Source organism: Oncorhynchus nerka, linkage group LG6 (genome assembly GCF_034236695.1).
Source record: "Oncorhynchus nerka isolate Pitt River linkage group LG6, Oner_Uvic_2.0, whole genome shotgun sequence".
Classification (NCBI taxonomy): Eukaryota; Metazoa; Chordata; class Actinopteri; order Salmoniformes; family Salmonidae; genus Oncorhynchus; species Oncorhynchus nerka.
The window spans coordinates 77077245-77221423 of NC_088401.1; the positions used below are offsets into that span (position 1 = coordinate 77077245).

The 144179-nt window shown below is 45.8% G+C and overlaps 3 protein-coding genes across 3 annotated transcripts in view; 2 read left to right on the top strand and 1 right to left on the bottom strand.

Annotated features, from left to right (window-relative positions):
- Nucleotides 1-27396, top strand: part of LOC115128128 (clathrin interactor 1-like) — a 75470-nt gene extending 48074 nt beyond the window's left edge. The window contains exons 7-12 of the mRNA XM_065019881.1: nt 12107-12329; nt 12472-12565; nt 22215-22280; nt 22385-22656; nt 24208-24385; nt 25003-27396. Coding sequence (XP_064875953.1) covers nt 12107-12329; nt 12472-12565; nt 22215-22280; nt 22385-22656; nt 24208-24385; nt 25003-25319 — 1150 coding nt within the window. The 3' untranslated portion in view covers nt 25320-27396. The remainder of the gene's footprint in view (nt 1-12106; nt 12330-12471; nt 12566-22214; nt 22281-22384; nt 22657-24207; nt 24386-25002) is intronic.
- Nucleotides 27397-28943: 1547 nt separating this feature from the next.
- On the bottom strand, nt 28944-31013 carry lsm11 (LSM11, U7 small nuclear RNA associated). The gene is made up of 4 exons (XM_029654552.2): nt 30493-31013; nt 30115-30254; nt 29889-29972; nt 28944-29707 (listed from the first exon to the last, which is right to left on the bottom strand). Exons 1-4 carry the CDS (start codon nt 30980-30982, stop codon nt 29279-29281), a joined length of 1143 nt encoding a protein of 380 aa, XP_029510412.1. The 5' UTR covers nt 30983-31013; the 3' UTR covers nt 28944-29278.
- Nucleotides 31014-43459: 12446 nt separating this feature from the next.
- On the top strand, nt 43460-104909 carry LOC115124285 (disintegrin and metalloproteinase domain-containing protein 19). The gene is made up of 22 exons (XM_065019882.1): nt 43460-45732; nt 53632-53753; nt 55821-55891; nt 83351-83429; nt 83633-83709; nt 84484-84691; nt 84919-84984; nt 86124-86195; nt 87655-87821; nt 88328-88412; nt 88618-88757; nt 89082-89259; nt 89315-89404; nt 95604-95799; nt 96117-96225; nt 96349-96562; nt 98044-98121; nt 98601-98709; nt 102438-102576; nt 102731-102872; nt 103033-103619; nt 103806-104909. Exons 1-22 carry the CDS (start codon nt 45609-45611, stop codon nt 103834-103836), a joined length of 3084 nt encoding a protein of 1027 aa, XP_064875954.1. The 5' UTR covers nt 43460-45608; the 3' UTR covers nt 103837-104909.
- The last annotated feature ends 39270 nt before the right edge of the window (nt 104910-144179 follow it).

Here is a 144179-nt window from a genome sequence, read left to right on the forward strand (position 1 = left end):
GTATGTTAGAGAGCTACCTCTGTCCTCCTCATATCATATTACAGTATTTTAGAGAGCTACCATCTGTCCTCCTCATATCATATTACAGTATGTTAGAGAGCTACCCTCTGTCCTCCTCATATCATATTACAGTATGTTAGAGCTACCCTCTGTCCTCCTCATATCATATTACAGTATGTTAGAGCTACCCTCTGTCCTCATATCATATTACAGTATGTTAGAGAGCTACCCTCTGTCCTCCTCATATCATATTACAGTATGTTAGAGAGCTACCCTCTGTCCTCCTCATATCATATTACAGTATGTTAGAGAGCTACCCTCTGTCCTCATATCATATTACAGTATGTTAGAGAGCTACCCTCTGTCCTCCTCATATCATATTACAGTATGTTAGAGAGCTACCCTCTGTCATCCTCATATCATATTACAGTATGTTAGAGAGCTACCCTCTGTCCTCCTCATATCATATTACAGTATGTTAGAGAGCTACCCTCTGTCCTCCTCATATCATATTACAGTATGTTAGAGAGCTACCCTCTGTCCTCCTCATATAATATTACAGTATGTTAGAGCTACCCTCTGTCCTCCTCATATCATATTACAGTATGTTAGAGAGCTACCCTCTGTCATTCTCATCATATTACAGTATGTTAGAGAGCTACCCTCTGTCCTCCTCATATCATATTAACAGTACATTAGAGAGCTACCCTCTGTCCTCATCATATCATATTACAGTATGTTAGAGCTACCCTCTGTCCTCCTCATATCATATTACAGTATGTTAGAGAGCTACCCTCTGTCCTTCATCATCATATTACAGTATGTTAGAGAGCTACCCTCTGTCCTCCTCATATCATATTACAGTATGTTAGAGAGCTACCCTCTGTCCTCCTCATATCATATTACAGTATGTCCTCCTCATATCATATTATGTTAGAGCTACCCTCTGTCCTCCTCATATCATATTACAGTATGTTAGAGAGCTACCCTCTGTCCTCCTCATATCATATTACAGTATGTTAGAGAGCTACCCTCTGTCCTCCTCATATCATATTACAGTATGTTAGAGAGCTACCCTCTGTCCTCCTCATATCATATTACAGTATGTTAGAGCTACCCTCTGTCCTCATATCATATTACAGTATGTTAGAGAGCTACCCTCTGTCCTCCTCATATCATATTACAGTATGTTAGAGAGCTACCCTCTGTCCTCCTCATATCATATTACAGTATGTTAGAGCTACCCTCTGTCCTCTATCATATTACAGTATGTTGTACCCTCTGTCCTCATATCATATTACAGTATGTTAGAGAGCTACCCTCTGTCCTCCTCATATCATATTACAGTATGTTAGAGAGCTACCCTCTGTCCTCCTCATATCATATTCATATTACAGTATGTTAGAGAGCTACCTCTGTCATTCTCATCATATTACAGTATGTTAGAGAGCTACCCTCTGTCCTTCTCATATCATATTACAGTATGTTAGAGAGCTACCCTCTGTCCTCCTCATATCATATTACAGTATGTTAGAGAGCTACCCTCTGTCCTCCTCATATCATATTACAGTATGTTAGAGCTACCCTCTGTCCTCCCCTCTGTCATTCTCATCATATTACAGTATGTTAGAGAGCTACCCTCTGTCCTTCTCATCATATTACAGTATGTTAGAGAGCTACCCTCTGTCCTCCTCATATCATATAACAGTACATTAGAGAGCTACCCTCTGTCCTCCTCATATCATATTAAAGTATGTTAGAGCTACCCTCTGTCCTCCTCATATCATATTACAGTATGTTAGAGAGCTACCCTCTGTCATTCTCATCATATTACAGTATGTTAGAGAGCTACCCTCTGTCCTCCTCATATCATATTACAGTATTTTAGAGAGCTACCATCTGTCCTCCTCATATCATATTACAGTATGTTAGAGAGCTACCCTCTGTCCTCCTCATTTCATATTACAGTATGTTAGAGCTACCCTCTGTCCTCATTTCATATTACAGTATGTTAGAGAGCTACCCTCTGACCTCCTCATTTCATATTACAGTATGTTAGAGCTACCCTCTGTCCTCCTCATTTCATATTACAGTATGTTAGAGCTACCCTCTGTCCTCCTCATATCATATTACAGTATGTTAGAGCTACCCTCTGTCCTCCTCATTTCATATTACAGTATGTTAGAGAGCTACCCTCTGTCCTCCTCATATCATATTACAGTATGTTAGAGAGCTACCCTCTGTCCTCCTCATATCATATTACAGTATGTTAGAGCTACCCTCTGTCCTCATATCATATTACAGTATGTTAGAGAGCTACCCTCTGTCCTCCTCATATCATATTACAGTACATTAGAGAGCTACCCTCTGTCCTCCTCATATCATATTACAGTATGTTAGAGAGCTACCCTCTGTCCTCATATCATATTACAGTATGTTAGAGAGCTACCCTCTGTCCTCCTCATATCATATTACAGTATGTTAGAGAGCTACCCTCTGTCCGCCTCATATCATATTACAGTATGTTAGAGCTACCCTCTGTTCTCCTCATATCATATTACAGTATGTTAGAGAGCTACCCTCTGTCATTCTCATCATATTACAGTATGTTAGAGAGCTACCCTCTGTCATTCTCATCATATTACAGTATGTTAGAGAGCTACCCTCTGTCCTTCTCATCATATTACAGTATGTTAGAGAGCTACCCTCTGTCATTCTCATCATATTACAGTATGTTAGAGCTACCCTCTGTCCTCCTCATATCATATTACAGTATGTTAGAGAGCTACCCTCTGTCCTCCTCATATCATATTACAGTATTTTAGAGAGCTACCATCTGTCCTCCTCATATCATATTACAGTATGTTAGAGAGCTACCCTCTGTCCTCCTCATTTCATATTACAGTATGTTAGAGCTACCCTCTGTCCTCATTTCATATTACAGTATGTTAGAGAGCTACCCTCTGACCTCCTCATTTCATATTACAGTATGTTAGAGCTACCCTCTGTCCTCCTCATATCATATTACAGTATGTTAGAGCTACCCTCTGTCCTCCTCATTTCATATTACAGTATGTTAGAGAGCTACCCTCTGTCCTCCTCATATCATATTACAGTATGTTAGAGCTACCCTCTGTCCTCATATCATATTACAGTATGTTAGAGAGCTACCCTCTGTCCTCCTAATATCATATTACAGTACGTTAGAGAGCTACCCTCTGTCCTCCTCATATCATATTACAGTATGTTAGAGAGCTACCCTCTGTCCTCCTCATATCATATTACAGTATGTTAGAGAGCTACCCTCTGTCCTCCTCATATCATATTACAGTATGTTAGAGAGCTACCCTCTGTCATTCTCATCATATTACAGTATGTTAGAGCTACCCTCTGTCCTCCTCATATCATATTACAGTATGTTAGAGAGCTACCCTCTGTCCGCCTCATATCATATTACAGTATGTTAGAGCTACCCTCTGTCCTCCTCATATCATATTACAGTATGTTAGAGAGCTACCCTCTGTCATTCTCATCATATTACAGTATGTTAGAGAGCTACCCTCTGTCCTCCTCATATCATATAACAGTACATTAGAGAGCTACATTCTGTCCTCCTCATATCATATTACAGTATGTTAGAGCTACCCTCTGTTCTCCTCATATCATATTACAGTATGTTAGAGAGCTACCCTCTGTCATTCTCATCATATTACAGTATGTTAGAGCTACCCTCTGTCCTCCTCATATCATATTACAGTATGTTAGAGAGCTACCCTCTGTCCTCCTCATATCATATTACAGTATGTTAGAGAGCTACCCTCTGTCATTCTCATCATATTACAGTATGTTAGAGAGCTACCCTCTGTCCTCCTCATATCATATTACAGTATTTTAGAGAGCTACCATCTGTCCTCCTCATATCATATTACAGTATGTTAGAGAGCTACCCTCTGTCCTCCTCATATCATATTACAGTATGTTAGAGCTACCCTCTGTCCTCCTCATATCATATTACAGTATGTTAGAGCTACCCTCTGTCCTCATATCATATTACAGTATGTTAGAGAGCTACCCTCTGTCCTCCTCATATCATATTACAGTACATTAGAGAGCTACCCTCTGTCCTCCTCATATCATATTACAGTATGTTAGAGAGCTACCCTCTGTCCTCATATCATATTACAGTATGTTAGAGAGCTACCCTCTGTCCTCCTCATATCATATTACAGTATGTTAGAGAGCTACCCTCTGTCCGCCTCATATCATATTACAGTATGTTAGAGCTACCCTCTGTCCTCCTCATATCATATTACAGTATGTTAGAGAGCTACCCTCTGTCATTCTCATCATATTACAGTATGTTAGAGAGCTACCCTCTGTCCTCCTCATATCATATTACAGTATGTTAGAGAGCTACCCTCTGTCCTCCTCATATCATATTACAGTATGTTAGAGAGCTACCCTCTGTCCTCCTCATATCATATTACAGTATGTTAGAGCTACCCTCTGTCATTCTCATCATATTACAGTATGTTAGAGAGCTACCCTCTGTCCTTCTCATCATATTACAGTATGTTAGAGAGCTACCCTCTGTCCTCCTCATATCATATAACAGTACATTAGAGAGCTACCCTCTGTCCTCCTCATATCATATTAAAGTATGTTAGAGCTACCCTCTGTCCTCCTCATATCATATTACAGTATGTTAGAGAGCTACCCTCTGTCATTCTCATCATATTACAGTATGTTAGAGAGCTACCCTCTGTCCTCCTCATATCATATTACAGTATTTTAGAGAGCTACCATCTGTCCTCCTCATATCATATTACAGTATGTTAGAGAGCTACCCTCTGTCCTCCTCATTTCATATTACAGTATGTTAGAGCTACCCTCTGTCCTCATTTCATATTACAGTATGTTAGAGAGCTACCCTCTGACCTCCTCATTTCATATTACAGTATGTTAGAGCTACCCTCTGTCCTCCTCATTTCATATTACAGTATGTTAGAGCTACCCTCTGTCCTCCTCATATCATATTACAGTATGTTAGAGCTACCCTCTGTCCTCCTCATTTCATATTACAGTATGTTAGAGAGCTACCCTCTGTCCTCATATCATATTACAGTATGTTAGAGAGCTACCCTCTGTCCTCCTCATATCATATTACAGTATGTTAGAGCTACCCTCTGTCCTCATATCATATTACAGTATGTTAGAGAGCTACCCTCTGTCCTCCTCATATCATATTACAGTACATTAGAGAGCTACCCTCTGTCCTCCTCATATCATATTACAGTATGTTAGAGAGCTACCCTCTGTCCTCATATCATATTACAGTATGTTAGAGAGCTACCCTCTGTCCTCCTCATATCATATTACAGTATGTTAGAGAGCTACCCTCTGTCCGCCTCATATCATATTACAGTATGTTAGAGCTACCCTCTGTCCTCCTCATATCATATTACAGTATGTTAGAGAGCTACCCTCTGTCATTCTCATCATATTACAGTATGTTAGAGAGCTACCCTCTGTCCTCCTCATATCATATTACAGTATGTTAGAGAGCTACCCTCTGTCCTCCTCATATCATATTACAGTATGTTAGAGAGCTACCCTCTGTCCTCCTCATATAATATTACAGTATGTTAGAGCTACCCTCTGTCATTCTCATCATATTACAGTATGTTAGAGAGCTACCCTCTGTCCTTCTCATCATATTACAGTATGTTAGAGAGCTACCCTCTGTCCTCCTCATATCATATAACAGTACATTAGAGAGCTACCCTCTGTCCTCCTCATATCATATTAAAGTATGTTAGAGCTACCCTCTGTCCTCCTCATATCATATTACAGTATGTTAGAGAGCTACCCTCTGTCATTCTCATCATATTACAGTATGTTAGAGAGCTACCCTCTGTCCTCCTCATATCATATTACAGTATTTTAGAGAGCTACCATCTGTCCTCCTCATATCATATTACAGTATGTTAGAGAGCTACCCTCTGTCCTCCTCATTTCATATTACAGTATGTTAGAGCTACCCTCTGTCCTCATTTCATATTACAGTATGTTAGAGAGCTACCCTCTGACCTCCTCATTTCATATTACAGTATGTTAGAGCTACCCTCTGTCCTCCTCATTTCATATTACAGTATGTTAGAGCTACCCTCTGTCCTCCTCATATCATATTACAGTATGTTAGAGCTACCCTCTGTCCTCCTCATTTCATATTACAGTATGTTAGAGAGCTACCCTCTGTCCTCCTCATATCATATTACAGTATGTTAGAGAGCTACCCTCTGTCCTCCTCATATCATATTACAGTATGTTAGAGCTACCCTCTGTCCTCATATCATATTACAGTATGTTAGAGAGCTACCCTCTGTCCTCCTCATATCATATTACAGTACATTAGAGAGCTACCCTCTGTCCTCCTCATATCATATTACAGTATGTTAGAGAGCTACCCTCTGTCCTCATATCATATTACAGTATGTTAGAGAGCTACCCTCTGTCCTCCTCATATCATATTACAGTATGTTAGAGAGCTACCCTCTGTCCGCCTCATATCATATTACAGTATGTTAGAGCTACCCTCTGTTCTCCTCATATCATATTACAGTATGTTAGAGAGCTACCCTCTGTCATTCTCATCATATTACAGTATGTTAGAGAGCTACCCTCTGTCATTCTCATCATATTACAGTATGTTAGAGAGCTACCCTCTGTCCTTCTCATCATATTACAGTATGTTAGAGAGCTACCCTCTGTCCTCCTCATATCATATAACAGTACATTAGAGAGCTACCCTCTGTCCTCCTCATATCATATTACAGTATGTTAGAGCTACCCTCTGTCCTCCTCATATCATATTACAGTATGTTAGAGAGCTACCCTCTGTCATTCTCATCATATAACAGTACATTAGAGAGCTACCCTCTGTCCTCCTCATATCATATTAAAGTATGTTAGAGCTACCCTCTGTCCTCCTCATATCATATTACAGTATGTTAGAGAGCTACCCTCTGTCATTCTCATCATATTACAGTATGTTAGAGAGCTACCCTCTGTCCTCCTCATATCATATTACAGTATTTTAGAGAGCTACCATCTGTCCTCCTCATATCATATTACAGTATGTTAGAGAGCTACCCTCTGTCCTCCTCATTTCATATTACAGTATGTTAGAGCTACCCTCTGTCCTCATTTCATATTACAGTATGTTAGAGAGCTACCCTCTGACCTCCTCATTTCATATTACAGTATGTTAGAGCTACCCTCTGTCCTCCTCATTTCATATTACAGTATGTTAGAGCTACCCTCTGTCCTCCTCATATCATATTACAGTATGTTAGAGCTACCCTCTGTCCTCCTCATTTCATATTACAGTATGTTAGAGAGCTACCCTCTGTCCTCCTCATATCATATTACAGTATGTTAGAGAGCTACCCTCTGTCCTCCTCATATCATATTACAGTATGTTAGAGCTACCCTCTGTCCTCATATCATATTACAGTATGTTAGAGAGCTACCCTCTGTCCTCCTCATATCATATTACAGTACATTAGAGAGCTACCCTCTGTCCTCCTCATATCATATTACAGTATGTTAGAGAGCTACCCTCTGTCCTCATATCATATTACAGTATGTTAGAGAGCTACCCTCTGTCCTCCTCATATCATATTACAGTATGTTAGAGAGCTACCCTCTGTCCGCCTCATATCATATTACAGTATGTTAGAGCTACCCTCTGTTCTCCTCATATCATATTACAGTATGTTAGAGAGCTACCCTCTGTCATTCTCATCATATTACAGTATGTTAGAGAGCTACCCTCTGTCATTCTCATCATATTACAGTATGTTAGAGAGCTACCCTCTGTCCTTCTCATCATATTACAGTATGTTAGAGAGCTACCCTCTGTCCTCCTCATATCATATTACATTAGAGAGCTACCCTCTGTATCATATTACAGTATGTTAGAGCTACCCTCTGTCCTCCTCATATCATATTACAGTATGTTAGAGAGCTACCCTCTGTCATTCTCATCATATAACAGTACATTAGAGAGCTACCCTCTGTCCTCCTCATATCATATTAAAGTATGTTAGAGCTACCCTCTGTCCTCCTCATATCATATTACAGTATGTTAGAGAGCTACCCTCTGTCATTCTCATCATATTACAGTATGTTAGAGAGCTACCCTCTGTCCTCCTCATATCATATTACAGTATTTTAGAGAGCTACCATCTGTCCTCCTCATATCATATTACAGTATGTTAGAGAGCTACCCTCTGTCCTCCTCATTTCATATTACAGTATGTTAGAGCTACCCTCTGTCCTCATTTCATATTACAGTATGTTAGAGAGCTACCCTCTGACCTCCTCATTTCATATTACAGTATGTTAGAGCTACCCTCTGTCCTCCTCATTTCATATTACAGTATGTTAGAGCTACCCTCTGTCCTCCTCATATCATATTACAGTATGTTAGAGCTACCCTCTGTCCTCCTCATTTCATATTACAGTATGTTAGAGAGCTACCCTCTGTCCTCATATCATATTACAGTATGTTAGAGAGCTACCCTCTGTCCTCCTCATATCATATTACAGTATGTTAGAGCTACCCTCTGTCCTCATATCATATTACAGTATGTTAGAGAGCTACCCTCTGTCCTCCTCATATCATATTACAGTACATTAGAGAGCTACCCTCTGTCCTCCTCATATCATATTACAGTATGTTAGAGAGCTACCCTCTGTCCTCATATCATATTACAGTATGTTAGAGAGCTACCCTCTGTCCTCCTCATATCATATTACAGTATGTTAGAGAGCTACCCTCTGTCCGCCTCATATCATATTACAGTATGTTAGAGCTACCCTCTGTTCTCCTCATATCATATTACAGTATGTTAGAGAGCTACCCTCTGTCATTCTCATCATATTACAGTATGTTAGAGAGCTACCCTCTGTCATTCTCATCATATTACAGTATGTTAGAGAGCTACCCTCTGTCCTTCTCATCATATTACAGTATGTTAGAGAGCTACCCTCTGTCCTCCTCATATCATATAACAGTACGTTAGAGAGCTACCCTCTGTCCTCCTCATATCATATTACAGTATGTTAGATCTACCCTCTGTCCTCCTCATATCATATTACAGTATGTTAGAGAGCTACCCTCTGTCATTCTCATCATATTACAGTATGTTAGAGAGCTACCCTCTGTCCTCCTCATATCATATTACAGTATGTTAGAGAGCTACCATCTGTCCTCCTCATATCATATTACAGTATGTTAGAGAGCTACCCTCTGTCCTCCTCATTTCATATTACAGTATGTTAGAGCTACCCTCTGTCCTCATTTCATATTACAGTATGTTAGAGAGCTACCCTCTGACCTCCTCATTTCATATTACAGTATGTTAGAGCTACCCTCTGTCCTCCTCATATCATATTACAGTATGTTAGAGCTACCCTCTGTCCTCCTCATTTCATATTACAGTATGTTAGGGAGCTACCCTCTGTCCTCCTCATATCATATTACAGTATGTTAGAGAGCTACCCTCTGTCCTCCTCATATCATATTACAGTATGTTAGAGCTACCCTCTGTCCTCCTCATTTCATATTACAGTATGTTAGAGAGCTACCCTCTGTCCTCCTCATATCATATTACAGTATGTTAGAGAGCTACCCTCTGTCCTCATTTCATATTACAGTATGTTAGAGAGCTACCCTCTGTCCTCCACTATAACATGCCAACCTAGATTCAAGATTGCTGCAGGGCAGTTTCGCTGAGCGTGTTGTCACACTGTTTGTTTCAAGTGTTACCATTTTTTTATTACTTCGCAAAACCGTTATAGGCTGAGAGAGTTGTCCTCAAACAACAGGTAAGATCTCAAATGCTACAGGATCAAAGTGTTAAAATCGCTTGTAAACCAAGCAATGTTATCTGCTGGTTTCTACACGAGGAGACGGGTATGGTGCCCGCCCTGAAAGCCGAGAGGGGATACATCTGTGCTGTGACTAGACACGACGGTCAGGTTTTTCATCTGACGGAGTCTTCTGACTCTCTTGCCTTGCTGTGTTTTATGTGGTGGCAGCCGCAGGCCGGTTTCTGCGCTGTGACATAACATCTAGATGCGCTGGGCTTCCTAGCCCAGGATTTTCCCAACGGGTGGGCTCGCCACCGCTGATTGGCTGGTCTACTTACTGGGCCTGCTGCTGCCTCACTGTGCGGCAGCCTACTGCAAGGTGACTGGGCACATTGACCAGATCCACACACACTGGGCACATTGACCAGATCCACACACACTGGGCACATTGACCAGATCCACACACACTGGGCACATTGACCAGATCCACACACACTGGGCACATTGACCAGATCCACACACACTGGGCACATTGACCAGACCCACACACACTGGGCACATTGACCAGACCCACACACACTGGTTGAAATCCCTGTCAGCACATTTTTATTTTGCTTGGGGGCACTCTTGGTTTCTGACTGCTGGACCTGTAGGCTACAGCTGAAAATGTTTAGGGAATGTAAGATTTCAAAAGACTGACTCTGCATACTTTCATTTGTTTTCTTTTTGTTTTAGTGAACTGTTGGATTCAGTGGTTAAAATGAGTGTTTTTGTACAAATGGTTTTAATTGCTACCTTCATGGGTTATGGCTCATTACATTGTTTTTGATAACTGAGACTATCTCATCTCCCTAACCCAGAGATACCGCCAAATCCTACTTTTAACTGATAGTATAGCAGCTTGTATCTTTCAGAGGGATCCCATTGTGTTACCATTTGACTCCTCCTCATAAGCCTTTCTCATCTACAGGGTTTGGTCTGGCTAAAAACTGTTTGTTGGATCAGATGACTATAGTTTGAATTATTTTAAATCATCTAAGTGCAGAGAGATTTTAGGAAGCAACAAATCAAGGTGTTTTATTATTATTCTGCTTTTGGTGACAGGAAACATTCACCCAAACCCAGTCTCATTGGCTATGGGTCAGGAAACATTCACCCAAACCCAGTCTCATTGGCTATGGGTCAGGAAACATTCACCCAAACCCAGTCCCATTGGCTATGGGTCAGGAAACATTCACCCAAACCCCAGTCCCATTGGCTATGGGTCAGGAAACATTCACCCAAACCCTCGTCCCATTGGCTATGGGTCAGGAAACATTCACCCAAACCCCAGTCCCATTGGCTATGGGTCAGGAAACATTCACCCAAACCCCAGTCCCATTGGCTATGGGTCAGGAAACATTCACCCAAACCCCAGTCCCATTGGCTATGGGTCAGGAAACATTCACCCAAACCCAGTCCCATTGGCTATGGGTCAGGAAACATTCACCCAAACCCAGTCCCATTGGCTATGGGTCAAGAAACATTCACCCAAACCCAGTCCCATTGGCTATGGGTCAGGAAACATTCACCTAAACCCAGTCCCATTGGCTATGGGTCAAGAAACATTCACCCAAACCCAGTCCCATTGGCTATGGGTCAGGAAACATTCACCCAAACCCAGTCCCATTGGCTATGTGGTGCAGTGTCGTCGTTCTCCACCAGGAGGCTAAAGCATTGATGGAACAACTCCCTTTGTATCTCTCTTCCTCACTGACCAGATCAGTCACTCCATACCGTCTTCGTTCACAGTCACTGCTGTCCTTGTCTGTTCCTAAGGCTAGAACTGACATGGGGAAACAATATTTTTTCACATAATGCCCCTTCATCCTGGAACATGCTTCAAAATATATTAAAGTTAGGGGTGTTAGTGTCCTTGCCTGTTAAGACTCTGACAACACTGTTTGATTAGCAACAGTTGTTTCTAATCTTCAAATGTATCTGGAACTTGTGACACTTTGTGTATTTTGTATTTTTCTGTAATATTTTATATACACACTGCTATTTCCCTCTTTTGCCTTCTTGCCAGGTCGCCCTAGCAACATAGGTTTTTAACCTCAATGGCTCTAAAGGTTTAAATAAACAAAAATTACAGTATATCAAAAACCTGATGTTCTGTCATACTTTAGTCCCACACTTTTTCTATTGAATCATCCCCAAAACAAAGCGTTCTCTTTGGTCTCCTTAGTGACAACGAGGAGGAGCGAGGTCGCCCGTCGCAGAATGGCCAGTCTGGGAGGTCAGTGTTCAAAGACGAGGAGGAAACCGTAACGACCAAGAGCGTCCAGATCGTCCAGGCAACAGAAACCACCGCAACCAAGAAGAGAGGCGGGGTTCCATCCAAAACTGTGTCCCTGGGAGCCGCAGCCCACTACACAGGAGACAAGAGCCCTGATACCTCTGCAAAACAGGTGTGTGCACATGCTTCCATGTGCATTCAGTCCATGCTGGTTCACTCTAGCTTATTGTTGCCATCTGGTGTTAACAGTGGACAGTGCAGTCTAGCTCCCTCTGTCTCTACTCACATCTCTCCTCTCCTTCTCTTTGTTCTAGACTCTGTCCGCAGTAGCACCCCAGCCCTCCAGTAGTGGTCTGGCTGACCTATTCATGGTAGATACAGGACCCAGCCAGCCTGCAGCAGCAACCGGTAACTACACACACTGAGAGAACATCCTAGAGGGTTAGGGAGAGGTAGTGTAGTTACAGGACATCACGGAGGGTTAGGGGGAGGTAGTGTAGTTACAGGACATCACGGAGGGTTAGGGGGAGGTAGTGTAGTTACAGGACATCACGGAGGGTTAGGGGGAGGTAGTGTAGTTACAGGACATCACGGAGGGTTAGGGGAGGTAGTGTAGTTACAGGACATCACGGAGGGTTAGGGGGAGGTAGTGTAGTTACAGGACATCACGGAGGGTTAGGGAGAGGTAGTGTAGTTACAGGACATCACGGAGGGTTAGGGGGAGGTAGTGTAGTTACAGGACATCATGGAGGGTTAGGGGGAGGTAGTGTAGTTACAGGACATCACGGAGGGTTAGGGAGAGGTAGTGTAGTTACAGGACATCACGGAGGGAGAGGTAGTGTAGTTACAGGACATCACAGAGGGTTAGGGAGAGGTAGTGTAGTTACAGGACATCCTAGAGGGTTAGGGAGAGGTAGTGTAGTTACAGGACATCATGGAGGGTTAGGGGGAGGTAGTGTAGTTACAGGACATCACGGAGGGTTAGGGAGAGGTAGTGTAGTTACAGGACATCACGGAGGGTTAGGGGGAGGTAGTGTAGTTACAGGACATCACGGAGGGTGAGGGGGAGGTAGTGTAGTTACAGGACATCACGGAGGGTTAGAGGGAGATAGTGTAGTTACAGGACATCACGGAGGGTTAGGGGGAGGTAGTGTAGTTACAGGACATCACGGAGGGTTAGGGGGAGGTAGTGTAGTTACAGGACATCACAGAGGGTTAGGGGGAGGTAGTGTAGTTACAGGACATCACGGAGGGTTAGGGGGAGGTAGTGTAGTTACAGGACATCACGGATGGTTAGGGAGAGGTAGTGTAGTTACAGGTGTCGTGTCTTTGGCATCATAAAAGTGAAGACTGTTATTTTATCAAATCAATTCTCTATTATTACTTAATTAACTAGGAAGTCGGGGCACCAAGGAAAATCTTGAGATTACAAAGTTATAATTTTCCTAATATAACTTTTCAGATATTTTAATATCTGATCAATTAGTCTTCTAATTAATTAATTAATTAATTATTATTTACCTCACGTTAGTCTCATTCCAAATGTCGTACGGTGTACTAGTGTACTATGGAATATATGACTTTCTTATTCTTGACACTTCTCCCAGTCATATTTAAGGTTAGAACTACCTTTTAGTGTTCTGATACTTCTAGCTCGGAGTTGTATTTTTATGATAACCTAGCTACAGTATTTCACCTTTTAATGTGTATAGTATTGCTTACTAGGGGTGTCCAATCAATTGTGTAACCACTCTCTCTTCCAATTAGGGCTAATTGAAAGGCTGTTCAAAAGAGGACATTGTATTCCTTTTTTTTGTTGTACTCCCTGACGAAGGCGATGCAGCCAAAACGTGACGGTTTTTAAAAACTTTGTTTCTATTGAACATGCCATACTAGTAAAGGCATTTTTAATCAATTATATGAAGAGTGCCTTGGTCCTCCTTTTTGATGACCAATTTACCCCTTTAACCAAAGAGCCCCTTCTGTCTACCAAAATGTACTATTGTGTAGCTTAGTAGCGCTTCCCTTCCTCCTCTTTCTACTAATATCTTAGATGTGTTCTAAGATTTTCCCCATCTAGGGGCCTGTCTGCTCCTCACTCTTCTCCATCTAGGGGCCTGTCTGCTCCTCACTCTTCTCATAGGGGAGTTTACAACTAGATTTGTTTTCTGCTCTGGCGGCCTCGTACGGTGTTGTCCGTAGTCTCGACCCCCCCCCGATGAGGCCTGGGCGACTATTCTCCTCCTTTGTGGCTCGGCACCCCCCCCACCAGCGGGTGGTGTTGGTGTCCGAGGCGCAAACTAAAAGGTCGGACCCTATGTACGAGTTGTCAGCGGCCGTGTTATGAGAATGGCTGTAACTTTTCAACCAAATCTCCTGGTGTTTGTGCTTCAACACCCTCAGTGGCTGTCGAGGTCTGTCAGTCACCACCACGTCCTCGTGTGGCAACCTCTTCAGTACCTGCAAACTGAGACGAGGATATCGGTCTGTGATATCGCAGTGTTTCACCAGTGGGAGTCATCGGGTCAGTTGCTGGACTGACGCCATTAGTGTCATTGTAAGAGGTGACAGTCCCCCACAAAGCGGAAGGTGTATCATCGGAAGCAGAGTATACTCCGCGCATCTGTTTTTCTTGCTGAGATGTCCGCAGTGTTTGCGGAATTGTCCAAAGGGCAAGAGAAGTTAATCTCAACTACCGTATTGCACAACTGCAAGGAGGAGGGAAGTTGCTCATTCACAGATGCAGCTGGCTCGAAATCTTGAAAAGAATGGTGAGTCAGGTTGGCTGAGGGAATGTATTGAGATATCTTAATATCTCCTTGGATTCTGTACCAACAGATACCCCTCGGGAATGATTGCGTTGCAGCTGGCGTTAGGAGAAGACAGTGTGGTCAGTGGCGAAGGCACTGTGGCCTGTGACAATACATGGTTGGTTTTCCAATCCATCAGTGGGAGAAACCGATCCATCAAGTCTGCTCCGAGTAGCAGGGGTTCAGATTCCAGGCTGGTAACACAGAGGCAAGAACGAGCGATACGTCCTGGGAGTGTAGTTTCAGCATGACTCAATGTGAGAGGCGAGGTAGTCTGAGTGACTCCTCGAAGTGTAGTGTAGTATCGCATCGTTCCACTTTTAACCAATGTTGAGGTGGTTTCAAAGCCCTTTTGAGATAATTGAACAATGTTTGACAGATGAGCGATATTGTCACGCCCTAATCAATTAGCGCATGACAAGTTAAACAGTCCCACAACGTGGAGTGGTCGTTCGCAACGACGTGATGTGCCATTTCAGTTCAAGGTGGAAGCAGATAGACTTTTCAGATCTTGAGTGGGCTTGGCTTTGACGAAGCGGTTGACCTTTTTTTCCGCAATCTTTGTATCAGAGTCTATAGACAAAGCCCGTGGGCTTGTTTCTTGATCAAGCGTGCCCTGGATAGGGTCTTGAGTGAGAGCGGGAGAGATTTGAATTTTAACGTCCTTGCTATGGGTCCTGCGGACCTGGTGTCCGGTAATCCCCGTCTAGTCCTTGTGACTTGTCTTTTACCCTTTTCTAAAATGTTTTCTCGCTTTACTACTTCACGTAGTGGAACTTCTGGAGAACATTGGTCTACGTTTTGATCGTCCTTCAGCCCTTTGTTACCCTTGAGCTCTGACATTTTATGTGGGTTGGGTGCAGGAACGTAGCGAACAGGTCGATTGTAGCGGTAGTCGTTTTGATGGCGATGTACTTTACAGTTATTTAGACCGCGAAGGTTATTGGAATCGTGGTTTCGTGGTAGAAACTGTTGTTGTGCGTCATCCCTCAACTCTCCAATACCTGATAATGTACCCTCTAACTGGAGTGAGTGCTCCTGGTCAAACTTCAAAACCGACTGGTCAGGGCTCTTAGCGTTGTGAACTTTTGATGCCTCAAAAACTGTGCTTGCAAGCTCTCTGAGTTGTAAGACAGGCAAGCCAACGTGGGCTGCAGGGCCCAAGTAGGTAATGAAGGTGGGATACATGTTAGACAGAAACATTTGTTTGAATGGTAGCAGTGCTTCCATTCCTGTTTCAGTGAGTAGGCCAAAGTAAGCTGAACGAAGTCTATGATAGTATGCTTGTGGGTGTTCATTCTGAGCTTGTTTGATGGTGTTAGCCACTGAGCTATCTTGTTTGCGAGTCGCAGAACCACTGAATTCCCATTTCAAAACTGTTGCAAGTTTAGTGTAGTCATTTAGCACGTGTTGCTGTTGTAGGCGAATGAACCTCGTCACGTGTCTATTCTACGTTCGCTTCAACAGGTAAAACCTGTCAGAACCCGTAGTGTTCGGGTAGCCATCCAATGCATCCTATATGTCAGCTAGGAATGTCTCCGTGTCTTTAGGCTGACCTGAAACGGGGTCAAAGGTGGGGAAGTTCTTGACGAGTTTGTCAAGGTATTCTGCGCCAAGTGGGCGGAGAGGGTTGGCTTCCTCCTGTGGGGAAATTGGGGCTGAAAGGCCAAGAGGAGAAGCCAAGCTTTGTTGTTGTTGGCCAAAAGGCTCCATAGTACTCAGTGCCAAATGGCCAAGAGGAGAAGACTGAGGGACACATGAGGGAGGCAAAGTCTGAAACCTATCGTCTTTAGTCCTGTGAGTACAGGGCTCCGGTTGCTTGGATAGGGAGTCACACTGTAGAGCGTGACCATTCTGGACTTCCTCCAGAAGGCACCTAAGGGTGGAATGCTGCTGCATTGCAGAGTCCACTTAGTCATTGTGTTCAAACTTCTTGAAGCTACTCATCCCTTAAGAGGGATAATTGTCATCAGCAACCGCTGAATAGCATAGCGCCTCAGTCAAATAATTTTACTAAAAATATTCATATTCATGAAATCACAAGTGCAATATTGCAAAACACAGCTTAGCCTTTTGTTAATCCACCTGTCTCAAATTTTGAAATTATGCTTTACAGCGAAAGCAATCCAAGCGTTTAAATTTATCGATCGCATGACAAAACATTAAGTACACTTAACATCAGGTAGCTTGGTCACGAAAATCAGAAAATCATTCAAATTAATTGTTTATCTTTGATCTTCGGATGTTTTCACTCACGAGACTCTCAGTTACAACAAATGTTCCTTTTGTTCCATAAAGATTATTTTTATATCCAAAATACCAGAAATCCACAGGAAAGAGCAGTCATGACAACGCAGACAAATTCCAAATAATATCTGTAATGTCCATAGAAACATGTCAAACGTTTTTTATAATCAATCCTCCGGTTGTTTTTAAAATATATAATCGATAATATATCAACTGCAAATGTCTTTCACAGTAGGAGAGGGAAAAGCAATACCTATCCAAACTCTGTCGCGCGAGCAAAACTCATGTGACCACTTGTCGCGATGTTATCGTTCTGGCTTATTTTTCAAAATAAAACTATGTCTGAAGACTGTTGACACCTTGAGGAAGCGATAGGAAAAGGAATCTGGTTGATATCCCTTTAAATGGAGCAATGGGAGGCGTTTCAAAATAGAAGCCACTTCCTGGTTTGATTTTGCTCAGGTTTTCCCCTACAATAGCAGTTCTGTTATACTCACAGACAATATTTTGACAGTTTTTGAAACTTTAGAGTGTTTTCTATCCTAATCTGTCAATTATATGCATATTCCAGCATCTGGTCCTGAGAAATAGGCTGTTTACTTTGGGAACGTTATTTTTCCAAACATAAAAATAGTGCCCCCTAGCTTCAAGAGGTTAACCTCTCTGGGATATGTGGGACGGTAGCGTCCCACCTGGCCAACATCCAGTGAAAATGCAGAGCGCCAAATTCAAATAAATTACTATAAAAATTCTACTTTCAAATCACACATTCAATATACCAAAATAAAGCTACACTTGTTTTAAATCCAGCCAACGTGTCATATTTCAAAAAGGCTTTTCGGCGAAGGCAAACGATGTTATTATCTGAGGATAGCACCCCAGTAAACAAAGAGAGAAAAGCATATTTCAACCCTGCAGGTGCGACACAAAATGCAGAAATAAAACATATAATTCATGCCTTACCTTTTGATGAACTTCTTCTGTTGGCACTCCAATATGTGTTTGTTCGATTAATTCCGTCGATATATCTCCAAAATGTCCATTTATTTGCCGCGTTTGAGCCAGAAAAACACCGGTTCCAACTTGCACAACGTGACTACAAAATATCTCAAAAGTTACCTGTAAGCATTGTCCAAACATTTCAAACTACTTTTTTAATACAACTTTAGGTATTTTTTAACGTAAATAATCGATAAAATTGAAGACTGGATGATCTGTGTTAAATACCGGAGGAAAACAAAGTGGAGCGGGCTTTCAGGTCACGCGCCTCTAACAAAAAGTACACTTCCCTCGAGCCTCATTCTGAACCAGTGTTACTTCTTAATTTCTCAAAGTAAAAACCTCAACCAATTTCTAAGGCCTGTTGACATCCAGTGGAAGTGGTAGGAACTGCAAGAAGGTCCCTTTGAAATCTGGATTCCCAATGAAGAGAGTGACCTCAAAAAAAAAAAAAAAAAGGTTTGTCCTCTGGGTTTCGCCTGCCAAATAAGTTCTGTTATACTCACAGCCATGATTCAAACAGTTTTAGAATCTTCGGAATGTTTTCTATTCAAAATCTACTAATAATATGCATATCTTATCTTCTGGGAATGAGTAGCAGGCAGTTGAATTTGGGCATGCTTTTCATCCAAAATTCCAAATGCTGCCCCCTATCCTAGAGAAGTTAATGTGGAAAAAGTTTAACTTGTCTCATTGTAGAAACCCAATCAATTTGGATATTATTTAAAAGATCCACTTGAGAAGTAAATCTGGCAATTTCACTTGTTAGTTAAATTGTATGAGACCTCGATATCCAGTCAATTGCGATTGGCTGGATATCTTAATGTGATCCACGTTCACATACAGTGGGGCAAAAAAGTATTTAGTCAGCCACCAATTGTGCAAGTTCTCCCACTTAAAAAGATGAGAGGCCTGTGATTTTCATCACAGGTACACTTAAACTATGACAGACAAAATGAGGGGAAAAAATCCAGAAAATCACATCGTAGAATTTTTAATGAATTTATTTGCAAATTATGGTGGAAAATAAGTATTTGGTTACCTACAAACAAGCAAGATTTCTGGCTCTCACAGACCTGTAACTTCTTCTTTAAGAGGCTCCTCTGTCCTCCACTTGTTACCTGTATTAATGGCACCTGTTTGAACTTGTTATCAGTATAAAAGAGACCTGTCCACAACCTCAAATAGTCACACTCCAAACTCCACTATGGCCAAGACCAAAGAGCTGTCAAAGGACACCAGAAACAAAATTGTAGACCTGCACCAGGCTGGGAAGACTGAATCTGCAATAGGTAAGCAGCTTGGTTTGAAGAAATCAACTGTGGGAGCAAATATTAGGAAATGGAAGACATACAAGACCACTAATAAACTCCCAAGATCTCAGCCCGTGGGGTCAAAATGATCACAAGAACGGTGAGCAAAAATCCCAGAACCACACGGGGGGACCTAGTGAATGACCTGCAGAGAGCTGGGACCAAAGTAACAAAGCCTACCATCAGTAACACACTACGCCACCAGGGACTCAAATCCTACAGTGCCAGATGTGTCCCCCTGCTTAAGCCAGTACATGTCCAGGCCTGTCTGAAGTTTGCTAGAGAGCATTTGGATGATCCAGAAGAAGATTGGGAGCATGTCAGATGAAACCAAAATATAACTTTTTGGTAAAAACTCAACTCGTCGTGTTTGGAGGACAAAGAATTCTGAGTTGCATCCAAAGAACACCATACCTACTGTGAAGCATGGGGGTGGAAACATCATGCTTTGGGGCTGTTTTTCTGCAAAGGGACCAGGACGACTGATCCGTGTAAAGGAAAGAATGAATGGGGCCATGTATCTTGAGATTTTGAGTGAAAACCTCCTTCCATTAGCAAGGGCATTGAAGATGAAACGTGGCTGGGTCTTCCAGCATGACAATGATCCCAAACACACCGCCTGGGCAACGAAGGAGTGGCTTCGTAAGAAGCATTTCAAGGTCCTGGAGTGGCCTAGCCAGTCTCCAGATCTCAACCCCATAGAAAATCTTTGGAGGGAGTTGAAAATCTGTGTTGCCCAGCAACAGCCCCAAAACATCACTGCTCTAGAGGAGATCTGCATGGAGGAATGGGCCAACATACCAGCAACAGTGAAAACCTTGTGAAGACTTACAGAAAACGTTTGACCTCTGTCATTGCCAACAAAGGTATTGAGAAACATTTGTTATTGACCAAATACTTATTTTCCACCATAATTTGCAAATAAATTCATTAAAAATCCTACAATGTGTGATTTTCCTGATTTTTTTTCTCAATTTGTCTGTCATAGTTGAAGTGTACCTAATGATGAAAATTACAGGCCTCATCTTTTTAAGTGGGAGAACTTGCACTATTGGTGGCTGACTAAATACTTTTTTGCCCCACTGTACTTCTTTTTCCAAGAGGTGTACTGGCGATTCTTCACCACCAGTGATCGCAGAAATCTGAAATCAAACGGAAGTACAAAGGGCGGGACTTTCGTCGCGCAAGGCGGAGGAATTTCAGCGGGACACGGGGAAAAAAGACTGTTTCCCTTTGTTAGCTTAGCATCTCGTGCAAGCTAATCCTATTTTTTTTTCTGAAATCTCACTACCAAGCACAACACCATGAAAAGGGGGGTTTACTAGTGACGTCTCATATTAACCCATTCGGTTTACCTTGCTAGCTTTGTTGACCGGAGCGACACGGTACATAACTACGGATACGCTTGTGGCCTACCCACACTGGCTTAGTGCGGTCGGCGGACAGAATACTTCGGCTCGGGCGCCGAACAGATCTATCCTCCAATTTCTAACATTACTAGCTCTAGAAATTAATATTGACTGACAGAAATCGTACCGTTTGGCCTAACGGACTAAATCTGGAATTCATCACTCATTGAAATGCTAATCCTTTGCACATGAATGCACACTCATTCGGGAGTAATTGCAATCAATATATATATTTACGCTCAGTGTGTCATCGTGATCTCTGTTGGAATCGTCCGTCTTTTTGTTGGAAAGTTCATCTGCTTGTCTCTCCATCTGCTTCCAAGGAGTCTTTCGTGGTTAGAATGGATACTTCAGAGTCCAATTCAGAACTGTTCTTATTGTATAGATGTTTCGGCGGTTGTCAGTCTTTGCGTTCAATGGTACATAATTCCTAGCTGCAGACTAGTAATTAGTATCGACGAGTTGCTCTTATTCTATCGGAATCGATAGTCTCAGAGTTTAACTACGTGGTATGGTTAAGAATTCAGCAACCATTACAACCTTAGCTTATCCTGGGGTTTTTATGGTCTCTACTCAAACCTTAGCTCCCTCAGCTGACTGAGGTAGGCATGGTCTGAAGGGAATTTCTTCAGGTGGGGGTTATATTCGTAACAGTAGAAAAGGGCTGTCCCATGACGCCAGATCGATGTCTGTGCTCATGGCGGCGGGCCAATGACTTCGTTCAACTTTAAACAGAAATACAATTCTCTCACATTAACGGTTCAACATCACCTTACATAATTTCACAAATAGTTTCATCTTTACTCATTCATTTTATACAATAATTAGATGCAAACCTCAGAACGGAGGCTTCTATATAAGCAGAGTTATGGTAATGTGGCTGTATTGTCTTTTCTGAGGTCACGATCATAAAACAAAATGGACCGGTCGTAGCTGGCTTCTCCACCAATCGTTTACACATTCTCCAAAACATGGACATTGTTCAGTTCTCAAGTTCTGTGAGGTAGAAGAAGTTCCTTTGTTCTCTCTGTCTCTCTTTCTGCATGGCCATGAGGGAGAGAGTCTCCTTCTGGAATTTACGACCTTGAGATAACTGAACTTGGGTGTAAGAGGGGGGGGCACTCGCTATACCAAAAGAGGGCCACGTCATGACACAGGACATAATGGAGGGTTACGGGGAGGTAGTATAGTTACAGGACATCATGGAGGGTCTCTGGGCCGGTGTCTGGAAGCCATCACAATTCACTCATTAAAGTGTTGTATGCATGTCTCTTTCCAGACCTGATAGGAGGATTTGCTGACTTCTCGTCTCCTGCTGCCTCTGTCGGCCTCTCCACAGTACCCGGTGAGTTTAGAACTCATTAGAATATTCTGAGATTTTTATAGTTTATAAAAAATTTATAGTCTAGTTTATCCACTAACATTTTGTCTCTCTTTTCTCCTCTCCAGCCTCCAGTGGGAACGGTGACTTTGGGGACTGGAATGCTTTCCCTGGTGGCCAGGCCCCCGTCCCCACCCCCTTCGCCCAGCCTCTGGCCCCCAGCAACACTGACCTGTTTGGGGCTCTGTCGGCCAGCTCTGCACCAGCTCCAGCCTCCGCTGACCTGTTTGATCTGATGGGTCCAGGTCAGACCCAGTCACTCTCTGCCTCTCAGAGCCTCACCTTTAATATGACCAACACACAGACCATCAGCAGCACCATGCCACAGTCCAGATCACTGGTAAGAATACAGGACAGAGAGTACATTAATTTACATCGTAAATTGTATTTATTGTGTCTGATCCACTGTTAATGAGAGGAGTGGCAGTAACTGCCTGTGCTTTAGAGGAACACACACGAGAGAGAAACGGCAGAGAGCCAAGGTTTGCAGATGCTCCACCTTCCCTAGGGACACACACACACACACACACACACACAATGAGAAGGAACCCGTTTGAGTCAGAAAACCATTCAATCAAATACAAGGTTGTTTGCTGACCTACTTAAAAAAGACCAGCTTAGTTTAGCAGAATAATAAAACCTGACCTACTTAAAAAAGACCAGCTTGGTTTAGCAGAATAATGCAACCTGACCCCCAATCCTGTTCATTCTGGATAGATGAGATGTGTTTCCATGTAGATGCCTTCAGAGACAGCAGTTTAACCTCTAACTCCTCATCCCGGGTCCGGGAGCGTAATCATCGATGGACACTAATTAGCATAACGCAACGCACATAAATATTCCTAGAAAATATTCCTATTCATGAAAATCACAAGTGAAATATATTGAGACACAGCTTAGCCTTTTGTTAATCACCCTGTCATCTCAGATTTTCAAATTGTGCTTTACAGCCAAAGCTAGACAAGCATTTGTGTAAGTTTATCGATAGCCTATCATAGCATTTTGTCCAGCTAGCAGCAGGTAACTTGGTCACGGAAATCAGAAAAGCAATCAAATTAAATAATTTACCTTTGATGAGCTTCGGATGTTTTCACTCACGAGACTCCCAGTTAGATAGCCAATGTTCCTTTTTTCCAAAAATATTATTTTTGTAGGCCATTCAAAATTGTTCTTCACGTTTGGCTGAGAAATCGCCCGGAAATTGCAGTCACGAAAACACAGAAAAATATTCCAAATTAGCTCCATAATATCGACAGAAACATGGCAAACGTTGTTTATAATCAATCCTCAAGGTGTTTTTCAAATATCTATTCCATAATATATCCACCGGGACAATTGGTTTTTCAGTAAGACCGATTGGAATAATGGCTACCTCTGTATTTTACGTGAGAATCACTCTGAAAGCCATCAGGTGACCATTTGCGCAATGTAGCCGCTTATGGGTATTCTTCAACATAAATGCGTTAAACTACGTCACAATGGTGTAGACACCTTGGGGAAAATGGAGAAAAAGTAATCTGGTTGATAGCCCATTCACTGCTCAATAGGGACACATTGGAACGCAGAGCTTTCAAAAGATGAGTCACTTCCGGATTGGATTTTTCTCAGGCTTTCGCCTGCAATATCAGTTCTGTTATACTCACAGACAATATTTTTACAGTTTTGGAAACTTTATAGTGTTTTCTATCCTAAGCTGTCAATTATATGCATATTCTAGCATCTCGTCCTGACAAAATATCCCATTTACTACGGGAACGTTATTTTCCCAAAAATGAAAATACTGCCCCCTAGTCACAAAAGGTTAACCTTCATATGTCACCATTTATATAGGTACCTTTAATATTACTATCTATTGGAGCTGTCTACCAAATTGTCACCTCCCCCCTTCCAGTTGATGGGCGGGCCGTTGCAGCCCCAGCAGCATGAAGTCATGCTGGGTACCCAGGGTTCCATGGGGTCAGCGATCCCCTCCACCTGGTCTGACTCGTCGGTCAACATCAGTCTGGACTTCCTGGCACCTGGCATGCAGCCCCCCAAACCTGTCCAGCCCTCCCTCAACACACTCCAAGGTGAGCCTAGTGTGTTGTAGTATAGACTGGGATAGAAAGAGTTTTGTGTTTGTCTGGAGGGTGTTCAAAACGCTGCTGAATGTCTGTTGAACAAAACGTTGATTTGAGATCCATTCAGTTGTGGAGCATCCAAGATCCCCAGGGTGTGGAGCTTTCTTCCTGTTATCAGGATGGGCACAAGACCATTCAGGTGTGGAGCATCCAAGATCCCCAGGGTGTGGAATGTTCTTCCTGTTATCAGGATGGGCACAAGACCATTCAGTTGTGGAGCATCCAAGATCCCCAGGGTGTGGAACGTTCTTCCTGTTATCAGGATGGGCACAAGACCATTCAGTTGTGGAGCATCCAAGATCCCCAGGGTGTGGAGCTTTCTTCCTGTTATCAGGATGGGCACAAGACCATTCAAAAGGCTTTCGGTTCAGTCAGAATGGGAAGAATGTTTTTTTTAATTTCATTTTTATTTAACCTTAAGAGTTCTATACTTGTGATTCCTTGTTCAGTATGGAATAGAAGGATGCTTGGTACAACTTGTGGAGTGTATGAGGAGAGTGTGTGAACCTGTGTCTGTGAGGCCATGCGGTCTTCTGACTCCACTTCTTCCTGTTTCTGTTTTCTAGGAGGCCAGCCCCTCCCACCCGTCAACATGCTCTCCCAGGGATTTGCCGGCATGGGCCTCGCAACCGCCCCCATCAGACCGGCAACAACTCCCATGATGCACCCTGGTGCTGGGATGGGCATGGCCCACAGCCAGGGCATGATGGGAATGGGCATGAACATGGGTGCCATGCCCCAGGCTAACATGACCATGGGCATGCCTGGTGCTATGGGCATGGGGATCAGGATGCCAGCCATGTCTATGGGCTCTGGCATGGTACAGCAGCAGCCCAAGCAAGGATTGGACGCATTCGCAGATTTCTGCAACTTCAGGAAGTGAGGGAAGAGAAGTGAAAGAGAGGAGGAGGGAGGGCTGTTGTTTCTATTTTTCTCTCCATCCAATCGACCGTCTGTGAAGGATTGTAAAGAGCTGCAAACAAAGAGTACTTGAATGTTGTCAAATATCAAATACTGACTGCCGCCCCTCCACTTCCTGTTTCTCTCTTTTAAGTGATGTATAAAGATATGAATATACATGAATGTATGTATGTTTTAATCAGTTGGAACTTGGAATCAAGCTCCAAGAGGGTGTCCAGTACTGGTTGTGTGCTGTTGGGGTTTGAATCGGAGATAAAGAGAGAACAACTAAGAGGTAGGGAGAAACCGTAACAGAATGAGACTCAGATTTTTTACTTTGAAATGTAAACTAAACAAAAACCAATGATTTCAAAGTTAAACAACCCATACAATTATATGCACAAGGATGACTTTTAAACTTGTATGGCTTAACTTTGCAATAATGTTTTGAATTGCATTTTTAAAAATCATTCTGTTACCATGGAATTGCCCATATGAATCTTCCTTGAAGAGAATGTCAGTAGGGGTTTTGCTTTCCTTAACCATTTTAAATGTCCAGAGTAGCAAAAAGATAGTTTCATATCATAATAACTCCCCATCTCTTTTAGAATGTTACCTCGACCTGTCCCTTCCCTACGACTGTAAATATTACTATAATGCAACGGACAAATAACTTATTGAGTTCTTGACTATGATATGAAGAAGTGTGTGTCGATTGGACGGAATCAGATGTCAATCAAGACGTTGCTATGGCAAGGTACATTGCGATGGAGTCAGTCTTTTAATACTTACTTTATATATCAGCGTTCCACACTCCCAATGTGGAATTTCTGTTCAATATTAAATTTAACAGATCAATCAATCGTTTTATTGATGGATGGATTTAATAAGTGAATGAATGAGAAATGATTAAAGCTGTTAAATGAGGAAGCTGTGGTAATGATAACACAGATCTCCTTTGTGGCCTTTCTTATGGGTATATCTTTTTTAAAGAACTATAATCCTTTTTTTCCTTGCATCCAAGTAAGATAATCAGTAGCTGTAGGAACAGCCTCCTGGTGGGCTGTGTTCTTTAAGTACAGCACATGGTGCCTGTGAGACGGGGGCCTTTTTCCTTCATTATAACTTAGAGACGATACAGTGGTTAAGACTGTTACTGTTAGGAGTCTACAGCACAGTATGTATGTGTGGTTCTTACTGCGCCCTCTGGGAGTAGGGGGAAGTTGCCCCTAGATGCTGATCCTGGTTCAGTTTTGCATCCCCCCCCCCCCACACACACACAAATGGTTGGGATTGTGGGAGGGGAAGCTGATCCTAGATCTGTACTTGGGGGAAACGTCACCCCAGAGCGTACAGTATCTCCTGAAGGAGGTTTCTCAGACGGTCCAGATTAAGGAGAGGATTTTTATTTTGGGGGGGTTCATCCTATATAGCACCCTATTCACTTTGTAGTGCACTACTTCCAACCAGGGCCCATAGGACTCGGCTCAAATATCGTGCACTATATTGGACATGGGTGCAATTTGGGATGCACACTCTGTACATGTTGAAGTCAGGACCATCTGTACCAGGCCAGTGAGTACCTCACATGTAGACTCCTCAGGCTCAGTCTTCTTCCATGAGTTGGGGTCAATTCCATTTCAATTCTGGAGGTACACTGAAATTCCAATTGTCTTCAATTAGACTTTTTAAAATTTGGTTTACTTTCTGAATTGACCCCAACCCTGCACACACACACACAGTAGTCTGTCTGAGAGGAGGCATTACCTGTTGGAAACGACCAAAATCTATCCACTCTTGTTTGTTTTTTCTAAGAGATTGTCTTTAGGGGGTTGTTTATTCTCTCGTTGTTTTGTTTAATTTTTTTCTACTTATTACAATTTGTTCTGAGATCTTAGGTAATGTGGGATTGTTACTGGAAAGAAAACACTAGTTCATGCAAATGTGTAAAAAATAACAAGCGAAGCATCACCAACGAAAGAAGCCTTGAAGATGTCGTTTTTGTTTGATTTGATTGGCCCATCATGATCCTGTATCTGACATTAAAACAGTTGATTACAGTTTGGTAATGAAGTGTTTATTTCACTTAAGACCAACTTGGTTACTACTACATTGGAGTAGAGCAATGGCCTTGGAACCTGCTGAGACACACAGTGCAGCCCTACACACAGTGCAGCCCTACACACACACACACACACGCACACAGTGCAGCCCTACACACACACACACACACAGTGCAGCCCTACACACACACACACACACACAGTGCAGCCCTACACACACACACACACACAGTGCAGCCCTACACACACACACACACACAGTGCAGCCCTACACACACACACACACACACAGTGCAGCCCTACACACACACACACACACACACAGTGCAGCCCACACACACACACACAGTGCAGCCCTACACACACACACACAGTGCAGACCTACACACATACACAGCGCAGACCTACACACATACACAGTGCAGCCCCATTCACACACACACACAGTGCAGCCCTACACACACAACCCCCCCCCCCCCCCCTACACACACATACATACAAACACCCCCACCACGCACTCACAGTACAGCCCGCCCTACACACACACAGTGCAGCCCTACACACACACACACACACAGTACAGCCATCTGGCCAGTGCATCAGTATGCAACCATGTGGAGGAATTAATAGATCAGTTTGAGATATAAGAAAGTAATTAAAGCCAGGTACTGCAGGATGTCTTGTCTCAGACACCATTTGAACAATTAACATATACTGCACAACACAGCTCCCAGATATTATAGAAAATGTGCAATACTGAAGGTTCAGGTTTATTGTCCTTGGGTGACCTAGTTTATAGACAAAGCAGCAGCTACACAAAACCAATGACCTGCAATCAAGCTGATGTGGCCATGAAAGAATAAAGCACAATCTGAAATGTCTAGACAAATAAGAGTTGCTGCTTAGTGCCATCTGAAGCTTCTCCATTATGAATAACACACACGAGGTCCTCTGAGACCAGACCACGCTGCCATTTCTGCTCTGACAGAGAAAAGCAAGATAATGGGACTAACAGTAGGCTTTCCTCTTTTCAGTGGCAATATGCCTCCATGTGTTATCTGGAGTTGGCAGGCTGGGCATAGCATGGATGACATTTATGGGTTTCTGCAATGATGCAGTTGTGTTTGAGATTATAATCTGCATATTTACGACATTTATTAGGTTAGGCTACTTTTAGATCACATTTTAATCCTCACTATATCCGGATAAATCAAAGAGAAATTCCCATTTCTCTTTACAGTTCCATCTTTATATGAACACTTTTTTACAATGATTTAAATATTTATGTTTATTTCCCAACGACTCAGTGAGATGTTTTAGAATGGGTCTAATGCCCTCTGCACAACATGCCTGCATTCGAATGAGTATAGTGCCCTCTGGTGGTTATTTACAGTTGTGCACACCATGCCTGTATTCGAATTAGTATAGTGCCCTCTGGTGGTTATTTACAGTTGTGCACACCATGCCTGCATTTCAATACTGTGTTTCAAATTTCATATGACCCAGAGGCAAAGATCAGATGAGAAACGACAAGAGAAGACAGCTTGGTAGTTCATGTTTTATTTCTAGTTAATGTCTGTCTGCATAAAGCAGAGAATATCAATATGATATGCAGTAGCAGTGAGACTTCCAGGTTGGTCTAAACCAGTGTAGATACTGTAGGTCTTGGTGGATGAGTCTTGGTAAAACTTCAACGCATTGGACCTTCAGGTCAAGTAACTTTCCTGGAGGGTTGCCACTAGCCCGGGTGGCAGTGTCGGTTTCTGCTCATGTTTGGCATGAAAGCTCCAACTCCAGGAGTTGGCAAGAGAGCAGGAACAGACTGGCTCCCAGGTCCAGGCTAGGTTGCCAGCCCTGCTGGCTAGAACACACAATAGATTCAGAGTGGTTGTAGGTTGACTAGAAGCACGTTCTCTCCCCGTATGAAGAGCTGGTTGACGTGGCGCGTATGAACCCTCCCGTAGGGCTGGGACACTTCTTTCTTCTGGGACCCTCTTCTCTTCGGCCCCTCAGTCCCTGACTCCTGACCTTTAACATTTGACCCCTGGGTCTTACCTGTGGCCCCTAGGGCTCCGGGGTCATCGCCCACTGGGGGCCCAACTGTGGCCCTTGCAAGTCGGGGATCCACTGCCCTAGTGTCTCCTCTCATTCTGGGGTCCCCTCTATTGGGGTCACCTCGTCTGCGGTCTCTGGTTTGGGTCTCAGGCGGGGGATGGAAGGGTTCAGCTTTCTTCTTGTCCATCTGCTTCTTCTTCTCCTCATATTCTCTCAGCGCCGCACTCTCCTGGAGTTTCAGCTTGTCAAAGAGCTAGGGAAGGAGAGGGATAGCTAATGAGTTTGTTTTCTGATTGCAGAGAATGATAATGGCTGTACCTTTTTTAGTGAGTGGCACATGATCTGGAAATGTCATCATCTGCATCCAAGACAACATTCTCTAGAATGCACCACTAGACTAGAGGATCAGAGTCCTTCAGTGGCACCAGACCTACCCGTGTGACAGTGAGGGCCTTCTCGTGGTAGAGAGCTTCACCCAGCAGAGGTTCCCTGTAGGTCTCATCTACATCTACCATCGCCTAACAGGGAGAGGGAGGAGAGAGAGGACAGCGATGTGTAAGGCTATTCGAGCACTGTCTTACATAAGACTATAGTCTAGTCTGCAAGCCACCTTCGAAAGGCGGTGGAGGGCATGGGTAGGGGCCGGGTAAGAGCTCTCACCATGTTCCAGAACTTGTCGAAGGCCACTATGAAGCCAGAACACACTCCACGGAGCCCCTTGAAGGTTCTGATGTGAACTTTCACTCTGATCCTCTCCTGCACGCAGCGGTGCATCTCCCCCAGAGGACTTCCTGTATGGACTGTATAAACAGGAAGTAGACATTAAATAGAATTCACCTGGCTGTCAACCACAAGTTTGACTCATCAATAATGTCCCACATATCAATGAAGAGTTTTAATTTGCCTAAATATGTAACAATATGAGACAATGATCATAAGTAAGAATGAAAGAGGTCATGTTTTGATCTGAAACCACACCACCAAAAACTAAAGGATTCAAAGCAGGCCTACAATAGGTAGAAATAATTCACGACATACGAGGCATCCTGGTCAGGACATTCTTGGCAGCCTTCTGTATTCTACAACGGCGGGCAGTGCCGCTGGTCCCCTCCTCTCCATCTTCTCCCACTATCGGGTTGTTCACCATCAACCTCTTCAGTTTCTCTATCCTCTCCGGATCTGCTACACCTTTCCTGGCTTTCCTCTGTTTTTTCTCCACGTTCTCCGGCTTGGCGCGGCCCCGTCCCCCCTTTAGAAAGCTCTCATACTCGGCTATGTTGTTGAAGCATTTCACGTTTGGGTATGGAAGAGGCACTGTAGTCGAGTATAGCGCCAGGAGTGGATCAAATTTATCGGAGGTGATGTCCAACTTTGCCGCGATATCATCTTCTTCTTCTGCCGTATGTTCGGTTGCATCTGAAGCACATGCACTTGTTGATTCTCTCTCTTTCTTTTCTGATTCTGGACATTTTTGTTGTTTATCTCCTCTTCTTTCCCTCTCCTCCATGTTCAAAACAAATGCAGACATGCACGACGCTAAGAATCATGGGAAAGGTCGTCTTCTTCCGCTTCATTGTTCTATTTTCACCAGGCGGGGGCGCTAAAGGACCATGCAGCAGATTTGAGGCAGCTGCAACAAAATTATATATTAGTCGTCTGTAAGCTTTGTTTTGTATTATTTTTTAAAAGGGAATTAGGCACAGAAACCGAACCAAAAGAAAATCAACAAAAACATTTTATATTCGGCTTGTTTTTGTTTCTTACTTTTTTGTATTGAGATCGTAGATGAGATACTGTCCCGGAAAAGAAAATCGAAGTAAATGTTCGTGGAGGACCTATTTGATGGATGGACTGCATACGATCACTGGCGAAAATAACTTGTGTTCTGTCCTTTGTCAGCTACATTCTCACAAAAACATTTATATTAATAACTTACAGCACAGCGTCGACAATAGCACCACTTACATTGATTCACCTAAAGTAAACTAAGTTATACCATTGTTTTAAGGAATAATTCAAATCATGGACCGAAGAGGATGACAACCATTTGTAAATACACTATATACAAAAGTATGTGGACATCCCTTCACATTATTGGATTCGGCTATTGCAGCCAAACCAGTTGCTGACAGGTCTAGAAAATCACACAGCCATGCAATCTCCATAGACAAACATCTGCAGTAGAATGGCCTTGTTGAAGAGCTCAGTGACTTTCAACGTGGTACTTTCCAACACGTCAGTCAGTTCATCACATTTCTGCCCTGCTTGAGCTGCCCCAGTCAACTGTAAGTGCTGTTATTGTGAAGTGGAAACGTCTAGGAGAAACAACTGCTCAGCCGCGAATTGGTAGGCCACACATGCTCAGTCACATGCTCGGACCGCCGTAGCGCGTAAACATTGTCTGTCCTCGGTTGCAACACTCACTACCAAGTTTAAACGGTCTCTGGAAGCAACGTCAACACAAGAACAGTTCGTCAGGAGCTTCATAAAATGGGTTTCCATGGCCGAGCAGCCTCACACAAGCCTAAGCTCACCATGTGCAATGCCAAGCGTCGACTGCTGTGGTGTAAAGCTCACCGCCATTGGACTCTGGAGCAGTGGAAACGTGTACTCTGGAGTGATGAATCACACTTCACCATCTGGCAGTCAGATGGATGAAAGTTTTGTGGTGGAGGAGGAATAATGGTCTCTGGCTGTTTTTCATGGTTCGGATTCTGTGCTTGCAACTTTGTGGAAACAGTTTAGGGAAGGCCCTTTTCTGTTTCAGCATGACAATGCGTCCATGCAGAAATGGTTTCTTGAGATCGGTGTAGAAGAACTTGACTGGCCTGCATAGAGCCCTGACCTCAACCCCATCGAACACCTTTGAGGTGAATTGGAACGCAGACAGTGAGCAAGGCCTAATCGCCCAACATCAGTGCCCGACCTCACTAATGCTCTCGTGGCTGAATGGAAGCAAGTCCCCGCAGCAATGTTCCAACATCTAGTGGAAAACCTTCCCAGAAGAGTGGAGGTTGTTATAGCAGCAAAGGGGGGACCAACTCCATATTAATGCCCATGATTTTGGAATGAGATGTTCGACGATCAGGTGTTACCATATTTTTGGTAATGTAGCTAGCTAGCCTGTCAGCCTGATCTCAGACTAAATGCGACATAGTTTGATATTACCTTCTAGTATGGCTACATAAGCCTCAAGGTTACTTAATAAGGCAAAAATGAAAGGAGGTTGGTTTGTCAGGGTGGATGGATGGGCTTATAACGCGAATGTCTAGCAACCGGAAGATTCCGTCTTCGAATCTCATGACGGACAACTTTAGCAACTTTGCAACTACTTAGCATGTTAGCTAACCCTTTCCCTAACCTTAACCCTTTTAGCTAACCTTAATTAACCCTTTAACCTTGTTAGCCAGCTAGCTAACGTTAGCCACGACAAATTGGAATTTGTAACATATCGTATGTTTTGCTAACAAATGTAACCTTTTTGCAAATTCGTAACATATCATACGAATTGTAATTTGTAATATCACAGGAACTGGATGATGGACATCCACAGATTAATACATACCATACGAAACATCATACTAAATGGAGTGTTTCGGATTTACGTACAGAATAATAGGAAATGCTCTGAGACCAGGTTGAGCCTGTGGGTGGGTGTGTTTCTGGTCTTACCTGCCATATTTGCTTCACTAAAATATTGCCTATATGTCTAATATTAAGAAAGCAGAATTTGACATGAAGACCACATCCAACCTTGTGCTGCTCGTTCTTCTCCCACAGAATCTACATTGATTTAATCTGCTCTGTCCTTTCACACAGAACCCTCAAGTTTGGTCCAGTGCCGTGTAGATTACCAGGAGGCATCAAGACGTGCATCCTCTGACCAGTAGCCAGGGTTTTCACCAGCAGCGACAGAATGGCCAAGAGCAAGTTTCAGTACCTCCGGAACTTCGAGACAGACAACACCTGTCTGAAAACTGTTACATCGTGGTGCGGTTGGATGGAAGGAACTTCGATGGAAGGAACTTCCACAAGGAAGTAGCTGGGGGGTGTATCTGTAGCTCCAGAGAGGAGCTGGGGGTGTATCTGTAACTCCAGAGAGGAGCTGGGGGTGTATCTGTAGATCCAGAGAGGAGCTGGGGGTGTATCTGTAGATCCAGAGAGGAGCTGGGGGTGTATCTGTAACTCCAGAGAGGAGCTGGGGGTGTATCTGTAATTCCAGAGAGGAGCTGGGGGTGTATCTGTAATTCCAGAGAGGAGCTGGGGGTGTATCTGTAATTCCAGAGAGGAGCTGGGGGGGGTGTATCTGTAACTCCAGAGAGGAGCAGGGGGTGTATCTGTAATTCCAGAGAGGAGCAGGGGGGTGTATCTGTAATTCCAGAGAGGAGCTGGGGGTGTATCTGTAACTCCAGAGAGGAGCTGGGGGTGTATCTGTAATTCCAGAGAGGAGCTGGGGGTGTATCTGTAACTCCAGAGAGGAGCTGGGGGGGGTGTATCTGTAACTCCAGAGAGGAGCTGGGGGGACTGACTGATATACCCACTGACAGACTGACCCAACCACTCACTCATCCACTGACTGACTGACCCACCCACACACTCACCCACTGACTGACTGACCCACTCACTCACCCACTGACTGACTGACCCACTCACTCACTCACCCACTGACTGACTGACCCACACACTCACCCACTAACTGACTGACCCACTCACTCACCCACTGACTGACTGACCCACTCACCCACTGACTGACCCACTGACTGACTAACTGACTGTCCCTGTGTTGCTGTAGGTTTGCAGTGCAACACAACTTCCTGAAGCCCAACGACGACAGAGCTCTGGGTCTGATGACGTGCAGCGCCAGGTCTGTCATGGAGGACCTGGATGACATCATCTCGTACGGACAGAGTGACGAGTTCAGCTTCGTCTTCAAGAGGACCTCTGGTTCAAAAGGAGATCCAGGTAATAACATACATGTACAGAGACACACACAGCCACACACACTCACCAACCACACTTACACACACCCACAGCCACGCACAAATGTTTATTGCATTTGAGTGACTCTACCTTCCCCCACTCCTCCACCCTCCTCTACCTTCCCCCACTCCTCCACCCTCCTCTACCTTCCTCCACCCTCCTCTACCTTCCCCCACCCTCCTCTACCTTCCCCCACTCCTCCACCCTCCTCTACCTTCCCCACTCTTCCACCCTCCTCTACCTTCCCCCACTCCTCCACCCTCCTCTACCTTCCCCACTCCTTCACCCTCCTCTACCTTCCCCCACTCCTCCACCCTCCTCTACCTTCCTCCACCCTCCTCTACCTTCCCCCACTACCTTCCACCCTCTCCTCTACCTTCCCCACTCTTCCACCCTCCTCTACCTTCCCCCACTCCTCCACCCTCCTCTACCTTCCCCCACTCCTTCACCCTCCTCTACCTTCCCCACTCTTCCACCCTCCTCTACCTTCCTCCACCCTACTCTACCTTCCTCCACCCTCCTCTACCTTCCCCCACTCCTCCACCCTCCTCTAACTTCCTCCACCCTCCTCTACCTTCCTCCACCCTCCTCTACCTTCCCCCATTCCTCCACCCTCCTCTACCTTCCTCCACCCTCCTCTACCTTCCTCCACCCTCCTCTACCGTCCCCACCCTCCTCTACCTTCCTCCACACTCCTCTACCGTCCTCCACCCTCCTCTACCTTCCTCCACCCTCCTCTACCTTCCCCCATTCCTCCACCCTCCTCTACCTTCCTCCACCCTCCTCTACCTTCCCCCATTCCTCCACCCTCCTCTACCTTCCTCCACCCTCCTCTACCTTCCCCCACTCCTCCACCCTCCTCTACCTTCCCCCACCCTCCTCTACCTTCCCCCACTCCTCCACACTCCTCTACCTTCCTCCACCCTCCTCTACCTTCCCCACCCTCCTCTACCTTCCCCCTCTCTACCGCCCCCCCACCCTCCTCTACCTTCCCCCACCCTCCTCTACCTTCCCCCCTCCTCTACCTTCCTCCACCCTCCTCTACCTTCCTCCACCCTCCTCCACCTTCCTTCGCCCTCCTCTACCTTCCCCACCCTCCTCTACCTTCCCCCACTCCTCTACCTTCCTCCACTCCTCTACCTTCCCCCACTCCTCCACTCCTCTACCTTCCTCCCTCCTCCTCTACCTTCCCCACCCTCCATTCCTCCACCCTCCTCTACCTTCCGCTACTCCTCTACTTTCCTCCACTTTACCACCCTCCTCTACCTTCCCTACTCCTCTACCTTCCCCCACTCCTCCACTCCTCTACCTTCCTCCCTCCTCCTCTACCTTCCCCCACTCCTCTATCTTCCTCCACTCCTCTACCTTCCCCACCCTCCATTCCTCCACCCTCCTCTACCTTCCTCCACCCTCCTCTACCTTCCTCCACCCTCCTCTACCGTCCCCACCCTCCTCTACCTTCCTACACACTCCTCTACCGTCCTCCACCCTCCTCTACTGTCCTCCACCCTCCTCTACCTTCCTCCACCCTACTCTACCTTCCTCCACCCTCCTCTACCTTCCCCATTCCTCCACCCTCCTCTACCTTCCTCCACCCTCCTCTACCTTCCCCCCATTCCTCCACCCTCCTCTACCTTCCTCTACCCTCCTCTACCTTCCTCCACCCTCCTCTACCTTCCTCCACCCTCCTCTACCTTCCCCCACCCTCCTCTACCTTCCCCCACTCCTCCACCCTCCTCTACCTTCCCCCACCCTCCTCTACCTTCCTCCACCCTCCTCTACTTCCTCCACCCTCCTCTACCTTCCCCACCCTCCCTCTACCTTCCCCCTCCTCTAGCGTCCCCACCCTCCTCTACCTTCCCCCACCCTCCTCTACCTTCCCCCCTCTACCTTCCTCCACCCTCCTCTACCTTCCTCCACCCTCCTCCACCTTCCTCCACCCTCCTCTACCTTCCTCCACTCCTCTATCTTCCCCTCCTCCACCTTCCTCCCTCCTCCTCTACCTTCCCCCACCCTCCATTCCTCCACCCTCCTCTACCTTTCCCTACTCCTCTACCTTCCCCCACTCATCCACCCTCCTCTACTCCTCTACCTTCCCCACTCCTCCACTCCTCTACCTTCCTCCCTCCTCCTCTACCTTCCCCCACTCCTCTATCTTCCTCCACTCCTCTACCTTCCCCCACCCTCCATTCCTCCACCCTCCTCTATCTTCCTCCACTCCTCTACCTTCCCCCACCCTCCATTCCTCCACCCTCCTCTACCTTTCCCTACTCCCTCTACCTTCCCCCACTCCTCTATCTTCCTCCACTCCTCTACCTTCCCCCACCCTCCATTCCTCCACCCTCCTCTACCTTTCCCTACTCCTCTACCTTCCCCCACTCATCCATCCTCCTCTACTCCTCTACCTTCCCCCACTTTTCCACCCTCTTCTACCGTCCCCTACTCCTCTACTTTCCCCACTCCTCCACCCTCCTCTACCTTCCTCCACCCTCCTCTACCTTCCCCCACTCCTCCACCCTCCTCTACCTTCCCCTACTCCTCTACCTTCCCCACTCCTCCACCCTCCTCTACCTTCCTCCACCCTCCTCTACCTTCCCCCACTCCCCCACCCTCCTCTACCTTCCCCCACCCTCCTCTACCTTCCTCCACCCTCCTCTACTTCCTCCACCCTCCTCTACCTTCCCCACCCTCCTCTACCTTCCACCCTCCTCTAGCGTCCCCACCCTCCTCTACCTTCCCCCACCCTCCTCACCCTTCCCCCTCTACCTTCCTCCACCCTCCTCTACCTTCCTCCACCCTCCTCCACCTTCCTCCACCCTCCTCTACCTTCCCCACTCCTCTACCTTTCCTCCACTCCTCTATCTTCCCCCTCCTCCACCTTCCTCCCTCCTCCTCTACCTTCCCCACCCTCCATTCCTCCACCCTCCTCTACCTTTCCCTACTCCTCTACCTTCCCCACTCATCCACCCTCCTCTACTCCTCTACCTTCCCCCACTCCTCCACTCCTCTACCTTCCTCCCTCCTCCTCTACCTTCCCCCACTCCTCTATCTTCCTCCACTCCTCTACCTTCCCCACCCTCCATTCCTCCACCCTCCTCTACCTTTCCCTACTCCTCTACCTTCCCCCACTCCTCTATCTTCCTCCACTCCTCTACCTTCCCCACCCTCCATTCCTCCACCCTCCTCTACCTTTCCCTACTCCTCTACCTTCCCCCACTCATCCACCCTCCTCTACTCCCTCTACCTTCCCCACTTTTCCACCCTCCTCTACCTTCCCTACTCCTCTACCTTCCCCACTCCTCCACCCTCCTCTACCTTCCTCCACCCTCCTCTACCTTCCCCACTCCTCCACCCTCCTCTACCTTCCCTACTCCTCTACCTTCCTCCACCCTCCTCTACCTTCCTCCACCCACCTCTACCTTCCCCCATTCCTCCACCCTCCTCTACCTTCCTCTACCCTCCTCTACCTTCCTCCACCCTCCTCTACTTTCCTCCACCCTCCTCTACCTTCCCCACCCTCCTCTACCTTCCCCACTCCTCCACCCTCCTCTACCTTCCCCACCCTCCTCTACCTTCCTCCACCCTCCTCTACTTCCTCCACCCTCCTCTACCTTCCCCACCCTCCTCTACCTTCCCCCTCCTCTAGCGTCCCCACCCTCCTCTACCTTCCCCACCCTCCTCTACCTTCCCCCTCTACCTTCCTCCACCCTCCTCTACCTTCCTCCACCCTCCTCCACCTTCCTCCACCCTCCTCTACCTTCCTCCACTCCTCTATCTTCCCCCTCCTCCACCTTCCTCCCTCCTCCTCTACCTTCCCCCACCCTCCATTCCTCCACCCTCCTCTACCTTTCCCTACTCCTCTACCTTCCCCACTCATCCACCCTCCTCTACTCCTCTACCTTCCCCACTCCTCCACTCCTCTACCTTCCTCCCTCCTCCTCTACCTTCCCCCACTCCTCTATCTTCCTCCACTCCTCTACCTACTCCACTTCCCCCACCCTCCATTCCTCCACCCTCCTCTATCTTCCTCCACTCCTCTACCTTCCCCCACCCTCCATTCCTCCACCCTCCTCTACCTTTCCCTACTCCTCTACCTTCCCCCACTCCTCTATCTTCCTCCACTCCTCTACCTTCCCCACCCTCCATTCCTCCACCCTCCTCTACCTTTCCCTACTCCTCTACCTTCCCCCACTCATCCATCCTCCTCTACTCCTCTACCTTCCCCACTTTTCCACCCTCTTCTACCTTTCCCTACTCCTCTACCTTCCCCCACTCCTCCACCCTCCTCTACCTTCCTCCACCCTCCTCTACCTTCCCCCACTCCTCCACCCTCCTCTACCTTCCCCTACTCCTCTACCTTCCCCACTCCTCCACCCTCCTCTACCTTCCTCCACCCTCCTCTACCTTCCCCACTCCCCCACCCTCCTCTACCTTCCCCACCCTCCTCTACCTTCCTCCACCCTCCTCTACTTCCTCCACCCTCCTCTACCTTCCCCACCCTCCTCTACCTTCCACCCTCCTCTAGCGTCCCCCACCCTCCTCTACCTTCCCCCACCCTCCTCAACCTTCCCCTCTACCTTCCTCCACCCTCCTCTACCTTCCTCCACCCTCCTCCACCTTCCTCCACCCTCCTCTACCTTCCCCACTCCTCTACCTTTCCTCCACTCCTCTATCTTCCCCCTCCTCCACCTTCCTCCCTCCTCCTCTACCTTCCCCACCCTCCCCTCCTCTACCTTTCCCTACTCCTCTACCTTCCCCCACTCATCCACCCTCCTCTACCTCTACCTTCCCCCACTCCTCCACTCCTCTACCTTCCTCCCTCCTCCTCTAACTTCCCCCACTCCTCTATCTTCCTCCACTCCTCTACCTTCCCCCACCCTCCATTCCTCCACCCTCCTCTACCTTTCCCTACTCCTCTACCTTCCCCACTCCTCTATCTTCCTCCACTCCTCTACCTTCCCCCACCCTCCATTCCTCCACCCTCCTCTACCTTTCCCTACTCCTCTACCTTCCCCCACTCATCCACCCTCCTCTACTCCTCTACCTTCCCCCACTTTTCCACCCTCCTCTACCTTCCCTACTCCTCTACCTTCCCCACTCCTCTACCTTCCTCCACCCTCCTCTACCTTCCCCACTCCTCCACCCTCCTCTACCTTCCCCTACTCCTCTACCTTCCCCACTCCTCCACCCTCCTCTACCTTCCTCCACCCTCCTCTACCTTCCCCCACTCCTCCACCCTCCTCTACCTTCCCCACTCCTCCACCCTCCTCTACCTTCCCCCACTCCTCCACCCTCCTCTACCTTCCCTACTCCTCTACCTTCCCCACTCCTCCACCCTCCTATACCTTCCCCCCTCCTCCCCCTCCAGTCCCAGTTCTCCTCTTCCTATGTGTTCTACTGGAGGGACTACTTCTGAGACCAGCCCCTCTACCCCCCAGGGTTTGACGGGCGGGTGGTTCTGTATCCTAGCAACCGTAACCTCCGGGACTACCTCAGCTGTATATACTCGCACTTAAATACTCACACACTCCTATCCCCTAATACATTATTGTGTGTGTTGTGTGTGTGTGTGTGTGTGTGTGTGTGTGTGTGTGTGTGTGTGTGTGTGTGTGTGTGTGTGTGTGTGTGTGTGTGTGTGTGTGCTTTGAATACAGTAGATTGTCTTCCACATTTGTGGTTCTCTTTCGTAATGTTGTGTGTGTTCGCCAGGTCACGTCAACAACCTGTATAACACAGTGTTTTGGGCGTTGGTGCAGAAGGCGGACTCACCACTACACTGGCAGAGAGGACAGACTAAAGGTGAGAGTTACTCCAGTGAGATTAGCATAATTACAGCTGTGGGGCTGTGTCACCGTTTTAATATATCTGCTCTTTTTGAGGAATGTCATTTTCTAAGGGGCATCTGCTTGTTAGTCATAACTTTATAATTATTCTGATAATAGCTTTAGAATGGATGACTACATCATATTTACTTTCACTGAAAACTACCTCAATTGACCTTTCCATATTTAATTTACCAAGACCTTTAGATACATAATCCAATCTCTATGATCTCTGTCTGTCTGTCTCTCTCTTTCTGTCTGTCTCTCTCTGTCTGTCTCTCTCTCTCTGTCTGTCTCTCTCTCTCTGTCTGTCTGTCTCTCTCTTTCTGTCTGTCTCTCTCTGTCTGTCTCTCTCTCTCTGTCTGTCTCTCTCTCTCTGTCTGTCTCTCTCTCTGTCTGTCTCTCTCTCTCTGTCTCTCTCTCTGTCTGTCTCTCTCTCTCTGTCTGTCTCTCTCTCTCTCTGTCTGTCTCTCTCTCTGTCTGTCTGTCTCTCTCTGTCTGTCTCTCTCTCTCTGTCTGTCTCTCTCTCCCAGAGAACATTGGCAGCAGATAAGAATGAAATCCTGTTTTCTCAGTTTGATATCAATTACAACAACGAGCCTCTGGTCCACAGGAAAGGAACCGTCCTAATCTGGGAGAAGGTGAGATCTCAGGTTGTGTCCTTCATGCACCCTATTCCCTATATAGAGCCTCTTGTCAGAAGTAGTGGACCATTTAGAGAAGAGGATGCCACTTCAGATACATTCATAGAAACACGTCCAGGCTTGTGTGTGAGGGCGGTAGGCAGCCTAGTGGTTAAGAGCGTTTGGCCAGTAAGTGAAATGCCACTGGTTTGAATCCCAGAGATGACTAGGTGAAAAATCTGCCGATGTGCCCTTGAGCAAGGCACTTAACCCTAATTGCTCCAGAGTTGCCGGCAATAATGGCTGATCCCTGGTCGTAAGCCCATTCCAAGGGTGTCTGGGGAGTGGGATATGCAAAAAACAAATGTCCAATTTACACGTGTATAATACATGTAGGACAAATGGAAGCACCCAACTAATAATTATTATTATGATGGTTAACCCCATCCTTTGCTTCTCTCGAACTCTCTACCCCCCTCCCTCTGTCCCAGCTGGAAGAAACAGTGACCAAGAGTGTGAAGCTCCCCAACGAGGAGGAGGAGCAGAAACCTGCACAGTGGTTAATGTTGAACGTGGACAGAGTCGAGCCTAGGGGGGGTTTGTTGTACTTCCACATGCTCCTGCTCTGGGATGGAGGGGAAGCTGTCATGGACTGTGTGGATACTCTTAATCACTAACTCTTGATTGGAACAAACTGTCAGCGGTGGCATAACTCAAACACCATCATGCTCTTTGCTCATGTACTGTATACAAATATTTTAAATACGGCCTTTTTATGTCTGGAACCATTAAACCAAGAGAATGTATATTGTTGATAATGTTTTGCCGGTGGTGATGCTGGCATATTATATCATCATAATAAACTAGTAGGCTTACTGTTGGGTGTGTGGGCATGTGCCAGTTAACCAGAGAGATACCTGCTTGTCTCACTGAGAAGCATGTCTGATCACCTCTGGCTCCTGTCTCCTCTCACTTGTCCCACTGAGAAGCATGTCTGATCACCTCTGGCTCCGGTCTCCTCTCACTTGTCTCACTGAGAAGCATGTCTGATCACCTCTGGCTCCGGTCTCCTCTCACTTGTCCCACTGAGAAGCATGTCTGATCACCTCTGGCTCCGGTCTCCTCTCACTTGTCTCACTGAGAAGCATGTCTGATCACCTCTGGCTCCGGTCTCCTCTCACTTGTCCCACTGAGAAGCATGTCTGATCACCTCTGGCTCCGGTCTCCTCTCACTTGTCTCACTGAGAAGCATGTCTGATCACCTCTGGTCTCACCGGATCACCTCTGGCTCTCACTTGTCCCACTGAGAAGCATGTCTGATCACCTCTGGCTCCGGTCTCCTCTCACTTGTCCCACTGAGAAGCATGTCTGATCGCCTCTGGCTCCGGTCTCCTCTCACTTGTCTCACTGAGAAGCATGTCTGATCACCTCTGGCTCCGGTCTCCTCTCACTTGTCTCACTGAGAAGCATGTCTGATCACCTCTGGCTCCGGTATCCTCTGACTTGTCTCACTGAGAAGCATATCTGATCACCTCTGGCTCCTGTCTCCTCTCACTTGTCTCACTGAGAAGCATGTCTGATCACCTCTGGCTCCGGTCTCCTCTCACTTGTCTCACTGAGAAGCATATCTGATCACCTCTGGCTCCTGTCTCCTCTCACTTGTCTCACTGAGAAGCATGTCTGATCACCTCTGGCTCCGGTCTCCTTCCTCTCACTTGTCCCACTGAGAAGCATGCCTGATCATACACCCAAACAAGGGCACTGCGTTCATCCACCTCTGGCCTGCTCGCTCCCTACCACTGAGAGTACAGTTCCGGGTCAAAATGTCTCATGTCTACCTAGGATAGGATAGTAAACCCTTCACTGAGAAGCATGCCTGATCATATGTCTCCCTGAGAAGCATGTCTGATCATATGTCTCATGTCTCACTGAGAAGCATGTCTGATCATATGTCTCATGTATCACTGAGAAGCATGTCTGATCATATGTCTCACTGAGAAGCATGCCTGATCATATGTCTCACTGAGAAGCATGCCTGATCATATGTCTCAATGAGAAGCATGCCTGATCATATGTCTCATGTATCACTGAGAAGCATGTCTGATCATATGTCTCACTGAGAAGCATGCCTGATCATATGTCTCACTGAGAAGCATGTCTGATCATATGTCTCACTGAGAAGCATGTCTGATCATATGTCTCATGTATCACTGAGAAGCATGTCTGATCATATGTCTCACTGAGAAGCATGTCTGATCATATGTCTCACTGAGAAGCATGTCTGATCATATGTCTCACTGAGAAGCATGTCTGATCATATGTCTCACTGAGAAGCATGTCTGATCATATGTCTCATGTATCACTGAGAAGCATGTCTGATCATATGTCTCACTGAGAAGCATGTCTGATCATATGTATCATTGAGAAGCATGTCTGATCATATGTCTCATTGAGAAGCATGTCTGGTCATATGTCTCACTGAGAAGCATGTCTGATCATATGTCTCACTGAGAAGCATGTCTGATCATATGTCTCATTGAGAAGCATGTCTGATCATATGTCTCACTGAGAAGCATGTCTGATCATATGTCTCACTGAGAAGCATGTCTGATCATATGTCTCATTGAGAAGCATGTCTGATCATATGTCTCATTGAGAAGCATGTCTGATCATATGTCTCATGTATCACTAAGAAGCATGTCTGATCATATGTCTCATGTCTCACTGAGAAACATGTCTGATCATCTCTGGCTCCTCTATTTTCAGCTGATTTTGGTCACATAATCTTCCTTGTGGGTGTGAACTGAATATCAAATCACACCATTTCAATTCACGAAGGACAATTCCGTAGTCTTTGAATATTAATGTTTCCTCCTGTGTTTCCATGATGTCCCAGCAGGTTTCAGTGTGTGCCTGCGCGCGGTGGCTTTTAACGGAATCACATAGAAATCAATAGCTGACGAATAAATGACTGGTGTTTCGGTGCCAGGGTTCCTTTTAGAAGAGTGAAGCACACTCTGGGCTGTGTGCCACTGTACACCAGACACTTCTAATATTATCACACACTAGACACTTCTAATGTTATCACACACTAGACACTTCTAATATTATCACACACTAGAAACGTCTAATGTTATCACACACCAGACACTTCTAATATTATCACACACTAGACACTTCTAATGTTATCAGACACTAGACACTTCTAATGTTATCAGACACTAGAAACGTCTAATATTATCACACACTAGACACTTCTAATGTTATCACACACTAGACACTTCTAATGTTATCACACACTAGAAACGTCTAATGTTATCACACACTAGACACTTCTAATGTTATCACACACTAGACACTTCTAATGTTATCACACACTAGACACTTCTAATATTATCACACACTAGACACTTCTAATGTTATCAGACACTAGACACTTCTAATGTTATCAGACACTAGAAACGTCTAATATTATCACACACTAGACACTTCTAATATTATCACACACTAGAAACGTCTAATGTTATCACACACTAGACACTTCTAATGTTATCACACACTAGACACTTCTAATATTATCAGACACTAGACACTTCTAATGTTATCAGACACTAGACACTTCTAATGTTATCAGACACTAGAAACGTCTAATATTATCACACACTAGACACTTCTAATGTTATCACACACTAGACACTTCTAATGTTATCACACACTAGACACTTGTAATATTATCAGACACTAGAAACGTCTAATGTTATCACACACTAGACACTTCTAATGTTATCACACACTAGAAACGTCTAATATTATCAGACATACTCAACCACCTCCACCTGACTGTGACATGTTCAACACACCCTGGTTTACAGTGGCTGATAAATGTATACCAGTTGGGCCATGTTAATGCTTTTGGTGGGACAGAGCAAAAACAAGATGAAAGCTAAGTTTCTCAGGTCCAGTATCATCATACACAACGCTGTTACAGTAGGCCTACAGCATTCAGATTGTCCTCCACTACCATCCCTGCACAGACATGGTACCAACCCCAGCATGGGCATTGCATGCTGTACTGTACACTACCTGTCTCTCTGCCAAGAAACCACCTGTGTGCTAACAATGACTCACCCAGGGTGCCCACGGCCATATGGGCCCTGGTCAAAAGCAGTGCACTATATAGGGAATAGGGTGCTTTTAGGACATAGGCTGAGCTGTGTGACAGAATTCATATTTTAGTATAAATGTTTTATAGTATTGCCATGACACGTTCTGTATTTCTGAACATTCACATTCGCCTATCATATGACACAGAATGTGTGACAAATAGAAGATAATTTATTATATTTGTATATGCTAACGCATAGGTGTTAGGGCTACCGTTAAACAATATCTAGTCTTCAACCGTTTTCAAAACCGATAGGCTCGCAGAAATCGTTGGAGCGTCTCTGTCGAGCGGCCTGGTGCAAACACGACCGGTTAGTTGTAGTGTAAATGGGAGTGTCTGAAAGTGAAAGGGAGAACTGAATGAAACAGAAAAGATGAGCTCTGCCTCTGTGGAAGCAACCCGAGCAGACGGAGCAATAGACTATTATTGTCGTCAACACATTTAGCCGCCGCATAGGATATGTCGACAGGCAGCTATTATTTGTCCTTTGCATATGCATTTTTTTGTATCGATTTGTGTTAGTGATTACATTGTCCGGTTTAAATTCTAACGCTTTATTTTAGCATGAGTCCGGGAGAACGGTTAACCCGATTTAATCTGAGTTCTGTATATTCCCGTTTGAGTCTGTATTTGATTGTCGTTATATGCTGTGTTGGGTCTTTTATATCCGATCAAAACGCTGCTGCCGGTAAGTCTGTTTATTCCTTACAATAATCAGTAAGTTAATGCATGGAAATGTCATTTTTCTGGATGGCTGATAAGTATTTAATGATCTGTGCATAATGTTAGTTCACTCAGCCTGGCCTCACTGGTGTTTCAAGTCTTATTTCGTCTTTCTTAGAATAGGCTATTGGGGATGTTCTTATTCATTCATAACATACGCACGTTTTCTAGTGCAGACTATTATTTTGACATATGGTCAAGTACAGAACGTCCTGTTGGCTACCTGTAGAAAGTGCACTTTTTTTTTTACCTCTTGATAAACTGTTGACCATACTATTTACCAAGTGAGTTTTCATCTATACTGAACACAAATATAAAGGCAACATCCAACAATTTCAAAGATTCAAAGATCAGTCAATTGAAATTAAATTGATTGGGCTCTAATCTAGGGATTTCACATTACTGGGAATACAGATATGCATCGGTTGTTCACAGATACCTTTTAAAAAAGAAGGTTGGCGTGGATCAGAAATCCAGTCAGTACCTGGTGTAATCACCATATGCCTCATGCAGCGCAACACATCTCCTTCACATAGAGTTGATCAAGCTGTTGATTGTGGCCTGTGGAATGATGTCCCACTCCTCTTCAGTGGCTGTCTGAAGTTGGTGGATATTGACGAGAACTGGAACGTGCTGTGGTACACGTCAATCCAGAGCATCCCAAACATGCTCAAATTGTGACATGTCTGGTGAGTATGCACGCAATGGAAGAAATGGGACATTTCCACTTCCAGGAAGTGTCGACATGGGGCCATGCATTATCATGCTGAAACATTAGGTAACTGTGATGGATGACTGGCACGACACTGAGACTCAGGATCTCGTCACGGTATCTCTGTGCATTCAAATCTCTTGCAACAACTCTGGTGGAAATTCCTGCAGTTAGCATGCCAATTTCACGCTCCCTCAAAACTTGAAATATCTGTGGTATTGTGTGACTAAACTACACATTTTAGAGTGGCTTTTTATTGTCCCTAGCACAAAGTGCACCTGTGTGATGATCAGGCTTTTTAATCAGTTTCTTGATATGCCACACCTGTCAGGTGGCTGGATTATCTTGGCAATGGATAAATGCTCACTAGCAGTAATGTAAACAAATTTGTGCACAAAATGTAAGAGAAATAAACTTTTTGTGTGTATTGAATTTTGGGGAACTTTTATTTCAGCTCATAAAACATGGGACCAAAACGTTACATGCATTTATATTTTTGTTCAGGTTATATTTTTCATGCTGTGTATTTACCACAACAATCCGAGACTGTACTCAACGAGCTGTATAGAGCCCCACAGAGGAGGTGTCATAATACCCATAAAACCTAGCAGTCAAACAGGGAAATGCTTCCAACTGTTTTTTTCCACCATTCATTTTTCCCATAGGGAATTTTAGAAATACTGGCTGTGTTTTGTGTAGACTTACCCTGGCAGGATGTTTTGATAACCATTTAAATCTCTCTCGGACAAGGTGACTTTCATCAATATATTCGTCTTTATTTACTCTCTGATTCTAAAATGCTAATTAGCATCAAATTAGACATCATGCAAAACTACAAATCCCTACAAGCTCCTGCACATCATCTCTAGCTGCTGCATTTGCTAATATGTATTTTGTCAATTTAAAACTTGCACAAGACAGTTCACAGAATTGTCAATTTAAAGAAATGTTGCCAATTTATTCATTACTAAATTTAGCTTGCATTGGATTGTTAATCCAGAGATTCTTACCTTTGCCGCGATTCAACAGTCTCATCCAGATCATCATGGTATGTGTAGTTCTTTATGATAGCCACATTAGGAGCTAATTTGCATTTAATTTTGGGGGGGTAAATACAGGCGAATATATTGATAAGTCACCTTGTCCTAGACAGATTTACAGGGTTATCAAAACGTCACACCAGGGTAAGCCTACACCAAACATCCCTTATTTTAAGTGTTTCTAAAATGTGGTGTGAAAAAATGATAGGACCATTTCCTTGTTTTACCGCTAGGTTTTATGGGTATTATGACTCATACTGTGGAACTCTATAGGGCCATAAGCAAACAAGAACATGCTCATCCAGAGGCGATGCTCCGAGTGGCCTGTGATTTTAATTACGGAAATACTGAAATCTGTTTTAGCTAATATCTACCAGCATGTCACATATGCAACTCTAGATCATCTTTACTCCACACAGAAATGCGTACATAGCTCTCCCTCGCCCTCCTTTAGGCAAATCTGACCATAAGTTTATCCTCCTGATTCCTGCTTCCAAGCAAAACCTCGAACAGGAAGTTTCGCTGACACGCTCAATATGGAAGTGGTCCAATGAAGCAGATGCTATTTTATTTATTTATTTATTTCACCTTTATTTAACCAGGTAGGCAAGTTGAGAACAAGTTCTCATTTACAATTGCGACCTGGTCAAGATAAAGCAAAGCAGTTCGACAGATACAACGACACAGAGTTACACATGGAGTAAAACCAACATACAGTCAATAATACAGTATAAACAAGTCTATATACAATGTGAGCAAATGAGGTGAGAAGGGAGGTAAAGGCAAAAAAGGCCATGGTGGCAAAGTAAATACAATATAGCAAGTAAAACACTGGAATGGTAGTTTTGCAATGGAAGAATGTGCAAAGTAGAAATAAAAATAATGGGGTGCAAAGGAGCAAAATAAATAAATAAATTAAATACAGTTGGGAAAGAGGTAGTTGTTTGGGCTAAATTATAGGTGGGCTATGTACAGGTGCAGTAATCTATAAGATGCTCTGACAGTTGGTGCTTAAAGCTAGTGAGGGAGATAAGTGTTTCCAGTTTCAGAGATTTTTGTAGTTCGTTCCAGTCATTGGCAGCAGAGAACTGGAAGGAGAGGCGGCCAAAGAAAGAATTGGTTTTGGGGGTGGCTAGAGAGATATACCTGCTGGAGCGTGTGCTACAGGTGGGAGATGCTATGGTGACCAGCGAGCTGAGATAAGGGGGGACTTTACCTAGCAGGGTCTTGTAGATGACATGCAGCCAGTGGGTTTGGCGACGAGTATGAAGTGAGGGCCAGCCAACGAGAGCGTACAGGTCGCAATGGTGGGTAGTATATGGGGCTTTGGTGACAAAACGGATTTCACTGTGATAGACTGCATCCAATTTGTTGAGTAGGGTATTGGAGGCTATTTTGTAAATGACATCGCCAAAGTCGAGGATTGGTAGGATGGTCAGTTTTACAAGGGTATGTTTGGCAGCATGAGTGAAGGATACTTTGTTTGCGAAATAGGAAGCCAATTCTAGATTTAACTTTGGATTGGAGATGTTTGATATGGGTCTGGAAGGAGAGTTTACAGTCTAACCAGACACCTAAATATTTGTAGTTGTCCACGTATTCTAAGTCAGAGCCGTCCAGAGTAGTGATGTTGGACAGGCGGGTAGGTGCAGGTAGCGATCGGTTGAAGAGCATGCATTTAGTTTTACTTTTATTTAAGAGCAATTGGAGGCCACGGAAGGAGAGTTGTATGGCATTGAAGCTTGCCTGGAGGGTTGTTAACACAGTGTCCAAAGAAGGGCCGGAAGTATACAGAATGGTGTCGTCTGCGTAGAGGTGGATCAGAGACTCACCAGCAGCAAGAGCGACCTCATTGATGTATACAGAGAAGAGAGTCGGTCCAAGAATTGAACCCTGTGGCACCCCCATAGAGACTGCCAGAGGTCCGGACAGCAGACCCTCGGATTTGACACACTGAACTCTATCAGAGAAGTAGTTGGTGAACCAGGCGAGGCAATCATTTGAGAAACCAAGGCTGTCGAGTCTGCCGATGAGGATGTGGTGATTGACAGAGTCGAAAGCCTTGGCCAGATCAATGAATACGGCTGCACAGTAATGTTTCTTATCGATGGCGGTTAAGATATCGTTTAGGACCTTGAGCGTGGCTGAGGTGCACCCATGACCAGCTCTGAAACCAGATTGCATAGCAGAGAAGGTATGGTGAGATTCGAAATGGTCGGTAATCTGTTTGTTGACTTGGCTTTCGAAGACCTTAGAAAGGCATGGTAGGATAGATATAGGTCTGTAGCAGTTTGGGTCAAGAGTGTCCCCCCCTTTGAAGAGGGGGATGACCGCAGCTGCTTTCCAATCTTTGGGAATCTCAGACGACACGAAAGAGAGGTTGAACAGGCTAGTGATAGGGGTGGCAACAATTTCGGCAGATAATTTTAGAAAGAAAGGGTCCAGATTGTCTAGCCCGGCTGATTTGTAGGGGTCCAGATTTTGCAGCTCTTTCAGAACATCTGCTGAATGGATTTGGGAGAAGGAGAAATGGGGAAGGCTTGGGCGAGTTGCTGTTGGGGGTGCAGTGCTGTTGACCGGGGTAGGAGTAGCCAGGTGGAAAGCATGGCCAGCCGTAGAAAAATGCTTATTGAAATTCTCAATTATGGTGGATTTATCAGTGGTGACAGTGTTTCCTATCTTCAGTGCAGTGGGCAGCTGGGAGGAGGTGTTCTTATTCTCCATGGACTTTACAGTGTCCCAGAACTTTTTTGAGTTAGTGTTGCAGGAAGCAAATTTCTGCTTGAAAAAGCTAGCCTTGGCTTTTCTAACTGCCTGTGTATAATTGTTTCTAGCTTCCCTGAACAGCTGCATATCACGGGGGCTGTTCGATGCTAATGCAGAACGCCATAGGATGTTTTTGTGTTGGTTAATGGCAGTCAGGTCTGGGGAGAACCAAGGGCTATATCTGTTCCTGGTTCTAAATTTCCTGAATGGGGCATGTTTATTTAAGATGGCTAGGAAGGCATTTTTTTGTAAATATCCAGGCATCCTCTACTGACGGGATGAGATCAATATCCTTCCAGGATACCCCGGCCAGGTCGATTAGAAAGGCCTGCTCGCTGAAGTGTTTCAGGGAGCGTTTTACAGTGATGAGTGGAGGTCGTTTGACCGCTGACCCACTACGGATGCAGGCAATGAGGCAGTGATCGCTGAGATCTTGGTTGAAGACAGCAGAGGTGTATTTAGAGGGGAAGTTGGTTAGGATGATATCTATGAGGGTGCCCGTGTTTAAGGCTTTGGGGAGGTACCTGGTAGGTTCATTGATAATTTGTGTGAGATTGAGGGCATCAAGTTTAGATTGTAGGATGGCTGGGGTGTTAAGCATGTTCCAGTTTAGGTCGCCTAGCAGCACGAGCTCTGAAGATAGATGGGGGGCAATCAGTTCACATATGGTGTCCAGAGCACAGCTGGGGGCAGAGGGTGGTCTATAGCAGGCGGCAACGGTGAGAGACTTGTTTTTAGAGAGGTGGATTTTTAAAAGTAGAAGTTCAAATTGTTTGGGTACAGACCTGGATAGTAGGACATAACTCTGCTCTTTGCAGTAGATTGCAACACCGCCCCCTTTGGCAGTTCTATCTTGTCTGAAAATGTTGTAGTTTGGAATAAAAATGTCTGAATTTTTGGTGGTCTTCCTAAGCCAGGATTCAGACACAGCTAGAACATCCGGGTTGGCACAGTGTGTTAAAGCAGTGAAAAGAAAAACTTAGGGAGGAGGCTTCTAATCATGCATGAAACCAAGGCTATTACGGTTACAGAAGTCGTCAAAAGAGAGCGCCTGGGGAATAGGAGTGGAGCTAGGCACTGCAGGGCCTGGATTCACCTCTACATCGCCAGAGGAACATAGGAGGAGTAGAATAAGGGTGCGGCTGAAAGCAATAAGAATTGGTCGTCTAGAACGTCTGGAACAGAGAGTAAAAGGAGGTTTCTGGGGGCGATAAAATAGCATCAAGGTATAATGTACAGACAGGTATGGTAGGATGTGAATACAGTGGAGGTAAACCTAGGTATTGAGTGATGAAGAGAGAGATATTGTCTCTAGAAACATCATTGAAACCAGGAGATGTCATTGCATGTGTGGGTGGTGGAACTAATAGGTTGGATAAGGTATAGTGAGCAGGACTAGAGGCTCTACAGTGAAATAAGCCAATAAACACTAACCAGAACAGCAATGGACAAGACATATTTACATTAAGGAGATGCATGCTTAGTCGAGTGATCAAAAGGGTCCAGTGAGTGGAGAGGTTGGTTGGGGGTCACGGCGATTTAGACAGCTAGCCAGGCCATCGGTAGCAAGCTAGCATAGGATGGAGGTCTGTTGTTAGCCACCTCTTGCGTTCCGTCAGTAGATTAGTGGGGTTCCGTGTGGTAGAGGTGATTAATCCAAATCACACAACAACAACAAAAATAAAAACAATAGATATAGTTATAGAGGCCCAAGAAGAAAACATAATAATAATAAAAATAGATAAATTGTCAGATTGTCTATTCAGATAGCAGCCGGTAAGACAGCTAACGGTTAGCAGGCCGCAGATGGGATTCAGGTAATGTCGCGATGGAGGAGCCAGCCGGATCTCCTTCGGGTAGATAACGTCGGCAGTCCAGTTGTGAAGGCCCGGTGGGGCTCCGCGTAGGCAGTAAAACGGGTCCGGATAGGTGACTGCAGCCCAGGAGTGATTGATGGAACTCAGGAGTGATTGACTCTAATGCTAAACTACAAGACTATTCGCGAGAGCAGACTGGAATATGTTCTGCGATTCATCCAATGGCATTGAGGAGTTTACTGCATCAGTCACCGGCTTCATTAATAAGTGCATCAACAACATTGTTCCCACAGTGACTGTACGTATATATCCCAACCAGAAGCCATGGATTAAAGGCAACATCCACACTGAGCTAAAGGCGCTTTCAAGGAGCGGGACACTAATCTGGACGATAATTTAAAAAATCCTGCTAAGCCCTCCGACGAATCATCAAACAGGAAAAGCATCAATACAGGACTAAGCTCTGACGCTCGTCGGATGTGGCAGGGCTTGCAAACTATCACGAATTTACAAAGGGAATCCCAGCCACAAGCTTCCCAGTGACTCAAGCCTACCAGACGAGCTAAATACATTCTATGCTTGCTTCGAGGCAAGCAACATTGAGTCATGAATGAGAGCACTAGCTGTACGGCAAGCGGTACCGACGCACCAAGTTTGAAACCAACAGGACCCTAAACAGCTTCTACCCCCAAGCCATTAGACCGCTAACTACTTAGTTAAATAGTTAAAGCTGCATTGTCATTTTTTGGGCGACCCGACCAAATTCGCATAAAAATCTTAGTTATAGATCTATTATTTGCATTGAAAGCAAGTCTAAGAAGCAGTTCTATGTGCGCTATCTATATGCTTATCATTCTTAAGTTGATTTTTTTTGGTCTTTTACTTCTGGTTCTGTACACCAGCTTCAAACAGCTGAAAATACATTATTTTTGGTTTTTGAAAAAATATTTCACATTATTTTAGATGGTACAATGATTCTCAATGATTATTTTTCACATTAACCGAAATGAAGAGAACTATTTGAATTTTTATCAACTAGGAAATGGCAGAGCTATTTCTGCATATTACACCTTTAACCAAAAAGCTACCCAGACTATCGGCATTGACCCTTTTTTTTCATGAAGTTTTTGTAGTCATCACATACGCTGCTGCTGCTGTTGAAGTTTATCTGTCACTCTATTCCTAGTTATATGTACATACCTATCTCAATTACCTCGTACCACTGCACATCCACTTTGTACTGGTACCCCGTGTTTATAGCCAAGTTATCGTTACTCATTGTGTATTTATTATTATTATGTGCTTTATTTTTCTATTATTTCGTTATTTTCTTTCTCTCTGCATTGTTGGGAAGGGCCCGTAAGTAAACATTTCACTGTTGTTTTACAGAGCATGTGACATATAAATATGCAATTAATTATATTCTGCAATGACTACACAAGCTTGTTTTAGTATATTTTATCAGGAGACGTCATATTAAAATCTCCTACTGCCCCCTTTATTGACATGGTTATAATTCCTGTGTGTAGAGGAGCAGAGATGGAGCCCTCAGGAGAACAACAACAGGATAGAACACCTAGAGAGCTATGAGATTACATATCCACACTGGCTGCAGCCTGCAAGACACAGGAGGTCCGTCCATGGAGAGAAGGTGAGATCCGATCTTATCACTGACATTCTCTACTAACTCAGAGAGACATACATGGTTGTCCTCTAAAATAGCTCAACAAATTTCACACGTTACATGTAAGAGATATGTAATGTTAGAGAGATATAATGCTCGAGAGATAATATTAGAGAGATATAATGCTAGAGAGATATAATGTTAGAGAGATGAGATATAATGTTAGAGAGATATAATGCTAGAGAGATATAATGCTAGAGAGATATAATGTTAGAGAGATATAATGCTAGAGAGATATAATATTAGAGAGATATAATGCTCGAGAGATAATATTAGAGAGATATAATGCTAGAGAGATATAATGTTAGAGAGATATAATATTAGAGAGATATAATGTTAGAGAGATATAATGCTAGAGAGATATAATGCTAGAGAGATATAATGTTAGAGAGATATAATGTTAGAGAGATATAATGTTAGAGAGATATAATGTTAGAGAGATATAATGTTAGAGAGATATAATGTTAGAGAGATATAATATTAGAGAGATATAATATTAGAGAGATATAATATTAGAGAGAGATATAATATTAGAGAGATATAATATTAGAGAGATATAATGCTAGATAGATATAATGTTAGAGAGATATAATGTTAGAGAGATATAATATTAGAGAGAAATATAATATTAGAGAGATATAATGCTAGAGAGATATAATGTTAGAGAGATATAATGTTAGAGAGATATAATGTTAGAGAGATATAATATTAGAGAGATATAATGCTAGATAGATATAATGTTAGAGAGATATAATATTAGAGAGAAATATAATATTAGAGAGATATAATATTAGAGAGATATAATGCTAGAGAGATATAATGTTAGAGAGATATAATATTAGAGAGAGATATAATATTAGAGAGATATAATGCTCGAGAGATATAATATTAGAGAGATATAATATTAGAGAGATATATAATATTAGAGAGATATAATATTAGAGAGATATATAATATTAGAGAGATATAATATTAGAGAGATATAATGTTAGAGAGATATAATATTAGAGAGATATAATGCTAGAGAGATATAATGTTAGAGAGATATAATATTAGAGAGATATAATGTTAGAGAGATATAATATTAGAGAGATATAATGCTAGAGAGATATAATATTAGAGAGATATAATGTTAGAGAGATATAATATTAGAGAGATATAATGCTAGAGAGATATAATATTAGAGAGATATAATGTTAGAGAGATATAATATTAGAGAGATATAATGTTAGAGAGATATAATATTAGAGAGATATAATATTAGAGAGAGATATAATATTAGAGAGATATAATGTTAGAGAGATATAATATTAGAGAGATATAATGTTAGAGAGATATAATGTTAGAGAGATATAATATTAGAGAGATATAATGTTAGAGAGATATAATATTAGAGAGATATAATATTAGAGAGATATAATGTTAGAGAGATATAATATTAGAGAGATATAATATTAGAGAGATATAATGCTAGAGAGATATAATGTTAGAGAGATATAATATTAGAGAGATATAATATTAGAGAGATATAATATTAGAGAGATATAATGCTAGAGAGATATAATATTAGAGAGATATAATGTTAGAGAGATATAATATTAGAGAGATATAATATTAGAGAGATATAATGCTAGAGAGATATAATATTAGAGAGATATAATGTTAGACAGATATGTTAGATATAATGCTAGATATATTTAAGCAATAAGGCCTGAGCGTGTGTGGTATATGGCCAATATACCACAACTAAGGGTATCTTATGCTCGACGCATTGCAGAGTACCTGGATACAGCCCTTAGCCGTGGTATATTGGCCATATACCACAAACCCCTGAAGGGCCTTTTTGCTATTATAAACTGGTTACCAATGTAATTAGAGCAGTAAAAATACATGTTTTATCATGACCATGGTATACGGTCTGATATACCACGGCTGTCAGCCAATCAGCATTCAGGGCTCGAACCACCCAGTTTCTAATGTTAGAAATAATGCTACTGAGATATTATACTATTTCTCTGATTTTCTCCCGAGCAGCACCCGTCTGAGGCAGAGGTCCTCATCACAGCTGAGGGAGAGGAGATGACCCTCCGTCTGTACAGGAATGAGTAAGAACCTAACTGTACTATACCATACTGTATTATACCATACTGTACTATACCATATCATACTGTATTATACCATAACATACTGTATTATACCATAACATACTGTACTATACCATACATTTACATTACATTTACATTTAAGTCATTTAGCAGACGCTCTTATCCAGAGCGACTTACAAATTGGTGCGTTCACCTTAAGACATCCAGTGGAACAGCCACTTTACAATAGTGCATCTAAATCTTTTAAGGGGGGGTGAGAAGGATTACTTTATCCTATCCTAGGTATTCCTGAAAGAGGTGGGGTTTCAGGTGTCTCCGGAAGGTGGTGATTGACTCCGCTGTCCTGGCGTCGTGAGGGAGTTTGTTCCACCATTGGGGGGCCAGAGCAGCGAACAGTTTTGACTGGGCTGCGCGGGAACTGTACTTCCTCAGTGGTAGGGAGGCGAGCAGGCCAGAGGTGGATGAACGCAGTGCCCTTGTTTGGGTGTAGGGCCTGATCAGAGCCTGGAGGTACTGAGGTGCCGTTCCCCTCACAGCTCCGTAGGCAAGCACCATGGTCTTGTAGCGGATGCGAGCTTCAACTGGAAGCCAGTGGAGAGAGCGGAGGAGCGGGGTGACGTGAGAGAACGTGCTTTTACACCTGCATTGTTTGCTGTTTGGGGTTTTAGGCTGGGTTTCTGTACAGCACTTTGAGATATCAGCTGATGTACGAAGGGCTATATAAATAAATTTGATTTGATTTGATTTGATTTGAACTTGGGAAGGTTGAACACCAGATGGGCTGCGGCGTTCTGGATGAGTTGTAGGGGTTTAATGGCACAGGCAGGGAGCCCAGCCAACAGCGAGTTGCAGTAATCCAGACGGGAGATGACAAGTGCCTGGATTAGGACCTGCGCTGCTTCCTGTGTGAGGCAGGGTCGTACTCTGCGGATGTTGTAGAGCATGAACCTACAAGAACGGGCCACCGCCTTGATGTTAGTTGAGAACGACAGGGTGTTGTCCAGGATCATAAGGTTCTTAGCGCTCTGGGAGGAGGACACAATGGAGTTGTCAACCGTGATGGCGAGATCATGGACGGGCAGTCCTTCCCGGGAGGAAGAGCAGCTCCGTCTTGCCGAGGTTCAGCTTGAGGTGGTGATCCGTCATCCACACTGATATGTCTGCCAGACATGCAGAGATGCGATTCGCCACCTGGTCATCAGAAGGGGGAAAGGAGAAGATTAATTGTGTGTCGTCTGCATAGCAATGATAGGAGAGACCATGTGAGGTTATGACAGAGCCAAGTGACTTGGTGTATAGCGAGAATAGGAGAGGGCCTAGAACAGAGCCCTGGGGGACGCCAGTGGTGAGAGCGCGTGGTGAGGAGACAGATTCTCGCCACGCCACCTGGTAGGAGCGACCTGTCAGGTAGGACGCAATCCAAGCGTGGGCCGCGCCGGAGATGCCCAACTCGGAGAGGGTGGAGAGGAGGATCTGATGGTTCACAGTATCGAAGGCAGCCGATAGGTCTAGAAGGATGAGAGCAGAGGAGAGAGAGTTAGCTTTAGCAGTGCGGAGGGCCTCCGTGATACAGAGAAGAGCAGTCTCAGTTGAATGACTAGTCTTGAAACCTGACTGATTTGGATCAAGAAGGTCATTCTGAGAGAGATAGCGTACCATACTGTACTATACCATAACATACATACCATACTGTACTATACCATAACATACTGTATTATACCATAATATACTGTATTATACCATACTGTATTATACCATAACATACTGTATTATACCATAACATACTGTACTATACCATACCATACTGTTCTATACCATACCATACTGTACTATACCATACCATACTGTACTATACCATACTGTATTATACCATAACATACTGTATTATACCATAACATACTGTATTATACCATAACATACTGTATTATACCATAACATACTGTATTATACCATACTGTATTATACCATAACATACTGTATTATACCATACTGTAATATACCATAACATACTGTATTATACCATAACATACTGTACTATACCATACTGTAATATACCATAACATACTGTATTATACCATAACATACTGTATTATACCATACTGTATTATACCATAACATACTGTATTATACCATACCATACTGTACTATACCATACTGTAATATACCATAACATTCTGTATTATACCATAACATACTGTATTATACCATAACATACTGTATTATACCATAACATACTGTATTATACCATAACATACTGTACTATACCATACTGTAATATACCATAACATACTGTATTATACCATAACATACTGTATTATACCATAACATACTGTACTATACCATACTGTAATATACCATAACATACTGTATTATACCATAACATACTGTATTATACCATAACATACTGTATTATACCATAACATACTGTACTATAACATACTGTAATATACCATAACATACTGTAATATACCATAACATACTGTATTATACCATAACATACTGTATTATACCATAACATACTGTATTATACCATACCATACTGTATTATACCATACCATACTGTACTATACCATACTGTATTATACCATACCATACTGTATTACACCATAACATACTGTATTATACCATAACATACTGTATTATACCATAACATACTGTATTATACCATACTGTATTATACCATAACATACTGTATTATACCATAACATACTGTACTATACCATACTGTAATATACCATAACATACTGTATTATACCATAACATACTGTATTATACCATCATACTGTATTATACCATAACATACTGTATTATACCATAACATACTGTACTATACCATACTGTAATATACCATAACATACTGTATTATACCATAACATACTGTATTATACCATACTGTATTATACCATAACATACTGTATTATACCATAACATACTGTATTATACCATAACATACTGTACTATACCATACTGTATTATACCATAACATACTGTATTATACCATAACATACTGTATTATACCATACTGTATTATACCATAACATACTGTATTATACCATAACATACTGTATTATACCATAACATACTGTACTATACCATACCATACTGTTCTATACCATACCATACTGTATTATACCATAACATACTGTATTATACCATAACATACTGTACTATACCATACCATACTGTTCTATACCATACCATACTGTATTATACCATAACATACTGTATTATACCATACTGTATTATACCATAACATACTGTATTATACCATAACATACTGTACTATACCATACTGTAATATACCATAACATACTGTATTATACCATAACATACTGTATTATACCATAACATACTGTATTATACCATAACATACTGTATTATACCATAACATACTGTACTATACCATACTGTAATATACCATAACATACTGTATTATACCATAACATACTGTATTATACCATAACAGGGGTACTATACCATACTGTAATATACCATAACATACTGTATTATACCATAACATACTGTATTATACCATAACATACTGTATTATACCATAACATACTGTACTATAACATACTGTAATATACCATAACATACTGTAATATACCATAACATACTGTATTATACCATAACATACTGTATTATACCATAACATACTGTATTATACCATACCATACTGTATTATACCATACCATACTGTACTATACCATACTGTATTATACCATACCATACTGTATTACACCATAACATACTGTATTATACCATAACATACTGTATTATACCATAACATACTGTATTATACCATACTGTATTATACCATAACATACTGTATTATACCATAACATACTGTACTATACCATACTGTAATATACCATCATACTGTATTATACCATAACATACTGTATTATACCATCATACTGTATTATACCATAACATACTGTATTATACCATAACATACTGTACTATACCATACTGTAATATACCATAACATACTGTATTATACCATAACATACTGTATTATACCATACTGTATTATACCATAACATACTGTATTATACCATAACATACTGTATTATACCATAACATACTGTACTATACCATACTGTATTATACCATAACATACTGTATTATACCATAACATACTGTATTATACCATACTGTATTATACCATAACATACTGTATTATACCATAACATACTGTATTATACCATAACATACTGTACTATACCATACCATACTGTTCTATACCATACCATACTGTATTATACCATAACATACTGTATTATACCATAACATACTGTACTATACCATACCATACTGTTCTATACCATACCATACTGTACTATACCATACCATACTGTACTATACCATACTGTATTATACCATAACATACTGTATTATACCATACTGTATTATACCATAACATACTGTATTATACCATACTGTATTATACCATAACATACTGTATTATACCATACCATACTGTATTATACCATACTGTATTATACCATAACATACTGTATTATACCATAACATACTGTACTATACCATACTGTATTATACCATAACATACTGTATTATTATACTGTATTATACCATACTGTATTATACCATAACATACTGTATTATACCATAACATACTGTATTATACCATAACATACTGTATTATACTGTTCTATACCATACCATACTGTATACCATACTGTACTATACCATACTGTATTATACCATAACATACTGTATTATACCATAACATACTGTATTATACCATAACATACTGTACTATACCATACTGTACTATACCATACCATACTGTATTACACCATAACATACTGTATTATACCATAACATACTGTATTATATACCATACTGTATTATACCATAACATACTGTATTATACCATAACATACTGTATTATACCATAACATACATACCATACTGTCTATACCATACCATACTGTACTATACCATACTGTATTATACCATAACATACTGTATTATACCATAACATACTGTATTATACCATAACATACTGTATTATACATATACCATACCATACTGTACTATACCATACTGTACTATACCATACCATACTGTATTACACCATAACATACTGTATTATACCATAACATACTGTATTATACCATAACATACTGTATTATACCATAACATACTGTATTATACCATAACATACTGTATTATACCATAACATACTGTATTATACATACTGTATTATACCATAACATACTGTACTGTAATATATAACATACTGTATTATACCATAACATACTGTACTGTAATATACCATAACATACTGTATTATACCATACATACTGTATAACATACTGTATTATACCATAACATACTGTATTATACCATAACATACTATACTATACCATACTGTAATATACCATAACATACTGTATTATACCATAACATACTGTATTATACCATAACATACTGTATTATACCATAACATACTGTATTATACCATAACATACTGTACTATACCATACTGTAATATACCATAACATACTGTATTATACCATAACATACTGTATTATACCATAACATACTGTACTATACCATAACTGTAATATACTATAACATACTGTATTATACCATAACATACTGTATTATACCATAACATACTGTATTATACCATAACATACTGTACTATAACATACTGTAATATACCATAACATACTGTAATATACCATAACATACTGTATTATACCATAACATACTGTATTATACCATAACATACTGTATTATACCATACTGTATTATACCATACCATACTGTATTATACCATACCATACTGTACTATACCATACTGTATTATACCATACCATACTGTATTATACCATAACATACTGTATTATACCATAACATACTGTATTATACCATAACATACTGTATTATACCATACTGTATTATACCATAACATACTGTATTATACCATAACATACTGTAATATATACTGTAATATAACATACTGTATTATACCATAACATACTGTATTATACCATCATACTGTATTATACCATAACATACTGTATTATACCATAACATACTGTACTATACCATACTGTAATATACCATAACATACTGTATTATACCATAACATACTGTATTATACCATACTGTATTATACCATAACATACTGTATTATACCATAACATACTGTATTATACCATAACATACTGTACTATACCATACTGTATTATACCATAACATACTGTATTATACCATAACATACTGTATTATACCATACTGTATTATACCATAACATACTGTATTATACCATAACATACTGTATTATACCATAACATACTGTACTATACCATACCATACTGTTCTATACCATACCATACTGTATTATACCATAACATACTGTATTATACCATAACATACTGTACTATACCATACCATACTGTTCTATACCATACTGTACTATACCATACCATACTGTACTATACCATACTGTATTATACCATAACATACTGTATTATACCATAACATACTGTATTATACCATAACATACTGTATTATACCATACCATACTGTATTATACCATACTGTATTATACCATAACATACTGTATTATACCATAACATACTGTACTATACCATACTGTATTATACCATAACATACTGTATTATACCATAACATACTGTATTATACCATACTGTATTATACCATAACATACTGTATTATACCATAACATACTGTATTATACCATAACATACTGTACTATACCATACCATACTGTTCTATACCATACCATACTGTACTATACCATACCATACTGTACTATACCATACTGTATTATACCATAACATACTGTATTATACCATAACATACTGTTTTATACCATAACATACTGTACTATACCATACCATACTGTACTATACCATACTGTACTATACCATACCATACTGTATTACACCATAACATACTGTATTATACCATAACATACTGTATTATACCATACCATACTGTATTACACCATAACATACTGTATTATACCTTAACATACTGTATTATACCATAACATACTGTATTATACCATAACATACTGTATTATACCATACTGTATTATACCATAACATACTGTATTATACCATACTGTAATATACCATAACATACTGTATTATACCATAACATACTGTACTATACCATACTGTAATATACCATAACATACTGTATTATACCATAACATACTGTATTATACCATACTGTATTATACCATAACATACTGTATTATACCATACCATACTGTACTATACCATACTGTAATATAACATAACATACTGTACTATACCATACTGTATTATACCATAACATACTGTATTATACCATAACATACTGTATTATACCATACTGTATTATACCATAACATACTGTATTATACCATACCATACTGTATTATACCATACCATACTGTATTATACCATAACATACTGTACTATACCATAACATACTGTATTATACCATAACATACTGTATTATACCATACTGTATTATACCATAACATACTGTATTATACCATAACATACTGTACTATACCATAACATACTGTATTATACCATAACATACTGTACTATACCATACTGTATTATACCATAACATACTGTATTATACCATAACATACTGTATTATACCATAACATACTGTACTATACCATACCATAACATACTGTACTGTATTATACCATAACATACTGTATTATACCATAACATACTGTACTATACCATACTGTATTATACCATAACATACTGTATTATACCATAACATACTGTATTATACCATAACATACTGTATTATACCAAAACATACTCTATTATACCATAACATACTGTATTATACCATAACATACTGTATTATACCATACTGTATTATACCATAACATACTGTATTATACCATACTGTACTATACTATACCATAACATACTGTATGTACTATACCATAACATACTGTATGTACTATACCATAACATACTGTATTATACCATAACATACTGTATTATACCATACCATACTGTACTATACCATAACATACTGTACTATACCAAAACATACTGTATTATACCATAACATACTGTATTATACCATACCATACTGTATTTTACCATAACATACTGTATTATACCATAACATACTGTACTATAACATAACATACTGTACTATACCATAACATACTGTACTATACCATAACATACTGTACTATACCATAACATACTGTATTATACCATAACGTACTGTACTATACAAAGTCATACGGAGGGGAGGCTTTGTTAGGAAGCACAGTAGCACATACACACACACACACACACACACACACAGTCTCAGACCTCATCATTCAGGCTTTTCCCATATGTTTGAGTTCAGTTAGAAAGATGTCAAAGTGAACATGTGTTTTGCATAAGGATGGAGGGAAGAGAGGATGGAGGGAGGGAGAGGGGGATGGAGTAGAGAAAGATAGAGGGATGTCACCTAAAACCTAAACACCCGAGGGGAAACAGGAAGTGACTATCTTGTCCTTCTGTTCGACTTCCTATCGGTTGAAGGTAGTGATGGACAGATGAATCCTGGTGATCAGAGGAAAAGGACGTAGAGGAAGGATGTGTGTGTGTCAACATTGATGCTGTAACGGCTAACGTCACACATTGACCCATGTCACAATGTCTCAGCTCATCTGGCTAACAACACAATGACTCTGAGTCCCTCTGGCCGCAGGGGGAGGGTTTACATTGACTTCCAGGGACTTCCACCTTTAGGAAAGGAATATCACGCATTGGGATGGAATGCATTTCCATTAACAAACATCATGGAAAGACAACCGTTGTGACAGTGTACTACAGTGACAAAATCTGTGAAAATAAGGGGTTAAACCTGTCCTCAGGGTTGGATAAAGTTATGGTGGTGACTGATGACACACACACAAACGCACACACAGAGCGTGACTCTGCTGTGTCTGACTGACCCTCCCCTTAGAGAGAGAACCCCACCAGGAGGTAACACAACAGCTGGGGGAGTGAGTAACACTGTGTGTGTGTGTGTGTGTGTGTGTGTGTGTGTGTGTGTGTGTGTGTGTGTGTCTTTGTCTTTGTGATTAGCAGATATTCTTTGAAATTAGATGGGAGGTACTATTTTACCGAGGTTGTGCTTTAGTCATCTGACTGCTCAACATCCTCAGAGGAACCTGTAGTAATCTGACTGCTCAACATCCTCAGAGGAACCTGTAGTAATCTGACTGCTCAACATCCTCAGAGGAACCTGTAGTCATCTGACTGCTCAACATCCTCAGAGGAACCTATAGTAATCTGACTGCTCAACATCCTCAGAGGAACCTGTAGTCATCTGACTGCTCAAAGTCCTCAGAGGAACCTGTAGTCATCTGACTGCTTAACATCCTCAGAGGAACCTGTAGTCATCTGACTGCTCAACATCCTCAGAGGAACCTGTAGTCATCTGACTGCTCACCATCCTCAGAAGAATTTGAAAAACAAAGAAACTAAAACTGTGCAAGATTACTAGAACGTTTCAGTCAGTTGAATGTCACTCTGTAAACTCACTGGTTGAGTTAGTGGGAGGAAAGTATGTCACATTCAGAATTTCTCCACAGTAAGGTGTTACGATGATGCAGCAAAGATGTGTTGGTTTGAAGGCATACGACTGCAATAATTGTTATTTTCTTAATTCACTCTTCCGTGGTTAACATTTTATATATCATTATTTCAGTATAGTGCCTAGGCACGTATGATACTCACATGTCAGGTTATGTTATACATGCTAAACATTTAAGCAGACGTTTCTATCCAGAGTAACATTCAATATGTGTACTCAAACCAAGAGCATAGACTAACAACAGGATAAGAGATTTGACAGTACAACCTTCTCCAATACAGGACTAAGTCATCAACATTGTACTAGAATAACACTGGAGATCTGGAGTTTTATTATAGCTCTATGAAATCCATAACCTCTTATTGTCCTATTATCGATCCACAGTGTTGCAAAATGAATGTGCTGTGTTTGACAGTGCTTGGGTTATTATCTGGAGATATCATGTGAATAGTGTATAAGGCATAGTAACATGAAGCTACACCAAGATGCTGCTACTTTAGTTGGACCTTATTCTAATTTCTCTCACATTGATCCAGATTTCTCTCCAATGTTTCTCCTGACTCCAGCCCACATAGTTCATCTCATTCTGATTCTCTCCCTCTCTGTCACGCTCGCTCAATTCAATTCAATTCAAAGGGCTTTATTGGCATGGGAAACACATGTTTACATTGTCAAAGCAAATGGAAGAGACAATAAACAAAATGGAAATAAACAAGGGAAACATTAGTAAACATTACACCCACAAAAGTTTTAAAATAATATAGATATTTAAAATGTTATATTATTGGCTATGTACAGTGTTGTAACAATGTGCAATTAGTTCAAGTATGAACGGGAGAATAAATAAACATAAATATAGGTTGTATTTACAATGGTGTTTGTTCTTCACTGGTTGCCCGTATCTCATGGCAACGGGCCACAAATCTTGCTGCTGTGATGCACACTGTGGTATTTCACCCAGTAGATATGGGAGTTTATCAAAATTGGGTTTGTTTTCAAATTCTTTGTGAGTCTGTAATCTGAGGGAAATATGTGTCTCTAATATGGTCATACAATGGGCAGGAGGTTAGGAAGTGTAGCTCAGTTTCCACCTCATTTTGTGGGCAGTGTGGACATAGCCTGTCTTCTCTTGAGAGCCAGGTCTGCCTACCAAGGTCTCTCTCAATAGCTAGGCTATGCTCACTGAGCCTGTCCATAGTCAAGGATTTTCTTAAATTTGGGTCAGTCAGAGTGGTCAGGTATTCTGCCACTGTGTATTCTCTGTTTAGGGACCAATAGCATTCTAGTTTGCTCTGTTGGGTTGATTCTTTTTTTGTGTCACAAAATATTTTAGCTTTCTCCTAATTTGGTTGGGTGTAATTATGTTGCTATCCTGGGGCTATGTGAGGTCTGTTTGTACAAAGATCCCCAGACCCAGCTGGCTGAGGGGACTCTTCTCCAAGCTAAACTCTCTGTTGGTGAGGGCTTTGTGGTGGAATTTGTGGGCATCGCTTCTCTCTCGCTCGCTCACTCGCTCTCTCTCAGTTCAATTCAATTCAATTCAAAGGGCTTTATTGTCATGGGAAACATATGTTCACTTTGCCGAAGCAAGTGAAATAGATAATAAACAAAAGTTAAATAAACAATAAAAAATTAACAGTAAACATTACACTCACAGAAGTTCCAAAAGAATAAAGACATTTCAAATGTCATATTATGTATATGTATAGTGCTGTAACAATGTTCAAATAGTTAAAGTACAAAAGGGAAGATAAATTAACACTCTCTCTTGTTTGATTTCGCTCTCTCATCCTCTCCTCTCCACTCTCTGTGGGGCAGTGTGAGGGAGAAGGCGTTTTATGCTAATCAGGTTCTCTGATCAATGGCTGAGTCTGGAGAGTAGCCAGAGAACGTCCCAGTCTTATATCCCAGAACAATACCCCTGGTTCAGCCCCAGTCTTATATCCCAGAACAATACCCCTGGCTCAGCCCCAGTCTAAACCCAAACTCAGCCTTTTACCCTGGCTTAGTCCCTACCCCAGTCCTCTACCCCGGTCATCTTTAGCCCAGTCCTCTACCCCAGTCATCTTTACCCCAGTTCTCTACCCCAGTCATCTTTAGCCCAGTCCTCTACCCCAGTCCTCTACCCCAGTCATCTTTAGTCCAGTGCTCTACCCATGTCCTCTACCCTAGTCATTTTTAGCCCAGACCTCTACCCCAGTCATCTTTAGCCCAGTCCTCTACCCCAGTCATCTATACCCCAGTCCTCTACCCCAGTCATCTTTACCCCAGTCCTCTACCCATGTCCTCTACCCCAGTCCTCTACCCCAGTCCTCTTTAGCCCAGTCCTCTACCCCAGTCCTCTACCCCAGTCCTCTACCCCAGTCATCTACCCCAGTCATCTACCCCAGTCCTCTACCCCAGTCCTCTACCCCAGTCCTCTTTACTCCAGTCTCCTATCCTAGTCCTCTTTTCTTCAGCGCTCTCTCTCACCTTGTCCCTGAACTCCAACCTTGTCCCCTGCCTCAGTCCTAAACCTCATCAGCCTTATCCCCTGCCCCATTCCCAGTCCTAGACCTCACCAGCCTTATCCCCTTCCCCTTCCCCTGTCCCAGTCCTAGACCTCACCAGCCTTATCCCCTGCCCCAGTCCTAGACCTCACCAGCCTTATCCCCTGCCCCAGTCCTAAACCTCACCAGCCTTATCCCCTGCCCCAGTCCTAGACCTCACCAGCATTATCCCCTGCCCCAATCCTAGACCTCACCAGCCTTATACCCTGCTCCAGTCCTAAACCTCACCAGCCTTATCCCCTGCCCCAGTACTAGACCTCACCAGCCGTATCCCCTGCCCCAGTACTAGACCTCACCAGCCTTATCCCCTGTCCCAGTCTTAGACCTCACCAGCCTTATCCCCTGCCCCAGTCCTAAACCTCACCAGCCTTATCCCCTTCCCCTGCCCCAGTCCTAAACCTCACCAGCCTTATCCCCTGCCCCAGTCCTAAACCTCACCAGCCTTATCCCCTGCCCCAGTCCTAAACCTCACCAGCCTTATCCCCTGCCCCAGTACTAGACCTCACCAGCCTTATCTCCTGCCCCAGTATTAGACCTCACCAGCCGTATCCCCTGCCCCAGTACTAGACCTCATCAGCCTTATCCCCTGTCCCAGTCTTAGACCTCACCAGCCTTATCCCCTGCCCCAGTCCTAAACCTCACCAGCCTTATCCCCTTCCCCTGCCCCAGTCCTAAACCTCACCAGCCTTATCCCCTGCCACAGTCCTAGACCTCACCAGCCTTATCCCCTGCCCCAGTCCTAGACCTCACCAGCCTTATCCCCTGCCACAGTCCTAGACCTCACCAGCCTTATCCCTTGCCCCAGTCCTAAACCTCATCAGCCTTATCCCCTGCCACAGTCCTAGACCTCACCAGCCTTATCCCCCTGTTCCAGTCCTAAACCTCACCAGCCTTATCCCCCTGCCCCAGTCCTAAACCTCACCAGCCTTATCCCCCTGCTCCAGTCCTAAACCTCACCAGCCTTATCCCCTGCCCCAGTCCTAAACCTCATCAGCCTTATCCCCTGCCACAGTCCTAAACCATCCTCCAGCCAATAGAAGGAGATGAAGTGCTCTCCTTCTTTCTATCTAGATCATTCCTTCCTTCCATCTACTATCTCCTTTCTCCTTCTCTCACTCTCCTCCCTTCCATTTCCCCTCCCCTCCCCTTCCCCTCCCCTCCCTCTCTCCTCTCTCTCTCCCCCCTTTCTCATTCTATTGTTCTCCCTCCCTCCTTCTCCCTCTCCTCCCCTATCTCTCTCCTTCTCTGTCTCCTCCCCTCCCTCTCTTTTTCTCTCTCTCCTCCCCTCCCTCTCTCCTTCTCTATATCAGTCTGTCTCCTTTGCTCTTGTCTTTGAATCACTTAATCATAAACCTGCTGTGTGTGTGTGTGTGTGTGTGTGTGTGTGTGTGTGTGTGTGTGTGCGTGCGCGTGCGTGCGTGCGTGTGTGTGTCTCAGGGCTTTTAGCCTAATGAAAGGCTGTGGCGGGGCCATAGGAGGACGGTGATTTGGTTAAGAGTCAGGAGGTGCTGTGCTGCTGAATCAGAGAGAGAAGCAGAGAGAGATGGAGAGAGAGAAAGCGAGACATGGATAGGACAATGGAAGGGTAGAGATCGGGAAAGACAGGGAGAGTTAAGGAACGCGAGGGAGGGTTATGTGGTGTTCAAATCAGTTTATTGTCTTGTTTCCCCCCTGCCCTCCTCCTCTCCTCTGTCAAGTCCAATCAAATTTTATTGTTCACATACACATGGTTAGCAGATGTAACTGCGAGTATAGTGAAATGCTTGTGATTCTAGTTCCGACAGTGCAGTAAAATCTAACAAGTAATCTAACAAGTCCCCAACAACTACCTAATACACACAAATCTAAAGGGGTGAATGAGAATATGTACATATAAATATATGGATGAGCGATGGCGAGCGGCATAGGCAAGGTGGAAGAGATGGTGTAAAATACAGTATATACAGTTGAAGTCGGAAGTTTAAGTTTTTCAACCACTCCACAAATTTCTTGTTAACAAACTATAGTTTTGGCAAGTCAGTTAGGACATCTACTTCGTGCATGACACAAGTAATTTTTCCAACAATTGTTTACAGACAGATTATTTAACGTATAATTCACTGTATCACAATTCCAGTGGGTCAGAAGTTTTCATACGATAAATTGACTGTGCCCTTAAACACCTTGGAAAATTCCAGAAAATTATTTCATGGCTTTAGAAGCTTCTGATAGGCTAATTGACATCATTTGAGTCAATTGGAGGTGTACCTGTGGATGTATTTCAAGGCCTACCTTCAAACTCAGTGCCTCTTTCCTTGACATCATGGGAAAATCAAGTATCGCTGGAAGCAGCTAAAGCTGAGAGGCGACGCTATGAAGGAACACGGCTGGCAAGGAAGCCCGAGAGGCAGCCCCAAAACATTTTTTGGGATGGGGCACACGGGGAGTGTGGCAGAGTCAGGTTGGAGACCTGAGCCAACTCCCCGTGTTTACCGTGGCAGGCGTCGTACTGGTCAGCACCGTGTTACGCGGTGGCGCGCACGGTGTCTCCAGTACGCGTTCTTAGCCCAGTGCACTACATCCCAGCTCCCCGCATCTGCCGGGCTAGGGTGAGCATCCAGCCAGAACGGAGTGTGCCAGCCCTGCTCTCCGGACCTCCAGGACGTCTCTACGGCCCAGGATATCCTCCGCCAGCTCTGCGCACTGTGTCTCCGGTGCGTCTGCACAGCCCAGTGTGTCCTGTGCCTGCGCCCTGCATGTGCTGGGCTAAAGTCACCATCCAGCCAGGACGGGTTGTGCAGGCTCTTAGCTCAAGACTTCCAGTGTGCCTCCACGGCCCAGTGTATCCGGTGCCTCGGCCAAGGACAAGGCCTCCTGTATGTCTCCCCAGCCTGGTGAGTCCTGTGCCTGCTCCCAGAGCCAGGCCTCCTGTGTGTCTCTCCACTCCAGTGATAATCCATGGCACGAAGCCTCCAGTGATGATCCATAGCTAGAAACCTCCAGTGATTATCCATGGCACAAAGCCTCCAGTGATGATCCATGGCAAGAAACCTCCAGTGATGATCCATGGCACGAAGCCTCCAGCGATGATCCATGGCACGAAGCCCTCCAGTCCGGAGCCTCCAGCGATGCCCTCCAGTCCGGAGCCTCCAGCGACGCCCTCCAGTCCGGAGCCTCCAGCGACGCCCTCCAGTCCGGAGCCTCCAGCGACGCCCTCCAGTCCGGAGCCTCCAGCGACGGCCTCCAGTCCGGGGCCCGCAGCGACGGCCTCCAGTCCGGGGCCCGCAGCAACGAGGGTGCCCAGTCCGGGGCCCGCAGCAACGAGGGTACCCAGTCCGGGGCCCGCAGCAACGAGGGTGCCCAGTCCGGGGCCCGCAGCAACGAGGGTGCCCAGTCCGGGGCCCGCAGCAACGAGGGTGCCCCGTCCGGGGTCCGCAGCAACGAGGGTGCCCAGTCCGGGGCCCGCAGCAACGAGGGTGCCCAGTCCGGGGCCCGCAGCAACGAGGGTGCCCAGTCCGGGGCCCGCAGCAACGAGGGTGCTCAGTCCGGGGCCCGCAACGAGGGTGCCCAGTCCGGGGTCCGCAGAGACGAGGGTGCTCAGTCCGGGGCCCGCAACGAGGGTGCCCAGTCCGGGGTCCGCAGAGAGGGTCCCCAGTCCGGGGGCGGTGGCGGGGTTCCCCACACCAGAGGCGTCACCAAAGCGGGGTGAGCCAGAGGTGGAGCAGGGTCTGCGCCCTGCACCTGAGGCCTACAAATCTGACTCAGTTACACCAGCTCTGTCAGGAGGAATGGGCCAAAATTCAACCAACTTATTGTGGGAAGCTTGTGGAAGGCTACCCGAAACGTTTGACCCAAGCTAAACAATGTAAAGGCAATGCTACAAAATACTAATTGAGTGTATGTAAACTTCTGTGTATGAGTGTATGTAAACTTCTGACCCACTGGGAATGTGATGATATAAATAAAAGCTGAAGTAAATCATTCTCTCCTCCCTTCCATTTACCCTCCCCTCCCCTCCGATTGGTCAGAGCAGCGTTGAATGGTTCTAGTCACTGGTACATCCTGTTTGAATTTCTGCCTATAAGACGGTAGGAGCAAGATGGAGTCGTTGTCGGGATTTGCCGAAGGGCGGGTGGGGGAGGGCTTTGTACGCATCGTGGAATTGAGAGTAGCAGTGATCGAGTGTATTACTCCCGCGCGTAGTGCAATCAATATGCTGATAGAATTTAGGTAACCTTGTTTTCCGATTTGCTTTGTTAAAATCCCTAGCTACAATAAATGTAGCCTCAGGATATATGGTTTCCAGTTTACATAGAGTCCAGTGAAGTTCCTTGAGGGCCGTCTTGGTGTCTGCTTGGGGGGGAAATGTACACAGCTGTGACGATAACTGATGAGAATTCTCGTGGGAGGTAATATGGCCGGCATTTGATTGTAAGGAATTCTAGGTCAGGTGAGCAGAAGGACATGAGTTCCTGTATGTTGTTATGATTACACCATGAGTCGTTAATCATGAAGCATACACCCCAATTACAATCTCTGATGCCTCCCATCTCCTCTGTCCACCCCTCTCCTTTCCTCTGTCCACTCCTGTCCACTCCTCTGTCCACCCCTACCCTCTCCTCTGTCCACCCCTCTCCTCTCCTCAGTCCACCCTTCTCCTCTGTCCACTCCTGTCCTCTCCTCTGTCCACCCCTCTCCTCTCCTCTGTCCACACCTCTCCTCAGTCCACCCCTCTCCTCCCCTCTGTCCTCTCTTCTCTTTTGTCCACGCTTCTCCTAAACCCTCTGTCCACCCTTCTCCTCTGTCCTCTCTTCTCCTAAACCCTCTGTCCACCCCTCTCCTCTCCTCTTTGCACTCCTGTCCTCTCCTCTGTCCACCCCTCTCCTCTGTCCTCTCTTCTCCTAAACCCTCTTTCCACCCCTCTCCTCTCCTCTTTGCACTCCTGTCCTCTCCTCTGTCCACCCCTCTCCCCTGACAAGCCCCACTCTTTCACTCCTCTCCTCTGCCCACTATACCTTCTCCTCTCCACTCCTCTGCTCCCCCTCTCCTCTCATCCTTTTCCCAGTAGAGAAGTTTAAGCTTCAGGTCAACACACGTCCTCCACTGTACAGTCAGGATGTAGAGAATGATGACCACACACAGAGACAGACACCAGACCATACAGATACCAGACCAGACAGACAGACAGACCAGACCAGACCAGACCAGACACCAGACGAGACAGACACCAGGCAGGCAGACAGACAGACCGACAGACAGACAGACAGACAGACAGACAGACAGACAGACAGACAGACAGACAGACAGACAGACAGACAGACAGACAGACAGACAGACCAGACCAGACCAGACACCAGACCAGACAGACATCAGACAGACAGACATCAGACAGACAGACACCAGACCAGACAGACACCAGACCAGACAGACATCAGACAGACAGACATCAGACAGACACCAGACCAGACAGACAGACAGACAGACAGACAGACAGACAGACAGACATCAGACAGACACCAGACCAGACAGACAGACAGACAGACAGACCAGACCAGACACCAGACGAGACAGACACCAGACAGACAGACAGACAGACAGACAGACAGACAGACAGACAGACAGACAGACAGACCAGACCAGACCAGACCAGACCAGACACCAGACCAGACAGACATCAGACCAAACAGACACCAGACCAAACAGACACCAGACCAGACAGACACCAGACCAGACAGACATCAGACAGACAGACATCAGACAGACAGCAGACCAGACAGACACCAGACCAGACAGACATCAGACAGACAGACATCAGACAGACAGACCAGACCAGACCGTCACCAGACAGACAGTCACCAGACAGACAGTCACCAGACAGACAGACACCAGACAGACAGACACAGATGATACATAACAGAGACATCTCTTCTCCATGTGACTTTGGCAAGTTTGCTTGTCCTTCTTTCTTTCTTTCAGTTGATGTTTAGTCTTTCACCGCTACAGATCTATATGCTTGTTTGACTTTAGCTTGACCCCCAGCTGAGACAGTCTGTGAGACATACACACCCTCCCAGCTCTGCCATAAAAGCCCCTTCATCATTCATTTCTCAAGTTGCGTCATCCCCTGCCACCCCTGCTTTTAGTTCTAGTGAAGACACACACACACACGCACGCGAACACACACACACACACACACACACACACACGAACACACACACACACACACACACACACACACACACACACACACACACACACACACACACACACACACACACACACACACACACACACACACACACACACACACACACAGACCCTGGTGATGTCATCTGATACCATGAGAGAATGTGACCCACTGACCCTGATGTGCACTAGCCCTCCCCTCCCCCTCTCTCTATCCACATCTATCTATCATACTCACCCCTCTCTCTATCTCACTGTCTCTCTCTTTCTTCCCCCTCCTCTCTCTCTTCCTCTTCCCCTCTCTCTATCTTGCCGTTGTGACTGAACCAAGTCTTTTGTCTTAGCCCTGCTCTCAGACAGCCATTCCTCAGACTAACTGGTTCTCAATCACAGCATCTGTCTGGAGCCTGGACTTCATCCAGAACCCAGAATCCCTGATGCACACACTCTAACCATCACCACCACCACCATACACTCTAACCATCACCACCACCACCATACACTCTAACCACCACCACCACCATACACTCTAACCACCACCACCATACACTCTAACCATCACCACCACCACCATACACTCTAACCACCACCACCACCATACACTCTAACCATCACCACCACCACCATACACTCTAACCACCACCACCACCATACACTCTAACCACCACCACCACCATACACTCTAACCACCACCACCATACACTCTAACCACCACCACCATACACTCTAACCACCACCACCATACACTCTAACCACCACCACCATACACTCTATCCACCACCACCACCATACACTCTAACCACCACCACCACCATACACTCTACCACCACCATACACTCTAACCACCACCACCATACACTCTAACCACCACCACCATACACTCTAACCACCACCACCACCATACACTCTACCACCACCATACACTCTAACCACCACCACCATACACTCTAACCACCACCACCATACACTCTAACCACCACCACCAACACACTAACCACCACCACCACCATACACTCTAACCACCACCATACACTCTAACCACCACCACCACCATACACGCTAACCACCACCACCACCATACACTCTAACCACCACCACCACCATACACTCTAACCACCACCACCATACACTCTAACCACCACCACCACCATACACTCTAACCACCACCACCACCACCATACACTCTAACCACCACCACCATACACTCTAACCACCACCACCATACACTCTAACCACCACCACCACCATACACTCTAACCACCACCACCACCATACACTCTAACCACCACCATACACTCTAACCACCACCACCACCATACACACTAACCACCACCACCATACACTCTAACCACCACCACCATACACTCTAACCACCACCACCACCATACACTCTAACCACCACCACCACCATACACTCTAACCACCACCACCATACACTCTAACCACCACCACCACCATACACTCTAACCACCACCACCACCATACACACTAACCACCACCACCATACACTCTAACCACCACCACCATACACGCTAACCACCACCACCACCATACACTCTAACCACCACCACCATACACTCTAACCACCACCACCATACACTCTAACCACCACCACCACCATACACTCTAACCACCACCACCACCACCATACACTCTAACCACCACCACCACCATACACTCTAACCACCACCACCACCATACACTCTAACCACCACCACCATACACTCTAACCATCATCACCATTGAATCTAACCACCACCACCATACACTCTAACCACCACCACCACCATACACTCTAACCACCACCACCATACACTCTAACCACCACGATACACTCTAACCACCATCACCACCATAAACTCTAACCACCACCACCATAAACTCTAACCACCACCATACACTCTAACCACCACCACCACAATACACTCTAACCACCACCATACACTCTAACCACAACCACCATACACTCTAACCACCACCACCATAAACTCTAACCACCACCACCACATTACACTCTAACCACAACCACCATACACTCTAACCACCACCACCATACACTCTAACCACCACCACCATACACTCTAACGCCCACTGTACACTCTAACCAACACCACCACCATACACTCTAACCACCACCACCGTACACTCTAACAAACACCAACATACACTCTATCCACCACCACCATACACTCTAACCACCACCACCACCATACACTATAACCACCACCATACACTCTAACCACTATACACTCTAACCACAACCACCATACACTCTAACCACCACCACCATACACTCTAACCACCACCACCATACACTCTAACCACCACCACCACCATACACTCTAACCACCACCACCATAAACTCTAATCACCACCACCATTCACTCTAACCACCACCACCGTTCACTCTAACCACCACCACCATACACTCTAACCACCACCACCATACACTCTAACCACCACCACCGTTCACTCTAACCACCACCACCGTTCACTCTAACCACCACCACCATACACTCTAACCACCACCACCGTTCACTCTAACCACCACCACCATACACTCTAACCACCACCACCACCATTCACTCTAACCACCACCTCCATTCACTCTAACCACCACCACCATACACTCTAACCACCACCACCATACACTCTAACCACCACCACCACCACCATACACTCTAACCACCACCACCACCACCATTCACTCTAACCACCACCACCATACACGCTAACCACCATCATACACTCTAACCACCACCATACACTCTAACCACCACCACCAGGCTGTAATCTCCCCTAGGACCATCACCGTGTCAGGCTCTAACCTCCCCTAGGACCATCACTGTGTCAGGCTCTAACCTCCCCTAGGACCATCACTGTGTCAGGCTGTAATCTCCCCTAGGACCATCACTGTGTCAGGCTGTAATCTCCCCTAGGACCATCACTGTGTCAGGCTGTAATCTCCCCTAGGACCATCACTGTGTCAGGCTGTAATCTCCCCTAGGACCATCACTGTGTCAGGCTCTAACCTCCCCTAGGACCATCACTGTGTCAGGCTGTAATATCCCCTAGGACCATCACTGTGTCAGGCTGTAATCTCCCCTAGGACCATCACTGTGTCAGGCTGTAATCTCCCCTAGGACCATCACTGTGTCAGGCTCTAACCTCCCCTAGGACCATCACTGTGTCAGGCTGTAATCTCCCCTAGGACCATCACTGTGTCAGGCTCTAACCTCCCCTAGGACCATCACTGTGTCAGGCTGTAATCTCCCCTAGGACCACCACTGTGTCAGGCTGTAATCTCCCCTAGGACCATCACTGTGTCAGGCTCTAACCTCCCCCAGGACTATCACTGTGTCAGGCTGTAATCTCCCCTAGGACCACCACTGTGTCAGGCTATAATCTCCCCTAGGACCATCACTGTGTCAGGCTGTAATCTCCCCTAGGACTATCACTGTGTCAGGCTGTAATCTCCCCTAGGACCATCACTGTGTCAGGCTGTAATCTCCCCTAGGACCATCACTGTGTCAGGCTCTAACCTCCCCTAGGACCATCACTGTGTCAGGCTGTAATCTCCCCTAGGACCACCACTGTGTCAGGCTGTAATCTCCCCTAGGACCATCACTGTGTCAGGCTGTAATCTCCCCTAGGACCATCACTGTGTCAGGCTGTAATCTCCCCTAGGACCATCACTGTGTCAGGCTGTAATCTCCCCTAGGACCATCACTGTGTCAGGCTCTAACCTCCCCTAGGACCATCACTGTGTCAGGCTGTAAACTCCCCTAGGACCATCACTGTGTCAGGCTGTAAACTCCCCCAGGACCATCACTGTGTCAGGCTGTAAACTCCCCCTAGGACCATCACTGTGTCAGGCTGTAACCTCCCCCAGGTCCATCACTGTGTCAGGCTCTAATCTCCCATCAGGACTGTCACCTCAGCACTACTCTGCACAATGACAGTTTACTGGGGGGTTGTGTCTTAATATAGCCTTCAGAATGGTAGTCTGTTGGTGATGGAACAGGCCTAGTCTCCCCCCTCCCTTTAGGATGATTGGACTAATAGGCAGCCATTGTTTCAATGAGCTACTGTGCCCCAGGCTTCTGGTGGAGGGAGACAACCAATGCCCACTCATCCTCTTCCTTCTTCCTCCTTTTTTGGTATTTTAGTGCACTTCCCCCTCTAAGAAGTTGAATGGTGAATGGGATTTAGTTGACCTTTTCATTTCTGTGGTTTTCGGCACATTTTGATGTTGATAGATGTGATTATGTAGATGTGATTAGAATGATGATCGTTGCCGATGGCGCTGTGTTTGAAACTGAAACTAGTCCTCGGGGAAACTACCATCTGACCAAGATAGAGGGATAGAAAAGATGAATGGATGAATGGATAGAGAGATGGATGGATAGAGAGTTTAATGAATGGAGATGATAGACGATCTTGAGTTTAGTCATATGAAAATGTATACACTCACTCCTGTAAGTCGCTCTGGATATGAGCGTTTGCTAAATTGTATTCGTGTGAGTCCTCAGTGTCCAATCCAAACCAAATATCAGTATTCTGATGAAGAATGATGTCTCCCAATTGTGTCTGTGTGTGTGTTCAGCGTGGTCCAGCTGCTTTTCTTAGAGATAGAGAGACATATAACAGCTGGTAGGTTGACTGAGTATTTGAATGAAAACAGGAAGAGTGGATTGAGACAGACTTGGACCCAATCAGAGAAACATTACAAACATCTGTCGAAGACCCCCTGAATGTTTGTTGGTATGTCTATAGAGCATCTATGTGTTTGTTGATATGTTTATAGAGCATCTGTGTGTTTGTTGGTATGTTTATAGAGCATCTGTGTGTTTGTTGGTATGTTTGTAGAGCATCTGTGTCTTTGTTGATATGTTTATAGAGCATCTGTGTCTTTTGTTGGTATGTTTATAGAGCATCTGTGTGTTTGTTGGTATGTCCATAGAGCATCTGTGTTTGTTGGTATGTTTATAGAGCATCTGTGTGTGTTTGACAAGGCTGTAATTTACTCATAACTCTCTGAGTTTACCCAGGGTGACACTCCCAAGTAAGCATGAATCCATCCTCTTGCTCATTTGTGCACCGGGGCCTCCCACTCCTCTTTCTATTCTGGTTAGAGACAGTTTGCGCGAAGTGAGTAATACACAGCGTTGTACGAGATCTTCAGTTTCTTGGCAATTTCTCGCATGGAATAGCCTTCATTTCTGAGAGCAAGAATAGACTGACGAGTTTCAGAAGAAATGTCTTCGTTTCTGGCCATTTTCAGCCTGTAATTGAACCCACAAATGCTGATGCTCCAGATACTCAACTAGTCTAAAGAAGGACAGTTTTATTGCTTCTTTAATTAGGACAACAGTTTTCAGCTGTGCTAACATAATTGCAAAAGGGTTTTCTAATGATCAATTAGTCTTTTAAAATGATAAACTTGGATTAGCTTACACAACGTGCCATTGGAACACAGGAGTGATGGTTGCTGATAATGGGCCTCTGTACACCTATGTAGATATTCCATAAAAATCAGCCGTTTCCAGCTACAATAATCCTTTACAACATTAACAATGTCTACACTGTATTTCTGATCAATTTGATATTATTTCAATGGTCGAAAAAATATGCTTTTCTTTCAAAAACAAGGACATTTCTAAGTGACCCCAAACTTTTGAATGGTAGTGTACATAGATATTCTAATTGTATCGCTGTATCTCTCGGTATCTCTCTGTCTCTCTCTCTCTCTCTCTGTCTCTCTCTCTTTGTCTCTTTCTCTCAATTCAATTCAATTCAATTCAAGGGCTTTATTGGCATGGGAAACATGTGTTAACATTGCCAAAGCAAGTGAGGTAGATAATATATAAAGTTAATATATAAAGTGAAATAAACAATAAAAATGAAGAGTAAACATTACACATACAGAGGTTTCAAAACAATAAAGACATTAAAAATGTAATATTATATATATAAAGTGTTTTAAAATGTACAAATGGTTAAGGTATACAAGGGAAAATAAATCAGCATAAATATGGGTTGTATTTACAATGGTGTTTGTTCTTCACTGGTTGCCCTTTTCTCATGGCAACAGGTCACAAATCTCGCAGCTGTGATGGCACACTGTGGAATTTCACCCAGTAGATATGGGAGTTTATCAAAATTGGATTTGTTTTCGAATTCTTTGTGGATCTGTGTAATCTGAGGGAAATATGTCTCTCTAATATGGTCATACATTGGGCCGGAGGTTAGGAAGTGCAGCTCAGTTTCCACCTCATTTTGTGGGCAGTGAGCACATAGCCTGTCTTCTCTTGAGAGCCATGTCTGCCTACGGCGGCCTTTCTCAATAGCAAGGCTATGTTCACTGAGTCTGTACATAGTCAAAGCTTTCCTTAATTTTGGGTCAGTCACAGTGGTCAGGTATTCTGCCGCTGTGTACTCTCTGTGTAGGGCCAAATAGCATTCTAGTTTGCTCTGTTTTTTTGTAAATTCTTTCCAATGTGTCAAGTAATTATCTTTTTGTTTTCTCATGATTTGGTTGGGTCTAATTGTGCTGATGTCCTGGGGCTCTGTGGGGTCTGTTTGTGTTTGTCTCTCTGTCTCTCTCTGTCTCTCTCTGTATCTGTATCTCTCTGTCTCTCTCTGTTTCTCCCTCTGTCTCTCTGTCTCTCTGTATCTGTCTCTCTCAGTATCGGTCTGTATCTGTCTCTCTCTGTCTCTCTCTTTATCTGTATCTCTCTGTATCAGTCTGTATCTCTGTCTCTCTCTGTATCTGTATCTCTTTGTCTCTCTCTGTATCTGTATCTCTCTGTCTCTCTCTGTATCTCCCTCTGTCTCTCTGTATCTCTCTGTATCAGTCTGTATCTCTGTCTCTCTCTGTATCTGTATCTCTCTGTCTCTCTCTGTATCTGTATCTCTGTCTTTCTCTGTATCTGTATCTCTCTGTATCAGTCTGTATCTCTGTCTCTCTCTGTATCTGTATCTCTGTCTATCTCTGTATCTGTATCTTTTTGTCTCTCTCTGTATCTGTATCTCTGTCTTTCTCTGTATCTGTATCTCTCTGTATCAGTCTGTATCTCTGTCTCTCTCTGTATCTGTATCTCTGTCTATCTCTGTATCTGTATCTTTTTGTCTCTCTCTGTATCTGTATCTCTCTATCTATCTCTGTATCTGTATCTCTCTATCTATCTCTGTATCTGTATCTCTTTCTCTCTCTGTATCTGTATCTCTGTCTATCTCTGTATCTGTATCTCTCTATCTATCTCTGTATCTGTATCTCTTTCTCTCTCTGTATCTGTATCTCTGTCTATCTCTGTATCTGTATCTCTCTATCTATCTCTCTATCTGTATCTGTATCTCTGTCTATCTCTGTATCTGTATCTGTATCTCTGTCTATCTCTGTATCTGTATCTCTCTATCTATCTCTGTATCTGTATCTCTTTCTAGCTCTGTATCTGTATCTCTCTATCTATCTCTGTATCTGTATCTCTTTCTATCTCTGTATCTGTATCTGTATCTCTCTGTATCTGTATCTCTGTCTCTCTCTTTATCTGTATCTCTTTTTCTCTCTCTGTATCTGTATCTCTGTCTATCTCTGTATCTGTATCTCTCTATCTATCTCTGTATCTGTATCTCTGTCTATCTCTGTATCTGTATCTCTCTATCTATCTCTGTATCTGTATCTCTCTGTATCTGTATCTCTGTCTATCTCTTTATCTGTATCTCTTTTTCTCTCTCTGTATCTGTATCTGTATCTCTGTCTATCTCTTTATCTGTATCTCTTTTTCTCTCTCTGTATCTGTATCTGTATCTCTGTCTATCTCTTTATCTGTATCTCTTTTTCTCTCTCTGTATCAGTCTGTATCTCTTTTTCTCTCTCTGTATCTGTATCTCTGTCTATCTCTGTATCTGTATCTCTGTCTATCTCTGTCTATCTCTGTATCTGTATCTCTGTCTATCTCTGTCTATCTCTGTATCTGTATCTCTGTCTATCTCTGTATCTGTATCTCTGTCTATCTCTGTCTATCTCTGTATCTGTATCTCTGTCTATCTCTGTCTATCTCTGTATCTGTATCTCTGTCTATCTCTGTCTATCTCTGTATCTGTATCTCTGTCTATCTCTGTCTATCTCTGTATCTGTATCTCTGTCTATCTCTGTATCTGTATCTCTCTGTCTATCTCTGTATCTGTATCTCTGTCTGTCTCTGTATCTGTATCTCTGTCTATCTCTGTATCTGTATCTCTCTGTCTATCTCTGTATCTGTATCTCTGTCTATCTCTTTATCTGTATCTATTTTTCTCTCTCTGTATCTGTAGCTCTGTCTATCTCTGTATCTGTATCTCTGTCTATCTCTGTCTATCTCTGTATCTGTATCTCTGTCTATCTCTGTATCTGTATCTCTGTCTATCTCTGTATCTGTATCTCTCTGTCTATCTCTGTATCTGTATCTCTGTCTATCTCTGTATCTGTATCTCTCTGTCTATCTCTGTATCTGTATCTCTGTCTATCTCTGTATCTGTATCTCTGTCTATCTCTGTATCTGTATCTCTCTGTCTATCTCTGTAATGCGTTGAGGCACTCTTTCCCTTTGTAGCTCAGAATGTCACCATGAATGTTTCATGAGCTGTGTGCCACTGGAGAGGAATACAATACTTCTCTCACTCTTCCTCTTCCGCTCTCACTTTTCATCGCTCACTCTCGGTCTCTCTATTCCTGTCACACTCTCTCTATCACACTCCTCTCTCTGTTCTCTTTCCCTTTACCTCTCTCTGTTCTCTTTCCCTTTCCCTCTCTCTGTTCTCTTTCCCTTTACCTCTCTCTGTTCTCTTTCCCTTTCCCTCTCTCTGTTCTCTTTCCCTTTACCTCTCTCTGTTCTCTTTCCCTTTACCTCTCTCTGTTCTCTTTCCCTTTACCTCTCTCTGTTCTCTTTCCCTTTACCTCTCTCTGTTCTCTTTCCCTTTACCTCTCTCTGTTCTCTTTCCCTTTCCCTCTCTCTGTTCTCTCTGACTGAAACACCCTGCTGCCCTTTGTTTTATGCTGACAGTGTATTCTGTTCACCAGCACTGTTTTCAGTGGGGTCATGTTCTCTCTCTTTCTTTCTGTATGTTCCAGGCAGTTATTGGCCCCCGGATATCAGGAGATATGGTACAGTCCCAGCGGTTCCCGCCAGACCTCCTATCCACCCAGCACTGTGAGTTCAATGGGATGTTCCAAAGCATCTAACAATAGGGGGATATTCATGAAACCAGCCTATTTCTGGTTTTTGGATGTCCAATAGCTAAAGAGTTGGCTGAGTCCGAGACAGGCTAACCAAGATCTCAAATCTTAGGTGCCATCATTGCAAAAAGAAAAATGTGTGATGTGAGTTTGTTTAACTCTCCTCTCATTTTGCAGGGCCACTGTTTCTACCATGGTGATGTCCGGGGTGTGGAGGGGTCCAGTGTAGCACTCAGCACCTGCTCAGGTCTCAGGTAAGCGTTTCCACCAGTAACCCTGCTGATGGAAGTGGTGATCACTAACTGCATGGAATAGGACAGCACTCCAACAGATGAATTCAGTTGATTTTAATGGCCATTCAGACATATATTTGTCACACGGTCATTTTCAATCAAACATAATAGGAGAGCAGGCACTGTCAAAAGCAGGTGTAGGAAGCATCTGGAGAAGGGTTGCCCACAGCCCCTGGTATGATGCCTCTCTCTGATACAATCTTCACTGAGCCAGAACCTGCTATGTGCTGGGTGTCTATTGGGAGAAGCTTCAGCAGCATAGCCAATGGTACACTGCAGGAAGCCTACAGACCTACAGCACTATATGTCCCAGCTGACTGAGTGGAAACATCAGAAATCTCCCTGAGGATCTCTCCTCCTCCTCTGTCTCTCTCTCTCTCTCTCTCTCTCTCTCTCTCTCTCTGTCTCTCTGTCTCTCTGTGTCTCTGTGTCTCTCTCTCTCTCTCTCTCTCTGTCTGTCTCTCTCCTTCTTCTTCTCTCTCTCTTTCTGCTCCATCCATCTGGTATCAGAATGTATATACACAGTTCAGTCATGATGTAGTTGTCTAAGACCTGACATGTAAATCCCTGCTGCTTCTAGTTTTACATTCTGACATATCTAACTTCTCGCAATAGATATTTGAGTTTTAAACACAGCTACGTTCCCAGCTATAATAGTTTTAGTTAGTTAGGTAATATAAATATTTTATGTTTTCTAGCCTGGAACTGATGTGACCCAGATCTCTGTTTCTCTAGGGGACTGGTTACGGTGAACACCAGTGTCAGCTACCTGATAGAACCCCTGCCCGCTATCACCATGGATACACAGCCTCCTCACGCTGTGTTCCGAGCCGAGAACCTCCGTTTGCCCAACGGAACCTGCGGGCAACGCCATAGCAACCAAGGCCAGGGGGAGGGGCTGGGTGACCTCATCCAGGGAATGATGTCACCGTGGGGCAGAAGGGTGAGTGGAGGAGGGACAGATAGACTGGTTGGTATCTGATATGAGAACCACCACTATCTTCTGAAATATCAGCCATTTTAAGTCCCATGGAAAACAGGCATAACATACTATGAGTTGATAATGAACCATTATAGGGGTACATGTGTGTGGCGCGCGCTCATAACAAGTAATAATGGACTGTAATAGTTGGCTATGAAGTTCTCTACTATGTCCTGATATTTCTCCAGGAGCGGAGAGACGTGGGCCAGAGTATGAAGTATGTAGAGCTGCTGCTGGTAGCTGACCATGCTGAGGTAAGAGGCCAGACATTTTACTTGGCCGTTTATTCCAGTTCGTCAGTTGTATCGGTGAGAGGGTAGAAAGGATGCATGACCTCCATCTCCTCTTCTGACCTGTGACTCATACTGCAAGGAAAGACTGAACTAGAGACACTCCATCTCTCTGTTCCATCCCCCCATCCCTTCATCTCTCTATCGTCATACTTCAACCACATCCTCCCCACTTCCCCCTAATGAGACCTAACAGGGTCTGTTCTAATGAGACCTGACAGCAGGGTCTGTTCTAATGAGACCTGACAGGGTATGTTCTAATGAGACCTGACAGGGTCTGTTCTAATGAGACCTAACAGGGTCTGTTCTAATGAGACCTGACAGGGTCTGTTCTAATGAGACCTAACAGGGTCTGTTCTACTGAGACCTAACAGGGTCTGTTCTAATGAGACCTAACAGGGTCTGTTCTAATGAGACCTGACATGGTCTGTTCTAACAGAGTCTGTTCTAATGAGACCTAACAGGGTCTGTTCTAATGAGACCTAACAGGGTCTGTTCTAATGAGACCTAACAGGGTCTGTTCTAATGAGACCTAACAGGGTCTGTTCTAATGAGACCTAACAGGGTCTGTTCTAATGAGACCTAACAGGGTCTGTTCCAATGAGACCTAACAGGGTCTGTTCTAATGAGACCTAACAGGGTCTGTTCTAATGAGACCTAACAGGGTCTGTTCTAATGAGACCTAACAGGGTCTGTTCTAATGAGACCTAACAGGGTCTGTTCTAATGAGACCTAACAGGGTCTGTTCTATTGAGACCTAACAGGGTCTGTTCTATTGAGACCTAACAGGGTCTGTTCTATTGAGACCTAACAGGGTCTGTTCTAATGACACCTAACAGTGTCTGTTCTAATATCCTTCATTGCTGTCTGATGTGTCTGATTGGTTGAGGTCATCCTGCTGCCCTGACTCACATCCTGTGTGAAATTTTACAAGCATGGCAGTAACTGTGTGTGTGTGTAGTTTCAGAAGCACGGCAGTAACTGTGTGTGTGTGTGTGTGTGTGTGTGTGTGTGTGTGTGTGTGTGTGTGTGTGTGTGTGTGTGTGTGTGTGTGTGTGTGTGTGTGTGTGTGTGTGTGTGTGTGTCTGTGTGTGTCTGTGTAGTTTCAGAAGCACGGCGGGGACTTAAAAAGGACGAAAAGGAAACTGCTGGAGGCGGCTAACTACGTAGACAAGGTGAGAAAAGCCCACACACGGTGGTTCATTTGGGATTAGTTCAGGGGCGTGTCCAGATGGAGATATAGTACACCTAAACAATATAATACAGACAAAAGGCACATATCACAGCATACTACCATTTTGAGGGATAGAAGAACTGTGAGATGGTCTGCTGACTTTTTATAAGGACATTCTACTGCAAAATGAATGAAAATAAAATGTCATAAAATACCATTTCCCCCCAAAATGAGCCCAATAACATATAGGTCCATATGATCAGGCAGGCTAGATCACAAAGTGTCAACAATAGGCTAGTTAGAAACATATTACTGACTTGTCCCAACAACAACAAAACATGTTCCACTGGCACTCAGCCAACCAAAGATCATGTACGGTGAATGTTATGTACCTGTTACACCTGATCCCTGTTACACCTGATCCCTGTTACACCTGATCCCTGTTACACCTGATCCCTGTTACACCTGATCCCTGGTACATTTAGCCCCGGTCTCCCCTATACCTTCAACGCCACTGGCACAATTAGCGAGCGCTAACGCGCATAAACCATGCAGCTGTTAAGCACTCTGGTTCTAAACACTCTGGTTCTAAACACTCTGGTTCTAAACACTCTGGTTCGAAACATTCTGGTTCTATACACTCTGGTTATAAACATTCTGGTTCTACACATTCTGGTTCTAAACACTGGTTCTAAACACTCTGGTTCTAAACATTCTGGTTCTAAACACTCTGGTTCTAAACACTCTGGTTCTAAACATTCTGGTCCTAAACACTCTGGTTCTAAACATTCTGGTTCTAAACACTCTTGTTCTAAACATTCTGGTTCTACACATTCTGGTTCTAAACACTGGTTCTAAACACTCTGGTTCAAAAATTGTGCATTTTAGGCCTACAAATTTCTTGGATTTGAGAATTAAGTATAGCCTGATAACACTAGAAAGCTCAGTGGCCATCAAAATTGATTTCAAAGGTGTGTTTTATCAGGACTGCATTAAGAACGTTGTACAATGACTGGGCAAGCATATTTATCTCCCTGTGCAGCAATCGCAATTTGACAGAGCCTCGAGAGGAATGTTATTTTCTCTCATAGATTGTGACAGGTTGACAATTGAATAGGTCAACTATTCTACTATGGGATTGTCTGATTTAGCTGTTGTTTACTCGTGTTGTTGGCTGTGGAAAATGTAAATGTGGGAAACAATTTTTCATTAGATAATTCAAATTCAAACCATAGGTACCGGGTCTCAGCTCCGTCTGGCTCTCATTTGGATCATAGGTGCCGGGTCTTTTACCCGGCGGGACCCGGCCCAATTTAACCCCTACACACACTCAGACATTCACTACTGTATCCTCACTGAACATAATTAACAATTATATTGTACTTCCATGTTAGTCAAATTATCTGTTGTGTGTGTGTGTGTGTGTGTGTGTGTGTGTGTGTGTGTGTGTGTGTGTGCAGTACTACAAGTCTCTAAGTATTCGTGTGGCAGTGATCGGTCTGGAGGTGTGGTCTGATCAGGACAGGATCAGTGTGTCTGGTAACCCCTACAGTACCCTGGGAGCGTTCCTGGCTTGGAGACGCAAACAGCTACACACACTACCTAACGACAACGCTCAACTCATCACGTTAGTGTGACACACACACACACTACCTAACGACAACGCTCAACTCATCACGTTAGTGTGACACACACACACTACCTAACGACAAAGCTCAACTCATCACGTTAGTGTGACACACACACACACGCACGCACGCACACACACACTCCTCAACGACAACGCTCAACTCATCACGTTAGTGTGACACACACACACACACACTCCTCAACGACAACGCTCAACTCAACTCATCACGTTAGCGTGACACACAAATACACACACACACACACTCCTCAATGACAATGCTCAGCTCATAACATTAGTGTTACACACACTCCTTACTGCACTCTCCTTTGATCCATCCATCCTTAATCCATTCATCCTTATTCCATCCATCCTTATTCCATCCATCCTTAATCCATCCATCCTTATTCCATCCATCCTTAATTCATCCATCCTTAATCCATCTCTCTTCCTTCCATTAAGACCGTTTAGTGGAACTACAAAGCTGTGTTATTTTGTTTCCCCAGGGGCATGGCGTTTCAGGGCACCACCATTGGGCTGGCCCCTCTCAGAGCCATGTGCTCAGAGTACCAGTCAGGGGGAGTCAACTCAGTAAGACTACAACAGAACTCTGTCGTTTGAGATTTGACTATAGCCAATAGCAGCCCAGTAAAGATGTCTCTAAAGTTGTAATGAAGTTGTGATGTATTTGTAATAGCACACATAGATCTAGAACCAAGCTAACATGAGATGTATGTCCGTTTGACTTTCATTACGGGAATTCACCTGTAACCCCCTGACCTCTACCCCCCTGCAGGACCACTCTGACAGTGCTGTGGGCGTGGCAGCGACCATGGCCCACGAGATGGGGCATAACTTTGGCATGAGCCACGACAGCCCTGGGTGCTGCCAGGCCAAGGCTGATGATGGAGGCTGCATCATGGCTGCTGCCACTGGGTGAGAGAATCTATCTATGTTGAAAATCTATCTTTCTATTAAAGAGATGTTATCTCAATGACAATAAACCATTTATGAATAAAGGTTAAATAACTAATGTTATAATGATTGATCCTGCTTTGTAAAAGACAGTCCTGGGACATGTTCAGCTGAGCAAAATGTTGTGGAATATGAATGTCTGTATAGAAATATATTACTTAGAACATACTTTCTTCTCTGACATGTAGAGTAGAAGGAATCACCTAGTCTATTCATAGCATGTTCTATCTGTAACGTTGGCATCGTTGCTCCTTACCGAATACACCCCTGGTGTGTGTGTCGCAGCCACCCATTCCCACGTGTGTTTAATGGCTGTAACCATCGGGAGCTGAGCAGGTATCTGAGCTCTGGAGGGGGGAAGTGTCTGTTCAACCTCCCCAACACCAGAGCCATGCACGGGGGACAGCGCTGTGGGAACGGGTACCTGGAGGATGGAGAGGAGTGTGACTGTGGAGATGAGGAGGTAAGGGGAGGGGGGGCGTGCGCGCGCGTACTGATTGTCCATCCTCTCTCTACAGGAGTGTTCCAGTCCCTGCTGTAATGCCAACAACTGTACTCTGAAGGCTGGAGCAGAGTGTTCCCACGGAGTCTGCTGTCACAACTGTAAGGTACTGTACACTGTCCTCTCTCTCTCTGTCTGACGTCTTCTCTCTCTGTGTCTCTTTCTCTGTCTCTGTCTCTCTGTCTCTCTGCCTGTGTCTCTGTCTCTCGCTCTCTCTCTCTCTCTCTCTCTCTCTCTCTCTCTCTCTCTCTCTCTCTCTCATTGAAGAGTCCAGATGTGTTGTGTCGTTTAATAGTCCACACTGTCCTCTATCTCTCTTTCTGGTCGTACTCTCGCTCTCTCTCTCCCCCACTCAATTCAATTCAAAGGTCTTTATTGGCATGGGAAACACATGTTTACATGTGAAATAGATAGTAAACAAAAGTAAAATAAACAATCAAAATTAACATTAAATATTACACAAGTCTCAAAAAAATAAAGACATTTTAAATGCCCTATTATGTCTACATACAGTGTTGTAACGATGTGCAAATATTTCAACTATTTTAATAAGGGAAAATAAATATGGGTTGTATTTACATTGGTGTTTGTTCTTCACTGGTTCCCCTTTTCTTGTGGCAGCAGGTCACACATATTGCTGGTGTGGTGTGATTTCACTCAGTAGATATGGGAGTTAATCTGAGGGAAATATGTGTCTCTAATATGGTCATGCATTTGGCAGGAGGTTAGGAAGTGCAGCTCAGTTTCCACCTCATTTTGTGAGCAGTGTGAGAGAGCCAGGTCTGCCTACTGTGGCCTCTCTCAATAGCAATGCTCTGTACATAGTCAAAGCTTTCCTTAATTTTGGGTCAAATAGCATTTTAGTTTGCTCAGTGTTTTTGTTAATTCTTTCCAATGTGTCAAGTAATTATCTGTTTGTTTTCTCATGATTTGCTTGTGTCTAATTGTGTTGCTGTCCTGGGGCTCTGTAGTTGTATATGTATTTATTATGGATCCCCTTTAGCTGCTGCCTTGACATGCTTCTCCTCATCTTAGCCACTGTTGTATCAATATGTTTTGACCATGACAGTTTACAATCCAGGGTTTCTCCAAGCACTTTAGTTACATCAACTTTCCACATGATTTATTACGATATTTAGTTGAGGTTTAGGGTTAACTGAATGATTTGTCCCAAATACAATACTTTTAGTGTTACGGCTCTCTCTGGCAGGAAGAGTGGACCAAAGCGTGGAAAGTGTTCATGATTCTTTTCTTTCAAAAAACACTCAAACAATATAACAAACGTGAAAACGAAAGCGCACAGTTCTGTCAGGCAGAAGCACTAAACAGAAAACAAGATCCCAAAAAACCCAAAAGGAAAATGACTTATATGTGATCTCCAATCAGAGACAAAGATAGACAGCTGCCTCTGATTGGGAACCACACGGCCAAACACAAAGAAATAGAAAACATAGACTTTCCCACCCGAGTCACACCCTGACCTAACCAAACATAGAGAATAAAAAGGATCTCTAAGGTCAAGGCGTGACATTTATTTTAAGAAATATTTAGGACTAACTTATTCCTTGCCACCCATTCTGAAACTAACTGCAACTCTTTTTTTATTGTTGCAGTCATTTCAGTCACTGTAGTAGCTGACATGTATAGTGTTGAGTCATCCGCATACATAGACACGATGGCTTTACTCAAAGCCAATGGCATGTTATTAGTAAAAATTGAAAAAGGTAATGGGCCTAGACAGCTGCCCTGGGGAATTCCTGATTCTACATTTTATGTTGGAGGGGAAATTTTTCAATTCCTCATCAATCCACAGGGATTTAACAGTTTTTACAGTAATTTTCTTAACCTCTTCAGTCGACCCTCTACTTTTTTGAACATTTTGTTAAAAATCGCGCAACATTTCAGCGCCCTGCTACTCATGCCAGGAATATAGTACGTTCATATGGTTAGAATGTGTGGATAGGAAACCCTCGGACGTTTTTAAAACTGGTTAAATCACGACTGTGGCTATTACATAACGTGCGTTACATCGGAAAGCGCAGGAAAACCTGATCACAGAAAATGGAAATAAATATCCTTGCGCCACTTCCAGCAATTGTTAACAGTGAGCCGAATTAGATAAGACCGAACATTCAACTCCCACAGCATCCCCATGTTGTCTAGAGTCTTGTGAATTGAATCCTCTTTGATTCTTGGTTGAACCGAAAGAGGGGCACGACTTACCTCCGGTCTCCGCCCAGATCATTCCGGAAGAGCTCTCTCCTGAAATTTTTTCCAAGACGACAGCTAATGATATTTACATCGCCTACGGATGATTTTTATCGCTTATTAACGTTTACTAATACCTAAAGTAGCATGACAAACGTATTTCGAAGTGTTTTGTGAAAGTTTATCGTCTACTTTTTGAATTTTAAAAAATGACGTTACGTTGTGAAATCGCTGTTTTTTTCGTTTATCACACAGTCTACATATAACGATATCTTGGCTTTATATGGCCCGATTTAATCGAAATAAAGACCCAATAGTGTTTATGGGACATCTAGGAGTGCCAACAAAGAAGATGGTGAAAGGTAATGACTGTTTTCTATTTTATTGTGCGGTTTGTGTAACGCCGAAATGCTAATTATTTTGTTTACGTCCCCTGCTGTGCTTTTCTGTTGTAGTGTATTGGTGCATGCTATCAGATAATAGCTTCTCATGCTGTCGCCGAAAAGCATTTTAAAAATCGGACTTGTTGCCTGGATTCACAACGAGTGTAGCTTTAATTTGATACCCTGCATGTGTATTTTAATGAACTTTTGAGTTTTAACTAATACTATTAGCATTTAGCGTAGCGCATTTGCATTTCCAGAGCTCTAGTTGGGACGCAAGCGTCCCAAGTAGAGGCAACAGGTTAATGGGTGCATGCTTATTAGTAACTGTGATAAGCAATTTCATAAATGTGTCAAGTGCAGCGTCTAGTTGCTCCTCATTACACACCACGGACCAACAAATATTCTTTGCATCAACAACGTAGGAATCGCTACAAAACATATTGTGTGACCTCTTATATGCTATATTAGGCCCAGCCTTTGGAACTTTGGTTTTCCTAGACATGGCTACTATTGTGATCATTACATCTGATGGATCTGGATACTGCTTTCAAGAAAATGTATGTGGCATTAGTAAATAAGTGTTGATACATGTTGTTGATTTCATTCCTGTGCTGTTTGTAACTACCCTGGTAGGTTGACTGATAACCTGAAGCAAGCTTTTTCTTGAGTGGGCAGCTTGATGAATGCCAGTAAATATTTAAATCACCCAGAAAATATACCTCTCTGTTGATATAACATACATTGTCAAGCATTTCACATGTTATCCAGATACTGACTGTTAGTGCTTGGTGGTCTATAGTAGCTTCTCACAAGAATGGCTTTAGGTGAGGCAGATGAACCTGTAGCCATATTACTTCAACAGTACTTAACATGAGATCCTCTCTAAGCTTTACAGGAATGTGGTTCTGAATATAAACAGAAACACCTCCACCATTGGCATTTCAATATTTTCTGTAAATGTTATAACCGTGTATTGCTACCACTGTATCATCAAAGGTATTATCTAAGCGAGTTTCAGAGATGTGAATATGAAATATGAATATGAAAGTTATCTGTTACTAGCAATTTATTGATTTCTTGAACCTTGTTTCTTCAGCTACCTACGTTAACGTGGGCTATTGTTAGCACTTTTCTTCTGGGATGCTTACTTGTTTTTATTGCTTAGCAGAAGTAGACATGCTCATGTTATTTCTGTTAGTGCAGGGAAGCTGCACACAGTGGACTTCCTCCTAGGGAACACCGGCTCAGTGATAACAGAATAAATCTGGTTCATAAGCACATGATTACTGCGTACAATAGCTATAGGATCAGCAGAGGCTAACTACCCTGACCTGTCTGTCAGGGTAGTTAGAGGGACATAAATTAGGTTACTTACATTGTGTCTACTAATGCTCCTGTTGTTATGTGCATTTGCTGAAGCATTATGAAAACTCTACATCACAATGGTAGGGAGTAACTGAGCTGGGCTTGGGTCATTGATAAGTCATTGTCTCAACGCAGCCTTATAATGCTGTGAAAGGATCCAGGAACCCAAATTATTTGGGTGGATCCCATCCTCCTTATAAAACATGTTCTGTTTCCAAAAGGTATCGAAATTCTCAACAAAAGTTACACCCATTGAGCTGCAATGATCACGTAGCCAGTTGTGAAGAGAAAGAATCCTGCTGAAGCGTTCACTGCCATGATTCAGAGAGGGCACAGGGCCAGAAATGATGGGTCTTTTGTGAGAGTCAATCAGCTCTACATTCAGGAGCAGCTTAGTGCAGCTATAATGTCATTTACTCGAGCTCCGGGATAGGACATAGTTTTTGCACCAGGAATGGTCACATTTCTTACCATGGAGCTGACCAAAATCAAGGCTGGCGAGAAGGTCAAGGAAATCTGTCCACTCACTCCCGCGCTTCACAGGATTCGGAGAACCTTTTATGGACGGACGAGAGGCAGGATAACGTGAGCCCATTGCTCCCGGTGCCTGGTGCAGGCCTCCGATAGATGGAGAAGCCCCGCTCCATCCAGAGCAGGGATGGAAGGTTGCCGACTTCAACTTCAAAATCGTAGTAGTAGGCACAGAGGCTGCAGACACAGGCAGCCCCCAGCGATAAAGGTGCAGAAAGATCAGGCTTCAGAACGGCAAAAGTTTTCGTTGTTTGTATCCGCTCCGGGCCTCTCGTTGGGAGTGTAGACTGTTTTGCGGGAGGCCTCTGTCTTCGGCTTCCACAACTCGAGACATGCCACCATCGTTGATTGCCATGCTCCTCTTGCTGTGCCCCTTCGACTCCGCTATCAGCTGGGGGATCTCCGGGCAACACCGGCCAGTCGGATAAGGACAAGCGACAAGGCGGAGATGCATCCAACAAGCGCTAACGCCGTCCAGCCACCGGCGTAGAAAATTCTTCTGTAGGCTGGTGACCTGCGTGATCAAGGAAGCCACCTCAAGCCTATAGTCCTCGGCAAGTAAACAACTGCCGCATTGGAACTCCAAGTGATCCGGTTTGTCCCGAAACAAAGCTGGAACATTTCATTTATTTCTACAGACAAAGAGAGCTGGTACCAACTTCGTTAGCTTGCTGGCTAGCAGCTTAGCTTCTCTGTCAAGCAGTCTTCAACGTGTCTGCTAAGCAGGCTTCAACGTGTCTGTCAAGCAGGCTTCAACCTGTCTGTTAAGCAGGCTTCAACCTGTCTGTCAAGCAGGCTTCAACCTGTCTGTTAAGCGGGATTCCGGGACAATAAATAGCAGTCCTAGCTGTTAAAAGCTAAAAACATCGCAGAATCTATGCAAAACCAAGTTCGGTATTCGTATTTAATGAATAGCGGTTTTGTTTTAATCAGAAATAACAAACCAAGTGTTTTCCAGCATAAAATGTTGAGCTGGGGTCTGGACCAGCTTGCTTAGGGGACTCTTCTCCAGGTTCATCTCTCTGTAGGTGATGGCTTTGTTATGGAAGGTTTGGGAATCGCTTCCTTTTAGGTGGTTGTAGAATTCAACGGCTCTTTTATGGATTTTGATCATTAGCGTATATTGGCCTAATTCTGCTCTGTATGCATTATTTGGTGTTTTACGTTGTACACTGAGTATATTTTTGAGAATTCTGCATGCAGAGTCTAAATTTGGTGTTTTTCCCATGTTGCGAATTCTTGGTTGGTGAGCGGACCCCAGGCCTCACAACCATAAAGGGAAATTGGGTTCTATAATTGATTCAAGTATTTTTTGCCAGATCCTAATTGTTATGTCGAATTTTATGCAGCTTTTGATGGCATCGAAGGCCCTTCTTGCCTTGTTTCTCAGATCGTTCACAGCTTTGTGAAAGTTACTTGTGGCGCTGATGTTTAGGCTGAGGTATGTATAGTTGTTTGTGTGCTCTAGGGAAAAAGTGTCAAGATGGAATTTATATTTGTGGTCCTGGCGACTGGACCTTATTTGGAACACCATTATTTTGGTCTTACTAAGATTTACTGTCTAGATGCAACACCACAGGCCTTTTTGGGTTGGAGGTTTTGTATTTTGTCCTGTAGTTCATTCAATGTAATTGGAGAATCCAGTGGATTCTGATACTCTTTAATAGCTGATTCTAAGACTTGTAATTGATCTCTCTGTCTCTCCCTCTCTTTTCCTCCAATCTCTCTCTCTCTCCCTTCCTCCAATCTCACTCTCTCTCTGTTTATCTCTCTCTGTCTGTCTATCTCTCTCTGTCTCTCTCTCTTTCTCTCTAGTTGAAGAGTCCAGGTGTGTTGTGTCGTACTCCATCCGGGTCATGTGACCTTCCTGAGTACTGTGATGGGAAGGCGGAGTCTTGTCCTTCTAACTTATACCTGGTGGATGGTACTTCCTGTGCAGGGGGGCAGGCCTACTGCTACACCGGCATGTGTCTCACCCTGGAGCAGCAGTGTCAATCACTCTGGGGGCGGGGTTAGTACCTGTCAATCACTCTAGGGCGGAGATAGTAGACGTGTTATTGCATCCTGTTATAAAGTAAAAGTTGGTTTTACAGCACTTTTCAATTTAACGCTCCCCTATTGAAATCCATTGTTTCCAAAATATTGCCCCCACCTATCTGGGTGCTTCAGATTGGTTCGAAGGGAGAAGGATTAGTGCTTGTTACTGGGCTTTCTGTTTGGTGTTGTTTCTGTTTTTATAATCAGTGATCTTCACAGGACAGGCTTTAACTGACCACAGGAACATGCTAGCAGGAGGTGATGTAACACTGTGTGTTTTATCCTCTGTAGATGGCCGTGCTGCTCCAGACCTGTGCTTTCAGAAGGTGAACGAGGCAGGAGACTCCTTTGGGAACTGTGGCAAAGACCTGCTGGGTAAATACAGAGGATGCAGAGACAGGTGAGGAGACACATTTACCAAACGTTGGCACCAAATACATGTGATCCTTCAACTTCCATTTATCCCTTTATTTATCTTCCATCCCTACATACACAAATCCATGTGACCTTTCTGCTGTTTCAGGGATGCTAGATGTGGTAAGATCCAGTGTGTGAGTTCAGCCTCCAAGCCCCTGGAGACTAACGCTGTTCCCATTGACACCACGGTCCGGGTGGGTAATGGGAAGGTCCTCTGTAGGGGGACACACGTTTACCGACCAGGCCAGGGGGACGAGGAACAGGGGGACACACTGGACCCGGGACTGGTCATGACTGGGACCAAGTGTGGAGAGGACTCGGTGAGGAGGGGAGAGGAGAAGGGACGGGTGTGGGGTGTGTGTGTGTGTGTGTGTGTCTCTGGGCTCTATGCTGCATTTACAGTTCTGTCCAGGGAGATGTATTCCTTTCCCATGTTTGTCTCCTCCTGAAGATGGGAGATGTATTATTTTCCTGTGTTTTTCTCCTCCTGCAGATGGGAGATGTATTATTTTCCTGTGTTTGTCTCCTCCTCCTGCAGATGGGAGATGTATTATTTTCCTGTGTTTGTCTCCTCCTGCAGATGGGAGATGTATTATTTTCATGTGTTTGTCTCCTCCTGCAGATGGGAGATGGATTATTTTCCTGTGTTTGTCTCCTCCTCCTGCAGATGGGAGATGTATTATTTTTCTGTGTTTTTCTCCTTCTGCAGATGGGAGATGTATTATTTTCCTGTGTTTGTCTCCTCCTTCTACAGATGGGAGATGTATTATTTTTCTGTGTTTTTCTCCTTCTGCAGATGGGAGATGTATTATTTTCCTGTGTTTGTCTCCTCCTGCAGATGGGAGATGTATTATTTTCCTGTGTTTGTCTCCTCCTGCAGATGGGAGATGTATTATTTTCCTGTGTTTGTCTCCTCTTTCTACAGATAGGAGATGTATTATTTTCCTGTGTTTGTCTCCTCCTGCAGATGGGAGATGTATTATTTTTCTGTGTTTGTCTCCTCCTCCTGAAGATGGGAGATGTATTATATTCCTGTGTTTGTCTCCTCCTGCAGATGGGAGATGTATTATATTCCTGTGTTTGTCTCCTTCTACAGATGGGGGATGTATTATATTCCTGTGTTTGTCTCCAGATGGGGGGTGTATTATTTTCCTGTGTTTGTCTCCTCCTGCAGATGGGAGATGTATTATATTCCTGTGTTTTTCTCCTTCTACAGATGGGAGATGTATTATTTTTCTGTGTTTTTCTCCTTCTACAGATGGGAGATGTATTATTTTCCTGTGTTTGTCTCCTTCTACAGATGGGTGTTGTATTATTTTCTGTGTTTGTCTCCTTCTACAGATGGGAGATGTATTATTTTCTGTGTTTGTCTCCTTCTACAGATGGGAGATGTATTATTTTCTGTGTTTGTCTCCTTCTACAGATGGGAGATGTATTATTTTCTGTGTTTGTCTCCTTCTACAGCTGGGAGATGTATTATTTTCTGTGTTTGTCTCCTTCTACAGATGGGGGATGTATTATTTTCTGTGTTTGTCTCCTTCTACAGATGGGGGATGTATTATTTTCTGTGTTTGTCTCCTTCTACAGATGGGGGATGTATTATTTTCCTGTGTTTTACTCCTCCTGCAGATGTTCTGTCAGTGTGTCTGTATTTTAGTCCTCTAAGAGCTCTCTGTTGTGGCAGGATGGACTGGACTATCTACTTATGATAATGATTATCTCTCTCTCTCTCTCTCTCTCTATCTTTCTCCTCCTCTCTCTCTTTCTCCTTCTCCTCTCTCTCTCTCTCTCTCTGTAACAGATCTGTTTCGGAGGAGAGTGCCGCAACGCGTCTTTCCTGAGAGCGGATGAGTGCAATGCCAAGTGCCACGGCCATGGGGTATAGGAGGGGCTGGATGTGTGATAGGGGAAGGGTATGGGAGTGATGTGGGAGGGGGAGTTAGGCGTATGGGCTACTGGAGAATAAGGTGTTGGGTCTGAGGTTATGGATGGAGGAGTTTAATAAAGCTGTTATAACACATTATATAGAGTAGGAGGAATATTGACAGGTTGTTAGTGTTGAAACCGTATTGTGGTTTCTTCTTCTCTCTAGGCAAGTCAGTTAAGAACAAATTCTTATTTTCAATGACGGCCTAGGAACAGTGGGTAAACTGCCTGTTCAGGGGCAGAACGACAGATTTGTACCTTGTCAGCTCGGGGATTCGAACTTGCAACCTTTTGGTTACTAGTCCAACGCTCTAACCACTAGGCTACCCTGCCGCCCTCTCTATAACAATAACCACTACTTATCTCTCATTTATCTCTCCTCCTCCTCCTCCTCCTCCTCCTCCTCCTCTCTCTCTCTCTCTCTCTCTCTAGCTGTGTAACAACAATCACCACTGCCACTGTGACTCAGGCTGGGCCCCTCCCCTGTGTGACCAGGAGGGGACAGGAGGGAGTGTCGACAGTGGCCCTGTCATTAACCACAGTATGTTATCAATCAACGAGTCACTCAAATAATGATTCAGTTGGTCAGTCAATTAAATCTAATACAGTGGAAAGAAAACGTATGTGAACCTTTTGTATTTCTGCTTCAGAGATCTTCATCTACATCACAACAATAGACACAGTCAACAATAGACACAGTCTTCATCTACATCACAACAATAGACACAGTCAACAATAGACACAGTCTTCATCTACATCACAACAATAGACACAGTCAACAATAGACACAGTCTTCATCTACATCACAACAATAGACACAGTCAACAATAGACACAGTCTTCATCTACATCACAACAATAGACACAGTCAACAATAGACACAGTCTTCATCTACATCACAACAATAGACACAGTCAACAATAGACACAGTCAACAATAGACACAGTCAACAATAGACACAGTCTTCATCTACATCACAACAATAGACACAGTCAACAATAGACACAGTCAACAATAGACACAGTCAACAATAGACACAGTCTTCATCTACATCACAACAATAGACACAGTCAACAATAGACACAGTCAACAATAGACACAGTCAACAATAGACACAGTCTTCATCTACATCACAACAATAGACACAGTCAACAATAGACACAGTCAACAATAGACACAGTCAACAATAGACACAGTCTTCATCTACATCACAACAATAGACACAGTCTTCATCTACATCACAACAATAGACACAGTCAACAATAGACACAGTCTTCATCTACATCACAACAATAGACACAGTCAACAATAGACACAGTCTTCATCTACATCACAACAATAGACACAGTCTTCATCTACATCACAACAATAGACACAGTCAACAATAGACACAGTCAACAATAGACACAGTCAACAATAGACACAGTCTTCATCTACATCACAACAATAGACACAGTCTTCATCTACATCACAACAATAGACACAGTCAACAATAGACACAGTCTTCATCTACATCACAACAATAGACACAGTCAACAATAGACACAGTCTTCATCTACATCACAACAATAGACACAGTCAACAATAGACACAGTCAACAATAGACACAGTCAACAATAGACACAGTCTTCATCTACATCACAACAATAGACACAGTCTTCATCTACATCACAACAATAGACACAGTCAACAATAGACACAGTCAACAATAGACACAGTCAACAATAGACACAGTCAACAATAGACACAGTCTTCATCTACATCACAACAATAGACACAGTCAACAATAGACACAGTCAACAATAGACACAGTCAACAATAGACACAGTCTTCATCTACATCACAACAATAGACACAGTCAACAATAGACACAGTCTTCATCTACATCACAACAATAGACACAGTCAACAATAGACACAGTCTTCATCTACATCACAACAATAGACACAGTCAACAATAGACACAGTCTTCATCTACATCACAACAATAGACACAGTCAACAATAGACACAGTCAACAATAGACACAGTCAACAATAGACACAGTCTTCATCTACATCACAACAATAGACACAGTCAACAATAGACACAGTCAACAATAGACACAGTCTTCATCTACATCACAACAATAGACACAGTCAACAATAGACACAGTCAACAATAGACACAGTCTTCATCTACATCACAACAATAGACACAGTCTTCATCTACATCACAACAATAGACACAGTCAACAATAGACACAGTCTTCATCTACATCACAACAATAGACACAGTCAACAATAGACACAGTCTTCATCTACATCACAACAATAGACACAGTCAACAATAGACACAGTCAACAATAGACACAGTCTTCATCTACATCACAACAATAGACACAGTCTTCATCTACATCACAACAATAGACACAGTCAACAATAGACACAGTCAACAATAGACACAGTCTTCATCTACATCACAACAATAGACACAGTCAACAATAGACACAGTCAACAATAGACACAGTCAACAATAGACACAGTCAACAATAGACACAGTCTTCATCTACATCACAACAATAGACACAGTCAACAATAGACACAGTCAACAATAGACACAGTCTTCATCTACATCACAACAATAGACACAGTCAACAATAGACACAGGCTGCTTAAACTAATAACACACAAACAATTCTACGTTTTCATGTCTTTATTGAACACACCGTGTAAACATTCGCAGTGCAGGGTGGGAGAAGTATGTGCACCCTTGGATTTAATAACTGGTTGGCTCCTTTGGCAGCAATAACTTCAACCAAATGTTTTCTGTCTTGCGGATCAGACCTGCACAATCTTGCTGAACTTTTTCAGTTCAGTAATATTCTTGGGATGTCTGGTGTGAACCGGTTTCATAAGGTCATGCCACAGCATCTCAATGGTGTTGAGGTCAGGACTCTGACTGGGCCACTCCAGACAGTGTATTTTCTCCTGAAGTCATTATTTTGTTGCTTTGCGTCTGTGTTTTGGGTCGTTGTCCTGTTGCATCACCAAACTTCTGTTGGGCTTAAATTGACGGACAGATAGCCTTACATTCTCCTGCAAAATGTCTTGATAAACTTGGGAATGGATTTTTCCGTCGATGATAGCAAGCTGTCCAGGCCCGGAGGCAGCAAAGCAGCCCAAACCATGACGCTCCCTCCACCATACTTTACAGTTGGGATTACGTTTTGATGTTGGTGTTTTCTTCTCCACACAAAGTGTTGTATGTTCCTTCCAAACAACTCAACTTTAGTTTCATCTGTCCACAGAATATTTTGCCAGCAGCGTTGTGGAACACCCAGGTGCTATTTTGCGAACTTCAGACGCGCATCAATGTTTTTTTGGACAGCAGTGGCTTCTTCCGTGATGTCCTCCCATGAACACCGTTCTTGTTTAGTGTTTTAAGTATCGTAGACTCGTCAACAGAGATGTTAGCATGTTCCAGAGATTTCTGTAAGTCTTTAGCTGACACACTAGGATTCTTCTTCACCTCATGGAGCATTCTGCACTGTGCTCTTGCACTCATCTTTGCAGGACAGCCACTCCTAGGGAGAGTAGCAACAGTGCTGAACTTTCTCCATATATAGACAATTTGCCTTACTGTGGACTGATGAACATCAAGGCTTTTAGAGATACTTTTGTAACCCTTTCCAGCTTTATGCAAGTCAACAATTCTTAATCTTAAGTCTTCTGAGATCTCTTTTGTTCGAGGCATAGTTCACATCAGGCAATGCTTCTTGTAAATAGTCAACTCAAATTTTGTGAGTGTTTATTATAGGGCAGGGCAGCTCTAACCAACATCTCCAATCTCGTCTCATTGATTGGACTCCAGGTTAGCTGACTCCTGACTCCAATTAGCTTTTGGAGAAGTCAATTAGCCAAGGGGTTCACATGCTTTTCCCAACCTACACGGTGAATGTTTAAATGATGTATTCAATATTGCCTGATTAAGAAACAGCCTGGCAGCTAGCCTAGTAGCCAGAGACAAGAAAAATACAATAATTTGCATGTTTAATCACACTGTGTTTGTCTATTGTTGTGACTTAGATGAAGATCAGATCAAATTTTATGGCCCATTTATGCAGAAATTGAATTAATTCCAAAGGGTTCACATACTTTTTTTTGCCAGTGTAACTGATGTGGTGTTGCAAAAGACTACTAGGTTAAACAACATATATTTGATTGTTTGTTTTCAAGTCATATCTTACAGGTTTGCTCTGACCTCCGTTGTTTATGCTATTTGTGTTTCTAGGCAGTATACGTCCTGTCCTGTTGCTCCTCCCCTTGGTTCTCTTTGTCCTATTGGCTGCTGTGGGACTGTGGTGCTGCTACAGCCATAAACTACATAAAAACGTTCCTCTGAAGACCTCGGTCCCACCACCCAAGACAATGTGTGTAACTTAGTCTTTCTATTGTTGTTCACATCTTTAACTGTTTGGATTTGTCATATTTTATTCAAAGCAAATATGCAACATAGACATTGCACAGTAAACAACATCTCAAATTGAACTTCAAGAATGAAAAGCACTGTGTTTGACTCCTTAGTTGTCCAGTCAGATGTTCAGTCTCTGCTGAAGCCAAACATCTACAAGCCAACAGTCTTGCCAATGGTCACCTTGCCAACAGTCTTGCCAACAGCCATGGCAACCCTACCTTCCTACTGACGAGACATGGCTCAGACAGGCTGGTGAGGGGATCTGTTCATTCACCTGTTACACCACAGTACTTTGTATGTACAGTGCGGTACAGTCAATGCTAAAAAAGGGTACTCTTGACAGGTAAATAACAAAACAATACTTGTAAAGGTTCTGACAGTAATGCTGTGAGTGATTGTTTGTCCTTCACAGAGTCCGTCCACACCTTGTCCCAGCCTCTCCACCAGGCACCCTGTCTTCTGTCCCACAGTTCAACCCCCTCCTTACATAGCCCAGCAGAGACAGGCTCTATCCCAGTCCCATCCCCAACCCTCCCTCCAGCCCCAGCCCCAACCCTCCCTCCAGCCCCAGCCCCAACCATCCCTCCAGCCCAAGCCCCAACCCTCCCTCCAGCCCAAGCCCCAACCATCCCTCCAGCCCAAGGCCCAACCCTCCCTCCAGCCCCATCCCCAACCCTCTCTCCAGCCCCATCCCCAACCCTCTCTCCAGCCCCAGCCCCAACCCTCTCTCCAGCCTCTGCCGCAGCCGCAGCCCAAGCCTAAACCTCCTCCCATCCCCAGCCACCTAGCCCAGCAGAAAGGACCCCTACAGGCCATTCCTCCAGCCATCAAGCCCCCCAGCCCCCAGTCCTCCCCCTCAACACCTCACACACACAGACCTGACCCTCCCAACAGACCCCCACCCCCCTGCCCGCTCTCCAAACCCCAAATAACATCAGATGTGTTACAGAGAGGAAAGTCCAATCTGGCGCCACCTGGTGGACAGAAGAAACCCAGCAGGTAAGCGCAGAATCTCAAGAACATCACAACGTTTTTTGTTAGGATGTGTCCCTAATGGAACCCCTTTTCCTTTATAGTGCACTAGTTGTGAGTCTATTTTCTGTTCTAGATTCCAAAGCAACAGAAAAGTTAGGCTTAAATATAAACAGATCTGTTATTTTCTTGACGTTCCACTTTCTTTTCTAGATCCCAAAACATGATCTCAGGGAGGAGATGAGGACCAACACTGGAACCCTGAGCTCAGTGAGATTACTGGACATCTAACTGGGTATCTCTTCTCTCTCTCTGTGAGCTGGATGTTTTTCCACCTGTGTCCAAAGAAGACCGTCAGCCTTTATGAAGAACATGACACTGTGGGAAAGGAGAGAGAAGGGCCACAGCTGGACACACAGGGTCTTAGTCCAAAATGGCAACCTAAAAGTACTACACTATATAGGGAATATGGTTCCATTTCAGATCTGTCCAGGGAAGCCTCCTCTGTTGGCCCATCTCAGTGTTTTTATTTCATTCCATCAACAAAGACAAAGGAGTTGCCTGATTAAGAAACATCTCTGGCTACTAGGCTAGATGCCAGGCTATGTCTTGCCTTACCTCTTGAAACCAGGTGTCCTGTATACTTGTAATATTTAAGACTGGACTTTATCGATTCATTTAGTTCTTGTGGATGCTACCTTATACCATGGGTTAACAGTATCATGTATTGATATGCTGTTTCAGGTGTATTTATTTGCAAAGCTTCAGAGCAAAGAAACTGGTGTTTAAAGTCAATGTACTGTATATGGTTTCTACAGGAGCATGAGTCTAAAGCGAACGTCTTATATTACGACAACGCCACGCACAGAATGATGCTTAATGCTTCTAGTATGTGAATAAACGATAGGCTGGCCTAAGACGAGGGACATCTCAAATGTTGCAGTAACTATTAGAAAAGTATATATTGTTTTGGTAAGACTTTGTGTTTTTTTTATGTTTTGTATATTGTACTGTTTTTGTTGTGTTGGGTGCTAAATTCAGGTCTTCTGACTGACTGAATGAATGTATATTTGTACACCTTGAAGGTTAATTGTTCCTGTATAACTACCTACAAGTATGTTATCTTTTGAAATGTGATGCATAGGACAGCAGAATCAACCCAGTTATAGTCAAGCCCCTAAAATCTATGTATATAAAATAATCCGATTTTCTTTTGATTTATTGTTGAAATTCACCATCTACCATCGGACCTATGCAAACAGTGTGCCTTCAGTTTGGTTTTAAATAAACTGTTTCAAAACAGGATTACAAGAAGAACATTCTGATCTACAGTACACTATTTCTACATGTTGCCTTTTCCAATTGGTGAGAAACTACAGTAGTTAGAAATGGAATGAGAAGTGACCTAGAATGATCTATAGATTGCAGTAGTGACCTAGAATGATCTATAGATTGCAGTAGTGACCTAGAATGATCTATAGATTGCAGTGGTGACCTAGAATGATCTATAGATTGCAGTAGTGACCTAGAATGATCTATTGATTGCAGTAGTGTCCTACAATGACCTATTGATTGCAGTAATGACCTAGAATGATCTATTGATTGCAGTAGTGACCTAGAATGATCTATAGATTGCAGTAGTGACCTAAATGATCTATTGATTGCAGTAGTGACCTAGAATGATCTATTGATTGCAGTAGTGTCCTAGAATGATCTATAGATTGCACTAGTGACCTAGAATGATATATAGATTGCAGTAGTGACCTAGAATGATCTATAGATTGCAGTAGTGACCTAGAATGATCTATATATTGCAGTAGTGACCTAGAATGATCTATTGATTGCAGTAGTGTCCTAGAATGATCTATAGATTGCAGTAGTGACCTAGAATGATCTATAGATTGCAGTAGTGACCTAGAATGATCTATAGATTGCAGTAGTGACCTAGAATGATCTATATATTGCAGTAGTGACCTAGAATGATCTATTGATTGCAGTAGTGTCCTAGAATGATCTATAGATTGCAGTAGTGACCTAGAATGATCTATTGATTGCAGTAGTGTCCTAGAATGATCTATAGATTGCAGTAGTGACCTAGAATGATCTATAGATTGCAGTAGTGACCTAGAATGATCTATTGATTGCAGTAGTGACCTAGAATGATCTATTGATTGCAGTAGTGTCCTACAATGACCTATTGATTGCAGAAGTGTCCTAGAATCATCTATAGATGGCAGTCCTGTCATATATAAACTGCCTTTAGTTTAATCAGATCACTTCTCTCTACTGGCATGAATTAGCATTACATTCAAAACATAATACATTTTGTTCTTGTGGTGGTAGTAGCTATAGGGCTTCGTAGCACAGAAGATCCACACTATAGTGCGACTGAAAATTAAGGGCAATGTTCCCACGTTTGCAGAGACTGCATTCACGTTAAACACTGCATATGTTGACCCAATCAAAATTGAAATCACGCTATAACGCAGGATCTTCCTCGCTACGGATTAAGTCTATCACAGGAGGTTGGTAGCATCTTAATTGGGGAGGACGGGCTCATAGTAATGGCTGGAGTGCTATCAGACGAATAGTATCAAATACATGGTTTTCCGTTTTCTCCTCAGCAGCCTCCACTGGAATCTAGCCCTATGTGTCTGTCTGTATTTTATTTAGCTAGGCAAGTCAGTTAAGAACAAATTCACAGCTAGGGTCTGTAGTGACGCCTCTAGCACTGAGATGCAGTGCCTTAGACCACTGTGACACTTGGGAGCCTGATCGTATGACGGGACCAGATCAGAAAACATGTCATAACTACCAGCTGCTGTTGTTGACTACTATAATATACCAGCCAGAATACTCCTCTCGACTACATAGATCAGAAACAGCTGACTCCTCTCAACCCCATCGATCAGAAGCAGCTGACTCCTCTCAACCCCATCAATCAGAAACAGCTGACTCCTCTCAACTCCATCGATCAGATGCAGCTGACTCCTCTCAACTCCATCGATCAGAAACAGCTGACTCCTCTCAACTACATCGATCAGAAGCAGCTGACTCCTCTCAACTCCATCGATCAGTAACAGCTGACTCCTCTCAACTCCATCGATCAGAAACAGCTGACTCCTCTCAACCCCATCGATCAGAAGCAGCTGACTCCTCTCAACTCCATCGATCAGTAACAGCTGACTCCTCTCCCCCATCGATCAGAAGCAGCTGACTCCTCTCAACTCCACCGATCAGTAACAGCTGACTCCTCTCAACCCCATCGATCAGAAGCAGCTGACTCCTCTCAACTTTATCGATCAGAAACAGCTGACTCCTCTCAACTTTATCGATCAGAAGCAGCTGACTCCTCTCCCCCATCGATCAGAAACAGCTGACTCCTCTCAACTTTATCGATCAGAAACAGCTGACTCCTCTCAACCCCATCGATCAGATGCAGCCGTCCTCCTCTCAACTCCATCAATCAGAAACAGCTGACTCCTCTCAACTCCATTGATCAGATGCAGCTGACTCCTCTCAACTCCATCGATCAGAAACAGCTGACTCCTCTCAACTACATCGATCAGAAGCAGCTGACTCCTCTCAACTCCATCGATCAGTAACAGCTGACTCCTCTCAACTCCATCGATCAGAAACAGCTGACTCCTCTCAACCCCATCGATCAGAAGCAGCTGACTCCTCTCAACTCCATCGATCAGTAACAGCTGACTCCTCTCCCCCATCGATCAGAAGCAGCTGACTCCTCTCAACTCCATCGATCAGTAACAGCTGACTCCTCTCAACCCCATCGATCAGAAGCAGCTGACTCCTCTCAACTTTATCGATCAGAAACAGCTGACTCCTCTCAACTTTATCGATCAGAAGCAGCTGACTCCTCTCCCCCATCGATCAGAAACAGCTGACTCCTCTCAACTTTATCGATCAGAAACAGCTGACTCCTCTCAACTCCATTGATCAGAAACAGCTGACTCCTCTCAACCCCATCGATCAGTAACAGCTGACTCCTCTCAACCCCATCGATCAGAAGCAGCTGACTCCTCTCAACCCCATCGATCAGAAGCAGCTGACTCCTCTCAACTCCATCGATCAGAAACAGCTGACTCCTCTCAACTTTATCGATCAGAAACAGCTGACTGCTCTCAACCCCATCGATCAGAAACAGCTGACTCCTCTCAACTCCATCGATCAGATGCAGCCGACTCCTCTCAACTCCATCAATCAGAAACAGCTGACTCCTCTTAACTCCATCGATCAGTTGCAGCTGACTCCTCTCAACTCCATCGATCAGAAACAGCTGACTCCTCTCAACTACATCGATCAGAAGCAGCTGACTCCTCTCAACTCCATCGATCAGAAACAGCTGACTCCTCTCAACCCCATAGATCAGAAGCAGCTGACTCCTCTCAACTCCATCGATCAGTAACAGCTGACTCCTCTCCCCCATCGATCAGAAGCAGCTGACTCCTCTCAACTTTATCGATCAGAAACAGCTGACTCCTCTCAACTTTATCGATCAGAAGCAGCTGACTCCTCTCCCCCATCGATCAGAAACAGCTGACTCCTCTCAACTTTATCGATCAGAAAAAGCTGACTCCTCTCAACTCCATTGATCAGAAACAGCTGACTCCTCTCAACCCCATCGATCAGTAACAGCTGATTCCTCTCAACCCCATCGATCAGAAGCAGCTGACTCCTCTCAACCCCATCGATCAGAAGCAGCTGACTCCTCTCAACTCCATCGATCAGAAACAGCTGACTCCTCTCAACTTTATCGATGAGAAGCAGCTGACTCCTCTCCCCCATCGATCAGAAACAGCTGACTCCTCTCAACTCCATTGATCAGAAACAGCTGACTCCTCTCAACTCCATCGATCAGTAACAGCTGACTCCTCTCAACTCCATCGATCAGTAACAGCTGACTCCTCTCCCCCATCGATCAGAAGCAGCTGACTGCTCTCAACCCCATCGATCAGAAACAGCTGACTCCTCTCAACTCCATCGATCAGATGCAGCCGACTCCTCTCAACTCCATCAATCAGAAACAGCTGACTCCTCTTAACTCCATCGATCAGTTGCAGCTGACTCCTCTCAACTCCATCGATCAGAAACAGCTGACTCCTCTCAACTACATCGATCAGAAGCAGCTGACTCCTCTCAACTCCATCGATCAGAAACAGCTGACTCCTCTCAACCCCATAGATCAGAAGCAGCTGACTCCTCTCTCAACTCCATCGATCAGTAACAGATCAGTGACTCCTCTCCCCATCGATCAGAAGCAGCTGACTCCTCTCAACTTTATCGATCAGAAACAGCTGACTCCTCTCAACTTTATCGATCAGAAGCAGCTGACTCCTCTCCCCCATCGATCAGAAACAGCTGACTCCTCTCAACTTTATCGATCAGAAAAAGCTGACTCCTCTCAACTCCATTGATCAGAAACAGCTGACTCCTCTCAACCCCATCGATCAGTAACAGCTGACTCCTCTCAACCCCATCGATCAGAAGCAGCTGACTCCTCTCGACCCCATCGATCAGAAGCAGCTGACTCCTCTCAACTCCATCGATCAGAAACAGCTGACTCCTCTCAACTTTATCGATGAGAAGCAGCTGACTCCTCTCCCCATCAATCAGAAACAGCTGACTCTCCTCTCAACTCCTCTCAACTCCATTGATCAGAAACAGCTGACTCCTCTCAACTCCATCGATCAGTAACAGCTGACTCCTCTCAACTCCATCGATCAGTAACAGCTGACTCCTCTCCCCCATCGATCAGAAGCAGCTGACTCCTCTCAACTCCATCGATCAGTAACAGCTGACTCCTTTCAACCCCATCGATCAGAAGGAGCTGACTCCTCTCAACTTTATCGATCAGAAACAGCTGACTCCTCTCAACTCCATTGATCAGAAACAGCTGACTCCTCTCAACTCCATCGATCAGTAACAGCTGACTCCTCTCAACTCCATCGATCAGTAACAGCTGACTCCTCTCCCCCATCGATCAGAAGCAGCTGACTCCTCTCAACTCCATCGATCAGTAACAGCTGACTCCTTTCAACCCCATCGATCAGAAGGAGCTGACTCCTCTCAACTCCATCAATCAGAAACAGCTGACTCCTCTCAACTCCATCGATCAGATGCAGCTGACTCCTCTCAACTCCATTGATCAGAAACAGCTGACTCCTCTCAACCCCATCGATCAGTAACAGCTGACTCCTCTCAACCCCATCGATCAGAAGCAGCTGACTCCTCTCAACCCCATCGATCAGAAGCAGCTGACTCCTCTCAACTCCATCGATCAGAAACAGCTGACTCCTCTCAACTTTATCGATCAGAAGCAGCTGACTCCTCTCCCCCATCGATCAGAAACATCTGACTCCTCTCAACTTTATCGATCAGAAACAGCTGACTCCTCTCAACTCCATTGATCAGAAACAGCTGACTCCTCTCAACTCCATCGATCAGTAACAGCTGACTCCCCTCAACTCCATCGATCAGTAACAGCTGACTCCTCTCCCCCATCGATCAGAAGCAGCTGACTCCTCTCGACTCCATCGATCAGTAACAGCTGACTCCTCTCAACCCCATCGATCAGAAGGAGCTGACTCCTCTCAACTTTATGGATCAGAAACAGCTGACTCCTCTCAACTTTATCGATCAGAAACAGCTGACTCCTCTCAACTCCATCGATCAGTAACAGCTGACTCCTCTCCCCCATCGATCAGAAGCAGCTGACTCCTCTCAACTCCATCGATCAGTAACAGCTGACTCCTCTCAACCCCATCGATCAGAAGCAGCTGACTCCTCTCAACTTTATCGATCAGAAACAGCTGACTCCTCTCAACTTTATCGATCAGAAGCAGCTGACTCCTCTCCCCCATCGATCAGAAACAGCTGACTCCTCTCAACCCCATCGATCAGTAACAGCTGACTCCTCTCAACCCCATCGATCAGAAGCAGCTGATTCCTCTCAACCCCATCGATCAGAAGCAGCTGACTCCTCTCAACTCCATCGATCAGAAACAGCTGACTCCTCTCAACTTTATCGATCAGAAACAGCTGACTCCTCTCAACCCCATCGATCAGAAACAGCTGACTCCTCTCAACTCCATCGATCAGATGCAGCCGACTCCTCTCAACTCCATCGTTCAGAAACAGCTGACTCCTCTCAACTCCATCGATCAGATGCAGCTGACTCCTCTCAACTACATCGATCAGAAGCAGCTGACTCCTCTCAACTCCATCGATCAGTAACAGCTGACTCCTCTCAACTCCATCGATCAGAAACAGCTGACTCCTCTCAACCCCATAGATCAGAAGCAGCTGACTCCTCTCAACTCCATCGATCAGTAACAGCTGACTCCTCTCCCCCATCGATCAGAAGCAGCTGACTCCTCTCAACTCCATCGATCAGTAACAGCTGACTCCTCTCAACCCCATCGATCAGAAGCAGCTGACTCCTCTCAACTTTATCGATCAGAAACAGCTGACTCCTCTCAACTCCATTGATCAGAAGCAGCTGACTCCTCTCAACTTTGTCGATCAGAAACACCTGACTCCTCTCAACTTTATCGATCAGAAGCAGCTGACTCCTCTCCCCATCGATCAGAAACAGCTGACTCCTCTCAACTCCATTGATCAGAAACAGCTGACTCCTCTCAACTCCATCGATCAGTAACAGCTGATTCCTCTCAACCCCATCGATCAGAAGCAGCTGAATCTTCTCAACACCATCAATCAGTAACAGCTGACTCCTCTCCCCCATCGATCAGAAGCAGCTGACTCCTCTCAACTCCATCGATCAGTAACAGCTGACTCCTCTCAACCCCATCGATCAGAAGGAGCTGACTCCTCTCAACTTTGTCGATCAGAAACAGCTGACTCCTCTCAACTTTATCGATGAGAAGCAGCTGACTCCTCTCCCCCATCGATCAGAAACAGCTGACTCCTCTCAACTCCATTGATCAGAAACAGCTGACTCCTCTCAACTCCATCGATCAGTAACAGCTGACTCCTTTCAACCCCATCGATCAGAAGGAGCTGACTCCTCTCAACTCCATCAATCAGAAACAGCTGACTCCTCTCAACTCCATCGATCAGATGCAGCTGACTCCTCTCAACTCCATTGATCAGAAACAGCTGACTCCTCTCAACTCCATCGATCAGTAACAGCTGACTCCTTTCAACCCCATCGATCAGAAGGAGCTGACTCCTCTCAACTCCATCAATCAGAAACAGCTGACTCCTCTCAACTCCATCGATCAGATGCAGCTGACTCCTCTCAACTCCATTGATCAGAAACAGCTGACTCCTCTCAACCCCATCGATCAGTAACAGCTGACTCCTCTCAACCCCATCGATCAGAAGCAGCTGACTCCTCTCAACCCCATCGATCAGAAGCAGCTGACTCCTCTCAACTCCATCGATCAGAAACAGCTGACTCCTCTCAACTTTATCGATCAGAAGCAGCTGACTCCTCTCCCCCATCGATCAGAAACATCTGACTCCTCTCAACTTTATCGATCAGAAACAGCTGACTCCTCTCAACTCCATTGATCAGAAACAGCTGACTCCTCTCAACTCCATCGATCAGTAACAGCTGACTCCCCTCAACTCCATCGATCAGTAACAGCTGACTCCTCTCCCCCATCGATCAGAAGCAGCTGACTCCTCTCGACTCCATCGATCAGTAACAGCTGACTCCTCTCAACCCCATCGATCAGAAGGAGCTGACTCCTCTCAACTTTATGGATCAGAAACAGCTGACTCCTCTCAACTTTATCGATCAGAAACAGCTGACTCCTCTCAACTCCATCGATCAGTAACAGCTGACTCCTCTCCCCATCGATCAGAAGCAGCTGACTCCTCTCAACTCCATCGATCAGTAACAGCTGACTCCTCTCAACCCCATCGATCAGAAGCAGCTGACTCCTCTCAACTTTATCGATCAGAAACAGCTGACTCCTCTCAACTTTATCGATCAGAAGCAGCTGACTCCTCTCCCCCATCGATCAGAAACAGCTGACTCCTCTCAACCCCATCGATCAGTAACAGCTGACTCCTCTCAACCCCATCGATCAGAAGCAGCTGATTCCTCTCAACCCCATCGATCAGAAGCAGCTGACTCCTCTCAACTCCATCGATCAGAAACAGCTGACTCCTCTCAACTTTATCGATCAGAAACAGCTGACTCCTCTCAACCCCATCGATCAGAAACAGCTGACTCCTCTCAACTCCATCGATCAGATGCAGCCGACTCCTCTCAACTCCATCGTTCAGAAACAGCTGACTCCTCTCAACTCCATCGATCAGATGCAGCTGACTCCTCTCAACTACATCGATCAGAAGCAGCTGACTCCTCTCAACTCCATCGATCAGTAACAGCTGACTCCTCTCAACTCCATCGATCAGAAACAGCTGACTCCTCTCAACCCCATAGATCAGAAGCAGCTGACTCCTCTCAACTCCATCGATCAGTAACAGCTGACTCCTCTCCCCCATCGATCAGAAGCAGCTGACTCCTCTCAACTCCATCGATCAGTAACAGCTGACTCCTCTCAACCCCATCGATCAGAAGCAGCTGACTCCTCTCAACTTTATCGATCAGAAACAGCTGACTCCTCTCAACTCCATTGATCAGAAGCAGCTGACTCCTCTCAACTTTGTCGATCAGAAACACCTGACTCCTCTCAACTTTATCGATCAGAAGCAGCTGACTCCTCTCCCCCATCGATCAGAAACAGCTGACTCCTCTCAACTCCATTGATCAGAAACAGCTGACTCCTCTCAACTCCATCGATCAGTAACAGCTGATTCCTCTCAACCCCATCGATCAGAAGCAGCTGAATCTTCTCAACACCATCAATCAGTAACAGCTGACTCCTCTCCCCCATCGATCAGAAGCAGCTGACTCCTCTCAACTCCATCGATCAGTAACAGCTGACTCCTCTCAACCCCATCGATCAGAAGGAGCTGACTCCTCTCAACTTTGTCGATCAGAAACAGCTGACTCCTCTCAACTTTATCGATGAGAAGCAGCTGACTCCTCTCCCCCATCGATCAGAAACAGCTGACTCCTCTCAACTCCATTGATCAGAAACAGCTGACTCCTCTCAACTCCATCGATCAGTAACAGCTGACTCCTCTCAACTCCATCGATCAGTAACAGCTGACTCCTCTCCCCCATCGATCAGAAGCAGCTGACTCCTCTCAACTCCATCGATCAGTAACAGCTGACTCCTTTCAACCCCATCGATCAGAAGGAGCTGACTCCTCTCAACTTTATCGATCAGAAACAGCTGACTCCTCTCAACTTTATCGATCAGAAGCAGCTGACTCCTCTCAACTTTATCGATCAGAAACAGTTGACTCCTCTCAACTCCATTGATCAGAAACAGCTGACTCCTCTCAACTCCATCGATCAGTAACAGCTGACTCCTCTCAACTCCATCGATCAGTAACAGCTGACTCCTCTCCCCCATCGATCAGAAGCAGCTGACTCCTCTCGACTCCATCGATCAGTAACAGCTGACTCCTCTCAACCCCATCGATCAGAAGGAGCTGACTCCTCTCAACTTTATGGATCAGAAACAGCTGACTCCTCTCAACTTTATCGATCAGAAACAGCTGACTCCTCTCAACTCCATCGATCAGTAACAGCTGACTCCTCTCCCCCGTCGATCAGAAGCAGCTGACTCCTCTCAACTCCATCGATCAGTAACAGCTGACTCCTCTCAACCCCATCGATCAGAAGCAGCTGACTCCTCTCAACTTTATCGATCAGAAACAGCTGACTCCTCTCAACTTTATCGATCAGAAGCAGCTGACTCCTCTCCCCCATCGATCAGAAACAGCTGACTCCTCTCAACCCCATCGATCAGTAACAGCTGACTCCTCTCAACCCCATCGATCAGAAGCAGCTGACTCCTCTCAACCCCATCGATCAGAAGCAGCTGACTCCTCTCAACTCCATCGATCAGAAACAGCTGACTCCTCTCAACTTTATCGATCAGAAACAGCTGACTCCTCTCAACCCCATCGATCAGAAACAGCTGACTCCTCTCAACTCCATCGATCAGATGCAGCCGACTCCTCTCAACTCCATCGTTCAGAAACAGCTGACTCCTCTCAACTCCATCGATCAGATGCAGCTGACTCCTCTCAACTCCATCGATCTGAAACAGCTGACTCCTCTCAACTACATCGATCAGAAGCAGCTGACTCCTCTCAACTCCATCGATCAGTAACAGCTGACTCCTCTCAACTCCATCGATCAGAAACAGCTGACTCCTCTCAACCCCATAGATCAGAAGCAGCTGACTCCTCTCAACTCCATCGATCAGTAACAGCTGACTCCTCTCCCCCATCGATCAGAAGCAGCTGACTCCTCTCAACTCCATCGATCAGTAACAGCTGACTCCTCTCAACCCCATCGATCAGAAGCAGCTGACTCCTCTCAACTTGATCGATCAGAAACAGCTGACTCCTCTCAACTTTATCGATCAGAAGCAGCTGACTCCTCTCCCCCATCGATCAGAAACAGCTGACTCCTCTCAACTTTATCGATCAGAAACAGCTGACTCCTCTCAACTCCATTGATCAGAAACAGCTGACTCCTCTCAACCCCATCGATCAGTAACAGCTGACTCTCTCAACTCCATCGATCAGAAACACCTGACTCCTCTCAACTTTATCGATCAGAAGCAGCTGACTCCTCTCCCCCATCGATCAGAAACAGCTGACTCCTCTCAACTCCATTGATCAGAAACAGCTGACTCCTCTCAACTCCATCGATCAGTAACAGCTGACTCCTCTCAACCCCATCGATCAGAAGCAGCTGAATCTTCTCAACACCATCGATCAGTAACAGCTGACTCCTCTCCCCCATCGATCAGAAGCAGCTGACTCCTCTCAACTCCATCGATCAGTAACAGCTGACTCCTCTCAACCCCATCGATCAGAAGGAGCTGACTCCTCTCAACTTTATCGATCAGAAACAGCTGACTCCTCTCAACTTTATCGATCAGAAGCAGCTGACTCCTCTCCCCCATCGATCAGAAACATCTGACTCCTCTCAACTTTATCGATCAGAAACAGCTGACTCCTCTCAACTCCATTGATCAGAAACAGCTGACTCCTCTCAACTCCATCGATCAGTAACAGATGACTCTTCTCAACTCCATCGATCAGTAACAGCTGACTCCTCTCCCCCATCGATCAGAAGCAGCTGACTCCTCTCAACTCCATCGATCAGTAACAGCTGACTCCTCTCAACCCCATCGATCAGAAGGAGCTGACTCCTCTCAACTTTATCGATCAGAAACAGCTGACTCTCTCAACTTTATCGATCAGAAGCAGCTGACTCCTCTCCCCCATCGATCAGAAACAGCTGACTCCTCTCAACTTTATCGATCAGAAACAGCTGACTCCTCTCAACTCCATTGATCAGAAACAGCTGACTCCTCTCAACTCCATCGATCAGTAACAGCTGACTCCTCTCAACTCCATCGATCAGAAGCAGCTGACTCCTCTCCCCCATCGATCAGAAACAGCGGACTCCTCTCAACTGTATCGATCAGAAACAGCTGACTCCTCTCAACTCCATTGATCAGAAACAGCTGACTCCTCTCAACCCCATTGATCAGTAACAGCTGACTCCTCTCAACCCCATCGATCAGAAGCAGCTGACTCCTCTCAACTCCATTGATCAGAAACAGCTGACTCCTCTCAACTCCATCGATCAGTAACAGCTGACTCCTCTCAACCCCATCGATCAGAAGGAGCTGACTCTCTCAACTTTATCGATCAGAAGCAGCTGACTCCTCTCCCCCATCGATCAGAAACAGCTGACTCCTCTCAACTCCATTGATCAGAAACAGCTGACTCCTCTCAACTCCATTGATCAGAAACAGCTGACTCCTCTCAACTCCATCGATCAGTAACAGCTGACTCCTCTCAACTCCATCGATCAGAAGCAGCTGACTCCTCTCCCCCATCGATCAGAAACAGCGGACTCCTCTCAACTGTATCGATCAGAAACAGCTGACTCCTCTCAACTCCATTGATCAGAAACAGCTGACTCCTCTCAACCCCATCGATCAGAAGCAGCTGACTCCTCTCAACTCCATTGATCAGAAACAGCTGACTCCTCTCAACTCCATCGATCAGAAACAGCTGACTCCTCTCAACTCCATCGATCAGAAGCAGCAGACTCCTCTCAACTCCATCGATCAGAAACAGCTGACTCCTCTCAACTCCATCGATCAGTAACAGCTGACTCCTCTCCCCCATCGATCAGAAGCAGCTGACTCCTCTCAACTCCATCGATCAGTAACAGCTGACTCCTCTCAACCCCATCGATCAGAAACAGCTGACTCCTCTCAACTTTATCGATCAGAAGCAGCTGACTCCTCTCAACTTTATCGATCAGAAGCAGCTGACTCCTCTCCCCCATCGATCAGAAACAGCTGACTCGAGGTCTGTCTACTGGGTAACTTTACTAACACCAATCTTAGGCAAAGCCATACTATAAAGCTAACAGAAATATTGCTAGCGATTGCCAAGAAATGTATTGCCTTGAAATTGAAATTGGATTCCTCCCTGCCAGTTGCAATGTGGCTATCGGAAGTTAATAGTTGTATCCCTTTGGAGAAAATCACTTACTGCTTGAGGAATAAGTTAAAGACATTTTACAGAATTTGGCAACCTTTTATTGACTATATGGAGAATCTCCCCCCACATCTCATTGATTGAATCTATATATAATCCTCACAATGTTTCACACGTAATGTATAATATGTAGCCTACGGCAGGTGATCCAATGTCTCGTTATTTTTTTTCTTATTTTTTTTTTCTTATTGTATGTTTGTTTATATAATTATAATTATTTTTTAGTTTTGTTACGCTCGTCTGTTACTGTCACTTTGTCCTATCGTTGTTTAATATCTTTTCACTTTTGTTTTGAATGTTCTTAATTGGAAAATGCAAAGATAAAATATATTAAAAAAATTAAAAAAGAAACAGCTGACTCCTCTCAACTCCATTGATCAGAAACAGCTGACTCCTCTCAACTCCATCGATCAGTAACAGCTGACTCCTCTCAACTCCATCGATCAGAAACAGCTGACTCCTCTCAACTCCATCGATCAGAAACAGCTGACTCCTCTCAACTCCATCGATCAGAAACAGCTGACTCCTCTCAACTCCATCAATCAGAAACAGCTGACTCCTCTCAACTCCATCGATCAGAAGCAGCTGACTCCTCTCAAATCCATCGATCAGAAGCAGCTGACTCCTCTCAACCCCATCGATTGTCTTGTTGCTTTACGACCTCACTTACCAATTAGTCAATGTTACAGAAACGTCACTGTAAGAGCTATATACTTGAAGGGATTTCATTTGACCGCGAGTTGTTGACAATGTGGCTTTTAAAGGCAATGTTCCATCGTCCGCGGAGATCACATTCACAGTAATCGCTGCAGATGTCGGCTCAATCAGAAATTGTCTTTAAAAGCTGCTTTGTTGACAACCCGAGATCAGAATGAATCCCAGCGTAACTCTGTGGTTTTGGATAAACAAAACAAATGTTTTCAGCAAATGTTTATTTTCTTTTAATGATTGATTTTAGATCGATGGATAAAGCAGAGAGTTAAAAAGATACCCCCTGTTAGTTCACAACGAGGGCCTGAAAGGTCCCTGTCCTTTGGCTCTTCATTGAGATGAAAGACAGATTTACTCCAATCAAAATACCCAAAGCATCAAGGCTAGACCCCCCCTAACCCCCACTACACACACACACACACACACACACACACACACACACACACACACACACACACACACACACACACACACACACACACACACACACACACACACACACACACACACACACACACACACAGTATGTACTATGAGGTTGTGGATGTCTTCAGAGAGGGAGGTGAAGAGGGGGCGATATGGGTGACGTAAGTGTAAGGTAGGGGTGCAGGGGGAGACGTTTGTTTATCTTAATTACCCTCCTCCTGCACTGTGAGCTAATTATGGTGAGCATGTTGTGAGCACAGCGAACCCTGTGGCGCGTCATCCATTAGAGATGATTGGCTGTGGGATGAAACGCACGCCGGTGACATCCCCGGCTTCCCGCACACAGTGGGGGAGATAGAGAGGGGGGAGAATGGGAAGGGTTGAGGGTCACAGTGATGAGCTCACCTGCTGACACCTCTACCAGCATGATCCCTGGTGGTTTAATGAGCTAATCAAGCCTGGGTTGGTTTCTCCTGTAAATGCAGATTTTCTCTCACTCTATCTATCCATCCCTTTCCCTCTGTCTCAAACTCTCTCTCTCTTATGTCTTTCTGTGTCTGTCCCTGCTTTCTCTGTATTATAAAACCTCTCTCCATCTCATGCACTGCTATTACAGGTGATCGGGAGAGGGGGATACCTAGTCAGTGGTCCAACTGAATGTATTCAACTGAAATGTGTCTTTGGCATTTAACCCAACCCCTCTGAATCAGTCAGGGATTTCAGATTACAATTTTTTTTTAAATGTAACCTTTATTTAACTAGGCAAGTCAGTTAAGAACAAATTCTTACTTACATTGACAGCCTACACCAGCCAAACCCGGACGACGCTGGGCCAAACCCGGACGACGCTGGGCCAAACCCGGACGACGCTGGGCCAAACCCGGACGACGCTGGGCCAAACCCGGACGACGCTGGGCCAAACCCGGACGACGCTGGGACAATTGTGCGCCGCCCTAAGGGACTTCCAATCACGGCCGGTTGATACAGCCTGGAATCAAACCAGGGTGTCTGTAGTGACGCCTCAAGCACTGAGATGCAGTGCCTTCGACCGCTGCGCCACTCGGGAGCCCAGGTCTTCATAAAGGATTATTGGAATTTTGCTATGTTAATTAAATTATGCTTGTCACTGTCTCTAATGTTATGCAAACACGACCAACATCACACTTCAGTTGAGTGCTATAGTTCCCTCCATCACAGAGTACATCTCCATACAACATCTAGCCCAGGGCTAGTGGTATGGTATTGAACCTAGCCTAGCAATAGCCCAGGGGTCAGTGGTATGGTATTGAACCTAGCCTAGTGACAGCCCAGGGGCCAGTGGTATGGTATTGAACCTAGCCTAGTGATAGCCCAGGGGCCAGTGGTATGGTATTGAACCTAGCCTATTGTTAGCCCAGGGGCCAGTGGTATGGTATTGAACCTAGCCTATTGTTAGCCCAGGGGCTAGTGGTATGGTATTGAACCTAGCCTATTGTTAGCCCAGGGGCCAGTGGTATGGTATTGAACCTAGCCTATTGTTAGCCCAGGGGCCAGTGGTATGGTATTGAACCTAGCCTATTGTTAGCCCAGGGGCCAGTGGTATGGTATTGAACCTAGCCTATTGTTAGCCCAGGGGCTAGTGGTATGGTATTGAACCTAGCCTATTGTTAGCCCAGGGGCCAGTGGTATGGTATTGAACCTAGCCTATTGTTAGCCCAGGGGCTAGTGGTATGGTATTGAACCTAGCCTATTGTTAGCCCAGGGGCCAGTGGTATGGTATTGAACCTAGCCTATTGTTAGCCCAGGGGCCAGTGGTATGGTATTGAACCTAGCCTATTGTTAGCCCAGGGGCCAGTGGTATGGTATTGAACCTAGCCTATTGTTAGCCCAGGGGCCAGTGGTATGGTATTGAACCTAGCCTATTGATAGCCCAGGGGCCAGTGGTATGGTATTGAACCTAGCCTAGTGATAGCCCAGGGGCCAGTGGTATGGTATTGAACCTAGCCTATTGTTAGCCCAGGGGCCAGTGGTATGGTATTGAACCTAGCCTATTGTTAGCCCAGGGGCCAGTGGTATGGTATTGAACCTAGCCTATTGTTAGCCCAGGGGCCAGTGGTATGGTATTGAACCTAGCCTAGCGATAGCCCAGGGGCCAGTGGTATGGTATTGAACCTAGCCTATTGATAGCCCAGGGGCCAGTGGTATGGTATTGAACCTAGCCTAGTGATAGCCCAGGGGCCAGTGGTATGGTATTGAACCTAGCCTAGTGATAGCCCAGGGGCCAGTGGTATGGTATTGAACCTAGCCTAGTGATAGCCCAGGGGCTAGTGGTAAGGAGGGTTAGATATGTTAAATGTTCCTGTGATTGAGGTTGGTGCCTCTGGATGAGAAAGGTCACCATCAATGATAAATGAGAGAGAAAGGTCTTCGAAAGAAAGGGAGTGGGGAGAAAGGAAGCGAGGGAGGGAGTAAGAAAGAGAGGTGCCGGGAGGCTGGGAGTGAGACCAACTCCTCTCCCTCCACTTTCCCTTTCAACTCATCTCTTCCCTCTACTCCCCTGTTCCTCCTCTTCTCCTATTCCCCAATCATCTCCCTCCTGGGTAGCTAGGTCCCCACTACATAGCTGGGTAGCTAGGTCCCCACTACATAGCTGTGTAGCTGGGTCCCCACTACATAGCTGGGAAGCTGGGTCCCCACTACATAGCTGGGTAGCTTGATCCCCACTACATAGCTGGGTAGCTGGGTCCCCACTACATAGCTGGGTAACTGGGTCCCCACTACATAGCTGAGTAGCTAGGTCCCCACTACATAGCTGGGTAGCTTGGTCCCCACTACATAGCTGGGTAGCTGGGTCCCCACTACATAGCTGGGTAGCTGGGTCCCCACTACATAGCTGAGTAGCTAGGTCCCCACTCCATAGCTGGGTCCCCACTACATAGTTGGCTAGCTAGGTCCCCACTACATAGCTGAGTAGCTAGGTCCCCACTGAATAGTTCGGTAGATAGGTCAAATCAAATCAAATATATTTATATAGCCCTTCTTACATCAGCTGATATCTCAAAGTGCTGTACAGAAACCCAGCCTAAAACCCCAAAAAGCAAGCAATGCAGGTGTAGAAGCAGAGTGGATAGGAAAAACTCCCAAGAAAGGCAAAAACCTAGGAAGAAACCAAATCAAATCAAATTTTATTTGTCACATACACATGGTTAGCGAGGAACCAGGCTATGAGGGGTGGCGAGTCCTCTTCTGGCTGTGCCGGGTGGAGATTATAACAGAACATGGCCAAGATGGCCAAGATGTTCAAACGTTCATAGATGACCAGCATCATAGTGGTTGTCGAGGGTGCAGCAAGTCAGCTCCTCAGGAGTAAATGTCAGTTGGTTTTTCATAGCCGATCATTAAGTGTATCTCTACCTCTCCTGCTGTCTCTAGAGAGTTGAAAACAGCAGGTCTGGGGCAGGTAGCAAGTCCGGTGAACAGGTCAGGGTTCCATAGCCGCAGGCAGAACAGTTGAAACTGGAGCAGCAGCACGGCCAGGTGGACTGGGGACAGCAAGGAGTCATCATGCCAGGTAGTCCTGAGGCATGGTCCTAGGGCTCAGGTCCTCCGAGAGAGTGAAAGAAAGAGAGAAAGAGAGAATTAGAGAGAGCATACTTAAATTCACACAGGACACCGGATAAGACAGGAGAAGTACTCCAGATATAACAAACTGACCCTAGCCCACCGACACATAAAGTACTGCAGCATAAATACTGGAGACAGGAGGGGTCAGGAGACACTGTGGCCCCATCCGATGATACCCCCGGACAGGGCCAAACAGGAAGGATACTATGTAGGTCCGAACTACATAGCTGAGTAGCTAGGTCCCCACTACATAGCTGAGTAGCTAGGTCCCCACTGCATAGCTGTATAGCTAGGTCCCCACTACATAGCTGAGTAGCTAGGTCCCCACTACATAGCTGGGTCCCCCACTACATAGTTGGGTAGCTAGGTCCACACTGTATAGCTGGGTCCCCACTACATAGTTGGGTAGCTAGGTCCCCACTACATAGTTGGGTAGCTGGGTCCCCACTACATAGCTGGGTAGCTGGGTCCCCACTGCATAGCTGGGTAGCTAGGTCCCCGCAACATAACTCAGTAGCTAGGTCCCCACTACATAGCTGGGTAGCTAGGTCCCTACTACATAGCTGGGTAGCTGGGTCCCCACTACATAGCTGGGTAGCTGGGACCCACCACATAGATGGGTAGCTGGGTCCACACTACATAGCTGGGTAGCTGGGTCCCCACTACATAGATGGGTAGCTGGGTCCCCACTACATAGCTGGTTAGCTGGGTCCCCACTACATAGCTGGTTAGCTGGGTCCCCAATAAATAGATGGGTAGCTGGGTCCCCACTCCATAGCTGGGTAGCTAGGTCCCCACTACATAGTTGGGTAGCTAGGTCGCCACTCATAGCTGGGTCCCCAATACATAGTTGGGTAGCTGGGTACCCACTACATAGCTGAGAAGCTAGGTCCCCACTACATAGCTGGGTCTCCACTACATAGTTGGGTAGCTAGGTCCCCACCACATAGCTGAGTAGCTAGGTCCCCACTACATAGCTGGGTAGCTGGGTAGCTAGGTCCCAGCAACATAGCTGAGTAGCTAGGTCCCCACTACATAGCTGAGTAGCTAGGTCCCCACTACATAGCTGGGTAGCTGGGACCCCACCACATAGATGGGTAGCTGGGTCCACACTACATAGCTGGGTAGCTGGGTCCCCACCACATAGATGGGTAGCTGGGTCCCCACTACATAGATGGGTAGCTAGGTCCCCACAACATAGCTGGGTAGCTGGGTCCCACCTACATACCTGGGTAGCTGGGTCCCCACTGCATAGCTGGGTTCCCACTACATAGCTGGGTAGCTGGGTCCCCACTACATAGATGGGTAGATGGGTCCCCCCTTATTGCTGAGTAGCTAGGTCCCCACTACATAGCTGGGTAGCTGGGTACAAACTACATACCTGGGTAGCTGGGTCCCCACTACATACCTGGGTAGCTGGGTCCCCACTGCATTGCTGGGTTCCCACTACATAGCTGGGTAGCTAGGTCCCCACAACATAGCTCAGTAGCTAGGTCCCCACTACATAGCTGGGTAGCTAGGTCCCCACTACATAGCTGGGTCCCCACTACATAGCTGAGTAGCTAGGTCCTCACTACATAGCTGGTTAGCTAGGTTCTTACTACATAGCTGGGTAGCTGGGTCCCCACGACATAGATGTGTCCCCAATACAGAGTTGGGTAGCTGGGTTCCCACTACATAGCTGGGTAGCTAGGTCCACTCTACATAGCTGGGTAGCTAGGTCTCCACTACATAACAGGGTAGCTAGGTCCCCACTACATACCTGGGAAGCTAGGTCCCCACTACATAACAGGGTAGCTAGGTTCCCACTACATAACAGGGTAGCTAGGTCCCCACTACATAGCTGGGTAGCTAGGTCCCCACTACATAGCTGGGTAGCTAGGTCCACTCTACATAGCTGGGTAGCTGGGTCCCCACGACATAGATGGGAAGCTGGGTCCCCACTACATAGCTGGGTCCCCAATACATAGTTGGGTAGCTGGGTTCCCACTACATAGCTGGGTAGCTAGGTACACTCTACATAGCTGGGTAGCTAGGTCTCCACTACATAACAGGGTAGCTAGGTCCACACTACATAGCTGGGTAGCTAGGTCCCCACTACATAGCTGGGTAGCTAGGTCCACTCTACATAGCTGGGTAGCTAGGTCTCCACTACATAACAGGGTAGCTAGGTCCCCAGTACATACCTGGGAAGCTAGGTCCCCACTACATAACAGGGTAGCTAGGTTCCCACTACATAACAGGGTAGCTAGGTCCCCACTACATAGCTGGGTAGCTAGGTCCACTCTACATAGCTGGGTAGCTAGGTCCCCACTACATAGCTGGGTCCCCACTACATAGCTGAGTAGCTAGGTCCTCACTACATAGCTGGGTAGCTAGGTCCTTACTACATAGCTGGGTAGCTGGGTCCCCACTACATAGATGGGAAGCTGGGTCCCCACTACATAGCTGGGTAGCTGGGACCCCACCACATAGATGGGTAGCTGGGTCCACACTACATAGCTGGGTAGCTGGGTCCCCACCACATAGATGGGTAGCTGGGTCCCCACTACATAGCTGGGTAGCTGGGTCCACACTACATAGCTGGGTAGCTGGGTCCCCACTACATAGCTGGGTAGCTGGGTCCACACTACATAGCTGGGTAGCTGGGTCCCCACCACATAGATGGGTAGCTGGGACCCCACCACATAGATGGGTAGCTGGGTCCACACTACATAGCTGGGTAGCTGGGTCCCCACCACATAGATGGGTAGCTGGGTCCCCACTACATAGATGGGTAGCTGGGTCCCCACTACATAGCTGGGTAGCTGGGTCCCCACTACATAGATGGGTAGCTGGGTCCCCACTACATAGATGTGTAGCTGGGTCCCCACTACATAGATGGGTAGCTGGGTCCCCACTACATAGCTGGGTAGCTGGGTCCCCACTACATAGATGGGTAGCTGGGTCCCCACTACATAGCTGGGTAGCTGGGTCCCCACTACATAGATGGGTAGCTGGGTCCCCACTACATAGCTGGGTAGCTGGGTCCCCACTACATAGATGGGTAGCTGGGACCCACCTACATAGCTGAGTAGCTAGGTCCCCAATACATAGCTGGGTAGCTGGGTCCCCACTACATACCTGGGTAGCTGGGTCCCCACTACATACCTGGGTAGCTGGGTCCCCACTACATAGCTGGGTAGCTGGGTCCCCACTACATAGATGGGTAGCTGGGTCCCCACTACATAGCTGGGTAGCTGGGTCCCCACTACATAGATGGGTAGCTGGGTCCCACCTACATAGCTGAGTAGCTAGGTCCCCACTACATAGCTGGGTAGCTGGGTCCCCACTACATACCTGGGTAGCTGGGTCCCCAATGCATAGCTGAGTAGCTGGGTCCCCACTACATAGCTGGGTAGCTGGGTCCCCACTACATACCTGGGTAGCTGGGTCCCCACTACATACCTGGGTAGCTGGGTCCCCACTGCATAGCTGGGTAGCTGGGTCGCCACTACATACCTGGGTAGCTGGGTCCCCACTACATAGCTGGGTAGCTGGGTCCCCACTACATACCTGGGTAGCTGGGTCCCAACTACATACCTGGGTAGCTGGGTCCCCACTGCATAGATGGGTAGCTGGGTCCCCACTACATAGCTGGGTAGCTGGGTCCCCACTACATACCTGGGTAGCTGGGTCCCACCTACATAGCTGAGTAGCTAGGTCCCCACTACATAGCTGGGTAGCTGGGTCCCCACTACATACCTGGGTAGCTGGGTCCCCACTACATAGCTGGGTAGCTGGGTCCCCACTGCATAGCTGGGTAGCTGGGTCCCCACTACATACCTGGGTAGCTAGGTCCCCACTACATAGCTGGGTAGCTGGGTCCCCACTACATACCTGGGTAGCTGGGTCCCCATTACATACCTGGGTAGCTGGGTCCCCACTGCATAGATGGGTAGCTGGGTCCCCAATACATAGCTGGGTAGCTGGGTCCCCACTACATACCTGGGTAGCTGGGTCCCACCTACATAGCTGAGTAGCTAGGTCCCCACTACATAGCTGGGTAGCTGGGTCCCCACTGCATAGATGGGTAGCTGGGTCCCCACTACATAGCTGGGTAGCTGGGTCCCCACTACATACCTGGGTAGCTGGGTCCCCACTACATAGCTGGGTAGCTGGGTCCCCACTACATAGCTGGGTAGCTGGGTCCCCACTACATACCTGGGGTCCCAGCATAGCTGGTAGCCCCACTACATAGCTGGGTAGCTGGGTCCCCACTACATAGCTGGGTAGCTGGGTCCCCACTAGCTGGGTCCCCATAGCTGGGTAGCTGGGTCCCCACTACATAGCTGGGTAGCTGGGTCCCCATTACATACCTAGCTGGGTCCCCACTAGCTGGGTAGCTGGGTCCCCACTACTACCATAGCTGGGTCCCCACTACATACCTGGGTAGCTGGGTCCCCACTGCATAGATGGGTAGCTGGGTCCCCACTACATAGCTGGGTAGCTGGGTCCCCACTACATAGCTGGGTAGCTGGGTCCCCTACATAGCTGAGTAGCTAGGTCCCCACTACATAGCTGGGTAGCTGGGTCCCCACTACATACCTGGAGTAGCTGGGTCCCCACTACATAGCTGGGTAGCTGGGTCCCCACTGCATAGCTGGGTAGCTGGGTCCCCACTACATACCTGGGTAGCTGGGTCCCCACTACATAGCTGGGTAGCTGGGTCCCCACTACATACCTGGGTAGCTGGGTCCCACTACATACCTGGGTAGCTGGGTCCCCACTGCATAGATGGGTAGCTGGGTCCCCACTACATAGCTGGGTAGCTGGGTCCCCACTACATACCTGGGTAGCTGGGTCCCACCTACATAGCTGAGTAGCTAGGTCCCCACTACATACATACCTGGGTAGCTGGGTCCCCACTACATAGCTGGGTAGCTGGGTCCCCACTACATACCTGGGTAGCTGGGTCCCCACTGCATAGCTGGGTAGCTGGGGTAGCTGGGCAGCTGGGTCCCACTACATACCTGGGTAGCTGGGTCCCCACAACATAGCTGAGTAGCTGGGTCCCCACTACAGCTGGGTAGCTGGGTCCCCACTACATCCCCACTACATAGCTGGGTAGCTGGGTCCCCACTACATACCTGGGTAGCTGGGTCCCCACTACATAGCTGGTAGCTGGGTCCCCACTGCATAGCTGGGTCCCCTGGGTAGCTGGGTCCCCACTACATACCTGGGTAGCTGGGTCCCTGGGTAGCTGGGTCCCCCTACACTGAGTAGCTAGGTCCCCACTACATACCTGGGTAGCTGGGTCCCCACTACATACCTGGGTAGCTGGGTCCCCACTACATAGCTGGGTAGCTGGGTCCCCACTGCATATAGCTGGGACATACCTGGGTAGCTGGGTCCCACACTACATAGCTGGGTAGCTGGGTCCCCACTACATACCTGGGTAGCTGGGTCCCCACTACACTACAGCTGTAGCTGGGTAGGGTAGCTGGGTCCCCATTACATAGCTGAGTAGCTAGGTCCCCACCATAGATGGGTACATAGCTGGGTAGCTGGGTCCCCACTACATACCCAGCTGGGTCCCCACTACATACCTGGGTAGCTGGGTCCCCACTGCATAGCTGGGTTCCCACTACATAGCTGGGTAGCTAGGTCCCCACAACATAGCTGAATAGCTAGGTCCCCACTACATAGCTGGGTAGCTAGGTCCCCACTACATAGCTGGGTCCCCACTACATAGCTGAGTAGCTAGGTCCCCACTACATACCTGGGAAGCTGGGTCCCCACTACATACCTGGGTAGCTGGGTCCCCACTGCATAGCTGGGTAGCTGGGTCGCCACTACATACCTGGGTAGCTGGGTCCCCACTACATAGCTGGGTAGCTGGGTCCCCACTACATACCTGGGTAGCTGGGTCCCCACTACATACCTGGGTAGCTGGGTCCCCACTGCATAGATGGGTAGCTGGGTCCCCACTACATAGCTGGGTTTGCTGGGTCCCCACTACATACCTGGGTAGCTGGGTCCCACCTACATAGCTGAGTAGCTAGGTCCCCACTACATAGCTGGGTAGCTGGGTCCCCACTACATACCTGGGTAGCTGGGTCCCCACTACATAGCTGGGTAGCTGGGTCCCCACTGCATAGCTGGGTAGCTGGGTCCCCACTACATACCTGGGTAGCTAGGTCCCCACTACATAGCTGGGTAGCTGGGTCCCCACTACATACCTGGGTAGCTGGGTCCCCACTACATACCTGGGTAGCTGGGTCCCCACTGCATAGATTGGTAGCTGGGTCCCCACTACATAGCTGGGTAGCTGGGTCCCCACTACATACCTGGGTAGCTGGGTCCCACCTACATAGCTGAGTAGCTAGGTCCCCACTACATAGCTGGGTAGCTGGGTCCCCACTACATACCTGGGTAGCTGGGTCCCCACTACATACCTGGGTAGCTGGGTCCCCACTACATACCTGGGTAGCTGGGTCCCCACTGCATAGCTGGGTTCCCACTACATAGCTGGGTAGCTAGGTCCCCACAACATAGCTGAATAGCTAGGTCCCCACTACATAGCTGGGTAGCTAGGTCCCCACTACATAGCTGGGTCCCCACTACATAGCTGAGTAGCTAGGTCCCCACTACATACCTGGGTAGCTGGGTCCCCACTACATACCTGGGTAGCTGGGTCCCCACTGCATAGCTGGGTAGCTGGGTCCCCACTACATACCTGGGTAGCTGGGTCCCCACTGCATATCTGGGTTCCCACTACATAGCTGGGTAGCTAGGTCCCCACAACATAGCTGAATAGCTAGGTCCCCACTACATAGCTGGGTAGCTAGGTCCCCACTACATAGCTAGGTCCCCACTACATAGCTGGGTCCCCACTACATAGCTGAGTAGCTAGGTCCCCACTACATACCTGGGTAGCTGGGTCCCCACTGCATAGCTGGGTAGCTGGGTCGCCACTACATACCTGGGTAGCTGGGTCCCCACTACATAGCTGGGTAGCTGGGTCCCCACTACATACCTGGGTAGCTGGGTCCCCACTACATACCTGGGTAGCTGGGTCCCCACTGCATAGATGGGTAGCTGGGTCCCCACTACATAGCTGGGTAGCTGGGTCCCCACTACATACCTGGGTAGCTGGGTCCCACCTACATAGCTGAGTAGCTAGGTCCCCACTACATAGCTGGGTAGCTGGGTCCCCACTACATACCTGGGTAGCTGGGTCCCCACTGCATAGCTGGGTAGCTGGGTCCCCACTACATACCTGGGTAGCTAGGTCCCCACTACATAGCTGGGTAGCTGGGTCCCCACTACATACCTGGGTAGCTGGGTCCCCACTACATACCTGGGTAGCTGGGTCCCCACTGCATAGATGGGTAGCTGGGTCCCCACTACATAGCTGGGTAGCTGGGTCCCCACTACATACCTGGGTAGCTGGGTCCCACCTACATAGCTGAGTAGCTAGGTCCCCACTACATAGCTGGGTAGCTGGGTCCCCACTACATACCTGGGTAGCTGGGTCCCCACTACATACCTGGGTAGCTGGGTCCCCACTGCATATCTGGGTTCCCACTACATAGCTGGGTAGCTAGGTACCCACAACATAGCTGAATAGCTAGGTCCCCACTACATAGCTGGGTAGCTAGGTCCCCACTACATAGCTGGGTCCCCACTACATAGCTGAGTAGCTAGGTCCTCACTACATAGCTGGGTAGCTAGGTCCTTACTACATAGCTGGGTAGCTGGGTCCCCACTACATAGATGGGAAGCTGGGTCCCCACTACATAGCTGGGTAGCTAGGTCTCCACTACATAACAGGGTAGCTAGGTCCCCACTACATAGTGAGTCCACACAAATCGGTGGTCATGAAGGACAGGACTCACATTCATATCATCTCATTAGCAGTACTCAGATATGTGAGTAGAGTTCAAAGCCAAGCGTAACCTTTAGCAGTAATTAGCACCCTCACATACTACCCTTTCTTTTGTTGTTGTGTGGTATTTTCACAAGTATGTGACGAATTTTCAAAACTCTTAGTACACAACTCCTTACGGGTAACATTTGTAATGCAGCCAGTCTTTTACCACACAACCAAAGATCCAAAATATAAGTTTAACATGAAATATAATGAATACATTGGATTGGGTAGCTGGGTCCCCACGACATAGATGGGAAGCTGGGTCCCCACTACATAGCTGGGTCCCCAATACATAGTTGGGTAGCTGGGTTCCCACTACATAGCTGGGTAGCTAGGTCCACTCTACATAGCTGGGTAGCTAGGTCTCCGCTACATAACAGGGTAGCTAGGTCCACACTACATAGCTGGGTAGCTAGGTCCCCACTACATAGCTGGGTAGCTAGGTCCACTCTACATAGCTGGGTAGCTAGGTCTCCACTACATAACAGGGTAGCTAGGTCCCCACTACATACCTGGGAAGCTAGGTCCCCACTACATAACAGGGTAGCTAGGTCCCCACTACATAGCTGGGTAGCTAGGTCCCCACTACATAGCTGGGTAGCTAGGTCCCCACTACATAGCTGGGTAGCTAGTTCCACTCTACATAGCTGGGTAGCTAGGTCCCCACTACATAGCTGGGTCCCCACTACATAGCTGAGTAGCTAGGTCCTCACTACATAGCTGGGTAGCTAGGTCCTTACTACATAGCTGGGTAGCTGGGTCCCCACTACATAGATGGGAAGCTGGGTCCCCACTACATAGCTGGGTAGCTGGGACCCCACCACATAGATGGGTAGCTGGGTCCACACTACATAGCTGGGTAGCTGGGTTCCCACTACATAGCTGGGTAGCTGGGTCCCCACTACATAGATGGGTAGCTGGGTCCACACTACATAGATGGGTAGCTGGGTCCCCACTACATAGATGGGTAGCTGGGTCCACACTACATAGCTGGGTAGCTGGGTCCCCACCACATAGATGGGTAGCTGGGACCCCACCACATAGATGGGTAGCTGGGTCCACACTACATAGCTGGGTAGCTGGGTCCCCACCACATAGATGGGTAGCTGGGTCCCCACTACATAGATGGGTAGCTGGGTCCCCACTACATAGCTGGGTAGCTGGGTCCCCACTACATAGCTGGGTAGCTGGGTCCCCACTACATAGATGGGTAGCTGGGTCCCCACTACATAGCTGGGTAGCTGGGTCCCCACTACATAGATGGGTAGCTGGGTCCCCACTACATAGCTGGGTAGCTGGGTCCCCACTACATAGATGGGTAGCTGGGTCCCACCTACATAGCTGAGTAGCTAGGTCCCCACTACATAGTCAAAACTGTTCGCTGCTCTGGCCCCCCAATGGTGGAACAAACTCCCTCACGACGCCAGGACAGCGGAGTCAATCACCACCTTCCGGAGACACCTGAAACCCCACCTCTTTAAGGAATACCTAGGATTGGATAAAGTAATCCTTCTCACCCCCCTTAAAAGACCTAGATGCACTATTGTAAAGTGGCTGTTCCACTGGATGTCATAAGGTGAAAGCACCAATTTGTAAGTCGCTCTGGATAAGAGCGTCTGCTAAATGACTTAAATGTATATGTAAATGTACATAGCTGGGTAGCTGGGTCCCCACTACATACCTGGGTAGCTGGGTCCCCACTACATAGCTGGGTAGCTGGGTCCCCACTACATACCTGGGTAGCTGGGTCCCCACTGCATAGCTGAGTAGCTAGGTCCCCACTACATAGCTGGGTAGCTGGGTCCCCACTACATACCTGGGTAGCTGGGTCCCCACTACATACCTGGGTAGCTGGGTCCCCACTACATACCTGGGTAGCTGGGTCCCCACTGCATAGCTGGGTAGCTGGGTCCCCACTACAAACCTGGGTAGCTGGGTCCCCACTACATAGCTGGGTAGCTGGGTCCCCACTACATACCTGGGTAGCTGGGTCCCCATTACATACCTGGGTAGCTGGGTCCCCACTGCATAGATGGGTAGCTGGGTCCCCACTACATAGCTGGGTAGCTGGGTCCCCACTACATACCTGGGTAGCTGGGTCCCACCTACATAGCTGAGTAGCTAGGTCCCCACTACATAGCTGGGTAGCTGGGTCCCCACTACATACCTGGGTAGCTGGGTCCCCACTACATACCTGGGTAGCTGGGTCCCCACTGCATAGCTGGGTTCCCACTACATAGCTGGGTAGCTAGGTCCCCACAACATAGCTGAATAGCTAGGTCCCCACTACATAGCTGGGTAGCTAGGTCCCCACTACATAGCTGGGTCCCCACTACATAGCTGAGTAGCTAGGTCCCCACTACATACCTGGGAAGCTGGGTCCCCACTACATACCTGGGTAGCTGGGTCCCCACTGCATAGCTGGGTAGCTGGGTCGCCACTACATACCTGGGTAGCTGGGTCCCCACTACATAGCTGGGTAGCTGGGTCCCCACTACATACCTGGGTAGCTGGGTCCCCACTACATACCTGGGTAGCTGGGTCCCCACTGCATAGATGGGTAGCTGGGTCCCCACTACATAGCTGGGTAGCTGGGTCCCCACTACATACCTGGGTAGCTGGGTCCCACCTACATAGCTGAGTAGCTAGGTCCCCACTACATAGCTGGGTAGCTGGGTCCCCACTACATACCTGGGTAGCTGGGTCCCCACTACATAGCTGGGTAGCTGGGTCCCCACTGCATAGCTGGGTAGCTGGGTCCCCACTACATACCTGGGTAGCTAGGTCCCCACTACATAGCTGGGTAGCTGGGTCCCCACTACATACCTGGGTAGCTGGGTCCCCACTACATACCTGGGTAGCTGGGTCCCCACTGCATAGATTGGTAGCTGGGTCCCCACTACATAGCTGGGTAGCTGGGTCCCCACTACATACCTGGGTAGCTGGGTCCCACCTACATAGCTGAGTAGCTAGGTCCCCACTACATAGCTGGGTAGCTGGGTCCCCACTACATACCTGGGTAGCTGGGTCCCCACTACATACCTGGGTAGCTGGGTCCCCACTACATACCTGGGTAGCTGGGTCCCCACTGCATAGCTGGGTTCCCACTACATAGCTGGGTAGCTAGGTCCCCACAACATAGCTGAATAGCTAGGTCCCCACTACATAGCTGGGTAGCTAGGTCCCCACTACATAGCTGGGTCCCCACTACATAGCTGAGTAGCTAGGTCCCCACTACATACCTGGGTAGCTGGGTCCCCACTACATACCTGGGTAGCTGGGTCCCCACTGCATAGCTGGGTAGCTGGGTCCCCACTACATACCTGGGTAGCTGGGTCCCCACTGCATATCTGGGTTCCCACTACATAGCTGGGTAGCTAGGTCCCCACAACATAGCTGAATAGCTAGGTCCCCACTACATAGCTGGGTAGCTAGGTCCCCACTACATAGCTAGGTCCCCACTACATAGCTGGGTCCCCACTACATAGCTGAGTAGCTAGGTCCCCACTACATACCTGGGTAGCTGGGTCCCCACTGCATAGCTGGGTAGCTGGGTCGCCACTACATACCTGGGTAGCTGGGTCCCCACTACATAGCTGGGTAGCTGGGTCCCCACTACATACCTGGGTAGCTGGGTCCCCACTACATACCTGGGTAGCTGGGTCCCCACTGCATAGATGGGTAGCTGGGTCCCCACTACATAGCTGGGTAGCTGGGTCCCCACTACATACCTGGGTAGCTGGGTCCCACCTACATAGCTGAGTAGCTAGGTCCCCACTACATAGCTGGGTAGCTGGGTCCCCACTACATACCTGGGTAGCTGGGTCCCCACTGCATAGCTGGGTCCCCACTACATACCTAGCTAGGTCCCCACTACATAGCTGGGTAGCTGGGTCCCCACTACATACCTGGGTAGCTGGGTCCCCACTACATACCTGGGTAGCTGGGTCCCCACTGCATAGATGGGTAGCTGGGTCCCCACTACATAGCTGGGTAGCTGGGTCCCCACTACATACCTGGGTAGCTGGGTCCCACCTACATAGCTGAGTAGCTAGGTCCCCACTACATAGCTGGGTAGCTGGGTCCCCACTACATACCTGGGTAGCTGGGTCCCCACTACATACCTGGGTAGCTGGGTCCCCACTGCATATCTGGGTTCCCACTACATAGCTGGGTAGCTAGGTACCCACAACATAGCTGAATAGCTAGGTCCCACTACATAGCTGGGTAGCTAGGTCCCCACTACATAGCTGGGTCCCCACTACATAGCTGAGTAGCTAGGTCCTCACTACATAGCTGGGTAGCTAGGTCCTTACTACATAGCTGGGTAGCTGGGTCCCCACTACATAGATGGGAAGCTGGGTCCCCACTACATAGCTGGGTAGCTAGGTCTCCACTACATAACAGGGTAGCTAGGTCCCCACTACATAGTGAGTCCACACAAATCGGTGGTCATGAAGGACAGGACTCACATTCATATCATCTCATTAGCAGTACTCAGATATGTGAGTAGAGTTCAAAGCCAAGCGTAACCTTTAGCAGTAATTAGCACCCTCACATACTACCCTTTCTTTTGTTGTTGTGTGGTATTTTCACAAGTATGTGACGAATTTTCAAAACTCTTAGTACACAACTCCTTACGGGTAACATTTGTAATGCAGCCAGTCTTTTACCACACAACCAAAGATCCAAAATATAAGTTTAACATGAAATATAATGAATACATTGGATTGGGTAGCTGGGTCCCCACGACATAGATGGAAGCTGGGTCCCCACTACATAGCTGGGTCCCCAATACATAGTTGGGTAGCTGGGTTCCCACTACATAGCTGGGTAGCTAGGTCCACTCTACATAGCTGGGTAGCTAGGTCTCCGCTACATAACAGGGTAGCTAGGTCCACACTACATAGCTGGGTAGCTAGGTCCCCACTACATAGCTGGGTAGCTAGGTCCACTCTACATAGCTGGGTAGCTAGGTCTCCACTACATAACAGGGTAGCTAGGTCCCCACTACATACCTGGGAAGCTAGGTCCCCACTACATAACAGGGTAGCTAGGTCCCCACTACATAGCTGGGTAGCTAGGTCCCCACTACATAGCTGGGTAGCTAGGTCCCCACTACATAGCTGGGTAGCTAGTTCCACTCTACATAGCTGGGTAGCTAGGTCCCCACTACATAGCTGGGTCCCCACTACATAGCTGAGTAGCTAGGTCCTCACTACATAGCTGGGTAGCTAGGTCCTTACTACATAGCTGGGTAGCTGGGTCCCCACTACATAGATGGGAAGCTGGGTCCCCACTACATAGCTGGGTAGCTGGGACCCCACCACATAGATGGGTAGCTGGGTCCACACTACATAGCTGGGTAGCTGGGTTCCCACTACATAGCTGGGTAGCTGGGTCCCCACTACATAGATGGGTAGCTGGGTCCACACTACATAGATGGGTAGCTGGGTCCCCACTACATAGATGGGTAGCTGGGTCCACACTACATAGCTGGGTAGCTGGGTCCCCACCACATAGATGGGTAGCTGGGACCCCACCACATAGATGGGTAGCTGGGTCCACACTACATAGCTGGGTAGCTGGGTCCCCACCACATAGATGGGTAGCTGGGTCCCCACTACATAGATGGGTAGCTGGGTCCCCACTACATAGCTGGGTAGCTGGGTCCCCACTACATAGCTGGGTAGCTGGGTCCCCACTACATAGATGGGTAGCTGGGTCCCCACTACATAGCTGGGTAGCTGGGTCCCCACTACATAGATGGGTAGCTGGGTCCCCACTACATAGCTGGGTAGCTGGGTCCCCACTACATAGATGGGTAGCTGGGTCCCACCTACATAGCTGAGTAGCTAGGTCCCCACTACATAGTCAAAACTGTTCGCTGCTCTGGCCCCCCAATGGTGGAACAAACTCCCTCACGACGCCAGGACAGCGGAGTCAATCACCACCTTCCGGAGACACCTGAAACCCCACCTCTTTAAGGAATACCTAGGATTGGATAAAGTAATCCTTCTCACCCCCCCCCCCCTTAAAAGACCTAGATGCACTATTGTAAAGTGGCTGTTCCACTGGATGTCATAAGGTGAAAGCACCAATTTGTAAGTCGCTCTGGATAAGAGCGTCTGCTAAATGACTTAAATGTATATGTAAATGTACATAGCTCGGTAGCTGGGTCCCCACTACATACCTGGGTAGCTGGGTCCCCACTACATAGCTGGGTAGCTGGGTCCCCACTACATACCTCGGTAGCTGGGTCCCCACTGCATAGCTGAGTAGCTAGGTCCCCACTACATAGCTGGGTAGCTGGGTCCCCACTACATACCTGGGTAGCTGGGTCCCCACTACATACCTGGGTAGCTGGGTCCCCACTACATACCTGGGTAGCTGGGTCCCCACTGCATAGCTGGGTAGCTGGGTCCCCACTACAAACCTGGGTAGCTGGGTCCCCACTACATAGCTGGGTAGCTGGGTCCCCACTACATACCTGGGTAGCTGGGTCCCCATTACATACCTGGGTAGCTGGGTCCCCACTGCATAGATGGGTAGCTGGGTCCCCACTACATAGCTGGGTAGCTGGGTCCCCACTACATACCTGGGTAGCTGGGTCCCACCTACATAGCTGAGTAGCTAGGTCCCCACTACATAGCTGGGTAGCTGGGTCCCCACTACATACCTGGGTAGCTGGGTCCCCACTACATACCTGGGTAGCTGGGTCCCCACTGCATAGCTGGGTAGCTGGGTCCCCACTACATACCTGGGTAGCTAGGTCCCCACTACATAGCTGGGTAGCTGGGTCCCCACTACATACCTGGGTAGCTGGGTCCCCACTACATACCTGGGTAGCTGGGTCCCCACTGCATAGATGGGTAGCTGGGTCCCCACTACATAGCTGGGTAGCTGGGTCCCCACTACATACCTGGGTAGCTGGGTCCCACCTACATAGCTGAGTAGCTAGGTCCCCACTACATAGCTGGGTAGCTGGGTCCCCACTACATACCTGGGTAGCTGGGTCCCCACTGCATAGCTGGGTTCCCACTACATAGCTGGGTAGCTAGGTCCCCACAACATAGCTGAATAGCTAGGTCTCCACTACATAGCTGGGTAGCTAGGTCCCCACTACATAGCTGTGTAGCTGGGTCCCCACTACATAGATGGGAAGCTGGGTTCCCACTACATAGCTGGGTAGCTAGGTCCCCACAACATAGCTGAGTAGCTAGGTCCCCACTACGTAGCTGGGTCCCACTACATAGCTGGGTCCTCACTACATAGCTGGGTAGCTAGGTCCCCACTACATAGCTGGGAAGCTGGGTCCCCACTACATAGCTGGGTCCCCAATACATAGTTTGGTAGCTGGGTTCCAACTACATAGCTGGGTAGCTAGGTCCACTCTACATAGCTGGGTAGCTAGGTCTCCACTACATAACAGGGTAGCTAGGTCCACTCTACATAGCTGGGTAGCTAGGTCCACTCTACATAGCTGGGTAGCTAGGTCCCCACTACCTAGCTGGGTAGCTAGGTCCACTCTACATAGCTGGGTAGCTAGGTCCACTCTACATAGCTGGGTAGCTAGGTCCCCACTACATAGCTGGCTAGCTAGGTCTCCACTACATAACAGGGTAGCTAGGTCCCCACTACATAGTGAGTCCACACAAATCGGTGGTCATGAAGGACAGGACTCACATTCATATCATCACATTAGCAGTACTCAGATATGTGAGTAGAGTTCAAAGCCAAGCGTAACCTTTAGCAGTAATTAGCACCCTCACATACTACCCTTTCTTTTGTTGTTGTGTGGTATTTTCACAAGTATGTGACGAATTTTCAAAACTCTTAGTACAGAACTCCTTACGGGTAACATTTGTAATGCAGCCAGTCTTTTACCACACAACCAAAGATCCAAAATATAAGTTTAACATGAAATATAATGAATACATTGGATTGGGTAGCTGGGTCCCCACAACATAGATGGGAAGCTGGGTCCCCACTACATAGCTGGGTCCCCAATACATAGTTGGGTAGCTGGGTTCCCACTATATAGCTGGGTAGCTAGGTCCACTCTACATAGCTGGGTAGCTAGGTCTCCACTACATAACAGGGTAGCTAGGTCCACACTACATAGCTGGGTAGCTAGGTCCCCACTACATAGCTGGGTAGCTAGGTCCACTCTACATAGCTGGGTAGCTAGGTCTCCACTACATAACAGGGTAGCTAGGTCCCCACTACATAGCTGGGTAGCTGGGTCCCCACTACATACCTGGGTAGCTGGGTCCCCACTACATACCTGGGTAGCTGGGTCCCCACTACATAGCTGGGTAGCTGGGTCCCCACTACATACCTGGGTAGCTGGGTCCCCACTACATACCTGGGTAGCTGGGTCCCCACTACATAGCTGGGTAGCTGGGTCCCCACTACATACCTGGGTAGCTGGGTCCCCACTACATACCTGGGTAGCTGGGTCCCCACTGCATAGATGGGTAGCTGGGTCCCCACTACATAGCTGGGTAGCTGGGTCCCCACTACATACCTGGGTAGCTGGGTCCCACCTACAGAGCTGAGTAGCTAGGTCCCCACTACATAGCTGGGAGGCTGGGTCCCCACTACATACCTGGGTAGCTGGGTCCCCACTACCTACCTGGGTAGCTGGGTCCCCACTGCATAGCTGGGTAGCTGGGTCCCCACTACATACCTGGGTAGCTAGGTCCCCACTACATAGCTGGGTAGCTGGGTCCCCACTACATACCTGGGTAGCTGGGTCCCCACTACATACCTTGGTAGCTGGGTCCCCACTGCATAGATGGGTAGCTGGGTCCCCACTACATAGCTGGGTAGCTGGGTCCCCACTACATACCTGGGTAGCTGGGTCCCACCTACATAGCTGAGTAGCTAGGTCCCCACTACATAGCTGGGTAGCTGAGTCCCCACTACATACCTGGGTAGCTGGGTCCCCACTACATACCTGGGTAGCTGGGTCCCCACTGCATAGCTGGGTTCCCACTACATAGCTGGGTAGCTAGGTCCCCACAACATAGCTGAATAGCTAGGTCCCCACTACATAGCTGGGTAGCTAGGTCCCCACTACATAGCTGGGTCCCCACTACATAGCTGAGTAGCTAGGTCCTCACTACATAGCTGGGTAGCTAGGTCCGTACTACATAGCTGGGTATCTGGGTCCCCACTACATAGATGGGAAGCTGGGTTCCCACTACATAGCTGGGTAGCTAGGTCCCCACAACATAGCTGAGTAGCTAGGTCCCCACTACATAGCTGGGTAGCTAGGTCCCCACTACATAGCTGGGTCCCCACTACATAGCTGAGTAGCTAGGTCCTCACTACATAGCTGGGTAGCTAGGTCCGTACTACATAGCTGGGTAGCTGGGTCCCCACTACATAGCTGGGTAGCTACATCCCCACAACATAGCTGAGTAGCTAGGTCCCCACTACATAGCTGGGTAGCTGGGTCCCCACTACATAGCTGGGTCCTCACTACATAGCTGGGTAGCTAGGTCCTTACTACATAGCTGGGTAGCTGGGTCCCCACTACATAGATGGGATGCTGGGTCCCCACTACATAGCTGGGTCCCCAATACATAGTTTGGTAGCTGGGTTCCAACTACATAGCTGGGTAGCTAGGTCCACTCTACATAGCTGGGTAGCTAGGTCTCCACTACATAACAGGGTAGCTAGGTCCAATCTACATAGCTGGGTAGCTAGGTCCACTCTACATAGCTGGGTAGCTAGGTCCCCACTACCTAGCTGGGTAGCTAGGTCCACTCTACATAGCTGGGTAGCTAGGTCCACTCTACATAGCTGGGTAGCTAGGTCCCCACTACATAGCTGGCTAGCTAGGTCTCCACTACATAACAGGGTAGCTAGGTCCCCACTACATAGCTGGCTAGCTAGGTCTCCACTACATAACAGGGTAGCTAGGTCCCCACTACATAGTGAGTCCACACAAATCGGTGGTCATGAAGGACAGGACTCACATTCATATCATCTCATTAGCAGTACTCAGATATGTGAGTAGAGTTCAAAGCCAAGCGTAACCTTTAGCAGTAATTAGCACCCTCACATACTACCCTTTCTTTTGTTGTTGTGTGGTATTTTCACAAGTATGTGACGAATTTTCAAAACTCTTAGTACACAACTCCTTACGGGTAACATTTGTAATGCAGCCAGTCTTTTACCACACAACCAAAGATCCAAAATATAAGTTTAACATGAAATATAATGAATACATTGGATTGGGTAGCTGGGTCCCCACGACATAGATGGGAAGCTGGGTCCCCACTACATAGCTGGGTCCCCAATACATAGTTGGGTAGCTGGGTTCCCACTACATAGCTGGGTAGCTAGGTCCACTCTACATAGCTGGGTAGCTAGGTCTCCGCTACATAACAGGGTAGCTAGGTCCACACTACATAGCTGGGTAGCTAGGTCCCCACTACATAGCTGGGTAGCTAGGTCCACTCTACATAGCTGGGTAGCTAGGTCTCCACTACATAACAGGGTAGCTAGGTCCCCACTACATACCTGGGAAGCTAGGTCCCCACTACATAACAGGGTAGCTAGGTCCCCACTACATAGCTGGGTAGCTAGGTCCCCACTACATAGCTGGGTAGCTAGGTCCCCACTACATAGCTGGGTAGCTAGTTCCACTCTACATAGCTGGGTAGCTAGGTCCCCACTACATAGCTGGGTCCCCACTACATAGCTGAGTAGCTAGGTCCTCACTACATAGCTGGGTAGCTAGGTCCTTACTACATAGCTGGGTAGCTGGGTCCCCACTACATAGATGGGAAGCTGGGTCCCCACTACATAGCTGGGTAGCTGGGACCCCACCACATAGATGGGTAGCTGGGTCCACACTACATAGCTGGGTAGCTGGGTTCCCACTACATAGCTGGGTAGCTGGGTCCCCACTACATAGATGGGTAGCTGGGTCCACACTACATAGATGGGTAGCTGGGTCCCCACTACATAGATGGGTAGCTGGGTCCACACTACATAGCTGGGTAGCTGGGTCCCCACCACATAGATGGGTAGCTGGGACCCCACCACATAGATGGGTAGCTGGGTCCACACTACATAGCTGGGTAGCTGGGTCCCCACCACATAGATGGGTAGCTGGGTCCCCACTACATAGATGGGTAGCTGGGTCCCCACTACATAGCTGGGTAGCTGGGTCCCCACTACATAGCTGGGTAGCTGGGTCCCCACTACATAGATGGGTAGCTGGGTCCCCACTACATAGCTGGGTAGCTGGGTCCCCACTACATAGATGGGTAGCTGGGTCCCCACTACATAGCTGGGTAGCTGGGTCCCCACTACATAGATGGGTAGCTGGGTCCCACCTACATAGCTGAGTAGCTAGGTCCCCACTACATAGTCAAAACTGTTCGCTGCTCTGGCCCCCCAATGGTGGAACAAACTCCCTCACGACGCCAGGACAGCGGAGTCAATCACCACCTTCCGGAGACACCTGAAACCCCACCTCTTTAAGGAATACCTAGGATTGGATAAAGTAATCCTTCTCACCCCCTTAAAAGACCTAGATGCACTATTGTAAAGTGGCTGTTCCACTGGATGTCATAAGGTGAAAGCACCAATTTGTAAGTCGCTCTGGATAAGAGCGTCTGCTAAATGACTTAAATGTATATGTAAATGTACATAGCTGGGTAGCTGGGTCCCCACTACATACCTGGGTAGCTGGGTCCCCACTGCATAGCTGAGTAGCTAGGTCCCCACTACATAGCTGGGTAGCTGGGTCCCCACTACATACCTGGGTAGCTGGGTCCCCACTACATACCTGGGTAGCTGGGTCCCCACTACATACCTGGGTAGCTGGGTCCCCACTGCATAGCTGGGTAGCTGGGTCCCCACTACAAACCTGGGTAGCTGGGTCCCCACTACATAGCTGGGTAGCTGGGTCCCCACTACATACCTGGGTAGCTGGGTCCCCACTACATACCTGGGTAGCTGGGTCCCCACTACATACCTGGGTAGCTGGGTCCCCACTGCATAGATGGGTAGCTGGGTCCCCACTACATAGCTGGGTAGCTGGGTCCCCACTACATACCTGGGTAGCTGGGTCCCACCTACATAGCTGAGTAGCTAGGTCCCCACTACATAGCTGGGTAGCTGGGTCCCCACTACATACCTGGGTAGCTGGGTCCCCACTGCATAGCTGGGTTCCCACTACATAGCTGGGTAGCTGGGTCCCCACTACATACCTGGGTAGCTGGGTCCCCACTACATAGCTGGGTAGCTGGGTCCCCACTACATACCTGGGTAGCTGGGTCCCCACTACATACCTGGGTAGCTGGGTCCCCACTGCATAGATGGGTAGCTGGGTCCCCACTACATAGCTGGGTAGCTGGGTCCCCACTACATACCTGGGTAGCTGGGTCCCACCTACAGAGCTGAGTAGCTAGGTCCCCACTACATAGCTGGGAGGCTGGGTCCCCACTACATACCTGGGTAGCTGGGTCCCCACTACATACCTGGGTAGCTGGGTCCCCACTGCATAGCTGGGTAGCTGGGTCCCCACTACATACCTGGGTAGCTAGGTCCCCACTACATAGCTGGGTAGCTGGGTCCCCACTACATACCTGGGTAGCTGGGTCCCCACTACATACCTCGGTAGCTGGGTCCCCCACTGCATAGATGGGTAGCTGGGTCCCCACTACATAGCTGGGTAGCTGGGTCCCCACTATATACCTGGGTAGCTGGGTCCCACCTACATAGCTGAGTAGCTAGGTCCCCACTACATAGCTGGGTAGCTGAGTCCCCACTACATACCTGGGTAGCTGGGTCCCCACTACATACCTGGGTAGCTGGGTCCCCACTGCATAGCTGGGTTCCCACTACATAGCTGGGTAGCTAGGTCCCCACAACATAGCTGAATAGCTAGGTCCCCACTACATAGCTGGGTAGCTAGGTCCCCACTACATAGCTGGGTCCCCACTACATAGCTGAGTAGCTAGGTCCTCACTACATAGCTGGGTAGCTAGGTCCGTACTACATAGCTGGGTATCTGGGTCCCCACTACATAGATGGGAAGCTGGGTTCCCACTACATAGCTGGGTAGCTAGGTCCCCACAACATAGCTGAGTAGCTAGGTCCCCACTACATAGCTGGGTAGCTAGGTCCCCACTACATAGCTGGGTCCCCACTACATAGCTGAGTAGCTAGGTCCTCACTACATAGCTGGGTAGCTAGGTCCGTACTACATAGCTGGGTAGCTGGGTCCCCACTACATAGATGGGAAGCTGGGTTCCCACTACATAGCTGGGTAGCTACGTCCCCACAACATAGCTGAGTAGCTAGGTCCCCACTACATAGCTGGGTAGCTGGGTCCCTACTACATAGCTGGGTCCTCACTACATAGCTGGGTAGCTAGGTCCTTACTACATAGCTGGGTAGCTGGGTCCCCACTACATAGATGGGATGCTGGGTCCCCACTACATAGCTGGGTCCCCAATACATAGTTTGGTAGCTGGGTTCCAACTACATAGCTGGGTAGCTAGGTCCACTCTACATAGCTGGGTAGCTAGGTCTCCACTACATAACAGGGTAGCTAGGTCCAATCTACATAGCTGGGTAGCTAGGTCCACTCTACATAGCTGGGTAGCTAGGTCCCCACTACCTAGCTGGGTAGCTAGGTCCACTCTACATAGCTGGGTAGCTAGGTCCACTCTACATAGCTGGGTAGCTAGGTCCCCACTACATAGCTGGCTAGCTAGGTCTCCACTACATAACAGGGTAGCTAGGTCCCCACTACATAGCTGGCTAGCTAGGTCTCCACTACATAACAGGGTAGCTAGGTCCCCACTACATAGTGAGTCCACACAAATCGGTGGTCATGAAGGACAGGACTCACATTCATATCATCACATTAGCAGTACTCAGATATGTGAGTAGAGTTCAAAGTCAAGCGTAACCTTTAGCAGTAATTAGCACCCTCACATACTACCCTTTCTTTTGTTGTTGTGTGGTATTTTCACAAGTATGTGACGAATTTTCAAAACTCTTAGTACAGAACTCCTTACGGGTAACATTTGTAATGAAGCCAGTCTTTTACCACACAACCAAAGATCCAAAATATAAGTTTAACATGAAATATAATGAATACATTGGTTTCATCACCAAAACACAACATAATGATATCTTCTCAATTTAGGTAAATAAACAAGCAGTTATTCTAATAGCAAAATAATGCAAGATACATGTTAAAAAAATTGCCCAATGAATATATGCTA

What these genes read in the sequence shown, in the direction of transcription:
- LOC115124285 (XM_065019882.1), top strand. Translation starts at nt 45,609, where the DNA reads ATGAGTCCGGGAGAACGGTTAACCCGATTTAATCTGAGTTCTGTATAT. An exon ending in GACAACGCTCAACTCATCAC is followed by an intron (nt 87,822 to 88,327) that starts GTTAGTGTGACA and finishes TTGTTTCCCCAG; the next exon opens with GGGCATGGCGTTTCAGGGCA. An exon ending in CCAAGTGCCACGGCCATGGG is followed by an intron (nt 98,122 to 98,600) that starts GTATAGGAGGGG and finishes CTCTCTCTCTAG; the next exon opens with CTGTGTAACAACAATCACCA.
- lsm11 (XM_029654552.2), bottom strand. Translation starts at nt 30,982, where the DNA reads ATGTCTGCATTTGTTTTGAACATGGAGGAGAGGGAAAGAAGAGGAGAT. An exon ending in TGTCCTGACCAGGATGCCTC is followed by an intron (nt 30,255 to 30,492) that starts GTATGTCGTGAA and finishes CTGTTTATACAG; the next exon opens with TCCATACAGGAAGTCCTCTG. An exon ending in TCGACAAGTTCTGGAACATG is followed by an intron (nt 29,973 to 30,114) that starts GTGAGAGCTCTT and finishes TCTCCCTGTTAG; the next exon opens with GCGATGGTAGATGTAGATGA.